The 109,413-nt window shown below is 38.2% G+C and overlaps 2 protein-coding genes across 2 annotated transcripts; both read left to right on the top strand.

Moving 5' to 3' along the window:
- Positions 1 to 25,192: 25,192 nt before the first annotated feature.
- LOC145425770 (uncharacterized) lies at positions 25,193 to 26,967 on the top strand. Its single transcript, XM_080299094.1, has 2 exons — positions 25,193 to 25,869; positions 25,983 to 26,967. Exons 1-2 carry the CDS (start codon positions 25,624 to 25,626, stop codon positions 26,637 to 26,639), a joined length of 903 nt encoding a protein of 300 aa, XP_080155220.1. The 5' UTR covers positions 25,193 to 25,623; the 3' UTR covers positions 26,640 to 26,967.
- Positions 26,968 to 49,630: 22,663 nt separating this feature from the next.
- Positions 49,631 to 107,778, top strand: spon1a (spondin 1a). Its single transcript, XM_026170007.2, has 16 exons — positions 49,631 to 50,322; positions 51,277 to 51,383; positions 55,691 to 55,824; positions 64,773 to 64,846; positions 65,232 to 65,354; positions 70,054 to 70,202; positions 89,049 to 89,113; positions 96,117 to 96,318; positions 98,362 to 98,502; positions 99,435 to 99,510; positions 99,616 to 99,798; positions 101,235 to 101,405; positions 101,517 to 101,684; positions 105,734 to 105,898; positions 106,525 to 106,791; positions 106,876 to 107,778. The coding sequence occupies exons 1-16, from the start codon at positions 50,091 to 50,093 to the stop codon at positions 107,037 to 107,039; spliced, it is 2,421 nt and encodes an 806-aa protein (XP_026025792.1). The 5' UTR covers positions 49,631 to 50,090; the 3' UTR covers positions 107,040 to 107,778.
- The last annotated feature ends 1,635 nt before the right edge of the window (positions 107,779 to 109,413 follow it).

The raw sequence follows: 109,413 nt of genomic DNA, 5'->3' as shown, positions 1-109,413 counted from the left end.
TAATACAGTGCTTCTGTTCATATGACCTTATTGACAAAAATACTTATGTATGTCATATTTTATTATCGTCATGTTTTGTGTACCAGCATGAGCGCCAGGCACTGTTGCCTTTTGTATGTGTGTGTGTGTGTGTGTGTGTGTGTGTGTGTGTGTGCGTGTGTGTGTGTGTGTGTGTACAAAAATAATGCATTAAATCTGTAGTTCAGTATTTTACCACTAGGGCTCTCCCTAGTGCCATGCAAACAAACGCCCTCTCTCTGGAAATGGTAAATAGGCTTCCAAGTCAGAACACATCTAAATCGCCTTTACTTGCATAAAGAGAGAGCTGCACTGGTAATATGCACAAAATGTTACATGAGATGGACACAGTATCAGGAAAATTATACAAAACTGGATTATACGATACAATTAAGTAGAATGAACCAAAAGTAAACGAAATTTTATCATGTATCAAGTTGCATTTAAATCTTTTTTTAGTAATGCAATCTGCTCAAGAATAGATGCACAGACGGGAATATACAAGACTGAGATGTTTCTTGCCTGTTGTTGCCATAAACATCAGAGTCTCCTTCACTCAAAAATCAAAGTGACGTCTTTTTGTTCACCTTTGTTGTGCAGATTGAAGTATGTTCAGGATCAAATAGCAGAAGGTTGTTTCAGATGAATCTGCTGAGAGTGGGAATTTTGTTTGTGACTTGTAAATGCAATCTTGATTTGTGACATAAGAAAAACCAGGGACTAAACCATAATTCAACTTAAACCAGTGTGATGTGAAACCTTGCAGCTGCTGTGGTTTCCAAATGCACAGTTCAATCCTGTTAGCCCCATGAAAGATGTATATGTATTCGTTAGAAGTTAGACCACCATCATCATTCATATGACACATTCTAAAGTCAGCTCTGTGTCATAACATGTCCAGTTTGTGTCCATATATACTGCATATATTAGTTATCAATGCAAATACACATACACATCCAAATACACATTAAGGTTTGAAGAAAAGTGGGGAGACTTAAAACTTTTGGCAGATTTTAATGAGAATACCAAATCTGTACGGTTCAGATGCTTTTGTCCATCACCATGCTTTGATGTTGCTGCACAATTTTTTAGGCCTCATATCCACACCTCTGCTTTTGTGTCCCCTCTCCTGACTAACTCTTATCTATTTCCCCGAATCCTCGTTTAATTCAATGAAATGCACAACGCATGGAAGCAGTCGTTCTTGTATTTGATATTCTTTTTCCCAGGTAGAGTGTAGATATAGTTAGAGCCTAATTTGTCAGTTGTAATTAAATGTGATCGAACTCTGAAGGTCCATTATCTCTAATAAAGGCTGCTTAAAGTAATTATAATGCAGACTTCTGAGAAGACATCAGCACAGAGATTTGATAATGATCAGTACAAGGACCAGTCAAGGGTGGAAAACAAACTTGAAAGTAACTTAACAAATTTCCTGTGATACCACAAGTGACATTTTCTCACATTGATATTCACAACTATGTTTGCACTTTTAACTCGTAAACTGAATTCTGACTGAGGTATTGCTGGGAGCAGAGAGAATTTGTGAAATGAAGTGTAACTGTTTTGGTATTAGTATGCGTCAGGAGGTCCCGATGAGGCAAATGATACATCACTTCGCCCTTAAATTACCTAATGACAACGGATATCCCCAAAGATAATATTTTCTTCTTGTATCCATATCATTTGATATGGATGAAAATGACACATTGTTTTCCACTGACTGAACTCTTCCCCAGTGGTATAATTTTAATATGTGAACTCAGTGGGTGGTGGATTGAAAGTCAGACTCAGAACCAGACAGACTGAGTCTCATTAACTGAGGCGCCTCTGAACTACACGGTGGAATAGAACGTTAAAATTATCTTAGTGCCTGTCGTGCCTCTGCAGCATATGCTTCAGTTTGCATGAATCATGCGCGTACAGTAAATAAAGCAATACAACTTTTTCTGTGTCAGGGCAGTTGAGCTTTAAATAGACAAACCTTTAGGGTTTTCAGTACAGTGGTTGTGTGTGGTGTGATTCAGGCTGCCATTTCATGTAATTCTATTGATTATATCTGCCTACTCCAGTCGGTGCATCATAGCGAATTCCACTCTGCAGAAGTTCAGTCCACCTCCTTAAAAAAATGAGGGGACCACAGCCATGACCTGCTTACTCTAAGTTTAAAACTTTCCAAAGTTTATCACTCATAACTGACTCCATGAAGCTAAAATAACTGGATGTCCCTTTCTGCCTTTGCTTTTCCTTTCATGCACTCTCATATTTAGTGTTTTTGCAGTACGCTACTCTAGGGGCTGTCAAAGATACTTAACAGACAAATCATATGATAATAATGTATTGCAGTTGCTGTTACATTTATATGATTGAGATTTCTGTATTTTATTACTTGTGTGACCATTTGAGAATCAAAATGTTATTAACCTTATTAAATAAATTAAGAAATCTAAATATTTGTCTGGTTAAACTGATCAACTAATGAACTAATTTGCTTGAAATACCTTTAAGTTGACATTTATTTTTCCACCAACTTCTCTATTATCTGCCAGAGATAGTGATTAGGAGAGGACCCAGATGCAGGACACAAAGGAGTAACAAACAAGAGCAATCTGTTTAATCAAGGCTGATGATGAGATTTGCGCATTAACAAAGTCCAAAAGGTAAAAACACAAGATGCACAGTGACATAGGTCAGCTAGAGGAACCTAACAGATAAACTAGATGTGGGAGACACTGGAGGATGTATATACAGAGCACTAATTAGAGAAAGAGACACAAGTGAGGGCAGAAAAACAACCGGGGAAAGCAATCAGGGAGAAGCACAGAATCACAAAGGAGGGAGAAGACAGGAAGTAAAACTAAAATTAAACACAAAAGAAAACAAACCTTCAAGATAAAACAGGCAATAGCTAAAGGACACTAACAAAGACCTGAAGAAAATTACTGAATAAGAAATCAGGGACAAGCGAACACAGCAACATAGACTAATACAGTTACTAATAATATACAGGGTGGGCCATTTATATGGATACACCGTAATAACATGGGAATAATAATAATAATAATAATAATAATAAACTTTATTTATAAAGCACACTAAAAAACCAAGGTGCTTGACAAAAATAAAATAGGAAAAGGGAGATGGGAGGGAAAAGAGAAAGGACCTGGCACGTATCAATTATAAAAACCTTGACAATCGTAAGATATAAAAGTAGTACACAAGCATAACGGATAAAAATGTACCAACGCACACCAAGTGTTAACTAGGTGGAAAGGCAAGATTAAACAAATAAGTCTTCAGCCGTGATTTAAACAGTGGCATAGAGTCAGACGCCCGAATAGCAGCAGGAAGGTTGTTCCATAAGACCGGGGCAGCTACAGCAAATGCGCGGTCACCGCGAGACTTCAGCCGAGAACGAGGTTGCTCCAGAAGAATTTGGGTAGCAGATCTAAGTGCTCTGACAGGAGTGTGTAACCTGAGAAGCTCATTGAGGTAGCTCGGCGCCAAATTATTAATGGTTTTGTAGGTGAAAAGTAATATTTTAAATTGAATACGGTATTTAATTGGAAGCCAGTGCAAGCCAGCAAGAACAGGAGTGATGGAAGAAAACTTCCTGCTACCTGTCAAAAGGCGTGCTGCCGCATTCTGGACAGTCTGCAATCTAACGAGAAGGGTGGAGGAAAGGCCAATGTAAAGAGAGTTGCAGTTGTCCAACCTGGAAGTCACGAATGCATGAATGAGTTTTTCCAGGTCAATGTGCGGAATATAGCGCTTAGCCTTAGAAATGAGGCGCAGCTGATTAAAACTAGACCTCACAACAGCAGACACTTGCTTGTCAAATTTAAGCGAGCTATCCAGTAGTATGCCCAAATTACTGGCATAATCAGAAGGAGAGTTAGCAAAAGGCATCAGAGCAGCACACAGTTGATCACGGGGGATTTTACTATCAAACACCACGATCTCCGTTTTCTTTTCGTTCAGGACAAGTGAATTACTCTTGAACCAACCTTTAACCTCACGCATGCATTCACGAAAATAGTGAAAAGGCATAGCAAGATCGTCAGTAATCTCAAAATAAATCTGTATATCATCAGCATAGCAATGAAAGGCAAAATTAGACTTCTCAAAAATTGCTCCAAGAGGGAGCAGATATAGCGAAAAGAAAATAGGGCCTAATACAGATCCTTGAGGCACACCACAGTGTACAGGTACCGAGGAAGATGAGAAGTTGCCCAAATTAACCGAAAAAGACCTGTCAGCAAGATAAGATTTAAACCAGTTGAGGGCAGTGCCTCTTATACCCACAGTATGCTCAAGTCTTAGTAGAAGAATGTTATGATCAACCATATCAATAGCAGAGGAAAGGTCCAAAAAAACCAGGACCACAGAGCGTCCAGAGTCAGTGCTTACAAATAGGTCATTGAGAACTCTAAGCAAGGCCGTTTCAGTGCTGTGCCGTGGCTTAAAGGCAGACTGAAATTTCTCTGCAATGTTGTTCGCGTCTAAGTATGCCTGAAGCTGAGAAAGAACTAGTCGCTCCAGGATCTTGGAATGAAACGGAAGCTTAGAGATTGGTCGATAGTTCAAAAGATCATAACAATCAAGATTCTTTTTTTTTCAGAATAGGCTGGACTACAGCATGCTTAAAGGCCAGTGGGACACATCCAGAGAGTAGAGAAAAATTCATTAAGAATAGAATGCTCGGTCCAATTACATCAAAACAGCCCTTAACAATGCGTGATGGGAGAATATCAAACACAGCATTGGTGTTTTTCAGTTGATCAACCAGCTGCTTCAGAGTCGAAAGCGACACGGGCTCAAATTGATGAAAAGTTGAATTACACTCAGAGGAAAAGACAGGATAAGAGGCAGACGAAGAGGAAAGCTTAAGGGATGAAACCTTATCTAAAAAAAGAATTTGAAAACGCTCACAAAGAGCTTGTGAATACAGTAAAGGCATATCAGGACAGGGATTAACAACAGAATTAAAATTTTTAAATAGCATACGAGGGTTGTGACCATTAGCCAAAATGACTTTGGAAAGAAAAGATGCCTTAGCCATTCTAGCAGCAGTTTGAAACTGTGAGCGGCTGGTCCATAACATATCATAAGAAACCTGAAGTTTATCTTTTTTCCACCTCCTCTCATCACGGCGACAGACACGTCATAAGGCACGTGTAGTATCATTTAGCCAGCAACGAGAGTAGGCTCTAGGGTGCTTCATTTTGATGGGAGCAACAGAATCAAGACTAAAAGAACAAACAGATAACAGGATATTAGCACAACCATCAACCGAACAGAGAGAACAGTCGTCAGGTACAGCCAAATCAGAGATAGATGAAAATAATGATAGCAAAGTATCAGCATAACTGAGCAGCAGTCAGGAATTATAGGCGCCAAATCTAAAAAAGACACAGCAAACTTTGACACAGCTTCAGAGCTGAGTACGCGTAGCGGACGAGAAAGTGCTCCAGGCTGCAGTCCAGCGGCAGATAAGCCAATATCAAAGGAAATTAGAAAATGATCTGAAATCCCAGCGTCATTTATATCCTTAATACAAATATCCAGGCCATACGTAAAGACCAAGTCCAAAATATGGCCTTTAACGTGGGTTGGTTCATTTACCCATTAAAGGAGGTTAAAAGAGTCCATTAAAGCAAGAAAGTCTTTAGCAAGCAGGTCATTCTTACAACAGATGTGTATGTTAAAATCACTAAGAATAAGAATGGAATCATATTTAAAAAGAACGGAACCCAAGAAGTCGGGAAAGTCCGAAATAAAACACTTGTTATATTTTGGCGGTCGATAGACCAACACACATAAAGTGGTCGTGGAAGCAGTCATCTCCAATAACTGGACTTCAAAACTAGCAAAGTTAGAATGGTTGGTGATATTAAAGTCCTGTTTGTGGCACATTAGTATATGTGAGGGGGCAAACTCATCAAGATGGGTGGTGACCATGGTGGCCATTTAGAAGTCGGCCATCTTGGATACAACTTTTCAATAGAAAGAGGGCCATGTGACACATCAAACTTATTGGTAATGTCACAAGAAAAACAATGGTGTGCTTGGTTTCAACGTAACTTTACTCTTTCATGAGTTATTTACAAGTTTCTCTTTGTTCACAGCCATTGACATGTCGAAGAGGTTAACACGTGAGGAGTGGATCGAAATTGTGTTGATATCTGGTGAACGCAGTCATTGCAGCAGATTTCAATGCAAGACACCCTACGAGACCACCCATCTCCCATGCTACAGTTAGCAAACTGCTTGCTAAGTTTCGTGAAACTGGTTCAGTGTTGGATTTGCCAAAATGTAGAACTAAGAAACCAGCACTGGACTAAGACTCATTACTAGAATATAGATAAGACAGGAACAAAATACTTAATGTTAGAAAAACTAGTATTAATAGTATATATGAAATAGTAGACTTTCAATACATAAACTAAAACAGCAATTAGAAACTCAAACTAGCAATAAATAACGAATAACATAGAAAACAAACTCGATAACTTTAAAAAAATCACCTCAAACTTACACATCATTGTTTACACATCAGTTTGAGGATATAGCAGCTAATATAGCTTCATTGTGCTTCATGACAACACAGCAATCTCTTGAAATAGGAACAGGAAAAGTCTTGTAAGTGCTCAGTAGTTAGTGCAATGCTTGTCTTTGTGTTCCTCTCTGTAGTTCATGCTTGTATTTATCCAATTCATGGATATTTCGGTGAATGAAATACAATAAGTTAAGTGTTAAACAAGTGAAGACAGTCAGGCTATATTTATTCACTTTGATGTGTTGTGCTCTTAAAGAAATAAGCTCTGTGCTCATATTAAGGGTTTCATTAAATTTTTCTGGCAAGTGGCTCAAGTGACTATAATAACAAGAATGTGTCCTATTAAAGAAAAATGTCAAGTTTTCCACTCACACTTAAGGAAAGAACTCAGACGTAGGTGCTTAACAGCTAAATATTCACTGCTTTTAAGTTTGTTACTGTTTCACACCAGAAAAAAAGTGTTGCCCCTGTATGTCTTTCCAAGTATTTATGAGGAAAAACCATCAAAAGTCTTTATACTTAATGTTGAACTGGGTTGGAAGCCACTTAGTAGTGAGTAACAGGCTGGTTCCTCCTTCGCAACTTGGCCATTAAAATCCAGCCCTGTCTCGGTTGTAATGGGAAACATCTAAAAGCCTTTGGCTGGGTGGAATATGCAGAGCTTTGGCTGTAGCATGAGCTGAAAACTGGCAAAGCTTACCTCTCTTATTTGGATTAATATCCCCTGCACCTGTCTTCTGGGAAATTAATGGGTGTTACTGTAAGCAGCCTTCTTTCTTCCTCAAATCTTTTCTGCTGATTTCTCACTTTCTTGACCCCTTCTGCCAGTTCTTTTTACCTCTCTCTGTTGTCCTTCCATACTTTCCCTCTGTAGATTAATTGCTCAGTGATACCATATGTTAAAGAGTGCTGAGCTCCCCTACCCAGCTGTTTGAAACCTGAGTAGTCAGCAGAATTTAGCTGCCTGGCCCTCACTTGCCACTTCTTATGCATTTGCTCCTTCCGTTTCCAGTCCTCTTCAATGGACCTCCTTCTGTCTTTTATCCTTCTCACTTGTGTGCTGCTTTCTTTGCAATATTCCCAGCTAGAAATGTCATGATGTGGCCAGTTTTAGTTTTATGATTACTTTTACTGTTGCAACCTAAACATTAAAAAAAATGTTTTCAAGACAAAAAGTTTATTTTTGCAGATTTCTACAGATTATATAGGAACAAAATATCTTTACCATTTCTCTACAGGGGAAGTGAGGCCAGCTAAAGAAGAAAAGCAAAAAGGCGGTTGGTCCAAATGACATAGTTGTTCATGTATGAGGTGTAGATTTTTTGAACAGGTTGTTTAACACAGTTCTGGAGAGTGAGAGGATGCCTGAGGAAAGCAAAGGAAAGATGGCTGGTACTGATTTTCATAAAATGGGTGATGTGCAGAGCTGTAGCAAAAAGGGATAAAGCTGATGAGCCACACCATGAAAATGACAGACTGTTGAAGCTGGGTTAAGAAGAGAAGTGACAATTGGTGAACAGCAGTATAGTTTCATGTTGCGAAAGAGTACTACAGATGTGATATTTACTTTGAGAGTGCTGATGTAGAAGTATAGTGAGTGTCAGGAGTGGCACTGCGTCATTGTGGATGTAGAAAAGACATGCATGTGATAAGGTGTCAGTGAGCAGCCTGGGAGGAGAAAAGAATGAAGACCACAGAGAAGATTTACGATGTAGTAAATGAGGACATGCAGAGGGTTGATGTGACAGAACAGGTTGCTACCATACTGTACCATCTTCTTGTTTTGGCAACCTGTAAAGTGATGAGCCAAAAGAACAAGAGTAATCTAGATATTGCATTCTTGTATTAAAAGTAAATAATTATTATTCTAAAACTTTCACAATTAACTTGTTTGAATGAGTTCAGATCAATTCTGCTGTTTTCCTTTTAAAATCAGTTCCAAATCAGTGCCTAGTTAGCATAATATTTGCCATTTAACAAAAAGGTTTTATCATTTTATTTCTTGAGGAAAAACCAATACAATGCCTCAAAATAGCTGATTAATTGCTTTCCTTTGCCAATCAAAATGACACATTTAAAGGCCTTATTGGCTCTGCAAAGTTGTGATTGGCATTAACTGAATGATTGCAAAATAACCACCAAGTCAACAGATAATGAAAATAATTAATTGCAGTACTTCAACAGAGGCTGTCACGTTTGTTCTTTACTATGTTTATTGTGTATGACCCAACAGTTAATTGCTTTGTGTAGAGTGATGATAAAAGAGGCCTCTCTTTTGAACTGTTATTGTTTGTGCATCCTTGCCGTGGTTTGATTTTTAGAGGCTTATTGGGTTCCCTAACGTGATGGTAATTAGAATATTTACATTTTTTTTACTCTGGAAATTTCAAGTCCTTTACATGCTGCACCTACAGTCAGAAGTCACCAAATCATGTCTGAGAGTTACTACAAATATTTGTGCATTACTTTAACTCATATACATAACAAGGATAAACAAATTTCAGCATAATTCATAAAATAAGATTACCTTCCATGTTAGAAGATGGCCTTGTGTGTGATTTGTGACCGCACACAGGGAAGTGAATGGGAAATGAGTGACTCTCTGCTGAGAGTGTGTGAGCAGTAACATTATCAGCTGATTGCCACAGCCGCTGTGAAGTGCATGCTGACAGGGTGATTAAGTTATTTAAATCGGTTCCATATACTCTATTGCCTAGATAGGACAAACCTTTCAAAAAATGAAAAAGAAGGTCTAGTGTCTTTTTGCATATATGGTCCAAACACAAGGTTACAACTGTGAGCCTTTGCTAGTGTGTGGGTTAAAGTCATGATAAAACAAAAGGTTTTATGTGTGTATGACAACAAAAAAAGGCCAGCCCTTACCAAGTCTTGAAATTATAACAAAAATGGAACCAAAATGCCAAAGCAGCGGGTGGAATTTCTAATTTTATTCAATTTGGGTTTATTTATTGATCGGGGACCATTCTTAATTTCGTTGTTCTCATGACAATGACAATAAAGTTTCTGATTGATTCTGATTATTTAGCACCTAGATCTAGTTGCCTCAAGGCACTTTATATTGTCAGATAAGGACCCTACAATAACACAGAGAAAACAGAAAAAACCCAACAGTCAGAATACCGCCTATGTGCAAGCATTTTGGTGACAACTCCCTTTTAACAGGATGAAACCTCTGGTAGAGGTTTCACAGAAGAGGGGCCTGAAAGCCGAAGGCTCTGCTTCCCACTATTGTCATGGTTTTGGGTCATTTTGACACAGCATTTTCAGTTTCTTGTATTTTGGTGTTTTTTATGTATTATGGTTTATTTTCTGATTCTTTAATTGTCCTGTTTTTAACATTATAATCCTAAGTTTCCATGTTGTTCTGGTTAAGAGTTTTGTTCTCAAGTTTTAGATCAGTGTCTAGTCTGTGTCTGTCATGTTTCCTGTTTTACTTTGAAAGTCTCATATGTTAGCGTATCCAGTGTTACTCTCCCCTGTGCTATCATCATGTTTCATTCGAGTCAGCTGTGTCCTCATGTGTCTCCAGTTCTCCTGATCACCTCACATGTGTATTTAAGTGCTCCGTTTCCCTTTGTTCATTGTCATGTCATCTGTGTTACCTGCCACCATGTCATCACAGTCAGAATCTTCACAATCTTTGTAGTTGAGTCTTAGTTTCTCTAGTTTAGTTTAGCCGCTGTCCCTGCTGTCATGCCACCTTGTTTCAGCCATAATAAAGGCTTGCCTTTTGTTTAAAGTTCAGTTTTGTCTAGAGATGGCACGATACCACTTTTTTATGTCCGATACCGATACAGATATCATAAATTTGGATATCTGCCGATACCGATATGAATCCGATATAATGTTTTTTAATCAACAAAACTGTTTTTTAAATATCTTGCTGCATTTTATATAAGTTCATACTCAAGTTTAAAACAACAACTACACTAAAGCTATTCTGTTATACCTGTATGCAAAAAAAATATTTCATAGTTCAGCAATACTGATCAATCTAATAAACTCAAACCTGCACCATCCTCCCTATTCTGGTATTTTAAAGAGTACTTAGCATAAATATTAAGCAACCTAACTAATAGGGTTCCAACTCCCAGCAACAACAAAAATAAATAAATAAAAAATAGGGAACCACCCCTCACGCTCCACCTCATGATGCTTAATCGACGTAATCAACCTTAATTTGATGCAGTGTGAAAAAAAAAATGCACAGAAATCAATTATTTTTCAAGAAATATTAAATAGATTCAACATCTTTCTTCAACAAAATTGCAGACTGCACAGATGGTACCTTCCCAAAGGAAAAAGTACTATAGCTTACTAGGGTATATTAGACTTAACAGTTACTATATACAATAATGGACTTCTATACATTTTACATCAGATTAAAACTTTGGGTGTAAGATTCAGATAAATATTAAATAATTAAAAGCTCGACATTTTAAATGAGAATAAGAAAGAAAATTATGTCTTTGTGCCCCCTTTTCCCTGTTAATGCCCTATCGGCCCCCCTGGCTAAACTTTGCTAGATCCGCCCCTGCACAGTTACCAGCGTCAGCTACGTAGAAAAAGATCCTGGAGTAGAAAGTAATATTAAATAAATTCTAACAACAGCTTATCAAGCTTAAACGTGCTGCTGTTGTTCAGCCGCTGGTTTCCTCTTTCTGGTGCAAAGTGGGCCAAAAACAAACAAGAGACACGGACTTGCGACAGAAAAGCCGATCAGCTGATCATTAAGCAGTTTCATGATTGAAGTAGCAGCCGGAGAGCGAGAGGCAGTCGCTAGTTAAGCTTAACGCAGGAATGCTTTACAAACATTCAGAGATGGACTTACACACTTGCTTTACTTCTCTCGGGGTAACTTTGTCGGAGATGAAATGCCAGGTTGCTAGCGAAGCTCCACATGCTATCCAGACCACCGACAGGTCCCACATGCCACAGCCGCTCTATCACATGATGCATACTGCTCCGACATGCTAACGTTCTGAGGTGAGTTACGGCGTGTTGCAAGTTTTGTGAGGTGCTTTCGTGATATTTAATGGATCGGATTACATTTTTTATTTTTCTCCGATATCCGATCCAGTAATTTAGGTCAGTATCGGACCGATCGGTCCATCTCTAGTTTTGTCTCCTCGCCTGTGTCTGCTCCGCTCGATTTGCCCCGCAGACCGTGACAATTATACTTTTAGATACCCTAAGAACCACAAGTAAATCAGAGGAAAACGCTCTATTGGGTACTATTGCTCTATGGTACTAGAGGGTTTTTTAAGATAAGATGAGACCTGATTATTTTTTATCATTGTGCAGGAATTATCACCACTTTTCTTCCCATTGTTGCTGTTTGCAGACAACCATTTATGAACAGTTCTTTCAAATTATGCCAAAACCTTTAAGTCTTGTTGAGATCTGAAATTTTGACTGGGCCGTTGCAACACTTTCTTTTCTTTTTCAGCAATTCTGTTGTAGATTTTTTGGTGTGATTGGAATCATTGCTTGATCACTGCTACTAGACATCGTTTTTGGCATAGCTTTAGCTGTCAGACAAATGACCTTACATTTGACTCCAGAATACTGGCACTGTACATTTTCATCATCACTTTGATCCCACCTGTCCAAAGCACATTGTTCCAGAGGTTTTAAAGTTTGTTCAGATGAAGTCATGCTGCCATGTTCTTTTTGGAGAGAAGAGGATTTCTCCTTGGAAACCATTTTCAAACAAGCCACATTAGTTCCATTTTTTTTTCTAATTGCACTATCATATATGTTAATATTAACAACCTAATAGATGGTGGTACAGTCTGAGATGTAGCTCTTATCTTGGGGCGACCGTGGCTAAGGGAGTTGGGAAGCACATCTGTAACCGGAAGGTTGCCGGTTCGATCCCTGGGCTCTCTGTCCTGGTCGTTGTGTCCTTGGGCAAGACACTTTACCCTACCGCCTACTGGTGTTGGCCAGAGGGGCCGATGGCGCGATATGGCAGCCTCGCTTCTGTCAGTCTGCCCCAGGGCAGCTGTGGCTACAACCGTAGCTTGCCTCCACCAGTGTGTGAATGAATAGTGGCATTGTAAAGCACTTTGGGTGCCTTGAAAAGTGCTATATAAATCCAATCCATTATTATGTATTTGTAGTTTTTCTGATCATTGCCGGGTCTGACCTTGGGGTGAATTTGCTCGGATTTCCACTCCTGGGAGAATTGGCAGCTGTCTTTTTCTAGTAGTGAATACTCATTCTCACCACGGAGTAATGAATTTCAGATTGTTTGGAAATGGCAATATAACCCTTCCCAGGCTGATGGGCAGCAATAAGTGCTTCTCTAAGATCTTTGTTGATGTCTTTTGTCCTTGACACTGTGTTAACACACACCTGAATGCTCCAGACTAGGAAACTGCCAAAAATTCAGCTTTTATAGAGGTGCTCATACTTTTTTTTATGGTGAATTAATCAACTGTATTTGATAAGCAGTACCTGGCTTCTGCTCACCCTCCTAATTCCTATGAAAGCAGCAAGGTTGTGCAATTTTTTTCAAACTTAACTTTTACTAAAAAAATAATGATGCGTACATTACGTGCTGCAGAGATGGGCAGTAATGCGTCATCCGATTACTTTTTTCAAGTAACAACCAGTACAACAACGACCAAGTAAGGGATTACTATTGCAAAAAAGTAATTAGATTACTGTTACTTTCCCGTAAGCATTTTCCGTTACTGCGTTACTAAACCGTGATTTTGTTTGTGAGAATGTCTCATTATAATAACGTACAAGTGTGCGACGTCCATGGAGCAACAGACAAGTGTAGATCAACAGTGGATAATATGGAGTGCGGGAGAAAGTACGACCATGCAGCATTTAAAGCTTGGAAGTACTGACATTACTTTGAGTTTGAATCCGTAAAAAGTGACAAAAACATTAACATCTGCTGTAAACTCTGAGTGGAAAGAAAACTTTATTCTACAGCAAAATATTTAACTTCAAATATGAGCAAGCATCTCGCAAGCCAGCACGGGAATGTGAAATTCACAGAGAAACCCCCGGATCCCCCCACTGACATGGCCGGCATCGGGCAAACCTCCACCAACTCCGCTCCTGCTTAACAGGTGAAAATAGATTTAAGAGCAACAGGACTTAGTGCTGCTAAATCTTTGATTTTATTTATTTTTTCTTGTGTTTTACTTGCATCTATCTGAAAGAGTGAGCGTAACCACAAAAAATTATTTTTATTTTATATGCTGGAATATGCAGAAAATAGGTTTAAATGTTAAACAAATGTCTTCAGGTCAAAGACTGTTGCATATAATTAAATTTTTGCTTGATGCAATGTGCATAAAGTTAAAAGATTAAAACTAATAAAACAATTTTTAAAAAGAGACTGTTTCATTTGATTCAATTTTGTATGCTGGATTATGCAGAAAAAATACAACTGGGCTGAAAGGTCTGTTGCTTTATTATGTATTCAGGTTGTGTATCATGTTAAGTAATGGGATTACTTTCTTGGAGAAGTAATCAGTAATTAGTAACTAATTGCTATTTTCAAGTAACTTGACCAACACTGAAGTGCTGTACTTCATATGACTTACGTTTACCTAATTTTATGGTAATGAGCAACTTCTTTTTCAATTTTCTTTTTCACTAATTTGCAGTGACGGGTATTAAGCTATTTAGTGCTGTCAGCGTTAATCTTGTTAAAATTACGTTAATGCCATAACCGCATTAACGCAGCAAATCTCTATTAGCAAGTTATCGTGGCTCGTGGCTGGACGGCGCTAACGAGCTAACCGTGCTAACACGTTGACACCGTGCAGCCCCATGCACATTAATGCAGTTATGACGTTAACGTCATTTTAACGAGATTAACGCTGACCGCACTAAAGCTATTACTTAATGAAGCCTTTGTGACACTAGAGTAGACAAATAAAGAGAACAGATTTGATCAAGTGCTGTATGACTTTCTCAGTCACTAGAGTGCAATATCCAAAACAGCATTAACCAGTGTTCAAAATGAAGATGATAATCTCAATCGATATGGATGATGATTTAAAGCACCGTATAGTTTTTAAAAAAGTCAGTTCAACAAAATCAATCTCACAGGTGAACCTCGCAAATTTAAGGTATTGATGCCGACTAGTCTCTTTAAAATTCACAGAGACACAATGTGCTATCAGTGCAAACCAACTAACATAACATTTTGTTAGAGAAAGGCTACTGGTGCAATTGTATTCTCACCTACGTAAGTGTTTTCCTACGTAGGTGAGAATACAATCGCATCACCTGGTAAATTGCACTTCCTACATTGTGTACCGTTACTTGTCATACTGCTGCTGTCACAAAAAAGAATGTGAAATGAGGCAAAGCAAGGAATGAAAGCCAGAGTACCAGAGAGGCTTATTGAATACATAAATCACTTCCTGGATCGAGGGTATGTTGTTTCATTGCTAATGGATCTCCACTGGAAGTGCTCTGTAAATCACAGTAACCACAAGCAGTACTACTCAGAGGCGGGACTCCACAGGCAAAATGAGAAAGAAGACATTATTCTGTTGCTTTCTATTTTGTTTCCCCTTTTCCCTCCATTGCCCTCTTGCAGGGATTTTGGTCCATACAGAACTGCAAAATAAGCAGTATTTAGGTTACTGCCTTTCTGCTCTCTGGGTAAATAGGTACTTACTCAGCTCAGTGGGGGTGGTATTAATCCCTGATGCTGCACAAAAACCCCACACGTTTCTACCTGACCAGGCAGCTGTAATGTCCTCGTGCATTGTTTCTCAAAGTAGTCTGAAACATGATTTAAATTCATGTGTTTTGCATCTGATGCTAAAAAAAAGGATTATTAAAAAACACTATTATTATGTCCATTTTCTTCTGATTGAAGTCCACATGGCTTAGTGATTAGAGTGTTTCTCTTGTATGCTAATGCAATCAAGGACGTCATGTGAATAATACCCACGAATGTCAAGATGCAAAATTTAAACCAATGCATGTAGTTGCAAGGTGATGGTGTGGTGCACTGTGATGTGTTACTGTATCCTCTCCAGACCCATATTTGTACCACAGGGGTTGAGGACCTGAACACCACAAGAGACTTACTCTGAGCATCTTTATTCATGTCAAAATAGTTTGGACATCAGGTTACAATATTATATATTTTAGTGAACCCACCTTTTTTACTTACTACTAAGCATCCATTGTGTAGGTCATTTAAAAATATCACTGCCAGTTCCACTGTTTTACATGGAAAGAATTGTTATTTAGAGATGGAAATTAATAATAACTTAGTGAGTCTGATTCCATTATCGATATCACTTATCTATTCGATTCCTTATAGATTCACTTATCGATTCGATTCCTTATAGATTCACTTATCGATTTTCATTAGGTTTTCATTGGCTCCACTTTGAGATTCATCAAAGTATGAGACTGAGATTCATTACTCAAAATAAGTATTGCACATATTACACAGAACACTTTTTTTTCAAAGTAATGCAGTATGTTAGTTAATTATTCACAGGAGAAATGAATTCATTGTACAACTTGTTACATTACTTGTGTTACTCTGTACGGTCACATAATCACCATTTAACAACATGAACCTTAGGCTCCAGTTCCACACACCAACGCAAATTCCTATGCTAATGATGACACACATATGAGCTTTCTCTTAGTATTTAGGTATGAGTACAAAGTCAACAACATAAAGATGAAAGATGAAAACCAGCACAAAAAGACTTTGCAGCAATCGACACAGTAATTCTACTTTAGCAATATGAAAAGGTAGAAACTGAGGCTGCGGCCTATGGAAGAGGATTAGGGCCACTGGGGGTAAAAAAAAAAAAAAAGTGGTGACACCTCTTTTTTTTATTCTGAGCAAAGAGTCAGAATTATGATTTTTTTTCTTAAACTTCTGAGATTTAACTAATATGAGTTGATCTTTTTTACAGTACTGAACACAGCCAGTCATTAGGCTGCAAAATTATATTTTTAATTCTACATTTCATTTTTTTTAGGTGAATTTTATTTTTAAGTATTTAGGGATCCACTTTAAAAACACAAGTTTTTATTTATTTATTTATTAAAGGCCATCTAAATGTGTTTCCAAAGCACAAAGTTAGCAATCATTTGAAATAATCATGAGATCAATATTGACTACACTATAACTGAGATTATGACTTCATGGTAGAGCAGCTATATTTGTCACTGGAGTAATGAGAGTTAAATTGGTGAATATGATTATAAACAATGTGTTTAGCTTCCTGCTTACACAACTATAACTTAAAACGTCCAATGTCATTTGCTTTGGTCATTTGTTAGACCATCCTATTACATATCATACATGAATACCTTGTTAAATACCTCCGATACTGTTATATGTGGAGGTGTTTTTAACGACATGATTCTTGCTCAATTTTCATAATAATTTATTTCTTTTTAAATTAATCAGTTCACGACAATCTCTGTAGGAATGATTTTGAAATGATGAGACAGATTCAGTAAGATGTCCACGGTTCCTGTCTGTTGCCTTATAAAGGTTGACAGTGATACTGACCCAATCTGTCTCTTTTCTCTGAGGGGTGACTTTGACTTAGTGACTGATTCCTTGTGCTTTAGCCTCGCTGAAGCGATTGCACAAATTCCTCAGTCAAAAAAAAAAAAAAACTTATTAGAAGGGAGAGATAGGTGAACTCTGATCCCATGTCCACATCTGGCATGGTGCATTCACTCCACACTTTCACTTTCAAGGAAAGGGTGACGCGTAATCTTGGCTTTTGGCTTCAAGGCATCTGCGTGTTACAGTATTACACTTTTTTTCTCAGTTGCTTTGGCTCAAAGTGATACTTCAAAACATACTTTTTAAAACTCGTGTATACCAAAAATACCTTTGCTTATTCATTTATTCATTCATTCATTATTTCATAATGTTTGAAAATGATTTAGGACATCTATGGACATCTAAGATGGTTGTTGGATAAACACTGTTTTTTCCCCTCTTTACACTGCAAAGGAGAACATTAGGATCAGGAGCAACAGGCTTTCCAGTGAATCACAACCTAGTTCATAGTGCCTGTAATATGCCAATAACTTTCATGTTTTTCACACTAGTCCATATGTTTTCTTATGTGCAGTGCTGTGTAAATAGTTCTTTTCTTTCACTTTTTCTGTGTACTATATGGTGTGTCTATTAAAAGAAAAATATTTCTCTTTCATAATACACGCTACCCTTAATTCACAAAGTACAATCAAAAACTTTAATTCTTCACTTTAATGCAGGACAGAATTCAGTTATAAAGAAATAATGGTAAAAATGTATAGGATAAGAAGAAATGAGATAATTGTGAGAACAGTTGTTGAGCCCATTGTCATTCAGAGTATCTAAACCTGTCTTGCGATATCAAAGGGGCTTTCCATTTTGGTGGCAATAATCTAATTATTGACACAAAACTTCTGTTTTTCACAAGAAAAGGTTAATGCTCTTCGACAGTTACAACTTTTTGTGGATTATCTAGTTTGTTTGAGAACAGGACATGTAAACTGTATGGCTGTATGACTAGTGCTTCCTGCAGAGGGTCATAACAGTTTTTAATATTCTTTACTGAGCTGCTTCGGCTGTGGGAAAATTAGTTGGGTATTTTTTTTTAAATAAGGAAATTAAGTGTGTGGTATGTCTTTTGTATTACCCCAGGCAGGAATCAGGGTAAAATGTTAGATCATTTAGTTCAAAAGTCATTTGCACCCTTGAATGAACAATTCTTTCATCCAAATAGCCTTTTTTAAATGCTTCAAATGTAAAATTCAGAGAAACTGCGACAAGACCAAGAGCTACTTCTCTGACTCTACAGGCCTCAGTTAAATTTTAAAGGTTAAAATTCACGACAGTACAATTAGGGAAAAACCTGAACACGTGTTTTGTGAGAGATGAGGCGAAAGTGGAGATTTTTGGCCATAGTGCATAGGGCCTCATGTGATAAAAACCAAATGCAGTATATCATCTGAAACACATCATACAAACTGTCAAGCACAGTGGTCATCATTTGGGCTTGTTTTGTGGCCACAGGGCCTCGGCACCATGCAGTCATTGAGTCGACAATGAAGTAGCGTATGTTGACCAGATTATTCTAGTGTCAAATGTGAGGCCATCTGTTCAACAGCTAAAGCTTGACCGAAACTGGGTCAAGCAACAGGGCACTGATTCCAATGACACCAACAAATCTACAACTGAAAAAGAAAAACTGTTGCAGTAGCTCAGGGAAAGGTCAGACCCTGTAAAAATTAAATTAAAAAAAGTAAATTAGTGCTTCAAGTGATTGCTGCTAAAGCTGTAGTTTTGTATGATCCTGGCTGTGGGGTCATTATCGTTTAATGTAAAATAAAATTGGGATCACTTGTGAACTTAAACAGCCAGTTTCTTAAAACCTTTGCTGTATGTTTAAAAATTACACACTGGAACTTATGAATTTGTAAATGGTGTGTTGCACAAAACTGCTGTGAAAAACTGCATGAATTCACCAGAATGCTTTTGACATTTATCCTAATTCTTTATAGATTTTTCCACAGGAGTGTAAGCTAATGTGAGATGGGAAGAAAAAAGAAGCTTTTGTTCTGTTTCTTTACTGTGTAGCATTTCCAAAACAATGAATGAAAATGTGCGGCACTAAACCTCATGTTAGAAATGTCTTTTATGAAATTATCCACATTCTCTAACTTGAGGAGTAATGAATAGTGCGAGTTGTAGAGAGCAACACAGTGAGGCTTTCATGCTCCCTAATAAATACGAGGATACTGAGCAACAAGACCATGTAAATATACCGACCATCACCTTTTTTCCTCCCCTCTCTCTGGAATGATGGATTCTCATTCGGATAATGTGCCGTGGATGAAATAACAGGTACAATAGCCAGTCTGCCAAGTGGTTCCTAATTAATACATTTTACCCAGTCTATTGACTGTAAAAACACATTTTGTATTTTTGTAAGCCTGACATTCACTTTGCTCTTTAATGTATATAGACACAAAAGCATAAAAGAAATAATACCTGAGAACGTCTGGCATTTCAGGGCTGTCAGAATGCAATGATTAGTTTAGCCTTTTCAAGGATACAGCTGTCAGTTCTTTTCAGGGTTTGGGCTTTCTTTTGAATTGGTATGTTCTATTTAATGTTCGTCAAGAGCACAGGTCTGAAAGACTATTAAGGAGAATAGAAGTATCTCTGGAGAAATATTATTAATTATTTTAATTATTACTGTGCAATTTTGTTTGCTTCTTCAGTCTCTTAAAAGTTGTACAAATTGAACAAATGATTTATCATTGTCACTCTGACAGATTGCGTGCTGTTACTAGAGTGAGTTTATTAAATTCGTCTTAAATTAAAATGCATGAAAACAGCAGATAGCTTGTACATTTACTAAAGAAAGAACTTTTTTCTGCATTTTGAAACATGGCTAAGGTATTGAAGAAACTGTCTTACAATTATGAACAGATTTTGCAATTTTGTTATCCCCGTAAATATCGCAGAATAACACATTTATAAATAAGTGACCTAGAGCCATTACAATGTTTCTTAACCAGTGTGCTGCCTGGACAACCAGATGTGTTTGGAGCTTAATGCTCGAGTGAGTCTTAGTCCAGTGGAGGTTTTCAATTAGATGTTTTTTATGGCAAAGCCTTACAGAGGTGCACCACGTTGTCTTCATTTCAGGGAAGCCAAATTTATGAGTCACTTAATAACTAAGTGACTCATATAATAAGTCGTGACTATTCAGAAAATTAAGAACGTGCTTTCTGATGAAGACTAACATGTGATATCAGTGAAAACTTTCAAATTACAACTGTTAGCTCTTCAGGAAAAAAGAGTCCTGCATTATTTTTTAATGTTGTTGATTCGGCTGACTTGATGGGCAAACATTTTAAGTAATGCTGTATGCTTGTGTGTATGTGTGAAACAGCATTATTAGTAGTGACAATGTGTCCAGTCGACTGTGCTCTATCTCGCTTGTTGCAAACAATAGAAATGAACTGTAATCATTGCTATTTGCTTAAACATGTCCATTTCTTTTTTTTTTCTTTTGCTGTGTGAGAGATGCAGTCCTATTCAAAGAGAAGTGCTTGGCTGACTCTGACTTCTTTTCAAATGCAACTTGCATCTATTGTTCCATCTATACTGAACTAAAATGAAAAATAGCTGTGAGCACTTATGAACACATTAGTCCCACTTCTTTCTTCATTTTGACTCACGTCTGTGAAAACATATTTGATATTAATAGCAGCCATATGGTATTCTTTTCTAAAGAGCTCCAAAATCTCTGTCCTCTCTCTGTACAGTACTATTTTGGCTAGCTCAGGTTCAGCAAGGCAGGGATTTGTACAATAGGTGGCCTCTTTCCACAGGGGGAGAAATGATTTCTAATTCTGAAAGAACCCACAGCTTGGAAATTGCAGTTCTATCACACTACTACCCTTCTCGGTGAATACTGACAATCCCATATCTTACACTCAAACAAACTGACATTGTTGAAGTGGACAGGGAAGGAAGTAGATATGAGAGCTTTGTTGTACCCCTTTAGTGGAAGGAGTGAGAGGACACTGCTGTGTCCTTGTGAAACTCCTGAGGACTGCATGTTAAATGTCATTGCCTCTTAATCATCCACTGCATCATGATGCAGGCTCTTTATGGGCTGTCACTTTCCATCCAGAGACTATGTATTTCAGCCACTGTGGAAGCATGTGGCCACAAATAGCCAGACTTCAGAACAGGACTATGCTGCTTTGTGCTGAGCTGTTATATTTTCAGGCTGTGAATCGTCCGTATGTTCCATCCTCAGAATAAGATATCTTAGGAATGCCTTTGGGGAATCTCATTCACAAGTGGAACAAACAGTTACTTGGACAAAGGGATGAACTGATTAGAATTTGATAATCTAAAGTCAAGGTCATAGTTGTATCAAAAACAAAAATATTCAGATTTCAAAGTTTATTTATTATCATTATGCAAAACTCGATTTAAACAAACAAGTCAATTTAAAGCAAATCTTAAAAAAAGTAGTAATTTTGAATTAATTAATGTAATAAATTAAAAATGATCACAGTGACAGGAAGCTAACAATGAAGTGTTCTCTTTTTTTGGTTTTAGTAAGATTTGCTGCTGGATTTTGGGTGACCAGTAGTTTGTTTAAACTATGCTGGCTCAAATATGCATATAATGAATTGCAGTAGATAAAAGCACCTATGGCTATCTCTGGATTTCTTTTAAATGTAATTGAGCTGACCTTACTGAGTCTCCTAATCTGCATAAAACGCAAGCGGGCAACTTAAATAACATGTTTGTTTGCTGTGTCAGGTGTCAAAAGTGACACCAAGGTTTTTGTAATACTGGCACAACAGGTAAGGAGCTCAGGTGTATCGTAGTGATTGTTGTAGATGCATCAGTGTGCACTTCTGTCTTATTCATATTTAGCTGCAGTGCCATCCATCGTTTAATGTTATGGGTACTGTCACTGAATGCACTGAGTCATTCTCATGCCCATTATTATTATAGGGTCTTCACTTTACGAAATAAAGTGCCTTGAGGCAACTGTTGTCGTGATTTGCTATATATTTGGTATATGAATTGAATTAAATTGAATTGAATTGAATTGAACTGAATTGGGGTTAAAAGGGATGCAAAGCTGCATATCATCTTTACAGTAGTGAAAACTAGCAGTGTGCCTTTGTAGGTTCAGTCACAAAATGACCTAAACAGAACCTTCTTCTGAGACTTATCAGAGCATTCAACATCACGAACAGATGTCTCACAGGTCTTCACATAGCAACTTCATTAAAGTGCACTTTCAAACCACCAGCCTCAACTCTGCCTTCTAGGCATAGCTGGAAATAAAATAAAACACTCTAAAGTGGGCAGCACAGCGTTTCTCATCATCAGCTCTCAGCAAGAAAGTTCTGTGTAGAGTTTAACGTTCTCCCCATGTCGGTGTGAGTTCTAAAACATTTGTGGGTTAGGTTAATTGGCAATTCATCCTGCAACAAACTGGTAGTCTGTCACTTTATGACCACTGGGATAGGCTCCAGCCTCCTTGTGACCCTCAACTGGATAAGCAGAAGAAAATAAATGAATGGATAAAGTACAAAAAAAGTAGAGAGTCGCATCAGAAGCTGGTCAAGGAAAATAATAAGATGGGTAAAAGACATAAAGACTGTAAAGAGTAGGAAAACAGTGGCACAGATAGAGCTCGGCTTAAAGTACTTTAGTAAGAAAAGTAAAGGGGGAATCTTATAATGTTTGATTTTTTGACTCAGTTTCTTTCTTTATAAATTGCTAAAGATTAATTGCTTGGTGGTGATTTGTCATCACCAAGCAATTAACTTCTGTTGATGGATTAAATTCTACTGGCGTTCTCTTTACAAGACACTTTTATCACATCTCTCTTATTTAATCTATTAAAATAATAATATGTACCATTTGTATTGAAATACTGGGTTCAGTTGGAATGCATTTGTCCTTTGTGTTGAATAGTTCAGCTTTCACAAGCTATTCATATATACAAAGGAAACTCTATTTAACTGTAACTGTAAATAAAAATCTTTCTCGGCTGTGTCAGTCAGTGCATGATTGGCATGCCCAACATGTTGCCATAGTGGCAAATCTATCATATGTACAACGTACTGGAGATAAACATTAGATTAGTATGCAATGGTCAGTGACTGTTCTTTTCAATTTCAGTTCAATTCAATTTTATTAATACAGGGCCAAGTCACAACACCAGTCACCTTTATTTTGTAAGGTAGATCCTACAATAATATATATAGAGAGAAACCCAACAATCATATGACCCCCTATGAGCAAGCTCTTGGCAACGTTGGGAAGGAAAAACTCTTGTTTAACAGGAAGAGGCCTCCAGCAGAACCAGGCTCAGGGAGGGGCGGGGCCATCTGCTGCGAATGGTTGGGGTGAGCTTTTATTTGCAGTTTGTCACCATTGAGTTTATTCTCTTCAAGATCAAGAGGAAAAAGTAGTTTTCGGGAGTGATTCCTAAACCTCTTTTGAAGTTAATAAACTGTTTAATGAATGCTGACGTGTCATTAAATGTCCAATTTTTGAGTCTGAATGTCCAAGTGACAAAAAGAGTCAAATAACACAACCTTGATCCCTCTGAATTTGTCAGAGCTGCAAGACAAATTCTAAGCTCATAGTTTTAGTTTCACTTCAACAGACAAATTATTGGTTCTGCACTTGTTCTCCTGGGTATACACACACTATATAAGATACTTTTTGCTAAACTCTAAGCTTTTATAGCTTGATATGCAGAACTACACATACTTTCCATTCGACATTCACACTGCACCTACCTCAGGAAAACATAAGGTGATGTTGAAGTTTTAGGGCTACACTTAAGCAGTCAGAAAAAAACAAACAAAAAACAGCAAACAAATAAACCCCCCCCAAAACAAACAAACTATTACACTTCTAACAATTTTCCTGACTTATAGTTAAAGTCTTCTTGCATCGTGATACTAAGGTTCCAGGTCCTAACTGGCTTAAGCATTGTGTGCATCTTCTCAGCAATAAATATAGGGCTGGTTAGTTACAGTTTTTTACAGACGCTAGGACACATTTCTCAATACTTAGGTCACGTTTGCAAAACTCCTCACACAGTGAGCACAACAGAAGTCTATGTGGGCTAAACTGAGGACCAGTTATCATTGTTTTGGCACAAAATGCATTCAATGACTACATCTCTCAAATTTCATGAATTATCTTCTCACTCAGACACAACAACTGCCAAAAATCTTTGTACGGACAGGACATTTTGCATGTGCTTACATACTGTTTTCAAAACTGTTAAACTTATGGCCAAAACAATAACACAATGCAAAACTTGAAAAGACAGCAAAATCCAACAGCAATTGTCATGGTCGGCTGTGTGGCAGGCAGGATGAGGACCCAATCGCAAAACTCACGGACTCAAGGGATGAACTCAAAAGGCAGCTTTATTGCTGACAAGATGACAGGAAAATACAAAACTTAAACTGGGCACAATAAACTAATACTTGGAGAGAGACACAGGGAACTCCACGCAGCATGAGGGAGACTACGACACAGAACTGAGGGAGACGCAGACATAAATACACAGAGGGTTAACGAGGGAAGTGGGAGCACACGGGGAACACAGCTGACACAGATAATCATAACGAGACAGGGCAGGAGTGAACACAACATGACGCATACTGACGAGAGACTGTCAAAGTAAAACAGGAAGTACAGAGGTTCAGACAAGAGGAGAGAGCACGGGGAGAACACAGACATAACAGGCTGGGGAAAACATGGAATAAAACACGAAAGGGGACAAGGGCTCATGAATACATAGAGGGGCACACAGGGGGTGAGAGTCACAAAGGGAAAGCACACAGGGAACCACATAATAGGGCAACTCAGGAAACAGAACCTAAACAGGGAACTGAATACAAAAATACAAGAGAACTAAGAATACTGGGCCAACACGGCCCAGGACCATGACAGCAATATTTTATTGAAACATATTTTAAATCTAAAAATGCAGTTTAACCAGCCACAGCTGATTCCCATTGTAGATGAACCTCTACACAGGTGTTACTCCTTCAATTCCATTACAAAAGGATACAACTGCTGAATAGGTTTGTTTTGTGACGTAAACATGGACCCAGCCAGAAATGGAGAAGTGGCTGAAAGAGGAAGAAGAGTGGCTGGGAGGGGGCGAGGAATACGTATGCGTGGTGGAAGAAGAATAAGAGGAAGATCAAGAGCTGTAGTCTCAGATGAGATCAGAGCTACTGTAATTGATCATGTAGTAAATCATGGTCACTCAATGAGAGAGGCTGGTCAGAGAGTGCAGCCAAATCTGCAACGCTCTACAGTGGCATCTATTGTTAGAGTTTTCCGGCAAACCAACAGGTAACTTGTATTCTGCAGGGGCATTTGCACATTTCAGAAGTAAATAAGCTTTTGTGTAATTGTTGTTGCATTCCTGCTTAGGACTCAACGGTTACCTCACACAGGAGGGTGAGGACGGATGTTCACTGATGTGCAGGAAACTGCCATTGTTGATATGGTCATCAGAAACAATGGGATAAAACTCACTGAAATTAGACAAAGAGTCTTGGCAGACAACGTTACCTTCGCAAATATTCACAGTGTAAGCGTAACAACAATTTCTAGAGTCCTGAAAAAACATCAGGTCAGGATGAAGCAGTTGTACACTGTGCCTTTTGAGAGGAACTCTGAACATGTCAAGCAACTCAGGAACCAGTATGTCCAGGTAAGATCAGAATAAAATACAGATCTGTTTTTGAACAAAACCAAACACACACAAAGACAATTATACAAATTTACTACTGTAACAGCTTATGTTGCCTTGTGGATTAATGTTAGAGAGTCATGGAGATTGAAGGCAGGCAAACGCACCACATTTTCATCTTTGTGGATGAGGCAGGTTTCAACTTGGCCAAAGCACGGCGACGAGGGAGGAATGTGATTGGGAAGAGAGCCACAGTGAATGTCCCGGGCCAGAGGGGTGCCAACATCACAATGTGCGCAGCAATATCTGATGGACTGCTGCTACACAGACCACTGATTGGGCCATACAACACTGAACGGCTCCTTGCGTTCCTGCATGATCTCTATGGAAGGGTTGTGCTAGGTGAGGAAAGGGATGCGGAGAGAAGGAATCAGCCAACATTTATAATTGTATGGGACAATGTGGCATTTCATCACTCCCGTGCAGTCACCGAGTGGTTTGCAGCCCATCCCAGAATGGAGTCTCTTTTCCTCCCACCTTACTCTCCATTCCTCAACCCCATAGAGGAATTCTTTTCCTCATGGCGGTGGAAGGTTTACGACCATCATCCACATGATCAAATGTCCCTCCTGGATGCAATGAATGCTGGATGCCTGGAGATATCAGCAGAAGATTGCCAGGGATGGATCAGGCATGCCAGGAGATTCTTTCCTAGGTGTATTGCCCTAGATGACATTAGATGTGATGTGGATGAGAACCTGTGGCCAAATGGAGAAGACCGGGTTGATTAGCATTGCTATTGTATGTTCATCAGTGGATGGTGTGTATATAAATACTTGTATTTTGGGATTTCTTAGTGCAAAAAAATAAAAATACATAAACAAATATTAACGAATTCTGCATGATGTCTGATTCATTCCAGTAACATATATTGAAATTATAAACAGAGATGTGTCCTTGTTTTACACAAGAAAACACTGTGTAATGCTACATGTTGTTAGTGTTTTTTAGGTCATTGTTTTGTGGGTGACAAAGTGTGTTTGTCGGCTGTCAACCTTTGCTAGTGTTCTGGAAGAATGAGTTTATTTGAGACCTGAATAAAGTGTTTTGGTAGTTGTAGTGCATTTTGAATGTGAAATGAACTGCTTTGCCAAGCTGACGGTCAGTTAGGAGGATTGTGTGAAGAGTTTTGCAAAAGTGACCTAAGTATTGAGAAATGTGTCCTAGCGTCTGTAAAAAACTGTAAAATATTTCTCCGGCAATGCATAAGAACTTCACTTTGTAGGGCACCTGAAGACATAGTTTGTGGCCAAATATAAAATATGTAATGTCTTGTATAATTAATATAATGTATCTTAGATTTAGCACCACATTTCTGAAGGCGTTGTGTTATTTTTGTTATATTTAATTTGGTTCTAGATTATACAAAAAAAAAAAAAAAATCTTTTGCCAGCTTGTTTATATGGTTGTATGTGTGCCAAACAGGCCGGTACATTTCACTCCATCCAGCCGCAGTCCTCCTGATGTTTGAATGAGCTTTGCCAAATGCAGACCCAGCAGGAGTACCAAGCTCTGCATCTAAATGAGTTTCAGTAATAACCACTTAGTACTCCAGAGAAACTGAGTGACTCTGTTGCTGCTATTGCATCCCCAAATAACTTAATCCAAACTTCGAAATTAATGAAAATAATTAATGGGAGGACAATTTTAGATTTGTAATGACCTATTTTAAAGGGCGCATTACTTGCTTTCTTTTAAAGTTAAGCTTTAAATGACTGAACTGTCCAGATGTTTTGTATTTACTGATAGAGAAATTGAGATTACCATACACAATCCAGTTAAAAATAAAAACAGGAAAACTATATGTTTCTTATTTTTACTTTGTTTGTTTGATGTATTGTTCCATAATGCCCTTAGGAAAACAGGTTGATCAGCTGCAAAAAATTACCTGCTACCTACTTTTCCTTGACCTTGGTGGAAAATATCACAAGATCAAGGAAAGGAGTGACAGAGAATGATTCAAAGTGTAGCCTACTAGAGACTCCTTTCCTTGGACTTACACTGGACAACTTAACGAACAGGATGGCAGATATGTGTTATATAGAAATGAAGATGGACTACATATGAACAGCTTACTCCACTCAAATGTGTTATTTTGCGTAGATCATATTAATAAGAACCACTGGTGAAAAAAATAAATCTTCATCTTCTTTTCCTCCGATTCGAGTAAATTTATTTCGGGTCCTAGTTTATTTCATGATAGTGAACATTACTAATGCATAATGTTTAGTTTAAACACACTTTCACCACTTAATATAGTTCATAGTCTTGAGAATATGAAATATGGAAATATACATTCTTCATGCAAGCAGCACCTTTAATCTGACAAGAAGCAGTTTTTATTACAGCTGTGATGCTCATAGTTCAGCTGTGAGTTTAACAGCTTGTTCCTGAAAATTCAAAATGCAGGTTATGGAGCTGGAGATATGCATTCCTTACCTGATGTAAGTCTTCACTTTTAAACAAATTAATGTGAACACAAAGTCCAGGTCAGTACGATTTGAAACTCTGATGCAACGTAAACTTGCAATCATTTTTCTATTTCTATTTTTTCTTTGCCTAAAAAAAATCTTATGGAAAAAAAATCACTGAATATGTTTAAATGTTTGACTGCAGTGTTAACAAAGAGAGAACGGCATTCACATCTGTTTAAGTTGCACTGCGTACAATGCAATGTGCCCTTATAGATTATAGATAGCAAGCTAAAATCACTCAATAATTCATCAGCCATCATTATTTTAAGGAATCATTCCAGATGAATGCAGATAAGGGTAACCTGCTTGAAGGCAGCATATGATAATGAAAGCAAGGTTGAAAGCACATCCTGAAAAAAATATGCAGTTTAGTTTAGCTGGTTTTAATTGGAACTGACATTTGGCTTTATTTCACTGTTTTCTGACTCCTTACCTCAGTCCCAGCCCCCACACATACAAACATACACAAACACAAGGAAGCCAATGGAGAACATTGCTTTTAGATGTCAGATTCCTACTTGGGCTTCAAGCTGTACTTTTTATGTTACATTATGGAAAAAAACAAAATCTAATTATGAATTAAATGAAGGGTATTCATATAGTAGTATAGCATAATGAACCTAGCAATCTGTAGATTAATTAGAAAATGTCTGCATATATATCTAAGTCTAAGCCTGTGTTCCATGCTTCCTTGCGTCTCATTATTGGAAACACGTCTACAACAAAAAGGGTTATTGATCCCCTCAGAGTGCCACGCTTCCTTCCACATACTAGATTAAAGGGCAAAAAAGTGCCTTAAATGAAGTCCTGCAATTTATCTCATTACCACCCATCTCAAGTGTAGTGTAAGTGCCTTTGAAGAAAAAAAGTGTTCAAATTAACTAGCGAAGGTGATGCAAAGGACACAGAGTTTCTATAGGGAAATTAAAAAGAAATTTGTACATACTGGATTTCCCTTTTTTCTTTGCTCTGCTTTGTGTAATAATGAGCAATATGTTGAATAGACTTAGCAGCAAATACTAGATTAAAAATATTGTAAATCATCATTAGTAATTTCACACTTTATCTTATCTTTCCCCTTTTTATCTTCTGTTGTGTGGTTTTTTTTTTTCATTTTAAAAGCCATTTTAACAGTTAGTAAAACTATTAATAAATATTTTTATTCTAATCAGCCATATTTATTATTCATTTTGTGTTTGGGGTCTTAAGTATAGTGAATAAAATAAAAAATTTGATTACCCCAACCCAGACTCCCAAACCAAGGTTTATACCATGCCAGCAGTTTTGTGCATTGGTGCAACACTAAATTACAGAAGTGTCAGAGGTCACTGATTTGATTTTAGGTCTCTATTTTTCTTTTATCGTTTTAACACTTTATCTCAGCCACCTGTTGTCTTGAGTGTTTATTCGGCTTATGCGGGTTGGATGTCTGGAGCCTATGTTAGCTGTCATTGCGCAATAACTTCTTAGAACTTCTTAGAACTTCTTGCACAACTATTTATAAACGAAAATATGTACTTAATATCTAAATGGCCTATACAAATACAGGCCATTTAGATATGTAAATATTTTCGTTTATAAATAGTTGTGCAAGAACTGTGTCACATAACAGAAAAACCCCAATTTGACAGAAATGACCTGCTGTAATGAAATATCTGTTTTTTCTAATAATATCTATATAAATAGATATTATGTATATAGATATACATGTGTGACAGATGTGTGATATCTTTAGTTTCCCTAAGCCCACTTTTTGTTCTCATCTTTCCCCTAAGGTTGCCCCTTCCTGATCTTTGTTTGTAGGTGTCTTCCTATTGATGGGCAGTTCTTTTATCCTGCTGTTTTCAATTGCTTGCTCATGAAGAATCACCTGGTCATCGGTTTTCCTTCAGTATACTGTGCATTGTATGATACTCTATCTTATATACCCTATATTTACCCCAGTATAAAGAGCCTCATGATGTTGTTGTGAATTGTCACTATATAGATAAATTGCATTTCCTCTTCTTCTTCTTTTTTAAAAATGAACATGAACATCTAAGTCAAAATGTTACTGTATGCATATGTTTTATCTTTCAGCAACTATATTTCCTTGTTGGCAGAACAAACTGTGAGTAATGATGTTGTTTCATCAGGCACTATATGGGACTTTCAATCTTTCAACTTTCTTTTTGAAATTGTGTAACAGAAGCCAACAACTACCACATAGTGATGGCAGGACTGAGGCAGGATTTTAGTGCTTAACAGAAGGTTGCCACTGAAGATTTTGTTGGCAAACAATGTGATTAGACAGTATGAAATCCAGGCACCAGCAACTGCAGATTAAGAATCATTTAGAAATAACAATGTCAGACTGTCTACACAGTCACAGTGTAGACATAGTCCTTATACAACATCATTTACAATGAAACATCTTCACAGAAACGAGGAACTACTCCATTATGTGTAAGTTTGTTTTGTAATATTTTATAATAGGATGGTGTTATAAGTAACCAAAAACATTTCAATAAAAAAACTCCTCTTTTCTTTCTTAGAAAATAATGATGCTTGAAGCAAAGGGGGCATGTAGAATATTCACTTATTCACAAGGCCAGCTTCAACATCTTTAAAATATGCAAGAAGAACATGACTGGGCAGAGGGCTCTTACAGTAGTAGGTACCAGTATCACCGTATGACTATTGGCTCACACAATACAAAACAACTTCTCACATTTCTTAGTGCACTCACAGAGAGGATATTAAAGGTGGACATAGCCACCTCGAGGCCCTCTTGAACTGAACATTTTGGCCCTTGCCATCCACTTTGAAACACTGTATTCTCATACAATATTGTTTTGTCAGACATAGGTAAGTTTAGTTTCAACCATATTAGTTTCAAGTTCCAGAAGATAAAGATAAGATCAAGTGGAATAATTTCTAGTTTCATGTTCACATTTTTCTCATTAAAGATTCTGTTTTTAATGAGAAGTAATGAGAAAATGTTTTATCCTCTCCATGCTATTGGCTGCATTTTCCACTGGTAGCAAGCACGTCCTGTAAATAAACTCTACGGATGTTCTGAATCAAAGACCACCCGAAGAGAGAGGGATGTTGAGGCCTCTGTATATCATGGTTTGGGACAGCAGTGTCCACTGCTCTCACCTTGTGAGTGAATAAATTGTAGCAATCTTGAATGATAATGCAACTCCTCACAGCATAGTCTCATTATCCAAATGCCATTTGGGGTATTTTCTGGCAATGGGTGCAAAGAACTGCTTGGGATTGATATGCTTCCCTTAGTGCAATGCAGGGGAAAACAATGAGATTTTGATAACCACTTGTGACCCATTTTATCATGGTGATGATGCTGCAAATAATCTCATTTGCCATTTTTAATGACAAATAAGATTATTTAAGAAAATAAAAGGTGGGGTATAGTGGAATGGGTGTAAATTAAGAAGGTGAAAACCTGCACTTTCAGTTTAGTGTTGTTTTAGCATTGGTGGTATAGTGTTGTACTTTTATACTTTACTTTTGGGAAACATCACAACAATGACAACAACAATCTTTACTAAAATGCATACACACTGTTAATAAACGAGACCCAGTGACCTTTGTACAGACAAGACCAAAATGGAAAAATATGTTTGCCACAATGCACCATTTAGAGAAATCCTCACTCCTCCTCCACCACCACCACCACCACCACCACCACAGAGGGGTGATGATTTGGGCTTGTTTTGCAGCTTATGTTGTTTACCTTGATATTCTAGAGTCAAATGTGAGGACATCTCCGTGTGACATCCAAAACTGGGTGGTACAATAGAACAATTCCAGACACAGTAGCAAATTTTCAGCAGAATGGCTGGAAAAGAAAAGAAAGTGTAGCAGGGTTCTAGTGAAAATCAAGACCCCAACCTGATTGAAATACCGAGGCATGACCTTAAGAGAGCTGTGCATTAATAAATAAATGTCCACAAACCTCAGTGAACTGAAACAATAGCGCTAAATCACAATATTTGCATCAAGGCGCTTTATATTATAATGTAAAGACCCTACAACAGATATAATAAAGAAGAGTCAGCCTGCATTCCTGCACAGTGATGTGAGACATTGATAGTCATAGTGAAAATTGTTACTCGAAGAGATAATTGTCAGCAATGGTGGTATTATGTAAGCTACTGATTTGTGGTTGTATTTAGTTTTTTCACAGGTGTCCTTTAAAACCTTTCTTTTTCACAACTTTCAAAATTAAACACTGAAATGAGGAAACAAATGCTGACAAGTAAAAAAAAATTCAAAACAAAAAACAACCTTAATCGAAAAAGAAGAACAAGGCAGACTAAATCTGAAAGGAACAAAAAGGATTGTGCACAAGTAAACACATGACTTGAGGAACACAGAACTACACATTTACAGATCCAGAGGCGTAATTGGAAATTTGTTACAGATGGGGGTTACACAGGTGCAGTATCAGGTGAGGAGGAATAGACAGGAAGGAAGCCAAATCCACTGCAACTAATTGACAGTACTGAAACAAGGAGACACTGGAATATGGAAGAAAAGAAAAGAAAAACATGAATGAGTTAATGTAGGGGGAACACAGAAGGACAGGTGCAGACAAAACAGAGGAAAAGAAAAACACTGGAAAAAAATAACAACAACAAGAGGAAGAACAGCAGAAACCAAAAACACGAAACTGACAGTCAGCATTGTCATACCAACAAAGTTAAGGAATAACACTGAATATCAAAATGAAAAATATAACGTTTTTGAAAATAGCAATAAAGTTAACCAAACTTGATCTCAAAGCAAGAATCCAAAACTGAAGGATCCAAATCTAAAGACTGTGACAAAGTTTAACGAAGAGTAGTTCATAAAAGAATATTTTTTAAAAGAAATAGTCTTGTAGTTTTAAAACACTAAGCGTCATGTAAAATAAAGAATGCCTTTTAACACAAGGCACTAAAACAAGCTTAAACATGAATTACAAAGTGATGTCATGAAACGGCTCTTAAAAATATCACAGTCTTGTTTTAACAACGCGTTTATCAGTTTACAACATAGTAGCAATAAATCAGTTCAAGCATTGCTTTTTGTATGTCATATAAAAATTTATAATATAATTATAGCATTTTAAAACCTCTGGCACTTTAATAGCTTAAGTGCTTCCTGACTTTTTTGGGAAAAAGCAGTCACGAACACTGCCCCACTGGCTCAAGGTGTTGCTCTCTTGCTGAAGGCTCATCTCTACATTTATCTTGTCAGGGTGTGAATGAGCAGCACCTGAAATGAGCTGCTTGCGTATGTGCATTGTTGTTCTTGTGGTTTATCATCAACCTGCTGAGAGAGATGGACTTCTTTGCTGCATATGAAAAACCAGTCCTCTTTAGATTTCTAAGGTCTAGCTCTATCCCAGACACTATTGGTGTTATGTCCAACTAGCAGTATACCAGTCAAATAATATTGCACCTTTCATGAAAGTTTTGCTTGCACTCCTCAAAGGTGTGAATAATAGATTTTGTGGATGTTTCACAATGATGCCATCTCCAAGATGAGTTCTGTTAAGCAGAGGCAATATAAGTGAGAGACACTGCACTCAAATAATCCTGAATACAACTAAACAAAGATGGTGCGGAAAAATAGTTTTAAAAGTCATATTTTTTTTACCCAGTTTCCAGTTACCTGCTAATTGGTAAAACTTGCTTAAAATCAGAAGGTATCCTACTTCAATTTACATATTATGTGATAGTTAGATAAAAGCATTTTGTTGGACAGTCAGCTCAAAGACTTACTAAAAACCAGCTGATTTTATTAATTATCTCCAAGGTTACCATTCTATACTCACTACAAGTTTCTGTATATAACACAATTTCAGTTTCCAAAGATTGAAAGAAAAACCATTCTTCAGCAGCACAGAAAATTACATCGCTGCTATAAAAGGACATGCTGTTCTTCCTTGTTTGATGGAGAATGATTTTGTCAGCACTGATGAGACACATTATTTGAAAGACAATGAATGAATGGGATGGGGAGAAAGTGATGCAGCAGATAGGTGTAATTAAAATCTCCTTCCACTGGGATTACATTTATCTTGCTTCTTCTGTCGATGATTTATTAGGTAGACTGGGATGCAGCGCTTTACGTGACTCTGACTTTTGTCAGTTTAATCATATTTTGCTGTTCAATACAAAAATTATTTCTCTTTTATTTTGGTAGATTTTCAATGACATCAATGTAGTGAAATTGAAGAGAGCCACACATCATTTTTCTGATGCTGCCTTTCTCTGTGAAGTTTGTGTGTTCTTCCTGACCTTGTGCAGACTTTGTTGTAAATGCTGCCTATCTGGCCCCAGAACAAACTTTCAAAAGATAATCTTTTAAAACTCAATAGTGTCATTTTACTTGTAGATTTAAATAAAGATGAAAAAAGATGAACTGTTAGAAGGGAGGACTTGGATTGAGAATAAATAGATTCATAGATGCTTGGTGGATGGGCTTTGAATTTAGTTAAGGAATGATTTTCATAAGGTTAAAAGCCTATATGAGCTCATTTGTCATATGGAGTTGGTACGTTTCTGTGCCCTCGCTTGGTGGTCTGTGCTGAGGAAGCCCTTTGCCTAAAGACTGCATGGTCTGTCACACATCAAGAAATTTCCTTTGAGCTTTTCCCTCTGCTCTGTGAAATGCTTGTATTTCTTTCATTTACCTTTGTTTTAGCAAAATAATAATTTGAAACTGCCCCATGCATCACGTTAATAGGTTTTTGAATAAAATTAGGACTTCTGTATCAGAGACCATGTTTGAATCCAATTTCCTCTCTAAGTTTATGGTGTTGGTTAAATGTTGAGAACTATGATGTTTTTTTTCTTTTCTTAAATCAGTTCGCTGCTGATCTTTTTTATGCATTATTCCAGGGCACAGTTATTCTCTAATTTCAGAGGAGATTTGGGAACTTACTGAGTTTATTAGATGTAATGAGGTTTTTATTTGATAGTATCAAATTATGAACAGCGATTGAGTTATGTGTTTTTTCTAGTCTCACCCGCCTATTGCGCTGATTAATCAATCTTTGTTTGAGAGGATGGTATTATTCTAGTCGGTTCCTTAATTAGTTTGGATAGATTTTCTTTTCTTCAAAGAACTCCTACAGTTTTTCCTCTTCCAATTTATGCTGGCTTTGCTTGAAAAGTATAATTTCTTTTATAAAATCACATATTCCAGTTTTCCAGATGCATCATAAAAACATTGTTAGATGCTGGTGGGAGACAAAGAAAAACAAGATCAAATGTCATGTGAGACAAGAGTGTGATTGCTTATCCTGCTGCAGTGTTTCTCTTGCACTACATTAAAGCTCACAGATCCTTTAGAGCCAGCCCTCATTTCTATATACATGGATATTGCTAGGAAACTGAGGAAAGGGAGCAGAGGTTAATTAAAATATCTGCAAACATACATGGACATTGTATATAATGCAAAAAGAGGGTTTATACAGTCAATATTTTGTATGACCACCTTTATTCCTCAACATAGCTTGTCCTTGTTAAGCAAGCTTTCTTGTAAATAAATAATTAGTCTTAAGTAGTCTTCAGGAATAGTTCTACAACCTTCTTTTTCTTAGGACGTTCCATTCATGCTGGAAAATGAGGCTGTGGCCAATCAGATGCTTTACTTTAAGATACAATTTAAGTTCTTTGCTAAGTTTTCTGTTATATGCAGCCATAACACACTTTTAACCTAACATAGTTAGCTGCCTTTTTTATGCTTGAATGATTTATAGATCAGTGCTAAGTTGGTAAACAAACAAGAACTTGTAGTTCATGCTGCTATAATCCACAGCTCACAACGCAGTGTGACTATTTTGTTACCTAAAATTCTGCTCCCATTATGCATTTAAGAGGTTTGCGTTGGTTTTGTAGTCATTTGATATGAACTTCTAATTTTATTTGAATCAATATCAACTGTGTTTTTCTTTGGTTGTGTTACATTTTAGGCTTCAAAGTTTTAGGATAAGTATTACGCTTCACACCGAATGTTTTACTGTGCTTTGTTTAAACTGGAAAGTACTGGCACTAACCGTTAATCAAGATTTGTTCAATCAAACGCTGAGTATAAAGCATACTCTAGAGTGCAGTAAAAGTGAGTGGGAGTCAGCATGGCCAACAGCCGACATCCACGTCAAAAGACCATGTTAAAAGAGATTCTGGTATGTTTCTAAGCAACACACAAATGGACAAACACACAGAGATAAAGCCAGGAGTGGGAGATTTACTCTTTTTTTTTTATATTCCTCATAGTGTGCTTCAGCCTCCTCTGATCCCTGATAGGCCTACATTTTTCCTGTTTCCAGTTGCAAAACATCACAAATGTTCCCCATAGAGCTCTACGCCTCCAGTCTCTAGGGGATCAGTCAGCTCTACACACTTGCGGTTCAGAATCTAGTACTTTCCAAACTCCCCTCTCTCCCACTTGTTTTTATTGTAATTCAAATAGAAAACACAAGTTTAATTGCTGCTGGAGTACATAGAGGATCAAGTGGTGTCCGCTGAACTATTCATGGAGATAATAAAAATAATAAAAATGAATCATTACATAATCATTAAAGCCACAACAGAATCGGTGCATTGCATCGATTCATTGCAGCCTGACATTCTCCACTCGTTCACGTCAACTCGCCCTGTACTGTTTCTGTTTCTGATCTTCTGCAGCCCTGTGTCAGACAGCCTCATTCAAGTCTCTACCTCAGACCAATAGAGTGCTTGACATTGTCTCCTCCTTGCTAAAGTCAAAGTCAGGTTAAGATCACAAGCTCTTCATTAGTATTCAGGTGTAGGAAAGCACACTGGAGCTGAGTGGGCCTCAACTGTGGCCAGAGCCTGACTCAAACAAAGAGCTATTGAGAACTGTTAAGCAACAAGCATCCAAATTCATCATTCGCATCCGTGCCAGTCTGCAAAAGTTGTGAATCGTTGCAAACCTTTTAAATCTACCAGTTTTGAACTAAGCAATGGTATAACAGAAAGGACCGTGCTATATACATTTATGCCTTCATGAGAAGTGTGGGAAATAACAGTGTAGTTACCTCCAAATCACAAATAAAGTTATGTTCCCTGCATGTGGATAGTCTCAGTGTTTACTATTGTTGATTTTAATATTTGGTCTAAAAATGATAATTTCCACACTGGGAGCGACCCTTATGTAAGCTTATCCACCTCTGTTGCAGGATTTATTCCACTACATTAGTGTGGTTTGAAATGGCCAACCCCACTCCTCCCCACTTCCCCTTCCATTTTCGCCTCGTTGCCTCTCTTGCTCTATGTTTCTATTTAGTGCCTGCAAGCCTGCATCAGACTGTGATGCTATGTAAGCCTATATCTTTAGTGAAGTGACTGAAACATCTGCTGCTATCTCAGATTTCTGTCACACCTGCTCTCTTTGCAGTTATGACAACATCTGTACCCAAAGGAGTCATTTTAAACAAAAGGTGCCTGCAATATGAAATTAGTCCTAAGATTGTCTTTTTGTCTTTCTGTGTCTTGTTTTTCTCTCTATTTATTTTTTGTCTTGTAATATTATACTATCAATCCACTCATAGTAACCCTTCAGCACAGAAAAATCTTTTTTCTTTCACACAGACTTATCTTTGCGTGAAACAAACGGACGTTTCTGCTCTCACAAATTTCAGGCATTGAAGGTTGTTCAAAAAAAGGCTACTTCATAGAAATGATAATCTAATTTTACAGGACTGATAGAAGGAATATCGCAGTTATAGCCTTTTTCTTTTTTAAAACAATTCCTACTATCGTTTTACCCAACTGTCTTGACTATCATCAGTCAACATGTGTTAGAAGGCTGTCAACACACTGCCCGTGGCATCTTCTGGGGCCTTAAACTCCTACTGCAGTTACGTATCAGCGACAGACACATGCACCATGCGCTTCTTTTGTCCATATTCTTTTGAAACACACCTCCCAACGTGCCAGGCAGTGATGAGTAACACCTGAGGCGGAGATTATATTGGGAAGTAGGGAATGGGAAGAGTGGTTTCATGTGAAGGTACTGGGGTTTGGGGGAGTTGATTGTGTGATGAGAGAAAACAAGCAAGTAATGCCTCGCTGTTGTGATGATCCCTGAGACTGAGAGCTACCCAAATCTATATTAGAATGTACATGTTAGAGAGAAATGCATCAGTTTATTGTCTGGAGGGTGGTATGAAAGTGTGTCTTTTAGCGCATGTGCATGTGTGTTTGAGTGTGTTTGGGTGACTGCGGTGTAGTGCTGGCAAGTGGATGGGTGTGTGCTCATCTCAGGATAGAGAGTGCCTGCAGCCCCGTAGCTTTAATGTCTGACAATTTGTATTGGACAATGACTAGTGTGGATTGTCTGTGAAAGGATAAATTGTTTGATTGTGAGACCTAGTTAATGTCTACAGGTATACATGGAAGGAAGATGGAACACAGAGGAGGAGGGATTACATTTTCTTCTGCTGTGGCTAGCATTAAAAATAACATCACAAGGTTTTCACTTAAGATGATGTTTGTCCATTTAATGTCTTAAAGGATATGTATGTAATGAGCCAAGAAGTGTGTAAGGAAAGAGAAGAGAATGAAGTACTTTTCTATTCCTGTTTAATTAAACTTTCACCAACATTTTGTTGTAAATCATTGCCTTTATGCCTCAATCACATTACAATAGTTCAGTCTAACAAAAGTTACTTCTTGGCATGATACAAAATTTTAAGCTTCTGCAACAATGAAAGAATGAAGCTGATGCAAGTGCTTTATCTTACTTAATAGGACAGTTGTGTTTACAGTGAGATGTCAGGCCCAAACTCTCTGAGTCTTGCACTCAGTCTGAATGTATTATAATCATTATCTGTTATTTGGTGTTGTTTAGCAGATCTATTCAGACTTCAGTCATTTTTCTTTTTACTGTCTCTTTTTCACTATCACACGCTGTTTTTTGAGTGCTGTGCAATGAATAAAATGGAATATGTATATGCTGGATATGGATGTTATTAATGAAGGTTTTCTGACCCCAAAAGAAACTGGCCTATTTCAAAGGCACTCATGTGCAATTATTTGGCTTTTAGCATTCTGTTTTTCCACACTTTCATCTCTGAAGCACTCAGCTCAATGAGAGAGATTCAATGTCTGTCATTGTTAAAACATACTACAAAACGTGAATATGTACTTTAAAAAGTTTAATAGGACCTAATAAATCTGTATTGTTCACATAGACAGAGAATATAGGTAAGAAGAAGAAAGGTCCAGCTGGACACTAGTCATTGAAGGGATTCAGCAACATTTAGCCATTCTTCCCAAACCCTGATATATCTGTGATACACAGGAAAAACTATCAGCAGTCTCCTAATTTTAGAATGCTATTTCTTGATATATTATAGATCTTTTTATATATTATATATATCCTTTCACAGTGCTTCTAGATCTACTGATAATGCTTAACTTACATAGAGTCATGTATTAAAGAGAACAAAAAATTGTGTTATTTGCAGATGACATATTGTTGTACCTACCCAGTCCATACCATTCTCTTTGTGCTATAATGTAATTGCTCTGTCATGGTCCTGGGTCTACAACTCAGTTTTTGTTTTTGTTATGGGTTATGTACTAGTTCAGTAGTGATCTTTCTATAATGAGATGGTGCTACCATAGCTCTAAGGCAGGGGTGTCGAACTCCAGGCCTTGAGGGCCAGTGTCCTGCAAGCTTTAGATATCACCCTGGGTCAACACACCTGAATCACATGATTAGTTTATTAGCAGGTTTCTGGAGAACTACAAGACATGTTGAGGAGGTAATTTAGCAATTTGAATCAGCCGTGTTGGATCAAGGACACATCTAAAACCTGCAGGACACCGGCCCTCAAGGCCTGGAGTTCGACACATGTGCTCTAAGGCCTTCCGAACATGTATATGTTTTAGGATACTGGTGGATGCGAGTAAAAAGGCCATAACAAAAATGGTTTAGTTAGAAATTACCCACGCGAGTACACTGGTTCATTGAGATGTTATATATGAAAAATATGATCATGTATGATATTTGTGCAATGGATATATTTAACTTTTGATTAACTTTTTGCCCCATGGCCTTCCAATCATGGACCAACCACTCTACCTACTGAGCTTCCCACGCCTACATGTTTTAATTGTCAAACATTGTCAGATGTGTCCAGTGCTGAACAGGTGTCTGTATTACCTGTTTTGGAGAACAGAGTTTATAGAAATCAATCTGTCTTAAACTGTCTAAACATCACCGAAAATTTTTTTAGATATTGCATAATATTGGATATTATTAGCTATGTCTTTGTCTTTGCCATACACATAGATTATTTGATTATATTTGTGTAAAAATAGAAATCAGAAGATAAAACAATACAATATTCTGCTTGAGGAAATTTTGCTGAAGTCTTTTCTGAATGTCTTGCTATATGTATGAATACATTTGGTCTGGTAGCCCCCCCCCCCCCCCCCTTTTTTTTTTTAAAGATCAAATCAGCCCTTGCACTGAGGAGCAATACTCATCTTATCAAGTAATAACTGGTTTGTCAATTATAAGCATATAGTACAAGACCGTTTGGTACCCTTTTAAATGAGTTTGCATCCCAACATGATTTTTAAGTGGTAACAAAATAGGCAGTGTTTAGATAAGAGATACAGACCTGCAGTGCTTCTGGGCATGACATTTGAGAAGAGAGAACATGAGCATCTTCAGCTAACACGTGTGGTTTCCCAGCCAAAGGTCAGGAACAAGTGGAAGACTGAGCTTGCGAAAAGGTCAAAGTCTCTTTGAAAATGCTGCTAACAAAATAGTATCATAAACAAGTATTCATATCAGGTTCATGAAATCTACTAATGTGCCGTTAGTTTTATTGGAAAATATGATAGATAATGAACTGAGATTCTCTACTGACAAACTATTGTACAAAAATATTTTGAAAGATGAGTTTGCTACACAAAGGGACTTTGGAGAATGCCACAGCACTGACAGGATAGATGTTAATGTGACATTTAAAGCAGACCGCACAGTTGGATGTCTTGTATTTCAATTTTTATGTATAATATATCCAACGGCCACTGAAAAATACAACCCCAAATTAGAAAAAATAATGATGCAACGATATGCAAATCTCACAAACCCATATTTTATGTGGCAATAAATGTTTACATTGAGAAAATTTGCCATTTTGAGAAATAATTTATGGCATCAACAGGCTTTTTATAAAATTAGGATAGCCCCATGTTTACCACTGTGTAGCATCACCTTTTCTTTTAACAGTGCTGCTCAACAGTCATGGGTTTTCTTTATGAGATTTTTTTGTTTCATGAGGCTCAAAATGTTTTCAATTGGCCTGGACACCAATTCCATTGGCACTGAAGCACCCCCATATCACCTCAACTGAAATCTGAAGTGGTTCCTTACCTCTTTATTCCAGAGGAATACATTTCTTCCAAAACTTCCATTTCTTTTAAAAACAAATTTGAATTTAAATTCCTCTGACCCCCCAAAGGTTTTCCAATTTATCTCATTCCATCTTAACTTAGTTTTGTCCCAAAGAAGATGGTAGTGTTTTGGATCATGTTCACTTCATGAAATGTATTTTCTAATACATGTTTTCTAAATCACTCACCCAATTATTGTCACTTAGTAATAGGTTTGTGACTTTGTTACTTTAAGCATCTTTTTTCTTGCTTACTTTCTTTTTTTTGTAATTGGAGTGCTGCATTGTTTACACATAGAACCAGCTGATAGTGTTGAATAGTGAATAGATCTCTGAGGACCTATGAAATCAACAATGGGGATAGAGTACTGGAACTAAGCGTAGAACTAAGAGAAAGAGATTTAAACCATCTGTTCCAGCTATCGTCATGAGAAATGTGGGGTCCTTGGGAAAGATGGATGAGTTCGGAGTGGTGATTAAGACCCCAGGAGAGTGTCATTAGTGTAGTATGATGATGATAAATGTGAATAAACTCACAATTCCTTGAAAAATTTATCTGAATAGAAGAAGAAGACTACACGATTTAATTCACTTCAACTCAGTTTAATTTATATCAAACCAAATCATAACAACAGTTGCCGTTGAGGTGCTTTATAATTCAAGGTAAAGGTAAAGACAATAATCCAGGGAAAACCCCAACAATTGGATGACCCCCTCTGAGCAAGCTCTTGATGACAGTGGGAAGGAAAAAAAACAGTCTCTTTTAAGAAGAAGAAATCTCAAGCAGAACCAGGCTTAGGGAGGGGCAGCCATCTGCCGTGACTGGCTGGGGAGGGGAGGAAAACAGGACAAAGACGTGCTGTGGAAGAGAGCCAGAGATTAATAATAACTAATGATTAAATCCAGATAAACATGCTGTGTAGAACCCATGTCTATTGGAAGTAGAGTTTCCAATAGACATGGGTACAGTGGTTTAAATCGTATCCATCTAATAGACTCCAATTTGTTCATGGAAATGGAGAGTCCTCGTCACATACTAAGGTTAAATATGGAGTTCCACAGGGTTCTGTAATAGGACCATTTTTTTTTTACACTATTACATGCCTCCCTTAGGCAGTATCATTAGAAGGCATAGCTTACAATTTCACTATGACACCCACGTTATCTGTCCATGAATCCAGATAACACACACCAATTAGTTAAACTGCAGGACTGTCTTAAAGACATAAAGACCTGGACGACCTCTAATTTTCTGCATCTAAATTCAGATAAAACTGAGGTTATTGTACTTGGCTTTAAAAATCTTAGAAATGTGGTATCTAAGCAGGTGCTTACTCTGGGTGATGTTACCTTGGCCTTCTGTGACACTGTGAGGAATCATGGAGTCATTTTTGTGGATATTTCCTTCAATGCTCATATTAAACAAATATGTAGGACTGCTTTCTTCCATTTGCACAATATCTCTAAAATTAGAAACATCCTGTCTCCAAGTGACGCTGAAAAACTAGTTCATGCATTTATTACTTCTAAGCAGGACTACTGTAATTTGTTATTATCAGGATATCCTAAAACTCCCTGAAAAGCCTTCAGTTGATTCAAAATGCTGGTGTAAAAGTACTGACAGACAGCAAGAGCATAGCATGTACTGGCTTCTCTTCATTGACTGTTAAATCCAGAATTGAATTTAAAATCCTGCTCCTCACATACAAGGTCTTGAAAAATCACACCACATCTTATTTAAATGACCTTATAGTACCACACCACCCCATTAGAGCACTTTGCTCTCAGACTGCAGGATTACTTGTGGTTCCTATAGTATTTAAAAGTAGAATGGGAGGCAGAGCATCTTCAGCTTTCAGGCCCCTCTTGTGTGGAACCAGTTTTCAGTTTGAATTGATTTGGGAGGCAGAAAGCCTCTCTACTTTAAAGATGAGGATTAAAACTTTCCTTTTTGATAAAGCATATAGTTAGGGTTGGGTTAGGTGACCCTGAATCCTCCCTTAGTTAGACTGCATTTTTCCTTTTTAAAAAGTGGGTCCCCTAAAAAAAAATTGGGAAGATATTGGCCTAGGGGAAGCAGTCAGATGTACCATGGCAGCCTCCCAAGAAGGCTGCCAGATGAGGTGATGTGGCACAGAGTGGCAAAAAGTCAAATGGAGGAAGCTGTGGAGTATGAAAACAGACTGTTTCACTGTCAGAGCTATCTATAATGTGTTGGCCTTTACAACAAATTTACATTGCTCGAGTGGTGAGGATCAAGCCTATCACCATGGTGCCACTCCAGCTACATTCAAACACATCCCCCTGTGTTTTAAGAACAGTTTAATGCTTTTTACTGAACATTGCTCTGAACATCTTGGAGTAAATGAAAAAGGTTCTCTGTAGATTCAGGCTGCCTGAGACTGAGTTTACAATATTGAAATCTGTCCTCATATTGGTCATATTCTGTTTAGGAGGGTTTGGGCCAGATTTAGTAATGTATTGTACCAGTGTAAACTTGATTTTGACATTAATAAAGTGCAAAGAGAACAAAGTGACAAGATTGTGTGTAAGAGGTGGAAATTCAGAGATTTTTGTGACTGACAGTCTTGTAGGTATATACTGGTATTTCTGGGAGTTCATTTCTGAAGGTGCAAAATATAAGAAGAATAATATGTAAAGGAAGCATGTGACATAATTTTCTAAGGTTTGCAGTGTGAAGTTTAGTACTAATTGTAGTGATAGTTAATGTAGAAAAAAAAAAGTCTTATTTTTTGTGCTTGATTTTGAAATTAACTGACTGTGCCTGTGTTTAGCTTTTTTAGACCCGATTTGGTAAATCACCTGTAAAAATATCGAAACATTTCTTAAACTGAAAACACTATGTCCAGATGAACACAATGAACTTTTGGGGATTGTCCAAAGACATTTATGCTAGGTCCCCAGTCAACAAGTCTTCAACAGCTCCTGTATATAACTTGTGGCAAACTTTGGCCAAGGTATTCGTGTTTCAGAAGCTGACATGTAATAGTTTCTGACATTTTGTGTGATTTCCTCGAAGCCTTTTAGATATGGCCTGAGTCTCCTTAGCGTTAAAGACAGGATTCAATAAGTAATGCTTCAACAAGCCCCAGCACCTGGCGGTCCCCGTCACCCTCTGGCTGAATGTAATCATTTGTGATAGCCCCTGTACGCTTGCTGGTCTCCCAACAGCACGTTTCACTCAGGCTTTTAGAGGGACATCAAAATGCATTACCTCCAAAGCTGTAGATGGGGGTCTGAATGCATGAAGCCATGGTGGAAATAAAGACATTAACTCTATCTCCAGACCAAGGTTGCTGAACTGAGCTGAGTGACATTACAGTTGCAGTCGTTATGCATACTACTGTACATCAAGGGGTCATTTCTATGTGAATGCCTCTGCCTCTCAACTCAATGTACACAGTAATAATGTCTGAACTGTATATCTATTACTATAATCAACATTTAATGATACAATTTTGTGACTTTCATATTTGTTTTCCTTCTCTTTTCTAGCATTATTCTGTAGCTACCTCTTTTTCTCCTTCAAATTAAGTGGAAACAACATGGTAAATCTTAGGTTTTCTGCACATACTGCTGTTGCATGGTAAATATGGCCTTAATGATTTTGCAGCAGGGGGTTTGGCTGTTTAATGAGCACACTCTCCTGCTCCACCATGTTCAAATGAGAGCCTAATTTCATTTTCCCTCTTGACCTCTATTCCTCTTAGAAAATAACAAAGCACAGGGGATTTTTTTTTTCAAAGGCGGTAGAGAAAATAAGAGGTGTGTGGAGAAAGAGTATAATGATGAGATTTTGCCCGTGATGATAGACGGCACTTATATCACCACACTCTTCCTTAAATCCGTGAGCAGTATCTTGAATTTTTCACCTACACAAGCAGACATGGAATGAAAAAAAAAAGAAACTCAAGAAGAATATTTGATACTTTTTGGGGAAATGTGAAAAGTAAAGCTATTACAAGCAGCTAGTGGACTTATCTTATTGCAATAACTCGAAACTATTGAATTAAATTGAATTAAAGGGTGTTTAAGACTATAAACCGATGAAAGTGTTTACTGATGCCATAGTGGAAATGAGTGGTAGACTTGTTTTCCTATGGACTTGAAAAATGACAAATGCCTTACATATTGCCCAAGTAAAAAAATTTCTTGTATGTCAAAAAAAAAAGGAAAAAAATAGATAAGCCAAAATGGCAGCTTTAAATGACAGCCAGAAAAAATAGGATCTGTTTTTTTCAGACCAGCTGTTAGAAAACTGTCCTAAGATTTGATGCCTTAGATGTGGCAGTTGATGAAACCACTTCACAAGCAACCAGCAGACCATGGCGTCACTTTAGAGGAAACCACGCAGTGGGTGTCTAGACCAACAGCAACACTCTTGTGTGCTGATAACACCACATCCACACGCCACATGTGTTCTGTTCAACAGATCGAATGATTTTAACTTGAAGTCATGAATCCTTAAAAACTATCCCCTTTCTTCTTTGCCCATATTAGGCCTTTCCAATAAATCATGTGCACAACTGTGATCAGTCAAAATTATTTGTTTTTTTACATTTCTCTTCACATAGTTCTGTCCATCCAACATGTAGACTAGACAAATGTTGTGTTATTTCATTTACTTTTGTGCCATCCAACTGAACACAAATTTAGTAATACAAGAAAAAGTAATGACATCTGTTCTTGTCCAAAAATTGTTACCAAGAACAAAGGCCGTTTTCAACATTTCTATATTTTGCATCACTAGTTGCACACCGACATACCTGTTAGTAACTTGCTAGTAGCACATTCACAGTTTCCTGCTGTTGCTTTTGAATGACTGGCTCTCTTGAAGCTTTTTGTGGCTAAGTGTCCCACTCAAGGGCAACTAAAGAATAACTGCTGAAGGTCTGACAGTTCATTACTCATTAAATTTCATCACTCGGCTTCTATTAACTCGTGTGGTTATTTAAGGCATAACATCCCTGGTCTGATTAAAAGCTACATGTACTTTATAAAACAAAAACACAAAGAGATTTGCTTTAGAGACTAGAAAAGCCAGCAAACCAAAATAAAAGTCACCTATATAGAAATCCATATTCAACAAGTCCAGACTCTTTGTTGACTCACAATTAGGGGGGTTATGACCCCCCCCCCCCCCCCCCCAAATAATCAGACTGACCAATATAACCCCCCCAATAAAATGATGAATTATCTTTCATAAATAGGCTGTTGGTTTTCTTTACTCATTTCAGGTATTACCAGCAAAATAGCTGCATGTTTAATCCATGTTGATCCATCTACTGTCCATTGAAGCCACATCGGAAATGGTCTCAGTGGAAGAGTGGCTGTCAATACCCCATTCTTAAGGAAAGCAAGCAGGGAGAAAAGGCAGAGATATTACACAAGAAGTAAATATCTGTGAAAAGGGGTTATACAGAGTAATGAATCCAAAAAATTGTGTTTACAGCCATCTGTAAAACACAGTAGAGGCTTAGTCATGGCTTGGGGTGATTCACCGTGTCTTTGGGGATCTTGTCAAACTTGATAGAATCATAAACATAGTAAAGTATCTCATGTGATATCATGCAATACCATCTATAAAGCATCTGATTGGTAACTGCTTTATTTTTCAGCATGACAGTGATCCCAAACATACTGCAGAAAAAGTACTGAACAGAAAAACACACAATAGAACACAGTCAGTCATGGGCTGGTCTCCCCAAAGCCCGCATCTAAATATTACTGAAGCATCATAGGATCATATAGGATAGGATTATCTTGACAGAGAGCAGAATAAAAGCCAGCCAACATCCAAAGAAGAGCTTTGAATGTCCTTCAAGAATTCCGACAAACTATTTCTGAAGACTACTTAAATATAATAAAAGAACCCTTGCCTAAGAGAGTTCAAGATATGTTGAAGAACAAAGGTGGTCATACAAAATATTGTTTTTCAAGCTCACTGGAATTGTAAAAACAATGTCTTTGCCTTATATACTATATTTTTATGTATGTTTGCAGATGTTTACCTATTTTCAATATTCTTAGCAAAATATAAAGAAATTAGGGGCGACTCAAGACCTTTGCAAACTACTGTACAGTTGTGTGCCAAGTGCAAAGATTTGAATTGCATGAACAGATGGGATGTAATGATTGTGCAAATCGTGTTCTCATCCACATTAAATTTTGTAAAAGGCAGTGAATAACCTTGGCTCTGAAAGTAAGGAAGAGATTCTGCTCAGCAGGGCAACGAGACAAAATGCTTTCATCACACCTGCTGGTTTACTGTTCTGCTATCTAAACTCTGTTCCTTTCCTTCCCCATCATCCATCCATCAACACAGCAGTAAATGCACAGAGCATAGCCACTCTCCATTTGTCAGTGCCTATCAGAAACGGTTGCATGCCCATTACAAGCCTGCTGACCCCTCTGAAGTCTAAAATAAACTCTGGGGTGTTGCAAGAAAAATGTCACAAATGATAAAATATAGCCTATACCACCCGAGAAAGATTAAGAAGCAAAGAAACAGAGGGATTACATCAAGTCTTCACTTTTTATCATCCAGTGGTGTCATTGTCATGTTTTTATTTCAAAGCCTGAGAACTGCCTGAAACAGATATGCTTTGGATGAAAAAAAGGCACAGGAGCAAAAAGGGCAGAAAAGAAGGTGAAGAAGATAACAAGAGACGGAGGCAGTAAGTTATCAGAAGAAAATATTTTATTTCTCAGCCTGTTATTGAGACACATGAGGTCAAAATACAACAAACCAGAAGATGGATTAAAAAATTATAAGCTATGTGTCTATGTTTTTCAGACTAGCACTCATTTCAGTGTTTCTTTTTTTCTGTTTTTCTTCAGGAAATGGCAGAGAAAACCCAGAACTAAAGCAGTGAAGCGCTTCTGCGGTTGAGGATTTGTTTTCGGAGGTATTAAATGCTTAACCAATAAAGCAATAGAAGAATACCTGTAAATGATTACCATAGCAGTTCTGCACTGACTTTAAGCTTATTCATTTGAACTAAAAGTGTAAAAAGTGAGCAGGAGTATGGATATAGCAAGTAAAAATAAAAGAATACAGACAAAAGAAACAGCTGAGTTTCAATCAGAATTAACAAATCAGTCTGGTATTCAATACAAACCTGTAGTCCAATGTACTTTATCCTAAGAATTGCAAGAAAACTGGATATGTAGAGCACTACAATTTTGTGTAGGAACATTTTGCTGTTGTGTAATTAATTAAAAATATTGTTGTGGTGGGTTTGAGCAAAACACTAAATGACTGTAGTCTGTACCAAATGGTGGCCAAACTAAATGACCAACTGCCATCTCAACAGACAGCTCCATGGGTTTTACATATTTATGTATCTATGTAGTAAGTATAGGGTCACTCTGTCCTGCTATCAAAAATTAATCGTTGTCTATGTGGAGCTAACAGGTTACGGCACTACAGCTGGGTTGCTTCTGCTTGGTGAATGTTTTTCAGATGTTACTGGGGGATCAATAGAGAGAAGTGCTGAAAAGATCTATATCTATTCTTGTTTTGCTTATAATGACAGTGTGGGGTTTTGTCCCAAGCATTAAAAAAGGCAAACGTACAAACATTATAATTTTTTATCATTTAACTTTTGTGTTGCAAGAAAATAGAGAGCAATGCAATTACAGAGAAGCTATTTGTGACTAAAGTTTTTCTTTCTTTCTTTCCAAATTAGTCACCTTGACAACCGTGAAGCATGCTTTGTTATTTCCTTTGTCTGTGTCACGGTGCACATGTCTTTCTTAAGACACTTAAGTGATGCCACACGCACACACGCAGTCGTCGCACGAGAGTTCAGTCCAACTATGTTAAATGCGTTTCCTCTGCGTAAACGTTCAATGACAAGAATTAGGCTTTTTTTGGGTTTTTTTCTCTTGTTTTGCGTTCATCACTCACTCGGTTTGTAAATAGCTGTGCCCCTGGAGACAGCTACACAGCGCTCATTCTGCGCTTGGCTTTCCCCCCGGACCCCTGCTACCCTGTTCACTTTAACCAGCTTCACGCGGTGTGCCGTTCTTGTAGAGCGAGCGCAGAGCACATCCCAGTCAGTCTTCACTTCTCCTCTCTCCCGTTCACTCCGGGATGGAGCTGTCCTCCTAGCGCAGCAGAAGTGTACTTCAGCAGTTGGCAACTTGGTTTGACGTTAAGGAGAAGCTGAAGCAAACGTCAGTTCTTCTTCTGACAAGATTTCTTTCACCTCCGCGCATTAACTTGGCTGTCGCAAATCTGCAAAATGACAGCAACCGGACTACATCCACGCTTTGTGCTCCTGCTTTGCTTCATCTCCACCGCGGCGTGCAATACGTTTGCATTCACCGAGGAGCCTTCTGACAGAGGCGGGAGGGCGGACGGGTATTGTAGTCGGGTATTACGGGCTCAGAGCAATAGGAAAGAGGGCAACAGCGAGTTTCGGCTCCGGGTAGAAGGAGACCCGGAGAGCTATCACCCAGGGAGCACATACAGAGGTTGGTGTTAGCGATATACGCGTAGTACGCTGCTTTCCATTGTGCCTGTGCATTGCCTCTAAGTCACAGTCAGCAGACTATGCAAACTTAAGATAAGTTTCTGCACAATCTACTTTTGATGCGGGGCGAGCGCTAAGATGATTACGCACAATCGCAATAAGCAGACGTGTATTTTAACTACTAAAAGATTAACGAGAGATCATTTTAAATCTGATTTGAACATCTGTGAGCAAATAGAGTGCCTAAAATAGTTTTGTATGATCAAAATTTTAAGAAGGCTTTTTTCTGAGAAAGCTAAATCCCTCTATGAACTCTTGCGTGCTTTTGGTGTTGTGTTCCATACTTAACAAGTTTCTTGAAAGCCAGCCCCGGATTTCTCTCTCTCTCTCTTTTCCTAAAAGGAAAGTTTTTGGGTGCAGTAAATGGGCATGTGCCATCTGCTCTGTGATTTCTAGTCTCCTGCCCTTCTGGTTCCGACAATGTGTTGCGCTGCAGTTGGATCATTGCTGCCTGCTTTAATTCCAACTACTTTTTGTTTAGCAATCAAAATGACAACTGCATTATTTTAAATGTTTGAATGATTTAGCTTCAGTTTAAATCAGTATTTGTTAATATCTAAAGACACCAATTAAGTTGCCGAGTACAGCAACTACAGTTTTCTGCAGTAACTCAACGTTCTTTAATGTTGTGACTGATTGTAAAAATGGGCAGAAATTCCATCCTAAACATAATCTGGCTAATTCGACAATCTGAGAAAGGCAATGTGCAAATTACATTAACTTTAGCTTGTCCTTTATATATTTGAGCTTAAAATATATAGTATTATTTATACATACAACACTACTCAAGCAGGTATTTTAACCCACTTTAATCAGGTATTTGGAAGAAGAACTGTAGTTAAGCTGCTCCCTGTCAGGTGATGTTGTCTTCTAATATTTTTTTGTTTCCATGTAGTGACTGTGACTGCAGCCAGCCCCTCCTACTTCAGAGGGTTCACCCTTATTGCCATGAAGGATGGTGCAGAAGGTGACAAAGACGAGGACTATGCTGGGAATTTTCAGGTATGGTAACAGCCAACACATATGGCTGTGTGTTATGGATTAGAAATTTCTCACTGATTAATAACCCATCCCCTTATTTGTCTAACATGTTTATTTTTTAAATTGGGACACAGCAAATTTTAAATTAATACTAGCCAGCATATTTCGCCACGCCTGCACTCTTCATACCATCCTTCATCTAGCATAACAACTGTGCATGACATGAGTGGAGAGACAGATATTTTCCTTAGACAGCCCTCCTGTCTTCACATGTGTCAAAGTGTGATTATTCTCACCTCACCTCCTCTAAAAGGCTTGATATAGCATGTGAAAGGAGCCTACTCTCAGCACATCTTCCCTTGAGCTATGCTTTGCTTTGACTGCTGGAAGGTGTGTGTAGAGTTTGAGAAGCCATCTATTCAAAAAGTAGGCATGTATGTATGTACTGTACAACAAAGTAGATGAGAGGGTAATTAACCTTTTATACAAGAAGGTCCAGCTGGAGTACTGTAGGGAGGAGGAAGAGAACAGAGAGGGGCCAAGAGTGTGAAAGACAAAAAGAGAAGGCAAGGCAACTGGTGCTGCTATGCACATGTGATAATGACCAAATAATTGTAATGCAGCGTGATCAGACAAGTGGTAGGGAAAAGACATGATAGTTAATGAAATTTCATGTGTATTTCCAATAATTTGTATGCAGTCTGTGTTACTACTATACAAAGGAACTACACTATAAGGTGATAAAATTTATCCATCCATCCATTCTATTCTGTTTATCCTTATCAGGTTTGTGTGTGTGTGTGTGTATGTTTGTGTGTGTGTGTGTGTATGTTTGTGTGTGTGTGTGTACAGTTAGGATGGCAGTTTAAAAAATGTCTAGGATTTAAAGATTGCATAAGATGACACAAAGGATTTGGAAAGAACTCAGCAAGAAAATAACTGATTTTAGCTTCATAAATATTTCATAAAAATCCTAGATTATAGTTAATAAGGCGTATAATAAAGCCATTATATCACATTAATATACTATAATAATAAAGAAAAACCCATTTCAGTCTTAGTCATAGCCAAATCCATATTCCTGTTGAGAACTTTTAACAGCATGTCTGGCTTTCTCCTGTTTAGCCTCCTGCAAATGTGTTCATTTTAACTGTTTCTTACATAAAAATCCACTATTTTACTAAACCTTTACGGTTCAAAGAGAGGTTCACACAGCAGTGCACAGGCTGCTCTGATCACAGTTACTGCAATGCTGTGGCACTCTTTGTGAACCTAAGCCTTGATTATGACAGGACATAAAGACAGGAACACATTGTTTTTGTCCTGTCTGCACCTCACAACTCATTACCCAGCATCAACACCACCAAGGTTCTTTTTTCTCTCGTATTTGTTGTTGCAGTTGATTTCATGACGTTTTTCTTTAATGCCAGCCTCGAGTGCGTCCCTCAGACATATGCCGGAGTGTGGCTTGGAGTGACGGGGCGCTAAACGTCAGGAGTTAATATAGGAGAGACTGCATCATTTAAATGACACTCACATCCCTCAGCACATGAATGGGTGCTGAGTGGACAGAGAATAATAGATAAAATGGATAGATGTTTGATCATTGCCTTTTAGATGTTCGCTTTAGAAGTAAAAAGAGCAGATGTGTCAGTACTGTGACCTGCTGCTTTTGATTGGACTCCTGCCGGGTTTTTTAGAAGTTTAAGGTCTCTTTCACGGCTGCAGATGATCACCTGTCTTTCCAAGCAGTCTGTGACAGAGCAGTAAAAATAAACTGCTGTCTAAAGAGATATGTCTCTATCATCACCTGCTCAGTCAGTCTTTCATACTTTATGTCTCTTATGTCAGAAACCTATATACACATACGCACGCACAGACACACTATTGCTCCTTTGTGAAAGAGCTCTGGGTGGACCAGCCCCAAGGAATTGAAGGAAAAGAAAGGAAAAAAAGGAAGCTGCAACAGAGGCTTTAGGCTTTATTTAACATACAGCTCATTTGAAATCTGCTGGTGTGCCCCATCTCAGCCGTCTTAGGACAGCTCCCGACTTGATGAAAAGCACTTTTATTGAGCTCTCTGGGGAGGTCAGCTGCCACTGTGTGTCTGTGTGTGTTTTTTTGGCAAGAGTGTACACCAGCAGGGAATGCTGGCGATGTCTGATGAGACATTACTTCTCAGCAGGGTGAGATAATAGGACAAGAAAAGGCAAATTGTCATGTGGCTGTGTGGCTATATGTGGGCTGGAATTGTCAGGATGTGTTTTGAAATTTCTGTGGCGGTTGTGCCATTTGCAGCTACTTTTCTGCAGCCCCTATGTTATTTTAGATTGTTGCTGAATGATGTTTGGCTCTGACCAGGGCATAGCATAGAACCAAGCACTTTCTTTGACACAAAACTCTTGCATAAACTCAGAAAACGCAACTCGAGTCTTCCAGTGGAATGTCCCGTTTTGTTAGTTTTCCTAACAGCCATTGTCAAGCTATTGGCAGAAGATCTGAAAACGAGGGAGTAAAAAAACAGGATCATAGGTTGTCTTGCAGCAAATTAGTCGCTTCTTTTTGCAGATGGTGTTCAATGCAGTCCCATGTGACTTCTCTGCTTTTAACATGTGGTGTAGTCCATTCAGGGCAGCCCAGAATGCCTGTTAGAAACCATGGGAACATGGAGGGGAGGGGGTGTGTAATCTTTCAGATCACGATCGGCTGCATACACATGGATGGCATGCACACACACAAAGCTCCCGGACTCCCCTTCTGACTCTCCGTCTAACTCTTAACACACTCTCTCACACACAATTTCAAAGGGAACTCATTCATAACGTGGAATGACAAAGGAAATTCTCCGCTGACAGCTTTATGGAGTGAGAAAGTTCCCTGCCTTTACTGCCCGGATGTCACTTCCTATCAAACAGATCCTTGGTCTCAGCGGTTGTGCTCTCTCATGCAGCCAACTCAACTAATTTTCTGTCCCACAGTTAAAATCATTCAGGTGCTTAATATCTCAGGTGTGGAGCTGAGTAAAGAGGGGAGCATGGATTTGGACTCTTCAGCCTAATTCAAGTCTGGGGACTTTTTTTAAATGACCTGAAGACATCAGAAGCGAAAGCTAAAGTGACTGCATCCCGCCTGTGCCCCACGTCATGCAGTGCCTCTGCTTCGGCCAAGAAACCTCACCTGGTGTGCATAGCTTTTATGAGCTCGGTTGGCTTACCCACAGGGATGTTCACACTGTGCTTTGATGCCAGAAAAAATTCTAGAATCAAGGTTGAGACTTGCAGTGGCCAACATTTGCCTGCTAGTCGTACAGCCAGGCGAGCCAACATGAGCTTGGCTGACATGATAGATAGTGACCTCCCTCTATTCAGGGAGGAGAAGCCCCCCCGGTGGTGGAGCCTTCCATAGCTTATTACTTTAACCAAAACTGCTGATTCGTTTCAACTGTCACAAGCATCTCTCCGCTCAGTAAAATAGATTGTTCTACTGCTTCTGTTTACCAGAAAATATATAAATATGCAGCACAGTCGGTAGGTTTGGCATCCTGATGCCACTTTATTATAAACAGCACCTGCTCACAACATCTTCTATAAATAGCTCTTGCATAGTTTGTAGCCACGATTTGTCCTGTTGTAAGAGAACAAAAATTGTTTAGGCACATCAGACATGTATATCAAGCCATTAAGCTCCCACATTACCACCCTTGGGAGATAGCTTTGAGCACGTCTATGTTTTTTAAGTGTTCCTTTTCTCTTTAATCCAAACACGTCAGCCTTAGAGCATTTTTCCATGATATCTGTAGCTTTTCCTTAAATATCTTTTAATATCTTCTCTGTGGAAGAAGGTTTTGCTCCTTTTTTGTGTTTTGACGCTATCATGGAACCCACAAAGGCTATCTATGTATCTATCTAAAAATGCAGTCCCCAAGATTAAAAACCTATTTTTAAGAGAGTCTTGGGCCAACATCTAGCACAGGTTTAAACCACGGACCCTCAACAACAGTAACCACTCAGCCAACATGCTGTTAAACTCATTACAGTAACTATTAAAGCTGGAAATGTGTTCTCTAATAACTAAAGCGTGTTTAAAGACCAGATAACTGATGGTGTAAGACTAACACGATTCACTGAATTGACTCATGTTTACAAAAAAAGTGTGTTTAATCTCAGTTCAGCTGTTAATTATGTTTGTGAGATCATGATACGACAAAATGTATCTGTGCGATCCAGCATCAAGAGAAGAAAATTACCTGCAAGTATTTCCAATTCTTGTCTGATGCATTTATACTCATTACTGATCTCTTTGTGTGTTTGTGTGTCGATGCTTTACAGATAATTGATGAAGAGGAAACACAGTTTATGACCAACTGCCCCCCTGCAGTGACAGAGAGCACTCCTCGCAGAAGGACCAGTATCCAGGTGTTTTGGACTGCACCCCCTAGTGGCTCCGGTTGTGTTTTTCTCAAGTATGTATACAGCAACGGCTGGTCAGCCTGCTTAGCAGAGTCAAGCCCTCAGCTCAAACAATGAAAACAATATTCAAATTTAGTCTACATATCCAGCCTTCTGTCAAAAATACGGGTAATTGCAGGTTATCCTCCAGATGTATTACTCATGTGAAACTGATTCATGTAAGCTGAAGCTAGGCTGATCACGTTTAGGCTGCAAAGCAGAATTGGTCCCAACTACAGTTTAAATATGTACCCGGAACAAGAAACTCACCGTTGAGGCAGGCAGACATAATGCTTCGTTATTGTATTGTCACAAGGAACTTTGCAATAATTAAAAAAATGCAGAGCAGCACCTTTATAAACAGCACAGTGTGTGCTTTCTCTCCTGTGTGTACACACTTACACTCACACCCCCACAACACCGCAACCATCGCAAACAGAATCCAAATCTGACACTCTGTAACTGTCTGTACTTACTGTGCTTTGCCTGACTTAATATAGCTTTATAAATATCTTCAGATATTTAAATAAGATATTTTTTACCAACACTCTTGCTCTCTCTTAATTTCAAGTCCACATCTAATGAATTAATATTTATACAAGTATACTAAGTGAAATGTAGCCTCAAGTCTCAAGTAAGCAGCTTTTCGATTTTATATAGATTATTTAGAACTAGGATTTTTAAAAGAGATTGATTTAGTGCAATGACTTTAGTTTAATTTTTTAACTAAATCCTTTCATTTGGCTTGATAAACTAAATATTACCTTCAGTAGTTTTATACCTGATATGCACCACTCATTTCTTGCTGTTGTAAGTGCTCTGGGCTTACTTGAACACAGAAGACTAGTCATGTTAAGCTGAGGACACATCATGACAGAAATCCATTTATTAATCCTGTACTTCACTGCGGGGAAATAATGAGAGTGCATGAAGTGGAAAGGCACTGAGGGTCTGTGCGGTTCACGAAGGCTTCTGATAAATGCATTATTTAACAGTTTGTATGTTCTTTCTCTGGTGTGTGATCTACATCTATCATTGTTTATTTACAAGGGAGATAATGGTTGAATTGTATTTGGTACTTAATAGATAAAGGAAACAGTTTAAAGTGTGACAGAGTGCACAGCCTTGAAAGAGATACTTAAAAGTGCAGAGATGTCGCTGCACTATCAGCACATAGACAATGCGGAAAGGAGAGAGTAAGAAGCTTACTGTTCAGAACACATGTCTGTGAAAATCATAATTACAGGCTGGCAGTGGGTATTTGTCTCTGCTCTTCACCCTGACTGCAGTAATGATGACAAGGTTTTTGCATATGCCACTCTGCTCGAATGCAGCGACTGTCCTAGTACAGTCTTATTGATATAAAAAGTGAAACTCTGTAAAAATTTTATGTGAAAGTCCCTGCACAAAAACCTCTTAGAGGGAGATACATTGCTGTTCACTGGTGGTTATTATATTGCACAACTTCCAGTAAAACGTTTGTGCATAAACAGGCACATACGGCATAATCACTGAACAGCAGAAAACAACATAACAATGTGAGATACCTTCCTATCTTAGATTAGCTTAGAGTAGACAAGTTTCATTACCAATGCAGGTATAGGGTAAATATTTGTTTTTCATTTTCTCCATATCAGGGAAGGTAGCTGCCTTTCAATAATGCTGTTGGTAAAATGTCATCTTTAAAAAAACAAACAAACAAGCAGACAAATAAAAAACATCTGGTCATGAACCTACAAGTGTGTGCACAAGTCTGTCTCATAGAAACTGACTCACATGTACCAGGAAATCCTGCTCCTCGTGAGTGGTTTGCTACAGTATAATTGATGGTCAGTTGCTGTCTTTTAGATGGAAAGTCTGAGCTTGGTGGTTTGGGTTTCTCAAAGGTTGATCCGTGATGATAGGGTTAGGCAAGGATGCTCATTTACCTCCTGAACTCAGAGCATTCATTTAAAAAATCTTACCATTTATTTTTAGCCTTCTCATAAGCTCAAATCAAAACCAAACTTTCCTTTGCTGGGTTTCTGTTGGTGTCTCACTCTTGTTTAACTAAAAATGATAGTATACAGAAGCGATGCAAAGATATATAGGCCTTGCAGAGTGCTATGAGCCTATTAGCAAATATAATGACCGTTATTAATGAAAGTGGCTGCTTAAAATAAGAAGCTGCTATATACGTGTTACAGTGTTCAAGAGAGAAATAATCATTTAATACGTTTTTTATTTATTTATTCCCTTGAGCTTAAGGGAATAATTGCTACTAGCCATCGTAATTCAAACCTAGTTAGACACCAAAAAGGTTTAAAAAAATGTCAGAATCTGAGAAAGAGTTGATTTTCTTCTCAGTCCTCTATTATTACTTTGGTGTATTATTATTCCTTGATTGGAAATAGAACATAAGAGACTACAAAGGGCTCGATAAATATAAAACTGTAAAAACCCATACCCATAAGTATCTAGTGACACAAAGTACTCTAGTCACAGTGGCATTATCAGACTGTAGTTCCACACAACCTGATTGGGTTCCACGGAAGCTATAACTAAATTCACTCCATATGTTGCTGTCACCACTGAATTTGCTACTATCTTGTCTCTTTCCATTTGTTGGTGCGAGATGTTTTATTTGTAATTTCCCTCTGGCATGCTATATGGATAGTAGTGTGGTATGTTTTGATGAGCTGTCTGAGTATATCAGTGATCTGGTGAATGTCACAACCACATGCAGCTGTCAGAGTGTGTTTAGCTCCATCAGCTAGATGACGCAGCAGATAAAGGATGCTTTGAGAACACTGGAAGCAGTCCTACAGAAATTAAATGTAAATACATTTGTCTTGGAGTGGATTTATGTTTAGGCATCTTGTGAGTTCTTCTTGCAACTGAGAATATGGATCTTCATTAATTTCATCTTTTTGTTGTAGCAGGAGCTGGTTGTAGCCCTAAAACAGTAGTCTCTGCTGCCCCCCCCCCCCCCCTTTTTTTTTTTTTTTACCTTTGCTTCTCTCTTTCTCACTGTCTTTCCTTTTTCTTTTTGTTAATCTCTCAGACTTACACTACCCGGAGACAGACACTCGTACACACACACACACACATTCAAATCAGTGCACTTTTGTGGTGATTGGGATCGGCGGTGGTGTGGATCCAGCAAAGTAAGATAGAATTTAAATTGGATGTTAAATAAGCATTACTCGGCCTGATTGTCTAGCCAGTCCAGGAAAGTGGGTGAGCAGTGAGGCAGAGTTTGCTCGTCTGTCTCTTGGAGATATGTGGAATTGGGGTGAGATTGAATTAAAGTGTGAACAATTAGAGAAGTGCTGGTGGTGTCACTTACCTTGAATCAGTTCATCTGTGTTATATGAGAGGCTATTTTGGCAGTAAAATCATACCTTCTTTCAAATACCATTTTAATCTTACATCAAGCAGGGATGTGAGGGAAGTGAGTACTCTCATGTGTAATATGATCTTATTGTCAGAGGTTCCCAAATTGTCTAACTTCTCAGTATTTGCCAAATTTTTAAGTTAGCAAACAGAATATTTTGATTAGAAATAAAAAAAGAAAGTACAAACTCAGTGCAACAAGAGTTAAGGGACCTGTGATCGCTGACGCAAGCTAGAAGACCTTTGATCATCGGAACAGAATCACAGACATGATTTCTAATGAACCTAACTACTGGAAACGAGAAAGGACAGGGGGAAAGATCGATGGCTAACTAAATAAAGGTTTTGGAAAACATTTCCAGCAATAATCTGGAGATATAGATTGAACCACTGTAACATTATTTGAAGTTGCAGGATGTCCTCAAAGACGTGCTTCAGAGTTAGTAAAAAGGTAATCAGCGGAAATTTAGGTTTCTGTGACAACCTGGACAATGTGAAGGAGACTGCATCCAGTCAGCCCCTGTGGATTATGTCCAAGAAAAAAAATCCTTTTTCTCTTCTCTTGTTCTCTTCAGCACAGCACTGAAAGATTGGTGGAATTTGGTCAGGATTAATACTGTGAATGCATAGCCCTGATGGCTGGATGAAAGCGCTAAGCCAGTGTGGGTTTGTGGATGCAAGAGTGTTGAGGACACAACATTTATAGAGAGCACAATGCATGTCTGTGGAAATAACAAAACACTGGCTGACAAGATGCCTCCCAGCCCCTAGAAGCCTGGCAAAAGAGGAATATCCCAGCATGATAACAATATGAAGCTTCTTCTTATTCTTTTGGCTGCTTCCTTTAGGGGTTGCCACAGCTGGTTGCCTGCCTCCATCTCCCCCTATCCCTTCTGTCACACAAACACACTTCATGTCCTCTTTCACTACATCCATGGATATTTTCTTTGGTCTTCTTTTTTTTCTTCTGCCTAGAAGCTTCATCTTCAACAACCTTTGCCAGTATATTCACTATCCTTACACATATCTCTACCAAACCATCTCAGCCTTGCCTCTAACCTTTTCTCCAAACATTTCAACCTTAGCTGTTCCTCTGATTTCGATTTCTTATTTCCCTGCCACCTCCAGTTCTGCTTCATGGCTTTCTGTTACTACCACCATCTCCAAACATCATCACATCATCGCAGGTGTCAGTATAATCACGTAAATCTTCACTTTCACTCTTGCTGCTATCCTTTGGTCACAGATTACCCCTGATACTCATTCCCACCTACTCCACCCTGCCTGCAATGCTTTAGTTCACATCTCTTAGCCACTGTCTGTTGCTTAGGATGGTTTGATCCTATCTACCTTCAGTACCTCTACTCCTTGCAGCTTCATGGTTATACCTTTCTCGCTCTCTTTCACACAAATTCTGTCTTGCATCTACTGACTTTCATCCCACTTCTTTCCAGAACATGTACCCAACTCCAGGCGCTCTAGATGCCTCCTGCTCTTTACTCTAACTATAGATCACAGTGTCATCTGAGAATACCATAGTTCATTGCTGCTTGACCTCACCTGTCAGCTTGTCCATTACCACTGCAAACAAGAAGGGGCCTAGAGCAGATCCCTGATGTAATCTATCCCCATCTTTAATTTATCTGACGCTCCAACCACTCCTACCTTGCTGTTTTCATATATGTCTGGCACCACCCTTGTATACTTGCTTGCTGATCCTGACTTCCTCATTCAATACTATATAGAGTTCCTCTCTTGACACCCTATTATATGCTTTCTCTAGATCCACAAAAGCACCATGTAGGTCTTTCTTACTTTCTCTGTTCTTCTCCATCAACACTCTGCTCTTTTTTGACATAAACCCATACTTCTGCTCACTGATCATCACCTCTCTTTTTAATCATGCTTCAATAACTCTTTCCCGTATCTTCATGGTATGGCTCATCAGCTTTATTCCTCTGTAGTTAAAATAGCTCCACACATCACCCTTGTTCTTGAAAACGAGCAAAGTCCTTTCAGTTTTTCAGGCATCCTCTCACTCTCCAAGATACCAATTTCCCCAAACTGCAGAGGAATGAATTTTGCTCCATCAAAGAAAACAATGGCGGCTGTGATTTTGATATAGTGGATCTAAACTGTTTTCATTTATACAAGTGAAAGTAGCTTACTGTAAAACTTGCAATAATGTAATTACTGTATAATATTGAAACATTTGGCATTTAGATGATAGAAGCATACAGTAATGTCAGTTGCATATTGTACACAGTGGCAGGCAGAAGTGTGGGTGTGACAGGAATAAAGGACCCACGCACACAGCCTTACACATTGACAGGTGTTTTAGTTCCAACTGTTCCTGACATGCTTTGCTTGCGCAGCTTTCCAGCTGCCTTCTCCGGCTTCTCACATCGCACAACTCCAGTCAGGTCCCTGTAACCTACTGAAATAGGGAAGGCATGACCAGGTGATGAAGAACAGCTGTATGGGTCATCCTCTCCTGACACCACACCTTGAACCAACTGCTCCACCCCTCCCCTGCAGCTGAGCCACAAACCACACCCCACTGCCCAACTTAGGCTTGGGACCCATCCGGCCTAGCCTAGCCCTGGCCGAGGAGTTCCTCTCTGCGTGGCCGAGGGAGGCAGCTGGGCAGCCACAAACACCGACTCCAAGGAGGAGGCTCCGGGGCGCTTCACCATTTCAAAATGGTGCTCTATGAGTCAAGTACGGTCGGGCCTTCCACACTGGGACCTTCCTCCCAGTTTTCTTTCTTTAGGTCCAACACCACCCGTGGCTTCCTGCTGAACAGTATCTCAAAGGGAGACAAGGTCTGAGGCACCTCACACACTGCAAACAACAGAGTGTCTAACCAGCGATCCCAATTGCGTTCATCCTTGTGAATGAACTTATGAATCATGGATAAGTCTTATTCAGCCACTCCACCAAATTGTCAGTCTGAAGGTGGTAGATGTGGGTCAGAACAGATTTAATACCCAGTAATTCATACAGTTATTTCAGCATGCATAAACGATGTGCCCTCGTCAGTCAGTATCTCTTTTGGGATGCAGACTTGAGAGATGACCTGAAACAGAGCCTGCACCACAGTCTTTGCAGAAATGGTGCACAGAGGCACTGCTTTGGGATACTGCATTGCAAAGTCCAACAGCACTAATGCAAAGCGATATCCACGTGCACTCGGGAGAAATGTGCCAATGAGGTCCATGCCAATGTGCTATAATTGGAGCCTCAATTAAAGGTTACAGGTGCCGAGGCAGAATGCCCGGCTGGTTAACCAGCTGACACTCCGGGCAGGATGTCCACCAGGACGAACAGGCGACTAAATCTACCCATTTACACTCCAGAGGTTTATTATATCCCATATAACGTCTCCCCCCCATTCTGTAGAGGGGCACCGTTGCGAGCAGCGGCAGTGTCCACAAGGACCAGAGTTACTTGACTTCACTGTCGAACACCTTGTCCGGCGCTCAGACTGTTCCTGCAGCTGTGGCTTCCGCTGGGCCACTATCCAGGCTAGCGACTCAACTGGCAGGGCTGGTCGTGGTTCTGCCGTGCCACGGCTCAGGTTTCAGCACCACTGTGACAGAAATAAAGGACCCACACACACAGCCTTACACGTTGTCAGGTGTTTTATGTCTAACTGATCCTGACACACTTTGCTGCAGCTTTTCAGCTGCCTTCTCCGGCTTCACACACCACACAGCTCCATTCAGGTCCTGGCAATCTACTTAGGAAAGGCATAACCAGGTAATGAAGAACAGCTGTGGGGGTCAGCCTACCCTCACACCACACCCTGAACCCACTGCTTCACCCCTCCCCTGCAGCTGAGCCACAAACCACACCCTGCCACAATAGGCTTTATGTCAGCGAGATTAGATGGCATACAGCATGTGGAATCATCTAATTGCGTGATGTCAAAAATGAGAATTTTCTGCCTAATTGACATTTCACGTGGTGGAGAATGGTAGCCTGTTGGAAGCCTTAATTCAAAAGTATTTCAACTACAGTCAGGCTTCTATGGCTCACCAACTCTTGAAATAAAAGACTGGATCTACTCAGTGGCACTGTTCATAATATGTTGAAAAGCTAAATGGGGGGGGGGGGGAATCCCAAAATTCACCATGTTTTGTTAACATTAAGGAGCAGATACACTTTTTTTTAATCAATAACAGCTGTAAGCCTTCCAGACACTGAAGTGGATTTTTTGTTTGTTTGGTTTTTTTTGGCAGGTAGTTAAAATGGGTGGAATTGGTGGAAAGGTATTTTTTGTTACTTGCAAACGGTCTTATCCTTCAAACTATACAGTATTCTCAGTCACTTACAGAATGTCATTATTGTACACACAGAGATAACTGGATGTGTTAAAGTCCCAGCATTTATCAAATTCTTGATCTTCCACCTAATCTGCAGGATTACCTGCATTGAACATCTTGGTTTTAAATGGATATTCACAGTGATCATCTCTTTGTTTCTCCAGTTTTGTAGAAAACTAATATTTGGCTATTTAACAATATAAATATAGACTTTGGAATTTATTGTATATTGCTGTTATCCACTGATATAGACTTTGCATTTGCCATTGAAGTGGTCATTCATGCTTTTTTTAAATTTATGTGAGAGGTGCATGTGGACATATCAGCAGTGAGATGTGCAGCTCTGTGTAAAAACACAATAAATATATAAGATTTCACACCCTGTAGGCTAATGCACATTTCCTGTTGTTTTTGGGATTAGCTCAGCTCAATAGAGGATGCTGCTGCTCAGCGTAGCATAGCATCCAAACTGTCCAGCTGGAAGGGGCCCACCTGGATCAGATGTTACCCCTGGACTTGCATCCAGTATCTCATTGTTGGGGTTTATCCCCGTGGAAACCTTCCTGCAACCATGGCTGGTGTAAATGGCTGGTGTTTGTGAGGAAGTTAGGTCCCCGTTGGCTTGTTTTCTGTTGTTGCTTCTCAAGTCTGTTGGCATCTGAAAAGGTCTCTTTGTGGCTAATTTACATGTCAAGGCCCCACATAGACATATGCTTCTTCACTACTGAATGAAATAAGCCTCTGAAACAGCTCAATCTAGAAAAACCTCCCCATTGCAGACCTCACATTTGGTGGGCATTACTTTTGGCCTGTCATTCATTCTTTATTGACATAGTGCATAGCCAGCTGTACTGTACCAGGCATTTTGGTGAACTACCTTAGGAACTTTTGTCGAACTTTAACCTTTATTACTGAGGCACACTTTTTGGTTTATTGTAGTTTAATGCATTAAATAACTTGAAAAACATTCTTTTAATTTCCTGAGTTCTAATATCTGCTTTCAGGAAGATACTGAAAAACAGAGAAATAGGTCTATGAATAACTCTACAACTATTTGCTCTGCCATGACAAACAGCTCAGACTAGTATTGTTATTAAAAAATACATAAATAAATAACATTTCCTCATTTTGTCCTGTCTTGGTATTTTCTTTTTGTAATTTGCACTCTTACTTTTTCCTCACTTTACACTTGCACGTTGTGTTCCCCTCAACAAACTTTGCTTCTCACAGTTCCCCTCTTTTCTTGTTAATCTATTTAGGGCTAGCATTGTGCAGAAAAGGATAATCTATTTCCAGGATGAAGGCTTACTCACCAAGAAACTGTGTGAGAAAGGTAGGTTCCTTATAACGCTTTGGATAAAAAGTATTACTATCAAAATGATGCTTTATTTTTGCTCCCCATTGACAACCTTTTATTTTTTTCTATCCTTTTACTCAATTTTTTCGTTCGCAATTTTTACATTTCACTTTGTCATGCACTGATGCGAATGATTGTGAGTACGACGCCCCGGGGGTTGCATGGCAATGGATGCCACACTGAGTGGCGAATCAAAAGAACAGTGCTGTACACCTTTTCTCCCTGTTCTTCCTTTTGGCTCACCGCTTTCTTAACCATCACTCTCTTATATGACAGGCACCCATCTCTTCTGCTCCTTATTCTAATCAGTAATCTTACTCTGTGTGATCTTTTTTTTTTTTCTCCCATCACTTCTGTACAGAATCCCTGTATGGAGATACTACTGATAAACCATTGCTTGACTGTTGTGCCTGTGGAACGGCAAAGTACAGAGTCACCTTCTATGGGAACTGGTCAGAGAAGATTCACCCCAAAGACTATCCCCGTAAGCACAATTTTTCAGTTCTTCATGTCATCTCATGTCTTATACATACTGCATGAATTAAGGAATTGTCACTAAAGAAACTAAACCTGTAGTAATGTGATTTTGCTAACACGCATTGTGGGCATAGCCATAATTTTAATTTAAATTAGCATTGATTCTTCTGTGGTTATAAATTCTTACTATGAACATTTAATTCTGCTTTGATAACATCAAACGTAAAACCACAGTGCCTTCTTACAAAACAGGTGTTTGTCTTCTGATTTGTTGAAAGACTGTTCTAAAATAATGGATTGGAACTAAGAGTCACATAAAAGGTTGGATATCAGTGGGAAAATAGACTGTATGAAAAAATTATGTAGGGACGTAGGACATAGCCAGTTCTGGCTACCTACTACCTTGAGCACCATGAAGGCAACTGTCGTTGTGATTTGATGCCAAATAAATTAAACAGAATTTATCCGAATTGCTAATAAACTACTAGGATTTAATTAAACAAAAGTGAAGTAAGAAAGAAATTGTTATGGAGGATTGAACAACATGCAGAAAGCATTCTGGAAGTTTGAGAATTGTAACACTGGAGTAGGGATTGACTTCTTTTTGGTGCCTGCCTCAGTAGGCAGTTTTTGGTACTTCTGCAAACCACCAAAATATACACAATTTAGTGCTTGTTGTGGTTTACCCAGGGAAAGGATGGCTGCATGATTCACTGTGACAGTGGTTGTTTAACTGTGGAGCAACCAGATGACCAGGGTAAAAAAATATGGAATGAATCTAAGGCTACGTCCACACGTACCCGGGTGTTTTTGAAAACGCAAATTTTTCTATGCGTTTGCACCTTTCGACCACACGTAAACGCCGTTTTTGGTCACTGAAAAGATTTTTAAAAACTCCAGCCAGGGTGGATATTTTTGAAAACTCTGTTTTTGCATTTACGTGTGGACGAGAAAAACAGACAAAACGCAGCGTCAGAGGTGTGCGCATTTTTTGATTCACACTGTGCGCCACGTTATTGTTTCGGTGCAATGAATTTCTACAATACTGTTACTGTTAATTGTACTCTCTGCAGTGTTTAAATGCTTACATATACACACAGTTACTGTCCCTCCACACGTACGACTCGGTTCTGCTTCTATGCCCCAGCTTTGTTTACTTTTTCCCACCGAGGCTTCTAGACTTCTGATTGGCCAACATTTCTGCACAGTTAGGAATATATCGCCACCTGTTGCTTTGGCATGTTCCTAGCAGAGTTTTCCTTCATTTCTGCCTTTACGTGTGGACGGGATTATTTTTTTTATTTTTTTTTTTTACAACTTTATTTATAGTTTTCCAACAAAACAGTCCAGAATTTCTTACAAAAGTTGCGAACCCTACCCCCCACCCCCATCCAGGTGGCATCCCCACAACCAGGAAGCACAATACACACAACACAAAAAAAAAAAAAAAAAAGGGGAGAAACACTCAAACCAATCTGTGACAGTCATTATAGCACCAACAGCCGGACCCCGGCACATGAGAGAAGAAACAAAGAAGAAAAAGGGAATAAAGAAATCCCAACAGTCAAAGTACGGGCATTGAGGAGACTATGGACAGCAGTCCGAGAAGAGAGCAAGAGCATAAATTACCAACAAGTAAAGAACAATAAATCAGGCAAAAGACAGACTCTTGACATGAGTTATGAACCGTGACCAGGTTTTGTCATATTTACTCTCCAAGCCGCGCACGGTATACCTAATTTTTTCCAGAGCTAATCCCAACATCACCTCTCTAATCCAATGGACGTAGGAAGGAGGGTTCGACGCCTTCCAGCTCAGCAGTATCAGACGGCGGGCATGCAACGAGGCAAAGGCTATTGCGTTTTTGTGGAGGGGAGAGAGTCTCAGCTCTTCCCGAGGTACACCGAAGATAGCTATCAAAGAGTCAGGCCGCAGTGTTTCACCCGATATAGCTGACAGTGATTGAAAAATTGATGTCCAGAAACCATACAGGGAGGGACATGACCAAAACATGTGCCCCAAAGAAACAGGAGAGTAATCACATCTAGGACAATTCGGTGCAACATCAGGGTACAGTTTAGACAGTCTGTCATTAGAATAGTGGAGCCTGTGGACGACCTTAAATTGAATCAGGCCATGTCTAATACAGAGAGAAGACGTATGTATACGCTGTATGGCTTTCTTCCAGATGTCGTCTGACATGAGTTCTCCAACCTCCCCTTCCCACGCCGCCTTAGGTTTGTCCCATGTATGAGGGCAGCTTTCAAGAATCAATGCATAAATCTTCGATATTGCTCTTTTAGTGGGCTGACTCACATTAAGAACTAGATACAGTAGGTCCTTAGAGGGCAGAGACGGGTACCCTGGGAGAAATTTAGAGGCAAAACTCCGAGCCTGAAGGTATCTGAAGTAGTGAGACTTTGGTAAGTTATGGTCTTCACACAAATATTTAAATGAGACAAAGCCATCCTCAGTGAAGAGATCTTGAAAGAAAACCAGACCGTTTCTGTGCCAGACTGCAAATGAATGATCTATTTGAGATGGTGTAAAAAGATGGTTGAACATTATCGGAGAAAAGCTACAAGTATTTGTCAAGTTAAAATGTTTCCTGAATTGACCCCAGATCTTAATTGAATTTTGAACCACCAAATTGGAGTTCAGCCCAGATGCTTTGACATTCAGTGGGAGGGGACGGGATTATTTTTTAAAACGAAAACGGAAAATCTTTGTTTTCAAAAATACCCGTGTACGTGTGGACGTAGCCTAAGTTGAATAGGAGTTGTGTATGGGAAAAGGATAAACAAGAATTTGTTGATACTCTTATTGGGAAAAATGTGTTTCCCTGACCAGTTAGTGAGTGGTTGCAAGTGGTTGCTTCCAAAGTTTGCATAGAAGATGCACATTGCCTGTAAACAGTTGCCAACTTCATTTAAATGCTTTCTAGCTTTTAATGTAGGACATGCCAAAAACAATGTGAAAACCACTGCATACCCCTTAATGGCAACACCATTTCCTGGTCATTTGGCTGTATAACAAACACACTAAAAAAATGTTCAGGAATGGTTTGTGTAAGATAATGAAGCATTTAAGATAAAACTTAAATAACTAGCCCAAATAAACACCCTAAACTTATAAAGAATAGCTAACTCACTCTCACATTTGACCAAAACAGCAACTCTACAGTGTGGATGATTTAGCTCTGTGGTTTAGGCGCTGGTTATAGGCCTGAGTAATGATGTGAGTATTGAGCTATTTTACTGTGGTTGGGTGCACTGCATATAACCTTGAGACTCACAATCAGGATGTGAATGGACTTTAAGATTACACTGGCTCTCTTGTTTAAATCAGGCTCTTGCCATTCAGATCAATATGCCGATTAGAGTGGAATAAGATAAACCCTGAGATTGAAAAGCGAGCTAATTCACTGTTTTATAGAAGGAGTAGCTATATGAGAGTCACTGTCACACAAATTTATGAAGACACACACAAACACATACACATACACGCACACACCTCACAGATAGATCAATTGTTAAAAGGATAGGGCAAGCTGTGTGGCTTCTATTTCTTTCCCTTGCTACAGATTGATTCGTCCTTGCACAAAGTTATTTCCTTGGTAAGTAGTTGAAATATCTCTGCACATATTGTACTACACAATATTATTCACTGACTACACCACAGAAAGGATATAGTATGATTTTGCTCTTCAAATCAAATCAAATCAAATCTGTAGTAGAAATACATTTTTTGCTACTCGAGATCTGCTTTTGAGCCACATTTCACTCTCCTATTCTTAACTATGTTTCCTTTAACTGGAGAAGCCATACACTGCTGTTCTGACTGAATTTTAGTGTAAAACAGGCCAACAGGAGATTTTTTTAACTACGTGACATGATAACCTTGACAGTTCTATTTTCTTTTTCCCCCTTTGTCCCCATTATATGTCATACAGACAAGTGCAGCTATTTAGTTCAAGTGATGGCAGTTCCCTTGGACACAGAGCGTAGACACCTGCCCTAGAAAGATTGATAGAATTAATATATAAGATATTAAGATAAAAGAATAAAAAAGAACAGCATTCCTCCATCAAACTTAAACAAAATATATTAAACAATTATGTCTTTCATTTTTTATCTTGTTTGTCTTCTTTTCCCTTGGACTAAATATTAATTTTCTTTGTAAGATTTCACAAGCCTGTGCATTCACAGCGACAAAAATTGTTTCTTTTTACATTAGATAAAGTAAAGTTTTTCAACACCACAACTACACTGTCCTAAATTCATCTTCTATGAATCCAAACATCCAGACTAATTTAACTGCCTTATAGTATGTCCCAGATAAATATACGACTTGCCACTTGACTGCTATTGAACTATTTTCCATCATATGTGGGTGAGAATATCATGTTTAAAGAATGTGAAAACATGAAACACCAAGAGCTTGAGTTAGATTATTGTGATTCCACAGTAAGATAGTAAGGACAAAAAATGACCTGTAGTCACGAGGAGCCTATCGATCCTAGATAAACTACAGTATTCTATATATTGTTATGCTTTACATAATAGTGGAGGTTGAGGTGTGATGTCTACTGCTGCATTCTTGGTTTGATTGCCGGTGTGGGATCAGTAATGGAATGATGCAGAGGGCATTTTAGGAAAAAGGGTGAGATGGCCAATTAAAATAAGTTTTATTGTTTGGCTTTACAGGTCGTGCCAATCATTGGTCAGCAATAATTGGTGCCTCCCACTCTAAGAACTATGTCCTGTGGGAATATGGGGGCTTTGCCAGTGAAGGTGTCAAACAAGTGGCTGAGCTGGGTTCACCAGTTAAAATGGAGGAGGAGATCAGGCAGAAGGTAAGATACTCCAGTTGAGATGACTGTATTATACATGTGGTAAAAAGCATTTAAATTTGTATTAATAAGATATGCAGTCGGGATATTTACCAAGTAAATGGGTCGATTGTGGCTCAAGAGTTGGGAGTTCGTCTTGTAATCGGAAGGTTGCTGGTTCGAGCCCCGGCTCAGACAGTCTCGGTCGTTGTGTCCTTGGGCAAGACACTTCACCTACCGCCTACTGGTGTTGGCCAGAGGGGCCGATGGCGCAATATGGCAGCCTCGCTTCTGTCAGTCTGCCCCAGGGCAGCTGTGGCTACAACTGTAGCTTGCCTTCACCAGTGTATGAATGTGAGAGTGAATGAATAGTGTTATTGTAAAGTGCTTTGATGGGTCCTGAAAAACGCTATATAAATGCAATCCATTATTATTATTATAAGTAAATGAACTTATTTCTAAGAATGTTTTTCCTTGACGAAAACTGGTAAAAAAAAAAAGGGGGGGGAGGAAAAATGAATTGTGCAACACCACAGGAACCTTAGTGGATGTTCCAGGGAAGGCACACCTGAGTGCGGTATACGATGAATTGCTTTGACATTGTTGTCCAGATCATTTAGTGCTTTCAGGCATCTTTGCTATTCTTAGCCTGCCTCTACTACCACATTTAACCAGTACACAGCATCAGGAGCAGTACCGCTGCTGGGAACCGGTTTAGACGTTAGAAGCTTAGAAGATATTTTCCCAGGTGTTTCATGAAATTTGGATCAATTATACCTCTAAAAAGTGCAGCCGCATCAGTTAATCTTTGATCACAACATGGGGTTTGAGACAACTCAGGAAGTGCTTTGAAGGCAAAAGGAGGAACCTGTTGTTTTTCATCAAGACAGTTAATTAGTAGCTGATTTCAGTTAGGTTGGACTATGTCTCTCTATGTGTATCCGAAGGATGTTTCTTTTATTTTAACTTTATAACTGTCTTTTACAGCATCTGATTTTCTTTCCAATGAAGTCTGAACTTTTTATACAGTCTTTGTACTTGTCATGTTCTTCCTGCTTCCTTGGACTATAATCTCTGGTACTTCCACAAATAGCATGTTATAACTTTTTTTTTTCTACCTCCGCGTTGCTGTCTCTCTGTCTCAAAATTACCCATGCAGGCGTCTCACCAGGCATATGGTCCCGTTGAGCGCTTCCTGCTAGCTAATTTTGAAGACCTGGTGTTGCAGCAGATAATGAGGGCATAGTTTGAGTAAGGGGGTCTCCATGTCATTTCTACCTTCCCACAGCTATTGCAACACACTCTATTATTCTTTTCTCTCTGCCTGGATCATTAGACAAGTTTCTTCCATGGTTAGAGGTGAAAGTGAAATTGGGTTTGGATTTGACTGACAAATAGAAAATGTTTTCTAGAAAACACAAATTTGATTTAATTTAAACTGGCTTTCCTCGTATTATGTCTGGAGAACATGAAACAGAAATTCTTCACAAATGTAATCAAACTGTGAAAGAGAACCCCCTTTTCTTTAGATGATTTACATTGCTGGACTGGACGCTATATTTTTTTCAGCAAACAATAATATGTGGCAGAGCACGCAAAAACCTGGCGAACAACATTTTAATTTTTTTTTTTTGCTTTGTAATGTTTCTTTAGGTTTTGAAACTTAAAGATTAACATTTGCAAATGTAAATGATTAAACTTCTGATTTAAAAAAAACAAAACAAAGCAAAAAATCCCCCCTCCAACAGACTTAGAAGAATCCAGTGATAAATCACAATCCACGCATTATTGCCAATGGCTATACATGGAACAGTTGCCAACATCACTAAAGGGGGAGACTTTCTCTCGTGCCTTGCCTGGTCAACCCTCCCTTAGCAGTTTGGCTAACATTTTTGGGACACGGTTTTGAGAGATTTTGCAGACAGTGAAGTTAAGATAACAAACACTGGGAATATTGCAAAGTCTAGTTGTTCTTGATGGTGTCTTGCTTGGTTGTTTTTGTGAGCACCCAGGACTGCAGCGAATGATTGTACTGTAGTAAATGAGGTACTTTTTCTCACCAATAACAATCATATCATCACCGAGTGTGGCTTGGCTTGTGCAGTTTATTTTATCTCAAGAAGGTATTGAGAGCTACCCCTTGTTTACAATTATGTTGCCTAACAGCTGCATAATGACTCAGTAGTAAAGTGGAATTGGCACATGATTGCAGGATGATGGTTACACTGGCAATCAGTATAAACCTGATTGGTCTCATACTAGTGAGATGCATGCTGTTATTCATTGCCCGACATGATGGAAAAGTAGTGAATAATCAACCTTTTTCAGTCATCTGTACATGGCTTAATTAGCATCATTTACAGAATTGTGTAGGTAGACATTAGGTATGATGGTTCTGTAAATAGGTCATTTTCCCTCACGAGGCTCATGCGTTATCCCCGCTTGTTGAAAACGGGTTTAGTCTGATGAACAGAAACTAAAAAACATGTTTTGTGCAATCACCTCACATGTCCACCGTATCCAGTTTTCTACAAATAATAAAACACAGAAAGTCAGTCGATGCCTTTTAAGTACGGAGGCTCGGTGAAGGAGACTCCCTCTTTTGAGCAGTGTAACGCGGCTTGGTAAACGCTGACGCAAACAGAAAGCTGATTCGCTTTTGTGTCAGGTGAGGCGTCAAGGGGGAGCAGCTAGCGATGAATGCAAAATTGATATTCATAGTCAGGCTTCACTCCAGCCAAGGGATGCACTGATCTGAGTCTTCATAGAAAGTTTCATTTGCAGAGCCAAGCAGTTATGCAGACCACGCGAACACACACACACACACACACACACACACACACACACACACACACACACACACACACACACACACACACACACACACAGAAAACCCCCCAAAAAACATTTCTACAGACAGTCTTTTTTTATCTTGCCTCTGTCAGTTCAGACTATGATGACTTTATTTTATATTCAACTTTGCCACCCTTTCAGACCTACAACAAGGGTTGGCTCTACAATGTGTCTTGCTGCTCCTGCTCCTCAGATAGGTGGCGAAAAATATTTGACATCTCATATCCTCTGGGATTAGCTACATCTTTAAAATTGGAATTTCAGTATAGTACACCTCTACCGATAACGGCACCAATGTTTAGTATTGGATTTTCTTTTTAGAAGAAGAATGATAAAATATATTGATGTGACATGCACAGGTGGCTATATTTACCTTATCCATCTCCACTAGCTTTCTGCTTGTCTTGCATAATTAACAAGCAGTTCCATATAAAACTGTCTTTAAAAAGTCTGCCAGAGACTTTTTAAATGAACCCTTCAGCCTCATATCATCTATGTAGCTTGTGCCATACAACTAAACGAATTAAACTAAAATGACAAAGGTTACTGTAATTACTCATTTAAGGATTTATATATTGAAATAATTGCCATAAACTTACATTTTTCAGTGGTTTAAAAGGTCTTTTGGTCCAATGTCAAATAAAAGGACACATGTCTTAAGACATATGTAAAGTAGCTTTAGTAGGTGAGATGCAGATTGTAAAGCAGGACCGAACACTTTTTTTCTTTTATAAAAAAAGGCTTTCGGACAGTAAACAGATGTGCATACTGTTCCATATGTCATATACAAATGCGATTATCAGAGGACTTGGCAGCACCGGGATGCAGCCAGAGTTCATTGTTGTTGTCCCTCCTTTCATGTTTGAGGTGATTTGTATATGCATTCAATCATTATAGACGCGCAGTGTGTCACTAATGAGAAGTTTAATGAGACTCTCTCCAGGACAAGCGGCCAGGGCCAAGGCCTTAGACGGATTATGAAATCTTCTATTTCCTTTCACAGCATGGGGTGTTTTTCATTATTGCACAGTACAGACGCTTACGGAATTCTCTATTATCGTGAGCTCTGCAGCTGTGTCATAGAGTGGCGATAACACCACTCGGGCTAGAGCCAGAAAGAGACATTACAGATTAATGACAGGAAATGCAGATCTGTATAAACAGATGCACCTGTTGCCCTTAAAATATTGCCTTTTTTTTTTTTTGCACTTTTATTTTTTTTAATTTTGTTTGTAAAAGTGACTGAGATCCCCTCTAAATTCCATTTTGAATGTCAGAGCTTAATGTATGAAATTTCTCAGCTGGATTCATTCAGTTGGTAAAGCTGTTACCCTGATTGCTGCTTGCATTTTATTACTGTCAAATTGTCTTGCTGATGGAAGCTAAAGGTAGGATTAGAGCTGACTAGGAGAACAACAGGTATTATGGGAAAAAAAATGTTAGCTTGTTTTTAATGTTTTCCTCCTTCTGATCCCCCTTTGTGTGCTCCTAACAAGAATTCAAATGATAATTCTTCAGTTAAGTTGTTGTCAGAACAGTAAGGTCTGCCATCTGTAAGTGGGAGGCCTGTAGTTAGGAGCGTGGGAAGAGAATAATAGATATGCAGGTTCCTTTGGGTCCTTGACTCAGTCTGAATGAGCAGGTGTGTATGTGTGTTTCTGCTTGTATACAGAGAATTACCTCAAAACCACTCTTCAGTGCATTGAAATCTTTATTCCCTGTGGTTTTTGCTATACTTTAATTACCTGTCTTGGTAGTATTGACCAAACACAAACCCCACTGGTTAAAAAAACAAAAAAAAAAACAAAGCAAAAAAAAAAAAAAAAAAGAACGACCGAAAAGAAAAACCAAAAAACAAAAACAAAATCAAGCACTGATTTGAAGTACCATTTTTAGAATTTATTAATGAAAGGTATCATAAGAATTGGTTCTGGTGACATTCCTACTTTTCATCTAGTCTTTGATGAGAAGAATAAAGTAATGTTCTGTTATCTTCGATTTCTATTAGTGTTTTTTCTTTATGAGGAATCGATGCTGTTTTGTTGTTTTCATTTTTCGTTTTATATAGCTGGATTTTGTTTTCTTTAACCAACAACTCCACTAATGCAATAATTTGCACAGGAACAGCTACAGAAACCTGAAAAGTATCTGGACAAATGTGTGCACGGCTGAGCGTGAAATACACATCAGGAGCACATCATGAAACCAGAATTACAAAAGCATACAAATTTGTATTCACATTTTCATCATGAGTGGATGCATTTATTTTTTTTACTTATTTTCTTATACTGAAGGTTTTCTGATGTAATTAAAGAGTCATGTAATTGAGTATTAGTGTTTTACTGGGTGTAAAAGGAAAACCTGCAAACACTTACATTACTTAAAAAATATTTGACCACCTGTATAGATGCATCAATGAAATTTTATTTATTTTTATTGTGTGTTCCATGACATCGTGTACTTCACAATTGCTGAAAACACACACTCTTTGTTTTAATGACTGTTGACATGATTGCATGTGTGGAAATGTGTTTATGAGATTCATACAGTAGGCACTCTCCTTGTATATTTTATGAAGTCAATGACACAGAAAGACAAGTGGCTTACTAAAAGGGGTCAAGTTGTGCAGGTGCTGGGGGTTTTAAATTCTGTTTGAATTCACGGTGGTTCAGATTTTTACACTCGAGTGCTTCTGAGCTAAATCTTTCTCAACCATGTTATAATATAATGAAGCACTGAAAGGGGAAACTCACTGTCTTAAAGGAGGCCATGTCCTAGACTGTTGCCAGATGAGGATCTTCCAATTTTTTGGTTGGATAAACAATTTCATACATGTCTAAATAGCTATGTATTATCTTAAGTACTGTTGTATTAATATATTAGTACACTACAATTGCCACAAGTTGCATGCTTATTTTTCCCCCTCCCGTTTTGTGGCTTTAATGATTGTACTAAACTCCAGTATACCGTTTTTGTACTTCTTGTGTGTCTGTGCTTGCATGCTGGTGCACGAGTTCAGGTTTGCCACAACGGGATAGCAATTAGCTCTAAAGGGGCCTCCAACAGAGTGAAGTCTTGACCCTAACTCTGTATCCAGCCTTGCCAAGCCATGTTGGACGGTGCCAAACCTCAGTGGGTGAAAGAGCATGCAGAAATTCCTAACACTTCACTACCCACTACCACAGTACCAACCCCCTTGGCTTTTTCTTCACATTTTGTCTTCTGGGTAGTATACATATATATATATATATATATATATATATATATATATATATATATATATATATATATATATATATATATGAACAAAAACAAACAAACGAATAAAAAAACCCTCGACTTTAGGAATGAATTATTCTTTAATTTCAGCTGGCATTTTTTTCTTGGCCTGTCAAGCCCAGCAGAGATATTCCTGTTTGAGAAAACAAAGCTCTCAAAAATCTTAATGCGGGCTTTGGCTCCCAGAACTGTTATTATGATTCCCACAATCGAACAGTACAGCCAGAGGCAGGCACATTTTAAAATTTGGTGGGGTAAAAGTAAGCCAGTGTGTGCTTTGTGTATGTGTCTCTCTGTGTGCATTTGACTGCACACAGAAATACATTTTTATATTAACAGGTTATAACAGCGAGACGTATTCATACAGATATGTTTTTATATGTCCTCCATTTGTGTATGTGTGTGTGTGTGTGTGTGTGTGTGTGTGTGTGTGTGTGTGTGTGTGTGTGTGTGTGTGTGTGTGTGTGTGTGTGTGTGTGTGTGGCCCTAATGTTGAGTTAACTGGCATTGGGTGTAACTGGCTGACTCACATTTCAGGGCTGCCTACACAAGGATAAGAGGTGGATTATTCTGGAATCTCACACATCTTGGCCAGAGGCAGCTTTGATAAAGCCATCCCAATACCAAGTCCCATAGAGAGGACTAGGCAGAGCTGTAGTCCCTCATGTGAATGTTTCAAGGCATTCAAAGACTGCTTATTTTCCCTGTGTGTCTTGTTTGGATGTGCCAGAACTTTCCTGTGAATGTTTGTCAGTTCCTCGGAGTGCGAGATGACACAGTTTAGGGAAGTTAAAATTAAAATTTATGCTAAACATTGAGATGCTTTGACTTAGTGCTCAGTTTGTTGTCTCTAAGGGTTAGCTTTCTCCCTTTTATCAGGGAGAAACATAATCAAAGCTATTAATACCTCCCTTGTGTTTCATGTGTTTATCTGTTTATATGCATGTGTGCTTTTGAGCTTGTTTGTTTGTGAAGTCAACTTCAGATTTCCTAGTTGACGTGGCACTGCCTGTGTGTGAGTAGTCTGCTGTTAAGTGTCCAGACTGCTACATCTTGCAGATCTAGAACAAAGTATAAGGAATTGGCAAAGCGGCATAGAGGGATTGGGAAATGGTTTGAGAAAGTATGTTTAAATTAAGCATGCACTCAGTAACAGAATAGTGTACATGGTTAATGAGACATATGCATGGGACTATATGCCTTTCACATGCTCACACACATGCTTACTCAACTGCAAAAGGCTGTATTACTCAGTGTAGTTTTCCTTCCCATCTGTTGGGAACTGAAGCTATTCTAATTTACTGTACATGGTAACATTTGATGTAACAAATTAAACAAAAAATACTGGTAAAAATAGTTTTTTTTGCTGGTTAATCATGGTAACATATTGTGAAGTTACAGTACAACCTGCATGCAGTATTTTCCATTACAAAGTCTGAACTTACCTTTGAATTATAGAATGGAAGCGTCTCTAATTTTTTTAAAGATGGTCATGAGATGAAGGCCAACTAAATAAATAAATCATCTTTAGAAATTTGTGTAATCGTTTATTCATGAGGTGCCGCGATAAATCTGTTTTCAGTAATAGCTCTTACCTGTTATGTTGTCCCCGTGAAAATGAGACCATGGGTCTGAGGCCCACTATTCACCTCAATCTCCATATCATTTGGCAGATTGGGGACTACGGGTATGTCTTCACAGGCATGGGTTAAACAGATCAAACAGAGAAATACTGACTGACAGCTAAGGACCTAGCAAACCATTAAGACACTACCATGAAGCCTCTGTTGCAGAGTACGTTGTGATTGTACGCCACTAAATTCATCCATAGAAAGATTTAGCTGGCGAGGTTATTGCATTATTACATTGCTGGTAAAACAAACAGCTGCTGTGGGCATTGGTGAAATATAGTGAAAGGAAAAACTGTGTCTAAACATGAAGAGGCACAGAGAGTCACAGTTACATTCTAGCTGATGTGTGGCAGCAGCCATTCAGCTGCTATCAGCTAATTTCAGAACACATGAGATAAATCCACGCATTTTTAGGCAACAAATGAACCTGTAAGCTGCATTATTTGTTTTCAAATCTTAAAAAAAAACCCACTAAAAATGTGGGACGTTTACAAATTACACCTCCAACGGATGCTTCTGTCCTGCAACATTCAGTGATAGAAGCTGCGTTCGGTAATAATAGAGCACACTGTGTGAGTATATTTATAATGGTTTAGTACCAGGTTTCGAGATAAAAATCGAACCGTGTGAGAGGGAAAAGAGGAATAGATAGCTTTATCTTTCATCATCACTATCATTAGTCTACAGTTGCTTCGTATGAAAGTCAGGGAGACAGCCATGATTTATTGTCTAGAAACACTGTTTTTGTACCACTAGAGCTTTTTTTTAAAAAAATCCTGGGTTTATTGTTTATTCATTTACTTTTAATGCAGTGTCTTTCATTTATAATGTATTATTTCCTCAAATGCATTAAAAAGCTCATTACTCTCTGTGTGTGTGCGTGGGTGTGTGTGTGTGTGTGTCTGTGTGTGTGTTTCACACGAACAAAACACTCTTATGATTCTTCACTGCCTTTAGAGAGAACTAACAAACACATGATATTAATTTTATCTGCTTGGGTCAGCTTCTTCTTGCATTGAAGATTTTAGAGGCAGTAAAACTGTCTGGTCATTGTATCAGAACTGGTAAATGTTTAATTTCATGTATGTGTGTTAAAGCTGCCTTATAATAACTTTCTTGCATGTAAAGATTAACGGGGACAGTGGTGTCCGCATAGATAGTTGTGTTCTTTGTTTGTGCACTGCAGCTGAGCTCAGTTGCCGCACATGTTGTAAAATAGCTATGCACTGTTATACAATATATGCAGCACAGAGATATAGCTCTGACAGTTTTTGTTGTTTTGCATACTGTGTATTTATGCTAAGTTATGTTTTGCCTTTAGCATGTGTGTCCCCCTTGCTTAGTTAATGTCTCTTGTGAGTTCCAGACTGAATTATGCATTCTGATTCATAGCTGTTTGTAGAGTCAGTAATGATTTAAAGGTATCTAATTTTGTATGGATGGCGATGCATGGCTGGATTATATCTGGTTTTAATATTACTAACATTTGGTAGTTTTATGATTATCACATACTCTGCAGTGCAGTACATCTAACCACAGTGGCCACTGACCTCCTTAGAGAGCACGAATTCTGAAAGTAAGAATGAAAGTTAGTAAAATGGAAGAAAAAGCATAGAGAGCAGAGACACCCTAAACTGGGTCATCAAAGGCAGTTACCTCAATTCATCTCTAATAATATACCCTAGCCCTGGGCCCAGGTTTGCTGGAGTAGCCTGTATGATGGCTCAGGTTGCTTGATGAATGAGTGTGCCAGGCAGCACTATAGCCTTCCAGACTGTGCTGCAAGGCTCAGAGATTGCCACTGAGGACAACCATGGTCAGCAAATCAATTCATAGCTCTCTAGAGAAGTAGTGAGTGCTTGCAAACCCATCTGCCTTTAGCATGGATGATTCACTTGTCACCACATTTTCCCCATAGCCTGTGGGATGTTCTCCTGTCCTGTTTTGAGCAAGATTGGTGTGACTGAAGTGACTTCACCTATGCAATATCTGAGCTGCAGCCTATTCTGCAGGGCAGGATATGGGAATGTCAGTGGAGATTTAATTAACACCTAAAGGCTGCGTAAGCCTTTACGCTATGCGCTGATAACAGCCAGCTTGCATCCCATTGGAATTTCGAAGCAATTTTTTTATGTCTATTAATAGTTTGGAGTACGTGCTGGGACAGACAGATCAGAGATTCCTGAGCAGAACTTTGATTACAACATCAGACATGCTCGTATCTCACCCGGGGAAAAGACTGCTTTAGACCAAGTGGGGCTTTGGCTCAGAGGCAGAAAACAGCTCTTAATTCTACATAATTGTACTGTCCTAGGGAATAGTTTGGCCATTTTAAATACAGAAGGGATATTCTGGCATCTCTTCATTAAGAATAATCCTTCTGACCCACATCTTATTACCAAGAGCATTATGCAATAATCAAACAATGTTGGAAGTTCTGTATAATAATAATAATAATAATAATAATAATAATAATAATTATTATTATTATTCATTGAAAGTATATTGAAGTACATCTGAAATTGCAGGCGTGTAGACAAATTATAAGTTAACACAATAGTTATTTAGAGTCTTCAATGTCAGGTCAGGTTAGCGGTGGCAAAGCATATGAATGACTAATCTGCATAATTCTGCACACACAGGAAATATGTTTTTTTCTTATGGTAATAATATTGAGGTGACAAAATAACTGAGGTATTTGCATGGTAATTAGCACTAATGATGTTTTTAGCATGGTGATTATATGAGCGTCTGCTGAGGCTGAGCTTCCTGAGGGATCTGAAAAGAAGCTTTATTGTCACAGCTTTGTCTTCCTGCTATTGCATTGAGTGAGAAATTGGTTCCCTCCCTTGTGTTAGCATAGCCACTAGGAAGTGGCATTAGCCATTAGTACAACACCAACTCCAAAAATGTGAGTAAAATGATTTGCAGATCTCATAAAACCATGTTTTATTCATAATTAAGCATATAAAAAATATCAGATGTTTAAAATGAGAAAATGTGACAGTTAATTTTTTTTTTAAAAGAATTTGATGAATTTGATTGCATCAGGATTCCAGCTGCTCAACAGTCCTCTGTCGTCCTTGTCATATTTTTCATTTCATGATGTACCAAATGTTTTCAGCTGGTCAAAGGTCTCAATAACAGGCAGTTCAGCACCCAGGCAGTCTTGCTGTTAAAACAGAGGAAGTATAAGGTTGAGCATAGTCTCCCTGAAATATGGAAGGTGAGAGCATGTGTTTTAAAACCTATATATACCTTCCACCACCGATAGTGCTTTTACAGATGTGCAACCTGCCAATTCAATAGGCACTAATGTAGCCCCATACTATCAGAGGTGAAGGCTATCTCTGAACTGAGTGTTCCTCACCTCTTTGATCCACCTGTTACACAGTGGCCATGTTTTCTAAAAGAATTTCAAGTTTTGTTTGTCTGACTAAAGAACAGTTTCAAACATTGCCTTAGTCCACTTTAAATGTTCACTGTTTCTGGATCATGTTCCCATGTTCACTTGTTTGCATGATACAGCTTTAACCTGCAATTGCCGATGGCACGGTGAACTGTGTTCCCGTCTTGATTGCGTGATTTAAAATCTATGGATATGTACAGAGGCAAAATTACAAAAGTGGTGTTATTGTCCAAGAAATTTTGTATCTTATGGTACAGACATACAAAAACATGCAGAGAAAGTAACAGAACAATTGCTCTGGTCTTGTTTCTGGTGCAGATTTTGCCAACACAATGGACTATTTCATTTCATTTTTGTGACCAGATCATGAAAAAAAAATAGTGAATCAGTATGTCCTAGGGGCACTGGTCCTCATACAATACCATATAATCCACCTTTCTTTGAAGGTTTACTTCCAGCTAGACAGAAACCCCCCAAAAAGATCCAGAACTCAGTGGAGGAATTACATATCGCAGCTAGCCTGGCAATGCCTTTGGCTACCCTGGGAGGAAATGGAGAACATTGCTGTAGGCAGGGAGATGTGGAATACTCTGCTTAGCCTGCAGCTAACACTGACTTTTGATAAGCAGAAGAAATGGGATGTATGGCATACAAATAAAAATGTCACAGTGCAGTTAAAAGATTTGTAGTATAAAGCAGTTAGGCAATAAGTGTACACAAAAGAACAGTCTGAATAGTTTATTCTGTCACTGATTATTGACCTTTCAGCTGGTGGATACTTGTAGGAATAAATTATGTGACAGCTCTTAAAAGCTGGTAATGGCAGCTTCAGGGTTGAACGGTGTATTTCTGTTAGATAATCAGCAAATCAATGATTTGCTTTCACCATGAAAGCTATGTGATGTATTACAATGTTTATGCCTTATCCCTGGCATTTGAGTATTCTGTTAATTTATGTGAATCTGCATCAGTGACAGGGAAATCAAGTTTTCATTACAGACTATTTCCCTAAAATGTGAAAACTTGAGGACTGAAAGAATTCTGCCAATAAGTTGCTTTATCAGGTGTTCAGATAAAAAAAAAATCAGTTATGTGAGTGTATTTGAAGACCCCAAACACAACTCAAATTCTAAAGCTATTTATAAATGCTTTAATTAACTACGTACTATTAACTATCCAAACTTAGTATGGTAGCTGAGTAGATTTAGTAGTAAACTTAGTAGAGTGAATGAATGTTCCCTATAGTAGGTGTTTATTTGTGTAGTCATGACTGTAAAGCCTTCTAACCTAAATGAAGTAAACAGTCTTTCTCTAACTGTGACAAATACATTCTTGTATACGTAACTAAACCAAATACAAATATGTACATTGCCTTATGTGTTTCCAGTTGTTGATGTTTTCTGATTTGGTCTCTTCACCATAATCCACATATTAAGTTGTCATTCCGTTTATATATCTAACATTAAATAACTATTTCTGTTTTACCATCCATGTACAACACAGCTGTGTGTGAAGGTTAACTTAATGTGAAACAAATGTGAAGTCATTTTGAAATTAACCTGAGCATATTTTTGTGTTGTATATTCAGTAAAAAAGGAACAAACAAAAAACCCCAAAACAAACAATAACAACATCATAATATCCTAAAGTTGCGTAACTTTTTTTTTCTCAGATTTAGTCTTTTATGTGTTTTTGTTACTCTCTGTAAATGTTGAGTGTTTGAGTTACATTATCATCACTATCATGACTGAAAAAGCGATGCAGATTTAGGACAGGTTTGCGATTGTTCATTTTGCTGCATTAAAGCGTGTAAACAAATGTATGTTTGCCATTCCAGCCACATTCATATGAAACCATTACAAATGTCAGTAGGGCATGCAGCCAATATTAAACCATATTAACACTGTGACTCTGTTGCTAACCATTTCTTATTTGCAATGATGCCAGTTTAAATGCCGTTTCTTGCCTAACAGGGAATTACAAATGCTAAATCAAGCAGCACAAATGAATGTTCACTGCGCTTGTCAGGGCTGGATGGAAATTATTCATGCAATATGAATCTTTTCCCTCCAAGATGAGAGAGTATGTCATCTGCACTGCATGATGTGTCTTCTCTAATGGATACAAATACTACTCTGTTATGAAAAGGACTTCAGAGGTTTTTTTTTTGTTTTTGTTTTTTTACAGTATTACAGTATTTGAATGCAAACAATATTTAAAATAACATGTTTATGCTAGCGTAGAATGCAACAGCTGCAGGTCTGTTTGAGTGTCTTTCTCCTTCTCTTCCTTTCTTTGTGTGTCAATGTTATATATTTGAAATATTAAACAGTAATATCTGTTAATTATATTAGTAAACAAAACAAATATGACAATACTATAAATAATCTATTGGTGTTGATTGTGTGTTAGCAGATGCTTTCTCTTTTCCCAACTCACCATAATGACTCTTTTAGCATCTTCATCTGAAACCCTCCATGTTTTCATGTTCATGGTGCCTGAATGACATACTTCTTTATGAGCTCTTATTCTTAATTAGAACTTTTATTGCTTTTTGGGGGGCAATAAACCATATTTAAGCTTTAAAATTAGGCCACTCAAATTTGTGTATGGTGCCAATTTGTAAGGCACCTAATAATTTGTATTACCCATATAAAACCATGTGAAGAACTGCCCCGTGTCTGCTGCCTTGTGTGACTGTTGGAGAAGGAGCAGTGTGACCTTAAAGGTGAAAAATTTTACAGGAGAAAATTACTGAGAGTCAGATCAGAGAATCAAAGATTGTACACAACTAGTAAATTCATCTTTGTGAATAAAAACATTGCCTAACCTGAAGAACAGCTGAAGAAAAGCCACCCTGCACAGTTGTCTTGGTAATGAAGTTAAAGGAAAGATCCGATGGTTGCCCTTTTGTCCAATAGGGAACCATGCACAACTTGGATATTACCTCGCTGAGGCAGCACTTAAAGACTATACCTTCAGCTCGCTGTGAGCCAATTTCATGGCTGATCTCCTCAGTGTGAGGGAGTGCGACAGGTCAGTTCTATCCCAGCAGGAAAGGCTTGACCCAGTGGCTTTCGACGACTCTGTCAATGGGATCCATTCCAGTGATGATTCTTTTTAACAGGGTCAAGAGAAAAATCCAATGCAAATGAAAGATTTATTATTTATTCATGCATGTCCTTGCTATTGCACATTTTTGATTTCCCGAAATAATTACAATGTTTTTGACCAAAAGACTGCACGTTCACCTCAAGTATGACCTCTATCCGGGTTTAATCGAGGAATAATTCATGAGATTTTGAATACAGTTGTGTTTTTAATTTGACTGAATTTTTGTTAGTAGGTTGTGAAACAATAAACAAAATACCAAACTATTACATTTTAAAGCCTACTCTCACATTCTGTCACTTTTCTGTCAGAAAAAACAGTTTTTATATCAGAAGAGTCTGATCATCAGCAGTAATAAGTCAATCTGCTACACTCATGCGTAACCGTAACATAATTAGAAAAAAAGACACTCTAGACTTGATAAACATGAGCAAAAAAATCATTATCTGAACTATTTTCAAATGCTTAAGACCATGAAAGAAATGTTTACATTTATATAAGAAATATAAAACACTTCTTTTTCCTTTTTCATATTTCCAAATCCCATTTGACAAAGTCACATGATTAGGTAATTATTTGTATTAATTATATATGATATAATCAATATTTATTAAATTAATATTTAATTTAATAAAAAGAACTAAAGATAAAATTAATTAAATGGTTACTGACAGTAATTACTAGCTCTACATTGACAAATGTGCCCTTGTTTCGTATTGAAATGTTTGTTTATTGTATAGAATATTTTAATTTTTAATGTCACTTTGTACTTGGGTTTGTTTGTCCTGTTGGACAGAAGCATCTGACTGCTATCGCAACATGATGAGTCATTAATGGAATTAACTATATTGTATGACATGATATGTTAGTGTAATGGGGTTCATTTATATAGATTTCACTGATTCTGATTCTAATAAGAAAAAAAATCATATTTCCTAAATGAACAGCTGAAGACATTTCTATACAGACAAGCCTTTAATTAATTTGTTGTTTTATGTTGTCGTTTTATTGTGTTACATTATGTTTTTTTAATTTCTGGTTTCATTGTGAAGCACTTTGTGATTTTTATCTGTGAAAGGTGCTGTATAAATACATTTACTTACTCAATAGCAAAGATTGATGAAAAATGAAATTCTGCATGTTTGTCCGGATGGACATTTTTATAACTTGAGGAAACACTCGAATTGGACATGTGACATGTGAGAGCAGGAAAGAGCTGTGGATTTATTAGTAACTGCTTTTTTTCTGTTCTAAAGCATATAAATTGAAAAGACACTTTCTGAGTCCATTCTAATGACTTCCTGAGAAGTTGTTCCTCAGCTGCCACCCTGTGAAATGCAAAAGATTTATAGGTTTGCTTTTGCTCAGTATTTAATTAGTTGAGGGAAATGACAGGTTCTCTGAAAAGCTAACTACTGTATGTGTTTGCAGGGGAAGCAAAGAACAAGTTACATTGGTAATAGGGCTCAGCTTTAGACTTCCCTGTCATTACTGGATTTATAGTCAATTTAGGCAGTAGGAGGTCTACTTACACCGAATCTTTGAAATTCTATCCCTCTATGGCTGCCTCTGACATACACATGAGGAAAAGCAAAAAATTTGAAATAATTCTTCCATTGAGAACCCTTTAATTAGTGGTGTAGGCTGACCAATAACATTTAGTATTCTAAGCAGGAAAACTGCAACATAAAACATTAAAACAACTTATATTTATATATTATAAAGAAACAAACAAAGTAACAGAAAAAAGATGACAGTAATGAAATCAAAGCATCTCTTAATAAATTCTATGAAGAGCCATCTGGGAAGCAGAAACATGATGGCATGATATTCTATGTCTTTCGAGGCACTGCCATAAAATGATGCTGCAGTAACCAGTTGCTTAGGCGATAAAGATTTTCTTATAGCAGCACGACAATCTATGGTAGATGCACTCGATAAGAAAACATAGAAAAAAAATATCTGTGCAACGTTATACATGTTAATTAAAAAATTAATTCAGACTCTTGGAATTTTGTGCCAAGATAATGATCTGTTGCAGATTTTTTTCATTAGGCCAATAAATGTGTGTTCTCTGTTCTGCTCGATAAAGCTAGCAACAAAGTTGTATGGAGTGTTTGTTTTCATGGGTGCTTCTAATACATTAAAATATTTATACACAACAGAAGATGGATGATCTCTCTGTAATTCAGAAGTAATAATTTTGCAATTACAAAATAAAACATTTTTATTTCCTTTTTTAGAGTAAAATATAGACACATAAACCTCTTTGATAGTCAAACAGTTCTTTAAGCTACAGTAGCTTGGCTCAGATGTTAGCAGTTCTCCTTTACCTTTCTTTTTTTTCTTTCCTTTCCGATTTTGCATTGACAGATGGTTCCTTTCTTCTTGAACGGGAATAAAAACATTGTTTTTCCTTTTTTTTCTTTTTTACAAAAAGAGCAATTCATATCAATTTCAAACATAGTCAATAAGGGTCTAAGGTTGTTTTGCTAGGAGTTGTGCTGTAGGTGCTTTAGACTATTTGCTTGTGTGATGCTCTTGCTTTACATATTTTTCATGTGACTAACATTAAAACTCAAACATTATTCATGTATTTTAACAGTTGCAAAGAAACTGTATATTGTGGATATTGTGAACTTTCACTTATTGCCAACTTAGAAACTGTAAGAAACTGTCTGTGTTTGTCTATGTGTGTATTAACAACTGCAACTCTTCACCATGTTGTGTAACTTCTGAGTGAGAAAACTGGAACATTTTAGCATAAAATAAAATTCACTAGAAGATAAGGTCAGTGGTGATGTCAATTATAGGTAAATTAAAAATTAATAGTACCGAGGGCAGGGGCAGATGTGCCTGAGGCTGCTTCATAGCTTGCGGACAAGATACTGACATGTCTCCTATTAATTATGACACTTATCCATTCCATTAAAATGTCTAGAGAGCTACTAAGTGATGGGTATCTGGCAATTACTGAGTAATGATGGGAAATATTAGATGACATCCTCTTTACTGCTCCTGAAAAGACTTTCAACAGACGGCCACTATCTAAGATACGGCCGGGGGAATACCACTGAGATTCTACTCTGTCCTTTTTTTTTACTCTTTGCAGAAATTTATTAACCCTGATACTTTATATTTACTAGTTTATTTTCAAGTGCTCTTATATTTTCCCAACCACAGGTACACATTGTGCCCATTTAAAGTCTAATGGTTTAGATTTTGGCATCAATTACATCTAATCATCTCCTGTCATTCTCTTTTAAAGAAGGTCCTTTCACAATAAAAGAAAAAAAGATGCTCATATTAGGAAAGGTGCAGCATGTTACCTTTTACATGCAGCTCTCCACTGTGACATTTCATTAACACTTTGATATGAAAAAAAAAACATCCCTTTTCACTTTTTTTTTATTCAGTGCAGTATATGGCTCAATTACAAACAAATAAGTGGAAGGCTAAGTTGACTAAGGTGGTTCAAAAGAACTTTTCCCAAGAATCATGCCCTCTGAGTACATGTTACCATTCAAGTGTAGTTATTGTAAAAATATATGGTTCTATTGTTTCTGGGTTTGCAGGTAAAGAAGCTGAAACATATCCTTCCAGCTTCCAAAAAGGCTAGAATGTCAGAAAAGGGTTCATTTTTGCCTTGTGCAGTTGTGATCCTTGTTACTGTGGTAGTCTTGAATATTGCTTGTTGTGTTATTGGCTTTTCTATTGGTCGTAGAGCAATATTTGCTAGCTCTTTTCTCATTAGTTTACAAACTGGTAAACAAACTCTTGTTCTAACCTACTGCCAGGAAAGTTAGATGGCCAAAACATTTCTCCTCAGTCACCTTTGCAGGTCGAGATAAAAACAAATACACCAAAGTTGTAGTAATGTGAGATGCTGCATTATTATCTGACATTTCTTTTAAATACAAAAACACCTGAGAAAATAAAAATGTTTCCTTTTGCATAAATACAAACCAAAACCTTTTTTAATATGTGAACTAACCTACGAATTCAAAAGTGATAACTCGACGTCATATTCATATTCACACTTCGCTTTAAATTTGCAAGTGTGGCGTTAACTTATGTTTTAAAACTGACTGACTGAGGATTTTACGCAAAGGTTATAAACCTTCTTAATATGATACAGCATCACAGATGGAATTAAGATTGGATACCATATTTTTGACATAGAGAATATATTTTAGAAGAAAACCGAACACAAAGAGATGACAACAAAATGCATGTATGTGTAATTTCTTGTTGTTGTCATTGAGAGTGGAGAGTTCCAACTGGAACAGAGCCAATAGCAGTTCTTGTAACTGCCAGATTAAAAGCTCTACAAACTGTCTTATCAAATATGATGCTTTTACAATTTCCATAAAATTCAATTACTAATAATTTCATTACATTTTATATAGTTTTATATAGGATAGATTCTATCTATGGATACGTTGCTTTCAGCTATTTAACCACACATATCACATGTATCCAAGTCATAGAGTGTGGAAAGTCTTTCACTGGTCTTTTTGAAGTGAGATGTTAGATAATTTCAGCAGACTAACACTAAATCTTTGTGCATTTATCTTTCTCCTGTAGGGTGATGAAGTCCTGACCGTCATCAAAATGAAAGCACAGTGGCCCGCCTGGCAGCCGCTTAACGTGTAAGTGATATGTCTTTAATTATGATGATGCCTATTTGTGGTTTTGAAAGGTTTATAAGAAATGTAACAGCACATTATTTTATGCTTTATACCAGGACGTTTCAGTTATCGTAATATAAATAAATAAATTAGGTAATTATCATGTCATGCATTCAAATATTTCTGAGGTTGTGAAATAAAACTCTTTTAGACAATAATACATAAAAAAACATTTTTCACTTATAAATCGATAAACAAAATTCATAAATTGCCTGAAAACCCTAATTGATTGTATAAAATGAATAATACAAATAGTTAAACTTGCTTTTTAATACTGTTTAGGACTTAGATGTGTAAAGATGCATAAAGGCTTGTGAGCAAAAATAAACTGTCAAGGCCCGCGGTACTCATTTGTATCTTGGATCTGCAGTGTATCAATGACAGACCAAAAACAAATAAATCATAAATTTATCAAACCCAATCCTGGCAATGTGATAATGTGATATGGGGCTATAATGTGTCAGAGCTGCTACACAGGAACAAGTTTAATCTAAATTGACTAGGATCACTTCTGGAATTAGATGATTTTTGTTTGAAATCAATATATCTCAGATATATACTAGTGTATCTCAAAAAAAAATTAGTTTTGATGATTATGGCTTATAGGTCATGAAAATAGAAATGCAGTATTTCAGATTATTAAAATTTTTAATTTTAAGTTACAGTGAATTATTTTTCAAACATTATGAATATGGTCTAATCAGTCTATTCTAGTACACACAGTCATCAACACCCTCCGCAAGGAGCTACAGACGGTCATTACTGAAAAAGGACTGGCTGGCAGAGTGCTTTATCGTAGTCTTGAGCCTCATTTCTTCATATTTTGCTTCCAAGGAGAAAGACTTTCTTGTAAGGCAACAACCAGGCTGGACCCAAGTTGCAGGCTGTGCAAACATGCCCCAGAGACTCTCGAGCACATAGCTGTAATATAAAAAAATTCAATATGGGACACTATACAGTGAGAGGCACAACCAAGTTACTGGGATATCATAGAGGAACATTCATGCCACATGGAAGTTCCCAGCTCCTGATGGGAGATACTGCCAAAGGTGGTTAAGAACCCCAAAGCTAAGGTCCTGTGGGACTTCAAGGTCCAGACAGTCAAGCAGCTGCTGGCCAACAAATCAGACATTCAGATGGTTGACAAGGAGCAGAAGACCACAGTTATGATTGATGTGGCAATCCCCTGGGACAGCAACATCAGAAAGAAAGAGCACAGAAAAAAAACGGAGAAGTACCGAAGGCTGAAGGGATAACTTGAACAGATGTGGAATGGTGAAGTCCAAAGTGGTCCCAGTGGTAATAGGAGCGTTATGTGCTACAACCCCCAAGCTGAAAGAGTAGGTCCAGCAGCTTCTAGATACAACATCAGAGGTCTCTGTCCAGAAGAGTGCAGTCTTAGAAACAGCTAACATATTGCACAGAACTCTCAACCTCCCAGGCGTGGACCTGAGGTTAAGGAACAAACACATACTCACTATCTCTAATTGATGAAATTTCAAAATCTTAATCATCTTAGGTTCTTTAAATGCATCATTGATTGCAGTGCAGTACTGATTTCCTACCAATATTTCAGGGATTTGTTGAGCCATTTCAAGCAAGAAGCCTTATCAGTAGAGTTTGTTCAGTACTGTGAAAAAATGACTCAGTTTTTCACCCAAGTTCACTAACACTAATTGGTAGTGCACTAGAGGCAGTGGAGCTGTTTTGTAAGGCATTGGGGAATGTGCAAATTGAGTCTATATTTGAACTTTAAAGTAAAAAGTCACGTTTATATTTTGTTTTTTTTTAAATCTTACAAATATTTTAACTGCATTAAGACATAAAGAAATGGGATTACCTTGAAGTAAAAAGATGGGAGGCAAGAAAAAGAGTCTATATTATTATCAGTTACAACTGCTTTTGCTTTATCATCTGGCTTGAATGATACAGTGAGTTTTTGAAAGATTTTGCATGACTAAATCATCGTGTGAAGTTTTTAAGATGAAGTTATCATTTTAAAGTCGATCATCAGAGCTCGCTGATCAGGGAAAACCACCAGCGACACTAACTTACTGTTTGCTTATTTATTTACCCCTATATTCATATGAGTCATTTGCTTTCTCATTCATGTCAACAACAAGAACCTGTTTTAATCCGTTAGTATAGAAAAAGGTCCTGTGTGTTGTTGTGTGTGTGTTGTTTCTTCAACCACAGAGCTAGAATAAGGGCAATGGGATTAATATCTGAATGGAAGAACACAGCCAGAAATAGAAGCAATGATATCCACAAGGGCTAATTAGCCTACCCTGCTCTGTATATGCAACCAATTAACTGTTTCACACAGTGATTATGAACAGCACATGCGAGAGTGTGTTGGATCAATTATGTTGGTTGGAAGAGGAAAAAGGAAAGGACATTTTATGTAAATAATTACAGAGAATTGCCCTCACCATGGTCACTGTGCGTCAAAAGAGTTAAGTACACATTTCAGTCATGAAATTAGAAAATGCACCATGTAGTTTTTAAAAGAGTCTTATTAGGTTCGCATATGAAATTACATACAGTGTATGGATATTTATGGAAGCAAAACATAAGGTTTGCTGGTACCTTTGTGTGTTAAAGGTACCAGCAAACCAGAGCAAATGTCTAAGGTGGTGTGTCTCAATGTTTGTGCTTCTTTAGGTGTATGAATGACTTTTCTGTGCAAAGTCTAAGTACAACCCCTAGACTAAACACAGAATAGAGATGGGCCTTTATCCCGAAGTTAAAGTGTCCATAATAATATGCTTTTATTATAGATTCCTGCCAAAATAGGTTTATGTGCTTTAATGCTAAAAAACAAATTGTCTTAAACTGAGCATTACTGAAACACCTCTTTTCAATCTGTCTAAGAAATGCTAGACCGATTGTCTAAGAATCGCTTCCCCAGATGTTCAGTTTGCTCTTTTGACTAGCTAGCATGATGAAAGTTCAGTTCTCTGAGTATTCCCCAAAGTTGCCATGTCTAACAAAGCTATTTTGTCAGCTGGATACGCCAGATCCTCTTCTGAAAATACCCAGCTAAGAGTATTTGAAAGCAGGTGCAGGATTTTTTTGACTGAGATGCTTTGTCTCCAATATTTGGAAGTAATGTGTTGCATTACTTTGATAGCAATATTGTTGTAGTACAGACATGAATACTCAGAGACCAATATTTGTGCATCCCATCTCCATTGGGATGGTTGATGAGGTGTTGATGTAGTGTTTCTCAACACCTCTTCACTTTGATTGGACGTTTTGGATGAAACATGACAACCACAAGAAGCACTGTTTTTTACCCAAAGTTCAAAATTGACTGAGTAAATAAATAAATAAACCAACAAACTACTCAGCGCTCAAAGTGAAGAAGCAGCTCTGTGCCTCAGTATGTTGCAGGTGTTTCTTCGAGTCAACACTCTGTTTACAAACATCTGAAAAATTATCTTTCTTAGGTTTCTCATTCTTATCTCCATAGTCCTTACACTGTCATATCATTTTGCAGTCAGTACAGACTGGTACTTTTCTTGTTTAAAAGACAATATTTTAAACCTGAACTCTCACCTAGTACAAATAACGCTGGCAATTGTATTAAAAGTAACTGATCCTGAAATAGTCCAGGTAAATGTCATGATCTATCTCAGCTTCCTGACTGTGAGAGTCTGAGGCAGTCTTAGTTACTGTCTCTCTATAAAATATTACAGAAATAGTGCTGTTGGTTTCAATAATAAGAAATTGAACATGTAATTAAAAGAACTATCATTTCAATATTGTTTTCCACTGAAGAAGAAAACTCTTATTTTCCTAAATATTGCAAAGCCTACTGTAACACCAGCATCAGTATGGATAGAGGTTTTGTGTTAAGATGCGCTAAAACAAACAGATCGTTTTTCTTCGAAAATGCAATAAATCAGTTTTAGTGCACAAAGTGTTGCTTCTTACAATCTCAGTTTGAGCCTTTTCTAAAGGTTAGAAGAAGGTTACAACTTTATTTTCACAAACTACTAAAGACCACTTCTCAAACATAACTTCATTGACAGCGTTTGCTTATAAACTGAAACACACACATTTTCAGTCCCAAATAGATGTCAGTAAACCATTTCAACACCAGTTTTCCAGTAGATTTTGTTGTGGGCGTTAACATAATAGATATTCCTGAAGGCTTCACACAGATTCTGACGAGTCTACGCTTTATTCTCTGACTCACTCCTAAATCACATTTTTCACTACAATGTTGCGCTTTCAGTTTCTAACTAAACATCTTTTTATTAGTTTCACTGTTTCTATCTTTGGTCTGTAAAAGATAAATAAATAAATGGCAGCTTGACAGCTCCATGACACTCACACTGGCTTCTTATTGCCTCCCCGCTCCCGCTAACCAGGACTATGGTGTTATTCTGTGAGTTTTATGTGAATAGCAGCTAAAAGCTTTAAGTACTTTATTATACAGTCCTGTGCAATGACTTGCTTCTAATTTTTAAAGTGCTCTTGAGCAATAGTTTTCCAGGCTTTCTGAAGGTCTTTCAGAATTTTACTTTGGACACTGGCTGCTTTTTCGCTCATATTCATTCCATTACCTGGCCATTTTAAAAGGATTTTTAGGTCATGCATACGACAGGGGACATAACTCAAGCGATGAACCAGTGTTGTGTCTCACAACAGACAAGCTGTCAAAAAGCCCATTTTAAATTGGCACTTTAGGCACTTTATTCCGAGCAGCCTGTCACATCATTTGTTCCCATTTCTTGAATTGGATCGACAATAAATGCCAGTGATAAAACAATTTGACAGGCATAAAATAGTATTATACCAAAGAGCTTATAGCCAGAAACCTTGGCATATCTCAGTATGGTGTACAGTGTGCCCTTAAAAAAATTAGGAAACCAAACAAGTGGAGGATGAAAAAAAAAAGTGGGAGGCATAAAATAAAATAATAATAACATAAAAAACAATTTGCAACAAAACAGCATCTGAAAGTCATGTCCCTAAGAAAACAGGAAAAAGCCCAACAAGACCTGAGAGATGGAGCTCACCCTTCAGCTGAACTATAAATGATCACATTGAAATAGTGACTGTTAAGAAATCATTCGTAAGGAAGGGAAACGGAGAGAAAAAACTGAAAATCAGTAGCAACAAGTCTCGTGAAGTGATAAAAATTCTAAAATTTCCTTTCATCAATATGTACCGAGGGGGTCAGGAAAGAAGTACAACAGTACAGCAATCTGTAAAACACAGGTGAGGCTCTCATTGTTTTAGGCTGCATTTCAGCCAGTGGTGTTGGGGATCTTGTCAACATTTTATAAACCCAGAAAAATATGATCAAATTTTAATTCACCATGGATAAAAAAAAAAAAAAAAACATCGGTAATGGATTGGCCTCTTTAGAGTTTGAGCCTAAACATTATGGAAGCAGTGTGAGAGCATCAGCCCATTTTATGTTGTGTGCACAAAACATGCACGTGATATGAAACAATAGCTTTATGTCGTATAATAGAATATAAAACAATTGCTAGCAATGCAATAAGAAGCAGTGGAAATCGATCAAAAGTAACTTTGTCAAGAAAAAACTTTGTTTTTCATTTGTTTGCTTTGCATGCAGGAAACATTTCCTTTTATCTTAAGTAAGTAGTCTATGTCTCCTTTACCAAGCATAACGAACGCACCGATTAACCGCCCACACAAGTCATTTTTGAAACTGTCATATTCACGGGAGTGACTGAATATATCCCTGTACCAACATTTTGACACCTACTAAAATTTATATCAACTCTCTTCTCCAAAAACACGCCTGCGCGTATTTATAAACCAAAACATTTTGGAATTAGTAAAACATTTCACTGGGGTTATCTAGGGTGATTAATCCCCTGCCTTATTTGCAACCAGCCGTGTTCTGTCTCTTCTTTTCTGTCAATTACACCTGACTTTTTTGTGGAACCCAGGTGGCACTCTGAGATAAAGCGGAGACTTGCAGTACTCTCTGAACGGAGACCCGGGGGAGTTGAGTCAAGTTGTGTGTTCTCAGGGGATAACAGTTATTTCAGCTCCTCAGAGGCATCATTAGCAGAATGTGCAAGTGCAGGACAGAGTTGGCTGAAGTCATAGGTTTATGTAGCCATGATGACAGGTGAAGAGGAATCACTGGCTAATTGTATCTCTTAGAAGAAGCTTCTTGCTCCTAAATATTCTTCTGTTATCTGGAAAAATTCTTGCAATTAGTTTTGCTGTTAATCATTGGTCAAGTAAGATGGTGCAAGTGTGTGAGTCTCCAGTGTTAGAACAGAGTAAATGTAGTGTGGAGATAGATGTGGTCTGACAATCTGAATCTATAAAAAATGTCAAAGAAATTTTTATCAGTTACTATGACTTTTAAGCTGTATATTTATCTTCTTATATGCTGCCTGTAAAATTCCACAATATTCCAATATTAGATAAGCTTTCCTTCTAGCTGAGCATAATATTGAGAGTGTTGTTTTTCTTATTTCTGCTTCAATTTATATTAACCTTTGTGAAACTATAATAATCTTGGACCAAGTTGCATGGCAAAATCCAATGTGCCAGGAACCAGAAGTACAAAATATTTATTTTCACATCACAGCTTGAATGTGCACACAACATTAAAGACACCTGATTCGGTTCAGCTAACTCTGGATATCTCTTTTGTGATTGATGGACTGATTAAACATTCCACAACCTCAGAAATCTCAGTAACCTGCAAACTGTTTCATTCATTTCTGGGACACTTGAGGGCAAAATTGAAAATGCATGGCCCCACAAACACATGAGGATACAGCAAATGCATTACTGGATTACGTTTTGTCCAGAACAGGTGCAGCTTACCCTAAGGTGTTATGAAGGACACATCCATTGTGTGCCACAGCCTTTGGAGATTCCCACTTGTCAGTTGGGCTCTCCCTTACTCACAAAGTGGTTTGATGCACTCAGAACTCATACTCACGCTCTTCCTCAGGCGGGCTGCCCCCTCAGCAGAATTTTCAGTAGACCGGACACGTCACCTCATGTCCTTCCTGACGATGTTGGGGCCCAGTCCAGACTGGAATGTAGGTCTGTCTGCTGAGGACTTGTGTACAAAGGAGTGTGGTTGGGTCCAAAAGGTGGTCCAGGACCTAATCCCCTGGGATGCAGGCACTGATAGTGGGGTGTCATATGAGGTGGGTACAAATTTTATAAAATTAAATGTAATATGTTATTAATTTACCCTCAAACAATGGCACAGTAAAGTGTTTTTTTTTTCTGTTTTTGCTCTAAGCGTGCTTGTGCTATGTAAAATGTTTTTAAATTTGTTGTGACATCAGCCGTTCCTAAAGTGAAACATGAGGAACTACCATTAATCTAATATATGGTGAGGAAAGCACTTATACCAGTGTTTCTATGTTTGTTAAAATGTAAGATTGTACAATTTACTACTGAGATGTTACTAAACATTGTATGTGAATATCAAAACTTGTTAACATAATAGCTTATTAATTTAATTAGTTAAGTTGTCTTAATGCATGCTCAATAAGCAGTTAAGGTTTGACTTAACTAATTTTAACTAAAACCTTCTGAAAATGATGCAACAACAACATTAGTGTCCCCCACTCAAATAAGGTTACAACCCCACATTCCCTGGGCAATCGCAGCCTTTTGCAAGCTGTTGTTCGCTCTGCCTTTTACCCCCTGGATAACCTTCCTCGCTCTCATCACCAGCTGAGACTTCCCTTCACACTCACATTTTGACCTTGTCATTATACCAACCTCTTCATCTGCCTGTCTGCCCACATTCACAATCACTCCCTCTCTCACATCAAACCGCCAGGCTGCAACAATTCAAGTGTCATCGCCCATCCAATTCTCCTCTAAAAGCCTTGAGCAATGTCCCTCCTTCAGCCCTCACTCTCAGGTGCTGCATGCTCAATATCTCCTGTCAGCACCAAGAGATTAGGCTTACAGTTCGACCAAATTTTGTGACTAAACATGTATGAAACTTTTGGCTGATGTATTAGAGCTCATACAGTTCACCCACTGAACTGTAGCCTCTTGTTTATTTTGGCCAGCCTATCGGTTAATTTAACCTTTTCTCTTCCTCTGTTTTTTACTGTACAAATATACAAAATTGTATTCAGCAGTGGATTTTAAAATATGTGAATTTACCACTTGTGAGAGGAACACCTTGTTCCTCTCACAAGTGGACCTAGAAGAACCGAAAGAAGTATGTAGGCTAAGAAATATAAAAGGCAATTGTGGCAATGAGCCTCAACAATTGTTCTTCTTTAATGCTGGTTGAGGGAAGTCTGAATCCACAGTTTTTGGCTTTTGTTTGACATGCATTTTAACATAATGTAATGACTGCAGATCTCTGCCTCAAATAAATGTCAGTAAATTGCATGTGAATAACACAAAAAAAAAGTTCCTTCTTGGAACTGTATGTATTGGAGCAATGTTAACACAAATGTTCATTTTGTCTTTAGGATCTAAGTAATGCAGTGCACTCTTACGTTTACTCTATCCAAATGCAACATTTTCAGCGCAATGAAAAGGCTCCACTGTTCTAATCTCCATTATTTAAATATTGCTAAAATAAAATAAGTATTGAGATATAAAACTATTTGTTGTTGAGAATAAAGAATGACCATATCAGTAGTGCAAAAGCTTTTTAAGAAGTCTGTTGTTGCTATTCTGGAAGGATGAGACGTTGCGTCTTTGTTACAAAGTTGTTAAACGCACAGGTCTGTAACAGAGTATCAAGTCTCAACCATTGTACTTTTACAGTAACGGTTGATTAATGACCACTCTTCACCTTTTTGCTTATCCTTACCTCTCTGACAAACAAAAACAGCTCTGCTCTTTCTCTATTTTTCTTTTGGGTGGCCTCAGTGGGGGTTGAAGGATGAGCTGGTCTTCTGCCTCCAGACTGCCTCTGGCGGTGGTGCTTCTATCAGCCCCCTGCTGGCAGACCTTTACTGTTGACTGAGAGTAGCTCCCATAAAAACTACACTGCTCGTCCACAGCTGCTCTCTGACTTTGAAACTTGTCCTTTGTTCAACTTGCATTTTGTGTAACTTTTGTGACTTTGCGCTCACTGTCCTTAACGTGAAAATGTATTTTTCAAAGAAGTCTTGTCAGAGTGTTATTTTTAAAATCCTAAAGCTCCACTTTCTTGTGGCTCATGTATTTTTTCCCCCTTTTTCCTTCTTTGTCTGTGCTTCTTTTAGTCTCCTAACAAGCCTAGTGTGCCCCAGGAAAAAATTCGTCCCTTAACCAGTCTGGATCATCCACAAAGCCCTTTTTATGATCCTGAGGGGGGTGCTATTACCCCTGTGGCGAGGGTGATGGTGGAACGCATTGCCAGAAAGGTTTGTCTGTTTTCCTAACAGTCAAGTCTTGGTTGTGTCTTTGATGGAATAGTGATATAATGCACCCAATTTCATTATGACAGACATACACCGACCTCTAAAGGTAAACATTTAGTCATTATACAGTGTTTACAGTTGATCATTCTTTTTTTTTACCACACTTTGTATTTTAGTTGTGAAAAGTGTTTCAGTGCAATCAGTTTGGTGATCTGAAGAAAGCTCCATTACAGCACACTAAAACTCATCAATCCAGTGATTCCTTTATGAAGAGGAGAGATAGGGGTTTCCTCCCCAAACATGAAGAAAAAAGCTTAGGGAGCATTTTTTATTCACTTCCTGCATTCTGTTAGGGCATTACGGTGAAAAAAATGTGTACATTTAAACCACTTATGAACAAATTAGTGGTTTATTTAAAAAATGTTAATTTTTTGTCATATAATGATATCAGTAGTAGCAATATGTGCAGCACTAGTATTGTGATGTTCAGTACAGCTTGTGAAGGAAGTGCAGCATAAACATTTAGTTAATTAAACCATTTAATGCAGGTATTTAAATTAGTTTTCTACAAGATATTAAGCTTTTTCAATTATGAGGAGTGATGAAACATTATCGCTGCAAGAGGGCTCAAAGGTTAGCAGTCCTTCAGTGGCATCTAGAGGCAGCTGTGGGTATTTTTTATGCATGATTCTGTGTTGACATCCACAAATTATGAAATGCATTCCTGTACTCTATAGTCATTATCTATATTGTGTGCCTACCACAACTAGGATCATTTTAAATGTATGGTGACCTTTTGCTTACCTGTGTGCTTCTGCTAGCCCTAGGAGGTGAATAGAAGGACTGAACAAGAATAAACAGAAACCCAGAGCAACAAACCACTTCCACAGCGGTGGACTATTGTAGCAATATAAATGTCTGTCTTGTGTTCACAGGGTGAACAGTGCAACATTGTCCCAGACAATGTGGATGACATTGTAGCAGATATTGCCCAGGAGGAGAAAGAGGAAGGTCTGCATCCTGTTCCATTTTCTCTTTTTCACACACCCAAGATTAAAAGCACACTTAACAATGGTAGGCTATTATAGAACGCCTATTCCCCTTTCTATCCTGCAGATGATACTCCTGAGACATGTATCTACTCAAACTGGTCTCCATGGTCTGCCTGCAGCTCGGCCACTTGTGAAAAGGGCAAACGAATGAGGCAGAGGATGCTGAAGGCACAGTTGGACCTCAGTGTTCCCTGCCCACACACTCAGGATTTTGAGCCTTGCATGGGGCCTGGATGTAGTGATGAGGGTGGGTATTTATCTAAAAACAAAAACTAATCGCACTGGGTTGGCCAGAAAAAAATAGAAGACTGCTTTGAAGATGGAGAAACAGTATAATTAATTAAGATTCCTCCACAGATTCCCCATCCACTGAGCACCTTTATGAGCATTTTTAATATCTGTGATAATTATCGTACCCATTAATGTCTTGAAAAAGTTATGGCATGTTTTGAAATGCTTCTTTTGTTTGTTATTCATAAAATACCCGAGGTAGCACTCTACAGCAGCAGGAACGTTAGAGTAGAAAGACAGGCGAAGAGAACACTTTGTTTCGAAGAGGCCATTAAGCATATTTATTTATAAGAGACATTTGGCTGTAAATTGTACTCTGTGTTCCGGAGCACTGCCTCAGGGCTGGGTTAGACTTGTTTTATGTTTTCAGACTTCACCTAGCCATTAGTTTGTCATTTATTACACTTGGAGAAAGGTGTTGGTGCTCTGTATTTTGAGATGACTCGTGACACGTATGAATAAATAATGTGAGGAATTCAGCTGTCCATTAAGACTGCGCCCACATTTAAAACAGGCATGATGCCTACATTCAAGCCATTTTTGATTTTCCTGTTCTCTGTTAAATCCTTCACTTTTAACAACAAATGACTACGAACAAAAAAAAACGGTAAAAAGGCCAATTTTGTTATTTATATGTGGCACGGGCATTATCAGTGAGTCTGCACTAACATCATTCTTACTTTTTTGTATTTGTGTTTCTGGTACAATCAAACTTATGATGATAAAAAGAAAGTAAGAATGATTAGAGCATTCGTATTAATAATAATAGTAATATCACTTAACATCGTGAACAATACAATAGTGTTATTCCACTTTGAAATTTATTTTTAATAATTACCATAAATTTGAAAGCAACTTTTTTTCCATAGTCATATTGGCTTTGTCAAAGTTGCTAATGAGATCAAGATCTGTAGATATTATATAAAGAAACTCAGCTATTCCCTTATGAGCAACCACTTGGCAACAGGGGGGAGAAAAAAAATCCCTTTTAACTATAACAGACCTCCAGGAGAACCAGACTCAGGGATACAGGCCATCTGCCTCAACAGACAGCAGAGAGATAAAAGATTAACAGTATGGAACAACAAACAATATTATAGTTAACATAGGAATTATATATGAAAACAGAAATACAGAAAAGCAAATCACAACTGCGTCATTCAGGGAGATTTGATTATAAGCCAAATCATTCTGTGTAAATAATTTGCAAGGGCACCACACTTATACTGTCCAAGAATATTTAACACAATTAACATTTTATATGCAGTTTCATTAAATACAATGCAATTTGTGATTATGTACAGTCAAAATTCATAATTCTTTCTGTTGCCAAAATCATCCGGCCTTTGTTGGATTCATTGGCTGCTTCATCTTTCTCCTTTGACTCTCAAGATGCTTCCACTTGTATGATGTCAGAGTGGATAACCTGGGCTCCATGCAGTGTGTCCTGCGGTGCAGGGACACGTTCCAGGGAGCGTTATGTTAAACAGTTCCCCGATGATGGCTCAATCTGCACTTTGCCCACAGAGGAGACTGAAAACTGTGTGGTAAATGAGGAATGCTGTGAGTTTTTGCTTTCATTTTCCGTTTATCAAACTTTCATATCAACATATTACTTCTCAACTGTAAGTAACACTGAATTTTCTGTACCGTGCACTTTCCTCTTGGTCTTAGCTCCCAGTAGTTGCCTAGTTACAGAATGGGGTGAATGGGATGTCTGCAGTGCCACTTGTGGTCTTGGCATGAAGAGGAGAGAGCGAATGGTGAAGATGCCGCCTGCAGATGGCTCCATTTGTGGGGCAGAGGTTCTAGAAGTGGAGAAGTGTATGATGCCAGAATGTCGTGAGTAGCATCATTTTCAGTCCACAACTATCCTAAAACCTCCTACGGTGAAAATCTGGAGAAAATTGCCCCATTAACACTATCTACACCAATCACAATATATTTCAGCAGTCAGTGTTTTCACATTATGTAAAGTGTTAAAACTATTTTTTGATATAACCAAATGGATTTCCTGTAGTTATTGCCTGAACTTCTGTCATTTGAAATTATTTTTTTCCCCTTGTTCCCTCATGACAAACTTTCTAGTGCCTTCATTCCAAGTTTCAATTATACGTTTTGATTGCATTTAAAATAAAACATTTGTTACAACTTTCCAAAAAAGTCAGGATGCTGTATAAAAATGTAAATAACATCTGAATACAATAATGATACAATAATTAATACACTGTATTTACTTGCTGCAATATTTTTAAGTGTCAAATGTTAAAACTAAGAAATTTGAACATTTTTTGTAAAATAAATACATAGATTATACAGTGCGTAACAAGTTCTTTAGACCATCACCCAATGGTTTATGCCATAGCTGTGCTAAATTAACAGTATTCGTACTTTTTATGTCTCTGTAATAGCTACTCCACCAGGTGTTTAACTACAAAGTATTTAATAAAAATAAAGCAGAAAAAAATAGTAAAACATTATTATATTTTTTGTAACCTTTGTTGATATCAGCTTGAGCATATCATCACCTGTGTTGAATTATATAATTAAATCATTCAGAGGATCCAACGAGATATCAGAATAAAATGTACACGGCTAAAAATGAAAACAGCTATGACATTAAGAACTTTGGCAGCACGACATTTAAAAGACAATTCTGTAGTGCAAATCACTATATCACAGCATGGAGTCAAGTATACTTGTCAAGATGCTGGTTTAGTTCATTACAGATAAGGTCAAAACCCATAAAAAATGGTGCTAAACTGGGCTGTCTACAGTCCAGGCCGTCCACTTTTACAAAAAAATAGCCTATGGCAGATAGAGAGAGTGAGGAAGAACAGAACAGGATTACAGCTATGAGTTTCCTTACTTCCCAAATTCAATTGTGTTATTAAAAGAAGTGGTAATACAACACAGTGCTGGAATAAAATTCAAACATATATATATATATATATATATATATATATATATATATATATATATATATATATATATATATATATATATATATATATATATATATATATATATACAGTGGAGCAAAAAAGTATTTAGTCAGCCACCGATTGTGCAAGTTCCCCCACCTAAAATGATGACAGAGGTCAGTAATTTGCACCAGAGGTACACTTCAACTGTGAGAGACAAAATTTAAAAAAAAAAATCCATGAATCCACATGGTAGGATTTGTAAAGAATTTATTCGTAAATCAGGGTGGAAAATAAGTATTTGGTCAATAACAAAAATACAACTCAATACTTTGTAACATAACCTTTGTTGACAATAACAGAGGTCAAACGTTTACTATAGGTCTTTACCAGGTTTGCACACACAGTAGTTGGTATTTTGGCCCAGTCCTCCATGCAGATCTTCTCGAGAGCAGTGATGTTTTGGGGCTGTCGCCGAGCAACACGGACTTTCAACTCCCGCCACAGATTTTCTATGGGGTTGAGGTCTGGAGACTGGCTAGGCCACTCCAGGACTTTCAAATGCTTCTTACGGAGCCACTCCTTTGTTGCCCGGGCGGTGTGTTTTGGATCATTGTCATGTTGGAAGACCCAGCCTCGTTTCATCTTCAAAGTTCTCACTGATGGAAGGAGGTTTTGGCTCAAAATCTCACGATACATGGCCCCATTCATTCTGTCCTCAACACGGATCAGTCGTCCTGTCCCCTTGGCAGAAAAACAGCCCCATAGCATGATGTTTCCACCCCCATGCTTCACAGTAGGTATGGTGTTCTTGGGATGCAACTCAGTATTCTTCTTCCTCCAAACACGACGAGTTGAGTTTATACCAAAAAGTTCTACTTTGGTTTCATCTGACCACATGACATTCTCCCAATCCTCTGCTGTATCATCCATGTGCTCTCTGGCAAACTTCAGACGGGCCTGGACATGCACTGGCTTCAGCAGCGGAACACGTCTGGCACTGCGGGATTTGATTCCCTGCCGTTGTAGTGTGTTACTGATGGTGACCTTTGTTACTTTGGTCCCAGCTCTCTGCAGGTCATTCACCAGGTCCCCCCGTGTGGTTCTGGGATCTTTGCTCACCGTTCTCATGATCATTTTGACCCCACGGGATGAGATCTTGCGTGGAGCCCCAGATCGAGGGAGATTATCAGTGGTCTTGTACGTCTTCCATTTTCTGATGATTGCTCCCACAGTTGATTTTTTCACACCAAGCTGCTTGCCTATTGTAGATTCACTCTTCCCAGTCTGGTGCAGGTCTACAATACTTTTCCTGGTGTCCTTCGAAAGCTCTTTGGTCTTGGCCATGGCGGAGTTTGGAGTCTGACTGTTTGAGGCTGTGGACAGGTGTCTTTTATACAGATGATGAGTTCAAACAGGTGCCATTCATACAGGTAACGAGTGGGGGACAGAAAAGCTTCTTACAGAAGACGTTACAGGTCTGTGAGAGCCAGAGATTTTCCTTGTTTGAGGTGACCAAATACTTATTTTCCACCCTGATTTACGAATAAATTCTTTACAAATCCTACCATGTGAATTCATGGATTTTTTTTCACATTCTGTCTCTCACAGTTGAAGTGTACCTCTGGTGCAAATTACTGACCTCTGTCATCATTTTAAGTGGGGGAACTTGCACAATCGGTGGCTGACTAAATACTTTTTTGCCCCACTGTATATATATAAACACCCAGCACGCCCATGCGGGCGGTTTATCCTTCAAGCTCGGGTCCTCTACCAGAGGCCTGGGAGCTTGAGGGTCCTGCGCAGTATCTTAGCTGTTCCCAGGACTGCGCTCTTCTCGACAGAGATCTCCGATGTTATTCCCGGGATCTGCTGGAGCCACTCGCCTAGCTTGGGAGTCACCGCACCTAGTGCTCCGATTACCACGGGGACCACCGTTACCTTCACCCTCCACATCCTCTCGAGCTCTTCTCTGAGCCCTTGGTATTTCTCCAGCTTCTCGTGTTCCTTCTTCCTGATATTGCTGTCATTCGGAACCGCTACATCGATCACTACGGCCGTCTTCTTCTGTTTGTCTACCACCACTATGTCCGGTTGGTTAGCCACCACCATTTTGTCCGTCTGTATCTGGAAGTCCCACAGGATCTTAGCTCGGTCATTCTCCACCACCCTTGGGGGCATCTCCCATTTTGACCTCGGGACTTCCAGGTTGTACTCGGCACAGATGTTCCTGTACACTATGCCGGCCACTTGGTTATGGCGTTCCATGTAAGCCTTGCCTGCTAGCATCTTGCACCCTGCTGTTATGTGCTGGATTGTCTCTGGGGCATCTTTACACAGCCTGCACCTGGGGTCTTGCCTGGTGTGATAGACCCCAGCCTCTATGGATCTTGTGCTCAGAGCTTGTTCTTGTGCTGCCATGATTAGTGCCTCTGTGCTGTCTTTCAGTCCAGCTTTGTCCAGCCACTGGTAGGATTTCTGGATATCAGCCACCTCCTCTATCTGCCGGTGGTACATACCGTGCAGGGGCCTGTCCTTCCATGATGGTTCCTCGTCTCCCTCCTCTTTCTTGGGTTTCTTCATCATCATCAACCCAAGAAAGATATATATATATATATATATATATATATATATATATATATATATATATATATATATATATATATATATATATATATATATATATATATATATGTGTGTGTGTGTGTGTGTGTGTGTGTGTGTGTGTGTGTGTGTGTGTGTGTGTGTGTGTGTGTTTGAATAAGACAAATTTCTCAGTCTTAACATTTCATAAGTTGACTTGGTATTATTTCACTTTGTACTATTCTGCATTGCTTTATTATTATTATTTTTTGATTTACACTTTACACAATGCACCAATTCATTTGGAAACCAGGTTGTAGAATATGTTTGATATTGCATTCATCTAAGCAAATGAGAAAAAGTATGTGTTTTTCTTTGGCTTAGATACAATTCCCTGCTTACTGACTCCGTGGTCTGACTGGAGTGATTGCAGTGTAACTTGTGGGAAGGGTTTGAGGACACGGCAGCGTATGCTCAAGTCGCCTGTGGAACTGGGAGAGTGTACAGAAGAATTAGAACAGGTTGAGAAGTGCATGCTACCAGAGTGTCGTAAGTAATGAAATTAACCAAGCACTGAACATGTTCATCTCTAATTTATTAATTTATGTCATTTATCATCTAATACTTGTCATGAAAACTTGAGTCTTCATGTGAACATTTACATTCATAAGGGGACTTCTGTCACAGTAAGAAAGGGCAGATAAACAGAGTTGGTCTTTATCTTGTGTATTCTAAGTTTCTTGTTTATTCTCATTGCGTTGATGTATATTGATATAGATGTGAGTAGCAACATGCCTAACCCTTCCTGAACCTGTCTGAACATGAAAAAAGCAAAAAGTCTGCTTGTCACACTTTTGAGAGTTCTTGAGATCTGTTTCAACAAATGAAATAAGATTAGACTGAACTTCCTGCATGAATGGACCACTGAAATGTCTGTTTTGTTATATGGTAATTATCATGGATTCTCTTACATAATGACTCAGAGTATTGGATTTTGTCAAGGCATATCTTGAATCTTCACAGGGATAGAACGTTTTCTCCAAGACAGTGATCCAAATGTTAACTAAAATTTGATGCAGAAATTAAAACTAATGTCCTTCATTACTTTTGTGTCATCGTGTGATTTATTGTACGGTTACTCATTATTAAGGCTTTTTTTTCATATTTCTTCTTAGCCATAGACTGTGTCATGACAGAGTGGAGCGAGTGGTCAGAGTGTAATAAGTCCTGTGGGAAAGGTCATACAATCCGAACACGCATGGTGATGCTTGAGCCTCAGTTTGGCGGAGATCCTTGTCCCGAAGCGATCCAGCGGAAAAAGTGCAAAATCAGGAAGTGCAACCGAGGACAAGGCAACAGTGATGAGAAGAAACGTCGCAAGGAACAGCGTGAAAAGAGGAGGAGCAAACAGGGCAGAGCTGAAGGCAACTCCGAGCATCCAGGTTGGTATCCACCATCCTTTTTGCTGATTCAGGACTACAACACTTATAATGTACCTCTTTTTTTCTCATTTTTCTTACTCTTAGGGTGTAGAATGAGACCATGGTCAAGTTGGACAGAATGTACAAAGATTTGCGGCGGAGGAATTCAAGAACGCCTCATGACAGTAAAGCAGAAAATTAAGACTGCCCAGCTGTCCAGCTGCAAGGACAGGAAGGAGATCAGAGCTTGTAATGTTCACCCCTGCTAGGAAGGAGTAGGGGGGCAGTGGGTGGTGGGGATGGGAGGATGGGTGGACTGGGAAGAGTACAGGGCACACTGTTGCACAATGATCCAATGCACTCTGTTTAGGGCTGAAATGACACATTCTTGAATCCGTATAGGTTAAATCCAGACATCAGGTCAGCTGTCGTTAACAGAAGAAAAAAAGTCAAACATTTCTCTGTAAGTCTGGATTTAAACTTTAAAGCTGATTCTTTTGTGCTTTCAAACTAGCTCTGACATGACTCTTTTGCAACATTACTGTAAACTTGTTGTGGTATATTATATCTTGAAAAATATAATTATGAACTATAAATTGTTTTCATAAAAAGAAGAACTGTTATATCTTGTGGTATCCTTAAGTAGTACAGTATATTCCAGACTTTAAAGCACAGGTGCCCAGCCATTCCAGTGTTTTATATGCCTTCAGTTGTTCAGTTGTTTCTAGGGAACAAAAAGCCCAGTTGACTTTATACCCGGCTATGTCGTTGTACATGTAGATGCACCACAGCTGACATCTATATGGTTTGGAGCATTATTAGAAAATGTATTATTTTTTTGCAGTGGAATTTTTTGATAAGAATGTGTCCCAAGATTCTTACCAAAGTCTTGTGTAGATGTTTTCTAGATGTATTTCCCTCATTTTGTTTATCTCTGTTCCTCTAACATATTAATATTTTGGAATAATATCACCTTTACAATAAAAGTAAATGTGACAGCTTGTCAAATTGATCTGTGTTTTTATTCTGGGGATTAACAGGCACAGTAACATGGACGGTTATATACCCTTGTGCTACCACTAGATGGGGACAACAAGCCTAAAACCTTTAGGTCATTTCTGAGGCTGGTGCTTTATCTGCCTGTTGTGCCTCGCTCGCTCTATAGAATAGCCACAAGGGGGCAATGTAATGAAGATAATTTCATACTAAGAGACGGATATTTTATTCATTTCTGAATGTTGATTTGGTTTGCAAATAATACTTGAAATTTCCTGAAACTGATTGGGATAATTTGCTGCTTATTATCATTCATAGAGCAGCAAACGGTACGACCTCTATTCAAAAGCCTCCTATCAACAAAATCGTTTTACAGGAGTGTTCTGATAGACAGAAACTGGGGAGCATTCAGGAGCATTTGTTAGCTACACAGAGGGTCTGCTCTCACTTTAAAAGATCATAGCAGTTGGAGAGCGCTGAGTTTTTATGGACGTGCTTGCTGAGATCTTAAAAGAATCTGCCCCCCTATCATGTAATAGGTGGGGGGAGGGGATGGTGTTAGGCCTTCCTCACTGTGTGGAACTCTGGGGACAAGGGTGAAAAATTCAATACACACACATCATAATGTCATTCCTGTTTCCATGCCAACACAACCACACATGGGGGAAGCCTACACACTGCACAGGCGATGGAAACATGGTGGGGGAATTATTACAGGCGTGACTGAGATGTTAAAACAATAAATGCTTTGGAAGCTATAATGAGAAGTGCATGGGATTTTAAAAAGATGCATTTGCAAGGAATGTGTGTTTATATTTGTTTGTAATCTGAACCCCTAGAAACCCTTGTAGACATTATCTACTTTCTAGTTCTAGTGGAGAGCCAGCTGCTGATTTTTTTTTAGCCCACCTTAAACTCTTATAACAGACTGAAAATTATCTCAAAGATGCAAGTGAACTTTACACGTCTCTGATATTGTAATGAGTGTCCTCTGTCTATGGACAAATTTATAAATATTTATATTGACGGGACAGTGCCCACTACTAAAATAATATCTTAACTCTCAGCCCTCTTCCTCATTTTGTATGCTTCTGATTCCAACTGAGAAAAGAAATTAGGTCCAGCTGTTGTTGGGATAGACACACATATCTGCCATGTGGGTTAGGCTGACATCATCTTAAGTGATACAAGCTTTTTTAGCCTCAAATATTCATGTATGTTAGCCTGCTGCAAAAACAGTCCTACTTTTAGAAGTTCTGCATGCATGGAATGGCATGGAATTTTTTGCATGGCGTGCAAAAATGACACAGTATAAATTCCATTGTAGTTAAGTTATTTAAGTTTTGGTGTCATAAATTACCCAGAAAAGCACTCTTTTTACCACTAAACATCAGTTTCTCCATTTTTAAAAATGGTGTTCCCTACAAATCTTCCATAAATTCTTAAGATACCTGTAAGAAGCACAGATACTTTGATAAAGAAATAATTCAGTTTTGGATGTGAATATACGTCTGGTCATAGAACTGAAACGCTTCTACAGCCATGTTAATGCGCTGTCAAACCGTTCTTAGGCAAGGTTATTTCTTTGAGGTGAGTGCTAACTGTAACATGTTAATATAAAGCCCAGGCTAACGTCTGTGTAACGTT

Source organism: Astatotilapia calliptera, chromosome 1 (assembly GCF_964374335.1).
Source record: "Astatotilapia calliptera chromosome 1, fAstCal68.1, whole genome shotgun sequence".
Classification (NCBI taxonomy): domain Eukaryota; kingdom Metazoa; phylum Chordata; class Actinopteri; order Cichliformes; family Cichlidae; genus Astatotilapia; species Astatotilapia calliptera.
Note: the sequence above shows the minus strand (reverse complement) of the source record. Positions and strands in the feature narration are given on the sequence as shown.

What these genes read in the sequence shown, in the direction of transcription:
- LOC145425770 (XM_080299094.1), top strand. Translation starts at nt 25,624, where the DNA reads ATGTTCACTGATGTGCAGGAAACTGCCATTGTTGATATGGTCATCAGA. An exon ending in TCAGGAACCAGTATGTCCAG is followed by an intron (nt 25,870 to 25,982) that starts GTAAGATCAGAA and finishes GATTAATGTTAG; the next exon opens with AGAGTCATGGAGATTGAAGG.
- spon1a (XM_026170007.2), top strand. Translation starts at nt 50,091, where the DNA reads ATGACAGCAACCGGACTACATCCACGCTTTGTGCTCCTGCTTTGCTTC. An exon ending in CCCAGGGAGCACATACAGAG is followed by an intron (nt 50,323 to 51,276) that starts GTTGGTGTTAGC and finishes GTTTCCATGTAG; the next exon opens with TGACTGTGACTGCAGCCAGC. An exon ending in TCCGGTTGTGTTTTTCTCAA is followed by an intron (nt 55,825 to 64,772) that starts GTATGTATACAG and finishes TAATCTATTTAG; the next exon opens with GGCTAGCATTGTGCAGAAAA.